Source organism: Falco biarmicus, chromosome 7 (assembly GCF_023638135.1).
Source record: "Falco biarmicus isolate bFalBia1 chromosome 7, bFalBia1.pri, whole genome shotgun sequence".
Taxonomy (NCBI): Eukaryota; Metazoa; Chordata; class Aves; order Falconiformes; family Falconidae; genus Falco; species Falco biarmicus.
In genome coordinates, this window is record NC_079294.1 from 71,805,701 (window position 1) to 71,949,879 (window position 144,179).

General features: G+C 41.8%; 2 protein-coding genes across 3 annotated transcripts; one reads left to right on the plus strand and one right to left on the minus strand.

The window, feature by feature from the left end:
* The first annotated feature begins 15,363 nt into the window (after window positions 1-15,363).
* On the plus strand, window positions 15,364-75,073 carry NPTN (neuroplastin). Of its 2 annotated transcripts, XM_056346369.1 has the most exons (9): window positions 15,364-15,619; window positions 41,237-41,584; window positions 47,095-47,263; window positions 51,849-51,943; window positions 60,920-61,053; window positions 62,593-62,866; window positions 72,935-72,956; window positions 73,491-73,564; window positions 74,004-75,073. In XM_056346369.1, exons 1-8 carry the CDS (start codon window positions 15,532-15,534, stop codon window positions 73,549-73,551), a joined length of 1,191 nt encoding a protein of 396 aa, XP_056202344.1. In that variant the 5' UTR covers window positions 15,364-15,531; the 3' UTR covers window positions 73,552-73,564; window positions 74,004-75,073. The 2 variants fall into 2 exon arrangements, with proteins under 2 accessions (XP_056202344.1, XP_056202345.1); XM_056346370.1 differs by lacking the exon at window positions 41,237-41,584.
* A 61-nt stretch (window positions 75,074-75,134) lies between these two features.
* REC114 (REC114 meiotic recombination protein) lies at window positions 75,135-96,793 on the minus strand. The gene is made up of 6 exons (XM_056346680.1): window positions 96,620-96,793; window positions 96,009-96,098; window positions 81,999-82,082; window positions 77,708-77,881; window positions 76,979-77,047; window positions 75,135-75,349 (listed from the first exon to the last, which is right to left on the minus strand). Exons 1-6 carry the CDS (start codon window positions 96,791-96,793, stop codon window positions 75,188-75,190), a joined length of 753 nt encoding a protein of 250 aa, XP_056202655.1. The 3' UTR covers window positions 75,135-75,187.
* Window positions 96,794-144,179: the final 47,386 nt, after the last annotated feature.

Here is a 144,179-nt window from a genome sequence, read left to right on the forward strand (position 1 = left end):
TTGCTCTGGAGCAAAGGAAGCTCCTCACCCTTTTGATTATAGAGGAAAGCTGGAACAACCAAACCTGGAAAGTTTAAAATGAAAAGGCAAATAAAAATAACCCAAAACATGCTATATTTAAAACCACTTCTTTTTTTTTCCCCCTTGCAGGCAAGGAAAGATTTTGCAGCGACAGAGCTGGTAATAAGGCTGCATACCTTGACCCAGGCACCATGGGTGACAGCAGCAAGAATGAGAAAGGATGAAGCCAATATACTTCAAAAGCCTGCGACTAAATTGGGAGCCCTGTGCTCGATTCACAGATGTGCCCTGCAAATCAAGAGAATTTCTCTTTCTGTGCCCAGCTTGGCGTGGGTAGTGCTGGATGTGCAGAACAGCTGCACGATCCCACCCTGTGATAGCTCCAGCTGAGGAACTCTCAGAGACCAGACACAAGCCATGTCAACCCTGTGCACTCATTGTCCCCATCCTTTTTCAGTGACTGATGGAGAAAATCCAGCCATCAGCCCCCAATGCTGCAGCAGGGAGACAGGAGTGGGTTGCAGGAACCTTCTGCATGAGATTATTCCCTCTCCCAGGAGCAACAAGTCCATGGGCATCTCTAGCGTCAAAGCTCAGCAACCCAAAAATACAGGTGGAACCCAAGGGTTTCATGAAGACTCACCCCCAAGAGCCACAAAATCCCAGCACTGCCCAGGGCAGGACTGCATACCATCACAGCTTCATCACTTTGTCCTTTCTCCCAACAGTTCACATGATAAAAGCAGCATCACAGCTTTGATATCTTAACCACAAGTGCAACTCCACACCTGTAAGTCTTTGAAGCTACAAAGCGAGCATCTGAGCACCAGGAGCTTTCTTAGTGTTAAATAGAAACACCAGGAAAAAAAAAAAAGTAAAAACTAAGAAGCTTGGAAACAAAGGCAGATTTTTCAACATCAAAACTAGCTAAAAATTAAAATCCATGCTGCTTGCAAGTCTGCTCATAATTAACAATGAAAGGGCTTCCAGGGAGGAATTTAAATAGTAGACATTCTCCGTACCAAATGATTATTTTTGGCTAATTTTCCTTCCTCAAACCCTGCAGTATCCAAGGTATGTACATAATAATGACAAAAAAATACAGAAAGGCAAAGAAAAGGGCTGCAATTTGCAAGTTTAATTTCATGCTCAGGCAGAATTTTATCGAGGGGAGAAGGAATAGCCAGAGAGGATGGATGCAGGTGCCAGAGAAAATCTGGAGCTTCCCAACAATGTGTCTACAGTGTGCAGGTCAGCTCTGCATATCCCAGCGAGACTTGCATGGCTGCTTCTCCTTCCCATCAAGACCACAGAAATACTGCACAGTACCAGCAGTTTCCAGCTGCTAACAATGTAGAAATCAAGTACGTGATGCCCAGGAGGATCCTGTATTTCCTTCCAGCACAGGGCATCTGTCACACATCTTCACATTTGATTCAGTACAAGGCAGAGAGGTGGAAGGTAAATCCCACCTTGGCTACACGCAGACTTCCATCCCCCAAAAGCTGCCAAGATCATCCATTTTGGAGCACTTTGGAACTGACCATCAGCTGAATCCATGTGGTGGTAGCTGCATTATCTCTATGGGTGGGTGCCTGCAGCTACTACATTGCAGGATCCTTGGACATATGGAAAACAGCTCTGGCTCCTCTCACTGCAGCCTCAAATGACTGCAAGGAACATCACGGTGGCAAAAAACAAAGAAACTGGAGGAGCAGGAAGGGTGTTTGGGGGCTGCTTTGAACCAAGAAGCAGAGCAGCAAGCCAGTCCCAAGAGAAAACAATCACTACAATGCTAACCTGGGGCTCCTGAGCCTTTTTTGATGAGTCTGCATCTGGATAACCTCAATCCTGCTCACTCAGGAGGAACAGAGCTAAAACACTTCGGATGTGGCCATCCTGAGACACAGGGTCAGGGCTGGGGATGGTGAGTCACTTGCCACCACCCAAGTGCAGATGTTTTAGGTCTGTGCATGTGGCAGGAGGCTGCTTTGGAGAGAGCTCAGCATTTTTGCAGCACACAAGGGTCATTCATAAGCAGAGAGCCCAGCAATGGACTCCAGATGCAGAACCACCCCAGTGGGAAGCTAGCAAAAATGGGATGAGTTTCCAGATGCAGGTGCATGCCTGGCCAAGCCCTGATCCTGCACTTGGGTGGCACCCAGGTACGTACCAGCCCTTCAACCTCTCCTTTCCAAACAGACCCAGCAAGTCCCCACCACCAGCAGATGCTCAAAATGGGAGCTTGAAGCCTTCATCTGTCCTTCAGTTCAAACCAGGTGCCACAAATGGTTCCCCTCTAAATTCAGAACTTCACCTGCTACATCTGCACTATCCTAAAATGTGGATAGGACTCAGGATGATAACAGCTGGAAGTGCTAGAGGTCTGGTTTGCCAGTGCTAATGCTCCCACAACCACAGATGAACCAATCTTGCTGATTTTTATTTAATAAGTTAATAATTTATTGGGATCAGCATGCCAAATTTGCCCCGGGGGGAGTCCCTGTGCAATGGGAGGGGTAGTAGCATACACAGTGGGGAAGGGGCCAGCTCTGCAACAGTCTTTCGTTTTGCCCACACCATTGCAAAATCGCCCTGAGGAGTCTGCAAGGGGTAATGAGGGAGGGTGAGCACAGGGTCACCCCATGATATGGGGATCTACACCCCATGGAAAACACTTACAAAAGCCCATGTCAGGAGAGCCCTCCCAACACACGTGCATATCAAGGGCAGGTATCTATCTGCTGTGCCCTGCAGGCAGCCAAGCCCACACAGCCTTCCTAGTCACAGACCCAATGGTATTTATTTTTTTAAATGGTGTTAAATTCGCAGCAGTGGTGGAAGCAATCCTTGCACTGGATCCCTTCACTAGACCTTGCCAGTGCTCTGCCTGGGCACAGCTCGGGTGAGATCATTGGTGGGACTGGCCATTCCCCAGAGCACAGCCAGAGCACGTTAAGTGTTTTTTGCCCAGATCTGGGCTCCAGGGATGTTTGTCTGCCATTGACACCCCAAAACCACATCATTCTCTGCTTCCTCACTTCACACAGGGCCTCTCAGGAGCAGGAAGATGAAGCTGCCCTGTTTGCAGAGGTTTTTCTGCAGCCTGCCTTGGAGCAGACGCAGGATGAAAAAGCTCCTCTTTGTCTCAGCTGCATTGCCTTTGAGGCCCAAGAGCAAGCTGTTAGGCTGAGCTGTGCACCAGGCCATTGGAGAGGACTTCCCCTCCCCCAGATGTGGAAAATGAGGCTTTTTTCCTCCCCCTTTGTTTCCACATCCTTCCCAGGCATCCCTCAGTCCTCCCACCCAGCCTTGCAGACATCGGCATCTACAGCATGAAGCACCTTTCCTGCAGCTACCACCTCTGCTCTCCAGCAGCCCCACTGGACTAAGGAAGGCTGGGGCTCGTCATCACCGAAAAACTAGCAAGGAAAGTACGAAGGAGGAAAAGAGGTTTTCCCTAAAGAAGTACTCCCTCCAAAGGCATTGTCCCTCTGCTCATCTGTCCCTGCAGCACGCTCTGCTGTCCCACAGCCACCCTCATAGCAGGACAGCCAGGGGCTCTCCTCCTTCATCCTCCTCCACCCAAGCTGTGGGTGCCAGCCTGGAAGGCAGCAGGCAGGAGCATTGCACCCGCAAAATCCGAGGTCACAGAAATGCCCCAAGTCCAGCACCAACAGCTTTTCAAAAGACATTTCCCCGGCCTGCAAGTGACTGGGACTACTGGGCACCCCCAGCTGTGGTCCTGCCATGTGTCCTTTTCAGCGTAGGCTGAGCCAGAGATGAGGGCAGGAATGTGAAGCTGTAGAGTCCACCCTAACAGGTGAAGTTCCCATAGCACTGGCAGCTCCCTCCCAAATTTCACATCACAGAGGCAGGAGGAATTTCCCAGCAGGGATGTCTCACAGATCACATCCATGCATTTCCCCCTCTTACCTGGTAGCGCGCCCCCCCCCCCCCCCCATTAACCCCCACAGCTTTTATTGCTTTCCAGTGACAACAACCAGATGCAGCTTTCCAAACACTGCCACATGGCCACCTCCTGCCTGCTTGCCATCATCCCTAGCAAGCACACTTACCCGGTGTCCCCATACCCATCATCACTGCGTCGTGGGCTCCATCTCCTGACCATGCCAGATGAATTGCCTGTTCACAGAAAAGCAGGCAGGAGCACAGGGTTTTCTCGTTCAGTTACAAAGCATGTACTGCATTTTGATCTCCCAGGAAATTAATTCAGTTCAGAGCAGGCTAGCTATCTGAAAATATTAGGAGGTATTTTCTTATCAGAGAAAAGTCACAAGGCTTTTATTTTCCCCAGTAACACCTCTGCAAGATTACTTTCACTATGGCTTTCATCAATTCATATTTTGAAAAAAAAAGTTTTATCTCTAAAGCCTTTCCTTAAGGCATTTTCTTCAATAAACTCAAAAACCCACATTGCAACAACAAGCAAACTCCATGTAGGCAGCACAGCAGCAACAGCACCGCCAACCTCAAGTACATACACAAGGGAAATCTAGTGGAATAAATAGCTGGGCAGTGCCAAAGCAGAGCCGCAGCACTGTGGGACGGGATCACCGCGTCTGGAGGTAAGCGGTGACATCACAGCCCAGCCGTGCAGAGCTTCAAAAGATCTTGCACAAACGATGCCTGGGCCATTAGGTACTCAGTCGGCTTACACGCAAGATAAGCTGCAAAGGATACGCACTGTTCCCAATTTGTCTGCACACAGACACTAGTTTGCCTAAAAGCTGCACAGACTCTTAATGCAAATCTAACAATTGACTCAACACCTCTATTTACAATTACAAGGTATGTGAAGTTGGTCAAGCCTTATAGCTTAGCAACTGAGCTAATGCAAAAGCTTTATGCTATTCCCCCCCAAAATATAACCTTAATCATCCATGGGGCTGACTTGATGTAAACAGCAGGGAATCCAAGGCTGCATTACATCCTAATACTCTTTGGACCCCAGCTCCTGCCTGGGAGATGCCCACCAGTGACCATGCAGGACCTGGCAGAGCCATGGGTGGCATGTCTCACTTGGCAGCCTCCCCCACCCCACCCCGGTCATTGCTCACCGTATGCTATGCGAGCTCTACGGCAGAGCCTGCTGTCAGCCCACAGATGGACACACAGCCCAGACCTCTCCTGCGCAGCATCCCCACCACTCCAGCAAACACCTCCACAGCACACCAGCATCCCTGAAGTAAAGCAAGCATGATGCCATCAGCGTCCCTGCTGTTAAACACACCAAATATCCCTTTCGAGCTCAGTTCTAGGGAAACTAAGTGCTGATCACATCGCTGGCTGTCCTCTTCTCCCCAGGCATGCACTAGCAAACTTTAACCTAAGTCTGAAACAAGGTCAAAGCCTAAGGGGTCGTTTGGTTCCTACCAGCTTGGGTAGAAAAGCAACAGCAACGCATACAGCCTGGGTTGGCAGCCAGCTGGCATTGCAGCACATGTCCTGGCTGCTCATCAGCTGCTCCATCCTAGCCATAACCTGTGCCATAGCTGTCCCCAGAGATGACAGGGGAGAAGGAGTTATTACAGCAGTGGGAAAGGCATGATCTGAAGGAAAATGAAGCCTTGAGAGGGAATAACCCCTATGCTGCTGCTTCTGGAGCAGCTGATTTCAGGAAGCTGAGTGCTAGTGCACCACATTTCCAGACTCACCCACACATTTTTGGAGCCCACCTTGTGAAGCACAGAACAGAGCTTTTTCCAAGAAAAGCCCTTCCCAAAGCAGCTCCTCCAGCTCAGCACCGTCATCCTCCTCATTCTCCTCTTCCTCCAAGGCAGCTGCCAGCAAAGAAGGGAATATGGCAACTGCAGAAGTCACTACGAAGCTTGTCGGTGGCTGATGCTTTAGGCTTATAAATTGCAGCTGTCCCGTGGCAACGTGTCAAATGTATCATGGACAAGATGCCACATTCACACCATTATCCCCATTGCAGTCCTCCCCACTGCCATCTGTTTGGAGCTGGGCCTCCTTGACAGGTGGCTGGTGGGATGGCAAGACGAACCGTCAGCTTTTTAGTGGATCTTGCAGCACAGGATACACTGACTTTCTCCCAAATATCCTGCTGCCTGCTTAGGAACAGTCCCACAAGGAGATTCCCACTCACAAAGCCAGGCAGAGACATTGTCACGACAAACTGAAAGCTGTTTTCCCACACACACACACTTTTACAGCAGCTTGGTGGGCCTCAGGGGAGGTTTGCAGCATGGACCCCCTTGACCTGCAGCAGGGCCCACCTGGAGATGCAGCCACATGTCCTACCTGCCCTTCCTGACCCGAGCAAACTGCCCCAGCGAAGCCCTATCAGGAACACAGGTAGCTTCAGGACAGTTATTTGAGCTAATGCAGACACACTCCTCTAGCAACACTGGGTTTTTTTTAACCTTTAGCCTCTGTTTTGTTTGCACTGTGCTCAAATCGAGCCTGAAGGGCAGATGTCAGCAAAAGCCTAAAATAACCACATACCTCTGCACCCTCCTCATGCTTTTTCTGGAGACTGCATGGCCTCTGGACCAAGGTTTATCTGAAGTTTGGAAACCATTCCCAAAGCCCACCAGCATCACAGGATACAACACTGTGTGCTGGAGCCTGGAGACCCTGGGGAGGGGATGGAGGGTGAAGAGATGCTCTGGGTCACACCTGCACAAGCACCCACCTCTGCTCCTAGCACCCCAGCCTTGCTGGAGCACAGCCATCCTCCACCACCCACCCAGCCACAGGCTTTGAAAGACAAATGAGCCAGGACTGCTGGCAACAACCTCAGGAGATGAGATTTCCAGCCTTCCTGCCACTCTTCAGTCTTTCCCAGACTTGCCTCTTGCTCCTGGCAAGCTCAGAGCCAGTTCACTTTCCATGCATACATCTCCAAAGCTCAGCTTCTCTATAAGGCCCCTTTTAACACATCCTTTGCTCTTCTTTAAGGGCCGCCTTGCCCAGTTTATCATCTTTTTTCCAAAACTACTTCTGCCTTCTAAAAGCACATGGGAAGGAGGTTTCAGACTTTCCACTGAAACTGGCTTTTTCCTCCACCCATGCTTCCCTAAAACTGTAATTCAAACAACTTTAGTTGTACATTATTTTCTCTCTGAATTGCCCCTATGGATAATTTATCTTCTTTTAGTGTAGCTGTAGGGAGTACAATCTTATCTTTCAGCTCCAGCAATGCTGACAATTTCCTATCTTCTGATGCCTTCTGCTCTTTACTATGTTGGGGCTTTGTTATATAGTTGATTAAAGCAAAATTGCTTTTTGCTGCAGTTTTACTGCAATCTAACCCAGAAATGCCCAAAGAATCATAGTCATTTTTCACAATGCTCATCTGTTCACTGCTATAAAAGTCCTCCCTGCTCAGTCTGGAGTGTCTCTAATTCTGTACCAGCCATAATGTTTGCCATCAATTAAACCTCCCCTATTGACACCCCTTCGAGCTTTTGCAGGTGAGATACTGAAGATATTGAGGTGAGCCCATGGTCACTCACTGCTATCCCCCATTGTTCATTTTTTCCTATTGCTAAAAAATTCTTCTGCTCAGTAATTGCTTTTCTTTTCACATTTGCATCCAGAAGCTCTTCCCAAGCCCTCTCCACCGCAGCTTCCTCAGTTGCTTTTGCTTCTCAAAGGTGCAAAAAAGTCTGACGCCCAAACGTTATCCCCAACTCACAGCCTAAAGCCTCCATGAGAAACTCCTGATTCTCCCAGTTTAGCTTATTTCCAGGATTTAGCAGGGCATGGCACTGACCAACAACACAGTCCCAGCCCTGAATGCAGGGGTTATGCTCCAGTTCTCAGGGGTTATAAAAATACTTTTTGGCTATTCTAGGTGACTCAAGGACTTTGGCTATCCCCAGCCACCTGGGAGAAGGTTCCTGCATAGTGCATTACATGCAAGTTTCTAGAAAGTTTTTAGCTGTCCCATGCTCCAGCCCTCCTCTTTCAGCTCCCAAGGAGGGGCGGCCAAACCCATCGTGTTTTCACTGCCCTGACAATGCCTGGGAGGCTCACTGGGGAAGCCCATGCTTGCTGTGACAGGGAGCCCAAGCTCCCACCTCCAGGCACAACGGGCCCCTTCCAGCTACATTGGGGGCACAGCTTGCAGACCAAGAGACAGACTTGGCACTGTCCCAGGGCAGGATACCTGTGAGACCCTACCTGCTAGGGGAGGACATGAAAACCCTCATTTCAGCCACCAGCACATTCCACCTTGGTGCTCAGGCAAAAAGTCAAGTTCAAGGAATAGCTCCTGTGTCAGGCAGGAGGGCTGAGGCTACTGACAGCCCCCCAACCCCCACACCAAGGGGTGCCCACACAGAAGAAATCTGGCCTTTGAATGACAACAGACCCACTGCCTTCCCCAACGGCCAGCGAGGAAAAGGAGTGGAACTGAACCAAGAGGCAAAGGTGACCACAGCACAGGCCTCACCAACGGGGAGCATCCTGCATGATGCAAGCAGCCCCTGGGAAGATACCTGTGTCAATGGTCTACCCAGGCAGCAAGACAGAAAATAGGGCTGCCTACAGGAGATATCTAGATCCCACCCCAGAAAGGCCAGTCCGGGAGCCTGAGCTGGAACAGACTCACCCACACTCCAGCTCAAACAAACCAAGAGTGATTATCCGTCTCTGAGCTTATATGGATCAATGGGCAGAGGGGGCGCAGGTGGGGGTCCCAGTTGAAGATGCTTGAGGCCGTTAAAGCTATATTAATACCCACATGGCTAGACACAACTCTTTATCATGACTGACATTTGTTTTAGGTGTCATACTCTCAAGGGACAAGGAAGCCTCAGGTTTCATCAAATCACTTTTATTAAACCATTGCATTATTGAATAAAATAAATATGCCCCAGGCCAGCACAGACAGCCCCATCTCAGAAAGCCTGACCAGAAAAAGCCAAGAGAGCCGTGAAGGCTAGAAAAACCCACATGTCTAATCTGACCTGCATCACACAGGATTAGGAAAATTGTATCATTTGCCGTACTGTAAAGGCCAGGTAATACCTTTAATTTTGATTTAGCTGGTAAAGGATGACCTGCAAGGGATGTTGAAAATAAGTATTACATACAATAGATATGATAACCAGTACACACGACCTGTACAGTCCTGTACTGCCCACCATCACAAGCAATCTGTGCTGCTGCAGGCTGTTTGTCAGCTCAGTAATGAACTCCTAGCTGGGTTGTTCCCTCTGTCATCCCTCCAGCGATCCAAGCCTGATCATCTTCATTTCATTTTAATCATCAGCGTTTAGTCAAACATATTGGCATTTCTGCCTGGTTGGCTGCATGCAGCTGGGAGCCAGGGGGAGGCAGCGAGAGGACCGCAGTCAATGCGAAGCCATGATAGCACAGTTGTCATCGACATTTGGGTCACTGGGCTGCCTCCAGCCCCCCCAAAACAGGCTTAAGCACCCCTGCAGTGACACCCATATGTGGGTGCTCTTTTAGGAAGAAATGCATGTTGTGGGGGAGCTGGGACCAGGAACCACAAGCCCAGGAGAGAAGAGCAGAAGCCAGGGTGGCATGGCTAAATACAGCTCTGATGAGATGAAGGACCACATAGCTCACTGAGGTGTCCCTTGATGTAAAAAGCAGTGCACAGCACTTTGGGGATGGCACAAGTTCTTCTACCTCTTGAGCAACCTAAGCCTGCAGGCAGGGTGACAAGTCCCAAGGGCACTAACGGCCCTGAGCAGCCCCACCTGGGACTCCCACTGACACCTGCCCATGGGGCTGGGAACCCATTTAAGCTCATCCCAGGGTCCTCAGTCCTTGTTTGTGCTGTGCCTCTGAGGTGCAGGTATATAGTTCAGCCCCTAGCTATACTTGTTCTTAACTATGGGTGCTGTTGACCTGAATCCTGATCCACTGATTTCTCAGCTTGAACTGAGGTGTGTTTTATATCACATGGGACCAGCCTGGAGATCACCTGGCTGTGTCTGACCCTGGTTGCCCTCACCAGGATTGATCCTAAGCTGTGGATTGATTTTTGCAGCTCGATCTCAAGCCTACCTTATTTCTGTGAACGTGCCTGGGGCTCTTGGCTGAGCCTGGCTGCCTCCTGCTCTCCTTTCTAGAGTACCTTGGGGCTGGGCCTTCCCTGCTAGCCATGGTGTCCCCCTTGCTCCCTCATTTCTTAGGGAGTGGTGCCGTTGCTGCTCCCTGGCACAATGCCCCTGCTTGCTCTGGGCACCCCTTGACCAAAGCCAAGCTTAGTCCCCAGGCTACCAAAGTGTGATGGGAATAGTCTGAGTGGCCTGTGGGGAATAGCCCCAGGACACAGAGATGTCCCTGCATGCAATCAAAAGAGCCCATTTCCCTGCTCTTCTACCTCTTCAAGGAGATGAAGCTAAACCATTGCTGCAGGCGTTGCCCAGTCTGGCTCACGCTCACCCTGAGCAAGCCCTGCACTAATCCATGGGTGCCACCTGCCGTCTACTTCTGATGGCATCACCCACAGCTTCACCTTTGCACCATGTAAATTGCTCCAGATGTTCAGGGTTTTTTGCCTGTGCCTTCTCGGAGACCTCTCGTTGGGATCCACAGCTTGAAAGAGCAAGGTGGGGTGCAGCACAGCTGTCCCCATCCATCCTGCCTGTGGCTGGATGGAGCTGCTCCCAGCAAGAGCGGGACGATAATGTTATCCCTTTCCTTGGGGTAATGAGGTCAGGGAATAGCTCTTATGTGTCTGTAACTGGAAACTAAGCTATTGGACCCAGTTCCTTAAAAAGTTGGGTGGAGAAAACCATTACTGCATGGCTGAGCTGGATGAAAAATGTGCAATTGAGAGAAATAACTTTGGAGTTGGGTCAGAGAGGGAGAAAAGCACTTTCTTTTTGTCCTCCTTGCTGCTTCTCTGCAGAAAATAAGGTTAGACAAACTTCAGATTTTTTTCACAACAGAGATGAAATCAAATATGCTGGTATTTCTCACCGGACTGTTTGTTTACATTACAAATCATTCTGACCAAAAATTACTCTTTCTGTCACAATGTTTGCTTTGCGTGAAAAGACGTTTCTTCTCAGGAAAAAAAAAAATTAAAATAATCAGTTAAAACATTTTGACCAGTTCTGACAGGAACATTTGAACATGTAGGAGGATGGGAGATTGCTCAAAATAACCAAACTGCCATTACCCAATGGGGTTGAGATATGTAAAGCCAGCTTTCTGCAAAGTAAGTAAGTACATCTATATTCTCTTCTTATTACTACCCTGGGATCTTTCCTCCTTTTCAGAAAGCCCACTTCCCTATGATTTTAGAGCTTTTCCTTTGACTCTCATTCCTCAGAGCACATTTCTTTATGATTTTACAAGCTTTTCCTTTGCTTCTCATTCCTCAGAGCACTACCTTTTCAGTTCAATCTTTCTCTGGCTATTTAGGATGATAGCTGGTAAGGAGTCCCCAGTGCAGTACACCCTTTGTCTGTAAAAGAGCTAGAGAGCTTTTCTGGTGACTCTCTGGGGGCTGTCACCTCTGGTGACTTCATTCTATTATCTGATTAAGTTAATGGTGTTCCTCACTTGCCATTGTGCCTTTGGGGAGATGAATATACATTAATCATATGTATAACCCAAAGGCCAGAGCTCCTTTTTGGGATGCTTTACCTCCAGCAGTACTGCTCACTGCAGAGCTGCATGCCTCTACCACGCTGCAAGGCAGGCGAGGACTGCCGAGGGCCGGCAGCTGGAGTTTGAGGCTGGCTGGCTTTATATAATGTATATATTTGCACACATGCATTGCACTGTTCGCTCATTCATCTCTTCCCCGCACGCACAAAACAAACACAGCACATTATCTTGATCATGCACGTAACAATGCAGTCTTACAGTGCCAGGGCATTCTGGTTTGCAAATATACTGCATGCCTGTGTCTGTCTACAAGGTGATGTGAGCCTGCTGGATATGGATCTGTGTTTTCCCTCGCGTGTCGCCCTCAAAGTATTAACTGACATTATTCAGCATTTCTCAGCCCTGAGAACAGCTGCAATAGCTGAGTTTCGCTGCTAGACGTCAGCGAGTGTATCATGCTCTACCCTACATTTTCAACTTGCCAATAATACACTCAAAAGAAGGTGACTGCAAGTGAGGCTTCTAGAGGCAAAGCTTTCTTCAAGTGCCAAAGCATATCAATAAATACATCAAAATAACGGGGATCTCTTAAACCCTTCTAGTTGCAAAAAGACAGTCTGAAAGATCATACAGAGAAAAGGATGCTGCCTCTTTGTTGTTCTGCAGTGTGATTTGCTGCTGACTATACATTTTTTTCCTTCCCCTTTGCTTCTTTTGAATCCCAGATTTTCTGTCCCACTTTTGCTGAAGTCCTAAGGAATAATCAAAGAATAATCAAAACTGTGACATCCCATGTGAAAAGAAGATGAGTCTTGACTGAAGGGAAAATGCAGGGATTTTGAGTTACTGTGTTTGGAAAGTTTGACGTGTCTGAGTTCCCTCTGCCACTCACGAGGTCAGCAATCACCACACTCTCACAAAAAAAATGCATGACCCATAAGCATGGAAAGCCTCAATCTGGTGCAATACCAGCCTTTGTAAGAAACCTCCTTCCTTACTACCAAGCCACTGTGTTGAATCCATTGCTGTCGAATCTTCTTTTTCTCCACAACCCTAAGTGCAACCTGTTGCAAGGGGATACCCTTGTGCATGGCAGAACAGGTTTTTACCCTATACTAGCAGGAACTGATCTCACTATATATTAGGGATCTGTAGGAACCCTGTTTATGTTCCCCAAAAGACTCTTGAAGGCCACAGCAATCTTCAGATCAGGCGTCTCAGCACAGTCCTCTTCTGGCCATGGTGATCTGCTTTGGTTTCTTGTGTCGTATGTTCACAGCACCTCTGTGTCAAGCACAAGCCCACAGGCTAGCACAATCTGTGCAGCATCTTCGTTAACTGCTGTGGGTTAACCATCTCCGATCAGAGCCTTCGAGGGAAACCCTGGAAGCTGTGGCTCTGTGCTTGGGCAGAGCAAAGCTCCCCATGAGCATGCGCACCAAGGTGAAACCAGCAGCAAGCAGAGCAGCGTGTCCCGCAGTTGTCCCCAGGACAGAGCCAGAGCAATGTGAACATGACAGGTGAGTTATGCAATTGTGAGGAGAAGATCTAGCAAAACAACAGTGTGCTGAACTGGTTACAGAGGTAAAAAAAAAAAAGCCTTCTGCTAACTTTGGCCCAGGCCTCTGGCAGCATGAGTCACTGTGAGCTGCCATGGTTACAAAACAAGTATTACTGTGCAGATACAAACCATGCTCAGAGGCAAGTACATTGCTAACTAGTTCCAAACTTGGGAAACTGTCGAGTGTAGGTAAGGCCTAATACCGAGTGGGTGTTTGCAAAAAGGAGAGTTATGGCAAAATCCTCTGGAGCTAATATTCAGCAGGCAAAACAGCATGCAAAGAGCAGAAAGAAGGACACCACTGTGTGAAACCATGATTTCTGGATCTTTTTGCCTATTCCTTATGGTTAGGGCAACTGTCAGAACCATTCCACAGAGATGGAAAAGGAGGATGTTTCTGCACCATGGCAAGAAAACAAATAGTAGTGTCACAGATGATTCAGCTGGCATGAACAGTGAGTCATGGAAATGCACCATGGAAATCCTCCAGCACAGGATGCACAGCACAGTGGAATATCTCTGATACACATCAAATCTAGCACCATGGCATCCTTGGAGAGTGAGGGGCAGCCAGGATTATGTATAGCACCAGCGTATGCCGAGATGTTTCTCACATGTGACCTCAGTCCTGTGAAACTGCAGTCATTAGGCCTAGGATCGTCTGATCAGAGTCTTGAAGTGCTCAAGCAGTGATTTCACTGGCTTCAAGTGAACAGTAGTTTTCACAAAAAAAGTGTCCGATCTTCCTCTCGTCTTTGAGTCACACCAACAACAAAAGGACTCAGAGTCTGTTTGCTAATGATCAGCTGACAGTAACCAGGCCAGGGTAAAGGATGAGGGATACAGTCAAGCAGCTGCTTCCAGGGATGGGGAGGAGTCAGGGCACGATGTGTGCAGCTGCTGCAGACTGTGCCCTGGTCAAACAAGCTCTTACTGCCGCGGTAGCACAGTGAGAGGAATTACAACTGCTTTGGGTGTTACCACCACAAGGCAAGCAGGCACTGCACCCGCTCCCCCTGTCCACCCCACTGTGGTACCATGGCCTGCAGAGATCTCCACATTGGGAACTGAGCACTCTGCAGAAAGCAGAAAAACTGGTTTTGAGGGATTTTTTGCTTTTTATTCCAGCACCTTTCTCTGCTGGTCTGTCCCACGGTGTCCTACAATTCTTGTATCTCCCTACTTCAGGTGTGTGTTACAATGATGGGCTTGTGTTCAGCAGCGGGCTGCAGCCGTTCGTGTCGTCCTATGCAGAGAGCAGTCAGAAATGTGGCTTAAGTAGCTACACTGGGCTTACTTTTGGCTGGGGTCACCAGTGCAGTACAAAGCAACCAGAGTGTACGAAGTAGATCAGACCTGGTATCTTGTTTTACAGGCATGAAAATATAGAGAAAACTTGTCCAAAGCTCATCAGCATCCATTTCTCAGGGCACTTGGCAGATCTGGTGAAGCAGGCATGAGCTTTAGCACTTTTTGCCCCCAATACCACCATGAACCTAGGGCAAACACCTTCGCTTCTTGCAGCCTTGGTTTCCTACTCATGCAAAAAGGACAGGGCTCTGGAAAAAACTTTTTTTTTTTTTTAATATTGGTGGTGATTGATAAAATAGTTTAAGATCATTTTGGTGTTTCACAGGTGTGTGGACCTAAAGTTGAAGACTTTGGGATGGATTTGGCATTCCTCTGACATACCCTGACCCCTGCAGAATGGCACATAAACTCCTAAATTACCCTTGCAACTATGACAGGAACCAAAGTACTGGCTCATGGCCTGCCTTCCCCTGTGCCTGCTGGTACGCTAAGCCTATGAAGAACAGAAATGTGGAGGTATGTGGTGCTGCTCAGACTGCAGCTTTCCGGGCAGCAGTTGGGACTCTACCATCCCACCCGCTGCACTCCTGAGGTGACTGCAGCCTCAGGCAGGGTCCCCATCCAGCCCACAGCACCCCTGAGCCCAGCCTCAGGCGGGGGTCGCAGCACCCCTGAGGAAGGGCCCGCAGCGCCGGTGCGATGCCCCGGCAAGCCGCCACTGGCGCAGCAGCTGGTCGCCTCAGGAGGAGAACGGCGGCAACATGGCGGCCGCGGGGGGCGGGCGGCCGTGACGCGTGACACCCCCTCCCGCCAACCCGCCGCCGCGCGCGCGTCGCCCCCCTCCCCGCGCGGTGCCTCCCCCCCTCCTTCGCTGCCCCTGTTCAAATCTCGCGAGAGCTGGCGGCGGCGTCGCGAGAGCGGGTGCTGCGCTGCGGTAGGAGGTCGGCGGAGAAGGACGGAGCCGGAGCCGCTTCGCTCCCGCCGCCGCCCGCCTCACCCCGTCGCCCCCTTCCTCCTCCCGCTTCCCCTCTCCGGCCGGGGACAGGAGGATGTCGCGCTCCGGGCCGCTCCCCGCCGCTCTCTCGCTGTTGCTGGCGACGGCCGCGCTCCTGCCGGGACCCGCCGCGGCGCAGAACGGTGAGGGCGGTGAGGCGAGGCGGGCCGGGGGGGCGCGTTGCTGTGGGGGGCGGCGGGTCGCGACGGGGGGCGAGGGTCAAGCCGGGGTCTGGGCCCTGGGCTCCGCGGCTGCCCTCTCAGCCCGGGGTTGGGGGGCGAGCCCCGGTTTGGGGGGATCCCCCCCCCGCCGTGTTTTCGGCTCCCTCAGGGGAAGGGGGGCTGGCAGGGCCGCGCCGCGGCGGTCGCTCCCCCCGCTTCTCCTCAGGCGTCTCGTGCTACCGGTAATATGGAACATCTCCTCCCGCCTACTGAACCTGCATCTGCTGGGCTGCCTTAAATCATTTATAATGCAATAAACCCGTAGTTCCTTAGCAACTAAAGAGGTCCTCTGATAGGAGAGTAAAAGGAGAGGAAAAAAAAAAAAAACAACACTCCACCCTTCTTTCTTCCTTGTAGGATAGCATGAGCTAAATCCAGCGCGGCATGCCTCCTCCCTGATGAGTTTGCAGCCAAGTGCATGACAATTAGTGGCAGAACAAAGTGAGGCCAAGAGGCTGGTCTAACCGAGGGCGAGCCTCCTGCTTGAAGGAAGGTCCTGCAGTGCTCATAAAAATACATGTCTTGCCGTGCCATCTGAAGGCATGAGGGAGCCGTAAAGGCGGGTTTCATCTGCTCTAGAAGTGCCTGAGCACAGTCTTTCTGGAGGAGCTTCTTATGCAGCATCATGATGAAACTAATGTCAGGGATGCTTTGGCCTGTAAGTGCTGTGAAGGACAGGGATCTTGGCTCCCAAGGGGCTCGGGTCTGTCTGCGTTGGGGAAAATTTACCTGGAAGGAAGGGATACCTTCCTAATATGCCAATCGCACACAAGTTTTCATTGTGTTGGCCTCCCTTCTCTTTCCTTACTTTCTGCTCTGTACACTTGGTCCTAGTGTTTTCATTCTATTGAGGTGAATTGTGCCTTGCAGCATGAGGTCAGCTTTGGTGGCTCTTTGCTCTAGCAGAAGCATTGAGGCTTTTGGCATATTTCACAGTGACGGGAGGGATGTAGATGGAAGAAATAATGTCCCAAAGATCCCAGATTAGAATTGTTGCCTTAGTACATGCAGATTTTCAGGCTCAAGTCTGTTTTCAGACTACATCTTGGTGTCTATTAACCAAACAGAAGCAACTTTGACATCCACACTGTACGAATGAAAACTGTAGGCTTTCTGCAGTATGAGGGACTTTTTTTGTGAGCTCCCAGGAGCATGCTAGTTGGCTGAGTTGCAGATAAAGCTGGTTTTCTGTTACAGTGATGCTGTCTGCTTCCAGTGATAGCTGTGCCTTATGAGCATCGTCATGGCAGGGTTAATCTGCCTATGCTGTGTTTCCCCTTGTATTTGGGCGGAGTGAGGTGAGCAGCCTTCTGACAAGCAAGTTAAATGGGTTGTGTGCCTGAAGCTGTTCCTATGCAGAGTTAGCAGGCAAGGTGTCAAATGCTGGCAGCTGGTATAACAATTCCAAATAGCTGGTAGGCAGTGCAAACATTTGGTGTTGGACAGTAGTTATATGTCTGGAGGTCAACAGTGAAATAAATTTTTGGGATAGGTGGAAGGCTTTAGCCTTTCAGTGTCTTAATCATGATTTCTATTCCTGACATGAAGCTAACCAAGCAGTAGCAGATCTTGGCATGAGGTAAGACTGCAGACCCCAGGTGTATCCTGAAAGCTCATTAATTTTTATTTGGTTAACTAGGGTCATCCAAGCAATTAAATGGTAGGGGAGTCAGAGTATCTGTACTGCTGTAAGAGTTTACACAGGTGAGTGAAAATATTCTTGGAAAGGAGTAAGCACTTTCAAGCCAAGTGAAAGGTGGAGGTCCTTCTGAATAAGGCTTACTGCTTCTGTTGAATTTTTACCCTAATTGGAATGCTGTTGTAATGGAGGGAAACAAATTTAAAGATGGTAGGCCCTGCCACAGAGGAACTGTTTTCTTTCAGCAAATAATGGCCAATGAGATGCTTCATGAAATGGAACAATTCCTCTTTTGCTTTGGCATGAAGAATAGGTACAGCCATTTTCTGAATTGTATATACTTCTTGTAAGTCATTAGAAAAATTATGTGGTTTGAACGGGCATGTGCATGTTAGGGACAACGTCTTTAAAGACAAAACACATCTAACACACATGCGTGCTCTTTGAAGGTATACAGAAGGATCCCACAGTGTGTATGCAAAAATTGTATTATCTATTATTGATATGGAGCAGTTGGTGTAGTGAAAGGTGATAGTCCAGGTGCTGTTGAACGTACAGTAACACCATGTGAGTTTAGGATGATAAAGGAATGGCAATGTACTTGAAACTGCAGGACAGGTCACCACTCACCTGGCACAGAAAATGCCCAGTGGAATCCTGAGTGTCTGTGGGGAGCAGCTTTTTTTTCTGCTTCTGACAAGAGATCACTGTTGAATAGGCAGTGATATTTCCAGAGTTAATGTAATTCAGAATATTTTGAACCAGACTCACTTATGGACTTAAGCTTACCAAAAGTGGAAGTGGGTTTTTGACACTTGCATGGATTGTTTTTAAAGCTCTTGCATAAACACCTGAAGATCACAGAAAAATTTAACTTTCCTGAATATTGTTCTGAGAAGATTGTCGGGTTCTTTGGGGCTGCATTTCTGATGCATGCTAGCTTGTCACTGGTATCCAGAGGATAGTTTAGATGAAGTGACAGAAAGGAGGGTTAGAAGAGACATGAGGAAGGATGAGGAGGAACTGCTGGAAAAAGCCAGTCTGTCAAGGTGATCTGTTAAACCGTAGTTTCCAACTGCTATTTGTTGGAAAATCAATTTAGCGCTTCAAAACGGCATCTTCCCTATGGAGTGGTGCTTGACTTGCTCTTTGGTGATGAATAACATGCCTCTTCCAGTTGATGTTTTTTAACCTTTGCAGTATCTTTGTTTCTCCAGCTGCTTGTTAAAAATAAAGACTTAAGTGTACTAATACTTTCACCTTAGAGTGTTTGGATCTAACGGAGCATGGCTGTATTTTTACTGTTTGAAATAGATCCTTAGACTGCCCCCTTGCAATCCACAGTGTGTTTCTTCAGCACGTTAACGTGAGTTGAATTGCTACCAGTTTTTCAGAGTCTTCCCTTTTCAAAGTTTTTGTCTGGCAAAGTGCGGTTAAAACCAGACTTCATATATTTTGTAGAGGAGGGAATTAAACATCATCGTCATTTTTTAAAACTGAAAGCTGACTTGATAAAATTGCTAGGGTTATTCAAAGCAAATAAAAACAAATTAAGGTAGATGGTACTTATTTAGCTGTGCTCTCTTCATCCTGTTTGTATGAATGTGAAGGAACTAACTAGCTGGCTGAAAAATAGAACGTGGCTTTTCTGTTGGCAGAAACCAGTATAGAAATGACTGTAAAATCAAGAAAGAGTAGCTTCTTAAAATTAGTTTCTTCTTAAAAGAGTGAAAAACCTTCCTTTTATCCTTGTAATGCTATTTCTGACTGCTGATTCTCATCCATTTTGCACTGATTGTATTCTGACATGATTTTGATGGTCCCCAGATAAAACTGAAACAGTTTCATGCAGCATTTATGGAGCGTGAGTGTGGGCTGAGCATCGAGGAAGATGTTCAAAGTTCTGTTCTCTTTCCCACCATTGCTATTCTCCTTCCTCCTACAACTCCCGCATAGGAAACTTAAATACAAGCAATACACTTGAAAATTGCACCGAATTCTGACAGATCTCAACTAACAGGTAAAGAGGTAGTAACTGCTAGTACTGACATTTCAAACAATAGTTTTAATTATGTTGAGAAACAGTTCAAAGTGAGGGACTACTTTTCAATAATGAAATACACTGAGAGTGTTAACTCTCCTTACCACATATTGCTGTATGAAGACTACTTCTTGTTAAATTCATGAATGAAGTGCATTCTCTCCTGCACAATGAGCTATTTCTTTTGCTGTAAGCACTACTTTAGAGGAGGCAATTGTAAAAAAGTTGCATTGTAAAGGACAATGCTAGCCTGTGATTCATCCTTGGGTTGTAAAGACAGAGTGTTCAAACTCTCCTTAGCTTCAAGTGCTGGAGGTGCTGCAGCTCCCACTGTTAAGATTGGAAATCTGGTAAACTGTTTCTGCTTATCAGCTGGAAATTTCTTCTGTAAATCTAACCTAAATCTGCTTTCCTGTTGTTTTAAGCTTTTTATTCTTTTTATCTGTGCAAATTGAGCGGGAAAGTGGGTGTTAACCTTCTTATCAGCAATTACCATCTGTACTTCTCTGGATTGTCATGGTCCTTCTTGGTAAGTTGTATTTTCCTGACTATTCCTGGTGCTTTTCTGTGGATTTTCTTCAGTCACGTTTTCTGGAGTGTGATGTGTAAAACTGGACACACGTCCAGTTGGGACCAGACCAAGATTCAGTGGAGTGGAAGGGATCACTCAATGTGTCTTGCATATGGCATTCCCGCTTATGGTTTCTTACAGTAAAACATTTTTGACTTGTGTCCCGTGGGATCCTTTATGGTGGTCAGATCTTAAATTGCAGGATTGCTACTTTGCATTCCTTTACTGCCTAAACCAAGTAGTTCTTAAATGTTCTTAAGTGGCATCTCATCTACTTCTGATGTCTTCCCTCACTTGTCAAAAGACCTATTTTATCTTCTTGAGCATGCACCCCTACTTCAGCTTGCTTTGGCTTTATCGGCTTAAGAGACCCTCTAGCCCATCATCGGCCTTATTTCATTCTGTTTTCTGTCTACTTGTTCGTGTACTGTATCTCAAAAAACATGCACATAGTACACCAAGCTACATTAATGAGATTTTATTTTTTATTCTGAGGCTCTTGTATAGGACAGTATTAAAAGCTTTACTAAAATTAGGAAAACTGCGTCTGTTCTTTCTCCTCTACAGTCACCTTTAGGTTTTAGTAACTTTATAGTATGAGGTCAGATTGTTGTGTCAAGCCGTATCAAACTACGGGTAGGCAGTGCAGCTCTGTTCTTCCTTCCCCTAAGCCATTCTGTATTTTTGAGCACTTCCAAGCAGCTTCTGTTTTTTCTGGACACTGAAATTGGACTGACTGGTCCCGCGACTCCACAATTGTTCCATTTAAGTGTTTTAAACATGGGCACTGTCTGCCCTTTTCTACTCACCTATCTTCCAAAAGTACTGCAGAAGGAGTTGAATTAAACCCCGCAGCTTGACACTCCCATACTTTCCAAAGCAACCTGTAATCTGGTTTTAGAGTTTTTCCCCAAGGCTGTTTATCACTATGGTCATACTTTGTTTGGAATGGCGTATGTGATAACAGGTTCTCTTTCCAGTCTTTTCCGTGCACCTGAGCTTTCTGCCTGTGCTGAAGTCCTGCTGAGGTTGTTCATAGAAACCCACCAGTGGTTAAGATGCTATTCCTGCTGCCAGAGCCAGGGGATGGATGTCCAGATACAGAATATGATCTTGCACAGAGTCAGTTAGATGCTTGAGAACAGCCTTTATGTGTCAGTCAGACTTCCTAAAACAAGCAGCTTATCAGTATTTTGTAATGATTATAGTGGCTTGTCGTTTTTTTCCCAGTTAATTCTAGAATAAGGGACATGACTTGTATAAAGTTGGAGGGAGAACGGCTGTTAAAACATAACTTGGGAGTTATCAGAGCTCCGTATCAAACATAATATTCAGTTGTTCAAATCAGGTTAATTATCTGTAACATTATTTCTGTGCTTTTAAAAATCTTACTCGATATGCTAGATTTATTTTCACTTTGTTACATGCTTTTGATGTCTTGTACTGTGTGGTCATCTCTTGGTGTTGGAGATTGAGTCTAAATAAAATTTCAACCTGGATTGAATATCTATCTGTGTCAAAACTTCGAAATATTTATCCCCTAGTAAGATAACTGCTGTAGACTTTTAAAAATTCATGCCCTTTTTTATAAGCTTGAAGCTTATTTAGATCACCTGTGTGGCTGAAGTCACCATGCACTAATGCAAACTCATTCAAGAAACAAGCCAGGAACTTTTGAAGTTGTGAAGGGTTCTTCATCATACGGTGTCAGAAGCGGTAGAACTCTGCTATAATTAAGAATGAGAAGTTTTTTGAGAGCGAGATGGGGATTTATTTCCACCATTTCTGTTTCGGATGCAGTAGAAAACAGCACCATCATGTCAGCATAGTATTTTGGCTACTGGAAGGTGTGTATGTGTGGGGGAAAGTGTGAACAGTGGGCTCTAATCCTGGGAAGAGGATGTTGAGTAAATATGACCCCACATGGCACGCTGTTGAAGAGTTGTAGGAGAGGAGTGCCTTCATCCTTTTCTTAATGGCTTTGATGTTGAAACAGGGTAGGGTAGTAGAAGATCTCTGCTTTGCAGCTGCTTTTGAAGGAGGGAGGAAGAGGCATCGTGTCTGTCTTCCGTTCTTTGGAGGTGTAGTTGGAACTTCAGTATGTAAGATGGAGCCTCAGGGACACAATGTTTGTATCTGTTGTGTTAGCTGTTGATACCAGGTTGCAAGCCTTTTGATATATCAAAGAAAAAGCAGGGGCAGGGATGTTATGAAAGAACAAATTTTCCAGATGATGATGAGGAGGAAAGTGCCCAAGACAGTAGGTGACTAGCTAAATGGACTTGCATTGTGAGGCCCGTTTGTAGGGGAAAAGTAGATCATAATGTCCTGTTCTGGTCTGAATAAAGTGTGTGGGGGGAAGTCTTGGATTGCTGTAATTCATATAGTCTTGTTTTACATTACATGTTTTAAAATGCCACATTAACAAATCTATTGAACTGAAGTGCTACTTAGTGTAGCTAAGCAGTGTAGCTACTTACTACCCACATTTTGTGAATCATCGCTAGCGTTGTAGGGGCCACAACGGCTTTCCCTATAGCTTGTGCATTTGTTTGGAAACCTAAACTAAATGCATTTTCTGAGGGGCATATTGAAGACCTGAGAAAATAAGAGGAAGGGGAATATAATGGACTAGAAAAGGAAAGGCCTGAAAAGACGCAATCAGTCCAAAACTGTGAGTGAGAAAAGGATTTAATTCTGGGAGGTTGGTAAAACTGATAAAGAGTGTATTTTACATTTAAAAAGAGAAAATTGAACTGAAATGCCTAGAAAAGAGCTTGACAAGGATTTTGACAATGCAGTAGGCTCCCAGCAGACATAATGGCAGACCAAAGGCAGACCGAAATAATTTCTTGAAGGTGTACAGCATGAGTTTGAAAAAACAGATGCTTGAGTGCATTTTTAAAGTCAGAGTAGATACCGTATTGACTGATCACTCTTGGATTTTTTAATTTTTTTTTTTTTTTTGCCTAGTTTGTTAGGAAAGCTTTGTGGTAGTTAACTAAGGTAATCTACCTTAGCAGGTTCAAGTTGTAAATGTGCAAGTATTTTAATTCCTGTCATATTAATTCAGAACTCCTAATAACAAATTAAATTACGCTAAATGATTTAAATGCAATTATAAATTGGAGTTCAGCTGCACAATTTCTGTTAGTCTTGTTAAATTCATGCAAGTGTTGTAATGTTAAGAAGCTCTTGTCTTTCTGTGTTGCTAAACACTATGTAATGACTGACGTAAGTGTTCAGAATGTTATGTGATACCTTCTTTCTTGAGGAAAATCTGAAATTAATATTACAGTCCAGAGCCTAAAAGAGCAATGCTCCAGAGATGGTTGTGTAAATTAGGGTTGCTTGGCTGGGCAAAGAAAGGAAGATGCCTTGACACAGGATCTGAGATCGTAAACACATCCAGAGAGTTGGCTATGGGTGCGTTTGGTTTCTGTTTAGGGGGTTTTTTGCAAGTTTAGTTGCTGGGTTTTGTTGTTTTGTTGTTGGTGGTGGTTGTTTGTTGGTTTTTTTTAATTCTCAGTACACTAAAGGATAATTAATAGAATGTAGTTGAAAAGGACAGAACGAATGCTAGGTGGGTATTATTTGATCTGTGATACACAGCTTTCCATGGCATTGTGAAAGCTAGTTTCTGTAAGTCTTGGGCACAAGACTGAGAAGATAAGCCAAGCTACTGTGTGTGCAAGGATTATCTTTTCCCGTGAATTATTGGTGGGTTGAGGGTGGCCTAGTGCTAAAAATTCATAGTGTTATAGAAGATGGGCTTGATTTTAATTCCCTGTTTGAGCAGGTTAGAATCATTGTTACCAAGAGGTGTAATGCAGGCTGACTGAGCAAAGAATTAGAAGATCTATAACATACAGTTTTGCAGTATGTGGTTGATATTGTTGTCTATGTACCTTCAAGCAAGGACAGCAAAAATCTGTTTGTCACACTGGTGGTTAATTTCTGCTTGAGGGAGTCTAACCTGTATATACTGACAGTTTACCTAAAGCATCCTTTTGCAGGGAACTTAATATTATTTTGTCCTCTCCTCTTTGCTTTAAGCATCCAAGGTTGCAAGCAGCTGAATCCCATTCTCACATATATTTTTTTTTAATGTATTGCATATCTATAATTTTTATAGAAGTATGATGACATATTAATTCATGTTTGGGGGGGGTCTAATTTGAAGTGGGAAAGACTCATATCACTGTGTGTAACTTGAAATGTTTTAGTTCTGCGCAGATTCTTACCCTGTGCAGTCCTGTGTAATCTTTATTTAGAAAGGAGAGGGTATAGCAGGAAAAGATTGAAAACTGTTCCAGTGAGGTTTGAGGAGAGTTAAGAGGCTAAGATCAAACAAAGCCAGAAATAAATGACATGGAGGACAGAAATTATATATTGTGGTGGTTTGACCCTGGCTGAATGCCAGGTGCCCACCAAAGCTGTGCTGTCACTCCCTTCCTCAACCAAGACAGGGGAGAGAAAATATAACAAAATGCTTGTGGGCCAGAGATAGGGACAGGGAGATCACTTGGCAATTACCGTCATGGGCAAAACAGATTCCACTTGGGCAAAATTAGTTTATTACCATTCAAATTGGAAAAACACCTTCCCCCCACCCCTCCCTTCTTCCTGGGCTTAACTTAATTCCACGTTTCTCTGCCCCCTCCCTCCGAGTGGTGCAGGGGGATGGGGGTTATGGTCAGTTCATCACACATTGCTTCTGCTGCTCCTTCCTCCTTGCACTCTTCCCATGCTCCAGTGTGGGGTCCCTCCCTCCCGTGGGAGACAGTTCTCCATAAACATTTCCAACGTGAGCCCTTCCCACGGGCTGCAGTTCTGCACACTGCTGCAGTGTGGGTCCCTCCCACGTGGTGCCGTCCTTCAGGAACAGAGTGCTCCAGCATGGGTCCCCCACGGGGTCACAAGTCCTGCCAGCAAACCTGCTTCAGCACGGGCTGCCCACAGGGTCAGCCTCCTTCAGGCATCCCCCTGCTCCAGCATGGGGCCCTCCACAGGCTGCAGGTGACTACCTGCTCCACCATGGACCCCCATGGGCTGTGGGGGGACAGCCTGCCTCACCATGTTCTTCGCCACAGGCTACTGGGAAATCTGCAGCACCTGGAGCACCTCCTGCCCTCCTTCTCCACTGACCCTCATGTCTGCAGAGTTGCTCTCACATAGTCTCACTTCTCTCTCTTGCTGGCACAAAAAAAAAAAAAAAAAATTTTCCTTCTTAATATGCTATCACAGAGGCGCTACCACTATTGCTGGTTAGCTCAGCCTTGGCCAGGTCTGTCTTGGAGCCAGCTGGCGTGGGCTCCATTGGACATGGGCGAAGCTTCTGGCATCTTCTCACAGAAGCCACCTCTGTAGCCCCCACGCTACCAAAACCTTGCTGTGCAAACCTACTGTGTATATATAAGGCAAGTTTGCTGGTCTTAGTATACTAAAAAATGCAGTAACAGGATGTACAAATTGTAGTTTTAAGCCAGGTAGTCACCAAATAAACTTCTACGCTGAGCATGAGGCATTATTCTGTTTCTCAAGTTTGTAGCTGAAGACTTGCAGTGTGGGTAGGCTCTGTCAGGCAGCTTAGTTTACACTTGTGATAGATTACCTTAAAGAGTCTAGGAAGTGAATAGGAAGCTCATTATGTGGGGATATCACTTTATTTGGTGTTTGCACATGGTAAGACAAGTTCTGCAGCTAACTTCTTCCTCTTGTTATGACTGCCAGGCTGCATAAACAGTGAATTTAGTTGTTTCTGTTGAGGCTTACCACTTCACTAGGAGAGAACTGCCTTGGGGAGGTGTTTTCAAAATGCCAAAGCAGCTCAACATCATGGGTTTGTGACTCGGTTTCGTGAGCCAGGCTGCACCTGGTCTTTGGAATTTGGAAGTCTCCTCTGAATGGGCTCTTCCCTGTTTATGTATGTTGGGAAGCTAGGGCTTGTCTGGCCTGCCTTTCCCCCCTCCCTCCCCTTGCGTTTTCATGCTGGGGAGAGCGTTAAAAAAGGTAGTGAACAGAGCTGTTACTAGCTGCTTATGATCTATCCCGTTAGACACAAGTGGTTTTTGTTTACCCTAATGGTAAAATCTGAGCATGTCTCAGGCATACTGAAGGACTTGGTGCAGATACTTCCAAACTGCAGGTGAAAAGATTATTTGGTAGTTATTTGAACAAATAGACATTTTGGTTATACTTGGAGAGCTTTTCTTTGGTACGATTGCTCTAAATCTGCACGAAGAGAAAAATACATCCGGGTTGCTGCTCCCTTTATGCTTCATTTTTCTTTAAAAAGTGGTACATTTGGTGCCTGTTTGGTGCCCAGAATCTAGAAACTGACACTGCCAGTTATTTCTGTTTATCTTTGTTTCATTTGGGGACTTGCCCTTTTGCTCTTACAAGCTTCACCCCTCTGCTCAGGCCTGGGGATGACCATCACTCTCTGGTCTGACACCAGTGCTTTCAGAACTGCCAAAAAGGTTACATTTCACAAAATTGTGTTCTACTGTATTTGGGTTTGTGTTTCTGTTGATGACTAGCATCCGTCATAGAACACTTTAGGTCATGTTCACCTTTGGATTTCCCCTTCCAGTGTAGGTGCTATCACCTCTGACCCTTGTATTTTTGGCAGTATTTGAGCTTTATCCTGTTAGTGCTGATTCTTTCTTTATACAGAATGATTAGGAATGGTTACCTGGCTGTAACCATTCAGCTCTGTGAGGGCTTTTCTGCTTGTTGTCAAACATGACTGTAGTATAAATGTTTTTATTTCTTTCTGTTGTGTTGTTTGTATTTAGATCAGTTATGGTGCAATTCTCCCCATTTTTTTTCCCCCCGCAACTTCAGCAGAGAGGACACTGTGTGGTAATGCAGTGTTCCTTTCCTGGCTGTTTGCTTGCAGAAACGAACTGCTTGTTGTGGACAGGACAGTTCACATCTATCCCCAGTTTTGAGGATACTGAACCTAATATAAAATTTAGATATACAGTACTGATGGTCTACTTTCAGACTTAATTTGTTAAGTTTTTAACGGACAGATTTTTTAACACTTTGCTGCAAGTTCTGTAGTGCTCAGTAGCAACTTAGGATCTCACTTAAGGGTGTAAGATAGTTTTAAAGCAAATCTGCATGTTTTGGGTCTCAAGATTCTCAAAGCTCCTATTTTTAGCAATAGCAGGACCAGTTTAGTGACCCCAATCTTGAGCCATATGGAGTAAGAAAAGAACAAAAGTTGGTTTTGGTTTCTAGGAAGTGAATTAGTTGGGAGAATGAACAAAAATGACAGGATGGAGAGAAATAGCTTTTAAGGAGCTATAAAATAATGCCCAAGGCAGTAACAGTAAAAGGGCATGGATGAATACAGTACTGGTTAGAGTCTTCTCCTTTCCCATACCTCCATCTTCATAGTCTCAAATCTTGCTTTAAATAGATACAATGAAGTGTGTGGCTCTTTAGTACACGGTAAGTGTTTGATAGTTATAGTTGCTTGTCAGTAGCCTCCATTTACATTTTTCAGCAAAGCATTATCACATTCTTTTTTGTTGTCCCTTTATTTATGCCTCTTCTAGGCAGCAAAGTAACTGCAGAGATGATTTATCCTTTTAACAGCACCTACCAGATGTTAATCTGGCATTGGCTGCCCAGTCAGTACCAGTATGAGGGTGCCTTGTCCTGCATTGCTGCTCTCCTCTTCTGGGACCTCAGTGTGACAAAATGAAGTGGATTTATAATTCCCAAAGGGTTTTCCAAATATTATACTTTTGTCCTCTTTTTGCAAACTGAAACAGAGCTCTTGCCTCAAACAGATGGAAAATTACTAAATAAAGCTTTTTGGTTTCTTTGTGGAAATGTAAACTTGCTCTAAGATGGCAATGAAAATGTCACCTTTAGTTTAGGAAAACCCTCAGCAGCAAACTCTTGAATGCTGACAGAAGATCACAACATGTTTGCCCTATTCTTACATCCTTGCTGCAACCACCACTGTTAAAGGCCTGCTACAGGATAAATTTTTTCAGTGCTTCTGTCTTGTCTGTAGTAAGGTATTTAAAAAATGTCTTCTAATGCTGTTGTAAAGTGACTGTACAATTGAAAGTGGTCTGTGGTTCAAGAGCGCGTGATGGACTTCATAGTGTTGTCATGTTAAGTATGACAGCTCTTTACCAGCGCTGTGATGTAAAATAGAAGTAATACCTTTTTTACTGGAGTTTGGGGAGATGATTCAAACTAGGTTTTAACCAAATTGTTTACCATTTATACCATTCTCAAACACCATAAATCTCTAAAACGTAGTCAAACGCACTCTTAAATATCTCTCAGCTGTAGGTCTGGATTCCCTGTTATCTTGAGGAGGCTGGACTTGAGTTCTCTTGATGGTTCAGGCATGCCAGATCCTGCCACAGACGTCTGTGTAGTACTTATTTTTGTTTTTCATATCTCCTCAGTTTTATAGTGAAGTCATCTCAATCCCTTGCCGTTCAAGCTTCTAGTTCTCACTCCTGTCAAGCTATCTGCGTAAATGCATTGTATCAGTCATGTGGTGGTACTGCTGCTGAGTTCAAAAAATAAGAATTGCCAAATTAATGTTTAAAGGCTGCTTAGCTAACTGTTAGGGGGCTTCACTTCTTTAATGCTTGCAGAACCCTTATAGTAGATACAGGTTTTGGGTTGTGTCATCCCGTCCCCTCATTAGTACTGGTGGCGTGGTGGTGGTGGTCTGTAAATTTCCTGAACAAAAGAACAGGTTTCTTTCAGTATTTTATGTCAGCTCCCTTTTATGTTGCGTATTTGAAGAGTCCAGATCTGCTTGGCCCTTAATTGGATTGCTGCTTTTGCTGTAAAAGAAATAGTAGGGGAACCAACTCAAGAGGGCTCTAGGCTGCGTTTAAAGCTGTAAGGCTGACTCTCTTAGCTAGAAAACCCAGAAGCTCAAAAATGGAACCCTTTAACCATGACTGGCGTTTTGGGGGATTTTGTGGCCCTTCAGCACATAATTTGTGTGAGGCGTGAGGACAAAGTCAGGAGATCCAAGTGGCTTGGTTCCCTGAGATGAGCAGGCTTTGGCTGCAGGAAGGCAATTTCTACATGTGGATTAGGATGCACAGTGTGTGTAATCACCAGTTAGGCTTGCGTTAATCTTGGCTGATACTGAACTTGAATTTCATCTCATAAATAGCAATACTTGATGGTGTAGAGGAGCTGCCCTCAGAAGTTTATTTTTGTCCTAATAATCTAAGTGGTGTCAGTAGGCCGTGTGAGATCAAACCCCCGGTCCAAGAAAGGATCTGATCTATGATGTAACTGATGCAGCTGTGGGTACTGGCACAAAGCAGTGGGAAGGGCAAGGCTATTTCTATTGGCATGTCCTATATACAAGTCTGTGTTGGTAGACAGCTTGATGTGGATGTCTGAGTTAGCAAAGCCTGAACTGCGATGCAGAAATGGCTTGGGGAGAAACATTATTTAAAAATGCAACTCGGAACAAAGGTGTCTCAATTTGCAAAGGAACAGAAATCTGGCGAACAAATTGCAGCATCTCTGCCACTTTCTAACACGTTGCCTTTTCCTCTGCCACAGCCTTCCCTGTAACTGGAATGCTATAATGGTGTTCTCCGGGAGATTACAGTCTTTGGGCTGTCTGCTGCCACTTGTATACACTGCATAGCTTGTCTGACCAGGGAGATCAAGACCTGACCTTGTAGAGGTGTGTTGCTCTGGAGTTAGTAGGCAGTAATTCTCTCCAACTATGGTGAACATAACCTTTTGAAGTAAATAAAGCATCCCTCCTCAAACCCCGTCTCCTGCAGCAGGGCCAGTATTCTTACATATTGTTATTAGGCAGATCTTGCTCTGTTAAAAGTTGAACTCTGATTTACATCTTAAAATGTATTGTACCTAAAATGTAGTACACCTTCTGCTAATAGTATTTCTTGTGCACATAAAGGAATATATTTTTTTCTGAATTAGTTGTTCTCAGCCCTGCCTGAGACTGTGTGACCTGTTACATAATCCAACAATTCTGCAGAGGGCATTTCTTTTAAAGGGTGGTGTATTGAAATGTCCTGCTTCTTCATCGTGGATGAGATGGAGCAGCTCATACATATGCAGAATGCGCAAAAGGGAAAAAAGAGGTTTGACGTTTAGTGTGTGCTTCCTTAATGCTAAAGAGAAATGTAATCAATCTCTTTCCAGACACACGTTTGTTGGATCAGGAAAGGTCAAAGCAAAAGTGAGGAGTACTGTAAACCTTTAGCCCTCTAATGGCATAGTCTGAGGATTTTAAATAATTAACCTGAACACAAGATACTTATTGTTATCCTCACCAACATTTTATAGCGTTTTCAGTATCTTTAAGTTGCAAATCTAATGATCTTAAAACTTTTATGGGATCTTTAGCATGCAGGCTTCGATTGCTGTTACATGTTAACACTAGACAAATTTAAATTGCTGTCTGCTGTAACTCTGCTTTTCAGTGTTGTGAAGCTGCATTCCTTCCTGCTTATTTCCAGGGAGTGGGTTCCTCGTTGTTTTGGGGTTTTTTTTTTGGCAATGTACAGAAGCCTTTCTGTCTGCTCCTGTGTCTTTCTGCAAACTAACAAATGCTGGCCTTTTTTTTTTTTTTTTTTTTTCTCCCTGCATGGATGATTATAAGTCTCTTTGTCCATGAGTTGTGCCAGGGAGAAGCATAAATAGAAAGAACAGGAGAATAATGCCTGTCTTTCCTGAGGATGATACAAGTTTAATCTTTGGAAAAACATTTGAGAAACTGGCCTACAGATCCTCCATGGAAGGAAATCTCTTGTAATATACACTCCTTGATGGGTTCAAACCAGCTTCCTGACAGCATGCGCTCTTCAGAACCACCAGGCATGCAAAAGCAGCATTTCCTCACAATTACATGGTTTTAAAAAGCCTTGGCATGGCATCCTGCACTATGCCAGCATCAGACAAGCAATAGTCCCAGCTCCTTCAGGTGATTAGGTTGGGTGCCTGATACCAAGTGTTTGTTCTGTAAGTGTCTGTAGATAAGGGGATTTTTCGCCTTCAGATTAGAATATTTTATAGCTCAAGGTTGTACAAGAGGGAGAGCATGGGTACTTAGTGAACCTGATTACCACTTGTATGTCTGCTTTGAATCCCTAATCAGTTGGCTAGAGAATGAAAACTGCCTTAAGTCACTTGACTCTTGCATCAGTCCTCCAACGCTGAGCCCCTTCAGTTTGTAGTCGGCCCAGGGGAAGGTTTTCTAGTCATGCATGTAGCATTCAGGAGCATGATGATGAGAAGCCTCTTTGGAATTTTAAGGTATTTTATTACTAAGACTGGCTTGTGTTTTGCTGGCATTGTCCTGAACAGAGATGTGTGCCCTCTGTGAGGAGCAACTTACCATTTTCCTGGAATCGCTGGAATGGCTTTGTCATCCACATTTAATTGGTATTATGTAAGTTGTTGGTCTACATGAAATGCTGAATAATGAAGTTACCCAGGCTTGCTTTCTTTAAAGCACATGATTGAAATGCCACATAGCTAAATATAATTCTGTTTAAGATGTTGTCTTCTGTGCTACTTGTGGTGTATGTGAGCTACTTCAAAGATGGATAGGAGTAGCTCTTGACTCATGTCCTTTTTATATTTTCTTTGAAATAAGAAGAAACATGCTTTTTATGGCACTGAATAAATGCATGCACTTGCTGTTGATCTGGATACCATTAACTGTTTCACAGGGAAATTAAAATGTGCTTCAGACTGATCAGAGTTGGTTTTGTAATGTCTCTGTCGATCTGTTGTTTACTTGGAGAGAGTTGGTTGGCGCATCATAAGTAAATGGGGGATTTTTCCATACCTCCTATAGAAGTGGCTTCTTTAATTACATGTCTGCAGTGATATTTAAAAATGTGTCTTGAACCAGTATGTCCAAAACAGAGAGAATTGCTTTAACAGACAAACTCACAGGGCAGAGACGCTTGGAGCTTTCTAGTTCACACTTCTTCAATGCGTATTAGCAGATAGGCTTGAGACAAAAAGCCAACTTTGATAAGGAGGAAGCTATAAACTGAAGATAGAGCTTGCACTCAGTAGAAAATGAGCTATGGTAGGGACTGCAGAATTCATTTTGGGGACAAGCTTGTGCAAAAATTACATCTTTTTGCCCCATGTCTGCTCCTTGTGTCATTTGAATAGTTAGTTTATACATGTAAACCACTGCTTTAGTTATCAGCGCTTTTAAGTCCTTTGCAGAAAATACAGGGATTGGCAAGTTAGAGATCCTTAACAAAGACCAATTAAACGTTGATATCAAGCTTTGCTTACTGTTTCAGAAGTGCAACATATTTCAGTTTTGGTCTATCATTTTCTCAGTAACTAATTGAAATACCATGTTTCCCAGTTGTTAGTAAGAGACCCACGTAAGTGTTCCACTTACTTCTTTGGACTATGCTCTTTTATAGTACTCGAGAAATAAGAACTTTATTCTTCCCACCTAAAGAACTGGGAAAAAAGATCTGCCAACTCCTACACTTCAAAATGTGACTATAGCCAGCAGGCTGACATCTACATGGAGCTAAAATGCGGGAGTAGATACCAATTCCTTATTCTGTTCTTCTTTAGCTGGATATGCCAGGCTTTAATCATGCCTTTTTCATGCCTTCTACCTTATAGTATCAAACATACTGGTACGGGGTTGTTGCAAAAGTGGAAGAATTGTAAATACTTCCACAACTCATGAAATTGTGTGTGAATATGAGAAAGATGTCTGAAGAAGGTTTCTGAACCCAAAGGATTTATATAATGAAAACTTATATGGGGTGAAAGTAACTTCCTGCAATTGGAAGTGCATAGCTGCAATTGCTGTGACACACCAGTGTCTTTTCTACCCAGTAGTGTTTCTATGCACTGTGCTTTGTGTTTTTTTTTAGTGAAATGTTGTTACTGAGATCCTTTTCTGCACAATAGAAGTAACCATAAAATAATACTTGCACTTGAAAATCATTGCAGTGTGAAGTTAAACATTGCTTTTTTTATTCTGAGGAAATTCTTGAACAAAAGCATGAATGTGAATGTATGTGGAATAAGGCCAATGGGCAGCTTGAGAGCCTCAACTTGATCTAAGGGTTTTGTGTTTGAGGGAGGCAGTTGGACTAGAGGACCTTCAGAAATCCTTTCCAGTCTGAATTCTCTGATTATAGCCCAGAAGCTGATCACTGTGTGTGTCCTTTTTCCATCCATCTGTGCAGAGAAGTGTCTCTTGGCTACATGGGGCATATTCCCAGGATGGCCTTATAACTGTGAAGACTCCAAAGCCATTTACTTAAGGTCTTTGAATTTTATTTCAGCAAACAAATGTATTAGCTTGTCCATAAATCTTTTTGCATGTCAGATCAAGCAAGTTTTCTAATGCACAGAGAAATGAGGAATGTTGGTTTGAATCCAGAAAATGTTAATCCTCATGTCTGTGGACCTGGAGAAAGTAATCCTCAGGCTTCCCTCGCTGTGAAATGAATCTAACGCTGTATCATGGGCTCATGAATTTTAGATGATGCTCTCTGGGTAGTGTTTTCCTCTAGCAGGTCGTAACCTACCTTCAGCTATATAAAGCTGCATGATGAGATGCAGGAATTAATTTCATGCATTGCTCCAGTTCTCAGTATACTTGTAGACAGCATAGGCTCATCTGGATATCTGATATGCATGTCACAGTGCTGCTTTTAAAGCTGTTTCTGCAGTTAGCTGAAGAATAGGGCAAAACAGACAAGAAAATGAATGCCAGGTTTTTTTAGTTGATGGGACTGGTTTGGCATTTTGGAGACTATAACCAAATGTTGCTGATGCAGCACACAGTGGTGCTACTGCAGCTGGTGAGGTCAGCAAAGAGGACAGGGAGTGCCCTGTAAAACTTAAACCCATCTCTTATCAGGGAAGTGATTAAGACCAAACCCATTTCTTATCAGTGGTATGATTAAAACTCATGCTCTTTAGTGATGAAAGAATAGGAAACCGTGAAACCTACTAGATGATAGGTGAAAACAGGCAGGATGCTTTAGTGCCTTCTGTGGAATTGAGGCCATCTTCATCCTTCTCTGCCTGGCATGCTGGCTTCGCTTTTTTGTAGATTTGACTAATTTCAGGTATTTTGGTTTAGTAGAGGTGAATATTGGAAAGAAACTAAACATTAAATAGGTTGCTTTTTTTCCATCCTAAATGAAGTAAAAATGCAATACTTTGACAAAGTGATAGCGGGGTTTTTTCCACCCTCAAAAAAATTATCGCTTAATTAACACCCTTCAGTGAAGAAGAAAAAAGGTGTTAATTAGAGTACCAGTCTATGTAGCAGACACTTGGTGCATGTTTTCAAAGTTTGGATGGGTGCAATAGGAAAATGAGGAGGGGAGAGGAGGAAGGCAGCTTCTTACTGTAGTTTTCTTTGATACTCTGATGCAAGTTAGAAGTGAGACTGTTGCCATGTAAATAAAGGTGAAAATAAGCTAAAGTGAGGGCAAAGCCAGTTGAGAAGTGCTTTGTGGACTGCCCAGGATCATCTGTTCTTTCCTATTTTAATGAAGTCTTTACAGCTAGCACTTGTTATCCTGTTCCCTGAAGCTGCAGTAAGTGTGGTTATTCCCTGGAGCTCCAGCCGTGCTTTGAACCCCTGAGTCCTGGTGTCCCGAGCAGACTTCCCTTGGGAGGAGGTGGTTGTCTCTGAAGTAGTACAAGTGCAGCGTTTCAGGAGCCTGTTCAGGTGTTTGCCTCTGTCATATTACATTCTTCCCTCTTGAATCCTCATAACTGCAGTGGGTTTTTAACTCCACTGCAGAAGATCAAGCGATTTATCTAGTCACTCTGAAGCATGTGCCAGTGATGGTAAAGCTTTGTTCTGTTTTACCTGTGCAGAGCCTTGGGTACTTGGAAAAGCTGGAAGAATTTTTTAAAAAAGAATTTTAAAAAAATCAGACTGTATAATTCAGAAATCCAATTAGGAAAAAGGTGTGAAAACGGTTTAACGAGGACATCACTGAAAGCTTCAATCCTAATGCCTATTTTTGGCGGCAGAACTTCAATACCAAGAGTGATGGCATTTGCCAGAGTAACATACTGATATTTCATCTGGAGCATTTTGGATAACACTGGTCTATAAAACAGAAAAATTAACTTTGGCAAAAATACTTTTTGCTATTCCATTTAAGAAAGACATTCCTGAAGGCATGTATTTACAAAAATGGATTACACTGTATTAATAAGGAGATTTTTTAATGGATTTTCAGAGACAAAAGGAAACAAAAAAAGGGCTAGCTTAGCTCTTACTTTATTCAATCATAGATAGGTGGAGTTGCAGGCAAATTTCTCAACCAGTGCACAGAAATAAAGTCTCCAGAACTGTGCTAAAGGCCTGAGAGCAGTGGAGAAGCAGTGAAATGCAGGCGTATGGCGGGCTAATAGGACCAGTAGGAAATACCAGCTGCTTGCTGGTTGTGATGGTTTTAATTGTAAATACAGAAAATGTAAAGCATTCCATCACTAACTAGTCTACATTTCATCAGTGTATTTTGGCTTTATACTGAAAATCAGGTTTATTCTTGCACTAGCTTTGCAGATTCTTTTTTGAGTTTTAAACTGTTTTTTCTGTCTTCGTGCAAGTAGAATTCACCACTGCTTTGAACCTCTGTAAACAGGCCCTTGTAGTCTTGGGCTTCATAGCTTGTTTCCTGATCTTTGCAGACTTTTCAAGATGGTCTCCTATTGCTGTTCGATGTGATGGTCTTGTGCTTGTCTTCAGCTTTAATATTCATGCTTGACATATGCAAACCTGAGAGAAATTAGTTTGTTCTGTATTGCTGGGGCTTTTTGCAATACCTGCATTTCAATTAAACCTGTTTGTTTCTGTCTTTGCTGGGACTGGTTTAAAGTTTTCTTTCCTCATCTAGCACTTATGTATGTTTTCTTAAGGCAAAACATAGTTTTATTTTTAAAATCCCTTTATTTAGACTACATTTTAACTTGAGGAGATCAGTATTCTCCCTGCTTTCCTTCTCCGCTGCCGTTGTCATTGATTCTTTTGCAGCCTAGTGCATCTTGTGTTAAGTTTCAGTACAAAAGGATACTTTAAATTAATAGTGCAATCATTTCTGCAACTCGGGGATGATTTTGTCAGGTACTGCTTTCTGTATGTTTTTAGACTGGTAGATCACTGCTAGCATATCTTATAATTGCTGATATCTCTATCAAGATCCAATGTTGAGTGTTCATTCTAGCAGGCAAGGAAGTTGGGAGGCTCTTCGGTCATTGCAGTTGTAGTATTAAGCTGTTCAGAGGGACTCCAGCCAGGGTAGAACAGAAGCTAGTCAGAAGTTGGTCAAAAATAAATATTTCAACACAGTTCTAATACAGCATTAAACTAGGCATTTATATGTATTTAATCCTGCAGCCCCATGATGATGTCAGCAAGAGAATAAACCTTGTTCCTTCTCCCACCCACACCTCTTCCAGAGGTACTTGGTTACAAACTCTTCTCTGGCGTCTGTCGGTGAGGGAAATAGCTGCAGTTGGAAGGGGTGCTGCAGCTGTATGAGGTTGAAAAGGGTATTGCTAGTATGTAAAGCTGTGAGTCATTTATATGCCAAAGTTGGAATGTAGCTTGGCTTTGCCTTGCTTGCTTTTGGCCAACAGATAGCTCATAAATATTGGCAGAAGAAAAATTAATCTGAAAAGGTGTCTTCCATTGATAAAGCCTCACTAATGCAAACAGGTTGCTCAGGAGTGGTAAAGCTAAGCTTTTATGCCCATTTAAACTCTCTATCTTTAGGCTTCTTGTCCACTGTCCTCTTCTGAACTGTGCATTTGTCTGATGTGGAGCTCTTCCAGCTTTCTGGCTCTGGGAGTCTGCTGTACATGTTTCTCTTACTGCATATGGAAATTTTTGGCTGTCCTTTTGAATAGCTCTTAGCTTCTCCCCCCACTCCCAGTTCAAGTGCACCTGTCTTTCAAAATGCTTTTTTTTTTTTCTTCTTAATTTGGATCTAGTGGTTCTTCACATTTCCAAACTCTTAAAATTTGTATTGCAGTGAAGAGCCCTGCTGCACGCTGGATTTCATTAGTCTTTTGCAGAATTATATGTGACTATCAATTGTATGAGACTAATTTGTTTCTCGAGTTCTCTAGAGCAATTCATCCATTGCTTTCCTTGCCTTTATCCTCAAAATTGGTGAATGAGATCAAATCTTCAATAAACATTTCCAAAGTGATCCATTATTACTGCCACTTGTTCTTCATTCTGTTCCTCAAGCATATAACAATCAATTAATGAGAATTAAAAAAATTGTTGGAAACATAATAGGGTACTTGAATAGCTACACCTTCTGGACCATCGTGTGTTATTTTTCTTGCATTCTGGTATATTATGAAGACTTCTTTGTGAGGGATATTTAACAATAGATTTTCCCTTGTTCTTTCATGCATGACAGTAATTAGCTTTAAAAATATCCAAAACCTGAACAACCCTCCCCTTCAAACACCTTTTTCTTTTAGTGAGGAAAACTCACTGTGCAATAGAATAACTTATTGATGACTATAATGAAATAAATACGACTGTCAATATCATGAAAATTTACAATATCAAAACTTCATAAGAATATTTTCTTGTAATCACTTGAAGGTGCTTACTCCTATTGTATTTGACAGTAAGGATTCACTTAGAAAGTAGCAGAATAGCCCAAGTTGTGAGCCTGTATGATCTCTAGATTATTGCTCCTTTCTTTCAACCTCCCAAGAGCCCTGACCTTTGAAAGCTCCTGAATGTTGGTGGCAGTTTGGCTGTGCTGTTCCATATGGGGCTGATGCTTGTAAGCTGAAAATGGTTCTTGCAACCAGTGCTTCCTACAGGTTACACTTCAGAAGTAAGACAGCTACAAATCACAATTAAGGGCAAGTGTACAGTTTTAAACATATAGAGTATAAATCACTTTAACAAAACCTTGACTTCTTGGCTTGATCTGTGTTTTAATATGCATTTGTTCTTTTGGTGCTCCTGTCCCTAGAATTCTGCAGAACTTAGTAATAACAAGGCAGTGAGTACTGTTCTTGGAGAAGACCAAGTAAGGGAACTGTTGGGCTCCAAAAGCCTCTTATGTAAGCAATGAAATCTGTATAGTGTCATTTTCTGTTTGGTTTTGCACAATTATGGAAATTACTCACTATTGCCAAAAAGCAGGAGTACTTAAATTTCCAGACTCCTGTTGTGTTACAGGGAGCGTTCTTTGTAATATTTAGCTTTCCCTGCCCCCCCCCCCCTTTTTTTTTTTTCCCCTCTTTTACAACATGGCTGCTTGGTACTGGCAGACTTCATCTCTTTGTGCAGCTTTTGGCTAGAAACCTTAATTGGAAATGGCCCTCTGGCAGATGTACAGTAGCTGGAAGCATTGCCTGAACTTACTGATGATGTTTGCTGTATTGCCTTTGCTGTTTCTGAATGACTGAAAATGCAAAACAATAACCTGAGACTCTTGTGTAGAGTTTTTAATAGCACTGCCAGTCCTTTATAATGCAAAGTTTTTTTATTAATTTCTATATGGAGTCTTTTCTACCACCTTCATTCTCATTTGTTCTTCCAGGATTTTATTCTAACCTGGAATACCTTTTCAAAGAGCATTTTTATCCCTTGGTGGGGTGGAGAGGGCCACCAAGTTCAGTTTGTGTTTCTCTTTGCCATCGTTATGGAGTTATCTGTGCTGATGACATGATTACTAGGATGAGGATAGAGTGCATTGAAATATATTGTAATCTGAGACATTGTTTTTCAAGAGGATTTGAAACTCATGGAAATGGAGGGTTTAAAACTTAAACCCAGAGAATATTTACTAAAGAGACCTTTTGATGCAATTGTCCAGTTTAATCTTTTTAAATTATTTTTAGGCTTTGTGCAAAAGTTGTAATACTTTCAACAGCTTAGTGGTTGCAGAATCAGATCCAAACCTGAAAGCTTTTGACAGCTTGTTTTATCCAAATTACTGATACTTCTTTTAATAAGAGGATTTACAGTACTTTTTCATACCACATATGTGTATTGTGTAGCCCCAGCAGCAGTGCAGCTCAGTTATTTTAAAATACACAATTACACCCCTTCATTCCTGCTACAAAGGCTAGGTTAGCCTTTCTTGCAGTAATGGTTGCTCAGTGGCTGGGGCAGCTGTAGAAGTAGGATTGAATTGCAGCTTTAGGGTTTTTGGTCACTTGGCCTTTGAATTCAGGGATGTGTTATACGACAGGGGAGTTCATCATCTTTGTCAGTGTGTAATGGAAACTGGGAACCTGAAGCGGAGGATCGCTTTCTGAGCAGTCTTCCCTGAGCAACTGTCATCTCTTCAGCTGTGACTGGCATTTCAGTATTATGGTGGAAGGCTACAGTATAGAAGAGAGAACCACTAAGCCTTGGAAATAAGCTAGCCTATGCCATATGCTAGTGCTTTAGCCTGTTGTGTTTAGTAAACCACGCTGAGATAGGTGCCAGTCTTGCTGTTTGATTTATGCCTCTACGAGAATACTAAGTCATCCTTCTTCAGCATCCCTTGAAATGGGGACAGTCCAGCAGAGCAAGATCATAACCCGGTCTCCTGTGTTACCTCAAGCAGCAGTGTTGAAAACAGCGTGATCCTTGTTAACCTCAAGGGACAACAATGGTGGTTGTAGTGCAGTTTGTAACCCCTGGTAATTAGGGCACTTCTAGTGCAGTAGCTTTTCCTCTCTCTTCCTGCAATGGATTACTTGCTGTAGTATTTCTGCTGAGCACAGAGCTCGCTTACTTTAGTGTAGGAGTAGAAGGCTGGCAAATCCTTGTCAAATGAGTTTGTAAGTGAAACAATTTCTGAGGTTAATATTTTTGAGTGTTTGTTCTTGTAGCTGTTACTTGTAGCTACAGCACAATTGCTCTTCAAATGCGACTGTGCCAGCAATGAACGGTTTCTCTGCATGCTCTGGAGACTCTTGGTCTTGTTTTCTTGCCCAAATGATTCTTCAGGGATGCATCTATAGTGCAAACTTCCCACGTAATTGTCAGTCAATGTACAACTGTTTGTTTCACTGATTCATGAGCGTGGTCAAATGATGTGTGTGGGGAAGTGCTATTTGATGGAAAAATTTCTGATGTACACCCAAAGCTTGAAGTCCACCTTTCAGTTTTCTAAAATCCGTTGAATTGTCTTTCAATCCTCTTCCTGGAAATAAGCTGTGAATTTGAGGAGAGGGATAAAACAATCTTGAGTTTTATCAGCTGTGTGGCACTCTTAACTCTGCTTGCTGATGAGAAGTCCTGCTGCCCATGGAACACAGCAGTATGATGGGTTTTGCTGCATAATCTGTCTGGCCAGCTGTATTCTAATCTTTTAGGGGGGGGCCTGGCGGGGGAAGAGACTAGCTTTAAGGCAACACTGTTTTCAATAGATAGCTTTGAAAATAGGATTGAAGGACAATTTAGTATGTCTGTGCTCTTAACACAGCTCTGAAGCTGGTAAGTATTGAAGGATTTCATGCCATAATAAGGGTATTTTGGCCTGACCACTGAATGTCAGTATGGCATCTCATTTCAGAAGGCAAAAATCGTGTGGTCTGTTCAAGTACCTTTACTGTCTGTTTCCTAATTAATGAAACTATCTTTTGGCCTGTCTGCGTATATACCCCTACAGTTCCCTTTTACCTTAGAAGGTAGTGAGGCTTCTGGAGCTGTGGCGATCTAGCTACTTCAGGAAAGTAGGTCACTTGCATCTTGGGGAGTTCCCTGCCTCAGAAGTCCAAAATAGATGGAAGGAAAGGTCAAAACAGAGTTCACAGTTGTGAGCTGTGTAGGGCCCAAGATTAGGGCTTTTCCCTTTTTTTCCTAGGTAGATAGGTCATATAAAACAAGAAAACTCTGATTCAGAGAAAAGACATCTGGCCACGAACACTGAACACTTGCCAATTACAAGGTCCATGCAACTGTAGAAGGCTTGAAAACCCATCAGTCTGCTCTACAGCTCTGAGCTGGCTGGTGTGTGTGGCAGCCGTGGCCTGGAGTGGCCAGGGCAGGCGCTTCATGCCGTGAGGCTGTGCCTCCTGTGAATACTCTGAGTGGGGGTGCACTGCTTTCAAACTGTTGTTGACCTCCATCTGCAAGTGGTCCATGTTGTACTTTTTCTATGAAAGTTGTGGTATCATAGATGCTAATGTCTTACTTAACTCTTTGTTTTCTGCACCTCATTGCTTTGTTCTTTATAAGATCTTTTGTTTTCTGCCGCTCTGTCACTGCGTTTCTGCTGCCCCTCCCTCTAGCTGGGTTTGTCAAGTCGCCCATGTCAGAAACTAAACTCACGGGGGACGCCTTTGAACTGTACTGTGATGTGGTTGGGAACCCCACTCCAGAGATCCAGTGGTGGTATGCTGAAGTCAACCGGGCTGAGTCTTTCAAACAGCTGTGGGATGGCGCTCGGAAGCGCCGTGTCACCATTAACACTGCCTACGGGGCGAATGGGGTGAGTGTGCTGAGAATAACCCGCCTTACCTTGGAAGACTCTGGGACTTACGAGTGCAGGGCCAGCAACGATCCCAGGAGGAATGACTTGAGGCAAAATCCCTCCATAACGTGGATTCGAGCCCAGGCTACTATAAGCGTCCTTCAGAGTGAGTCCGGCACCCTACAGTAGTGGCACTGTAGTATCTAGAGACAGTCTAGTGACCCTTACCCTCCCATTACCCTGATAAAACCCTCTGCTACCTTGTCCTGTTGTTTTGAACCCAAGACTGCTCCTCTACCTGTAGTGCTGATGTTGTCTGCCATCTGTGTCTCTTCTCCTTAGGATCAAAGGACTCGGGGAAAATCTATGGATCTGTTTTATAGCTTCCGTTTGAAAACAAGCCCTGTGTTGAATTTGTTTATCCCCTACTCCTTTTAAGTTTTGTAGTAGGTTTCCAGCCACCATAATGCTGGCTTCTCCACGAGTGCCTTTATATTTGTTTTTCTGTTCTTCCCAGGTCTAACTGTTTTATTTTTATTTCTTCTGTTTCCTTGGAATTTCTCTGAATGCCTTCTCACGTGGTTTTGGTTGCATATATGCTTCTGTTCAAATCCTTCCCTTTTAGTTATGTGTGATGTTTAATGTTTGGATTTTTCCATGAAGTTGTGGTGTTTCTTTTCCTTTCTGAGCAGCAGCATGTTTCTAATGAGTTCTCTGATGCAGCAGCACTGAACTGATGCAGCTATTCTTAATCCAGCCTATGAAAGGGGGGGGGGGGGGGAGAATATAATTTGTTGAACTAATAACTTTAATAACTTTAGCTAGATGACTTTCATCTGAGAATGTAACTTTTGGCAGCAGAAAAGCTTTCAAAAGCAGAGAATGTGGTTGACCCAGAATTGCTTTTTGTTCTTTATTTTGTTACAAGACTTTTCTGCATTCAGCTTGCTTTTAAAGTGGTCCCAGACCAATTTGGAAATCCGCATTGTCACAGAGTAGAGAAGAATCCTGTTTCGTTTTGTGTAAGATGCAAAACTTCTGCATTTGCTAACAAGGTGAAGCAAATGTCTAAGGAGTTATAGGTAGAGTCAATTAAATTTGCAACATGAGCCTGCTGCATGGAGGTACAGGAGATCTTGCTTTCTCAATGATTTTTTTCAATGTCCTAAGGTGGCAAAGAGTAGAGCATAGGTGTTGTTTTGCTACTGTACTCTGTGCATAAATAAACCCTTTATGTACCACTTAGAGCTTTGTCTGGGTACAAAAATGTCAAACTCTGTAATTACGTCTCAGTTATGTTTTTGGATACATTAAAACCAATCAGCCAAAAAAAAAACAACCCACAACCAAAAAACAAACAGAAAAAAACCACAAAAAAACCCCAAACCCAAACAAAACAAACCACCCCAAACTCCCTAAAGCTTGATGCTGCAGTTGTCACTGCTGGATCAGAGACCTTCCCCTGGAAAATGGAAACAACATTGATATGTGTGAAGAAACAGATAGTGAATCCAATGAGCAGACTGACTTGAAAACTTAAGTGCCATTGGGTGGTTCAGCTCAAACCTGCTCAGCTTTCAGTCCTAATGCTTGATTCTTCCTTTGTCCTTTGAGGTCCCAGAGAACTCAGATGCATAGATTGCTTGCATGACCTACAACAGCAAGAGCTGGGTAACTTCAGGAAATTACACTGCCTTCAGACAAAGCAAAAGAAAAAAAAAAAAGGTCTTCTAGGAAGTAATGTCTTCTGGAAATCCCCTCTACCCCTGTTAAGACATTTAGGCACCTTTCTTTGTGTCCAGTCAGTTTTAGTAACCTACTGAGGGAGAAAATCCTTTTCATATAAAAAGTCACCATTTGGGAATGAGTTACTGTGAAGATGTCTTCGTATGGAAAGTGGATTTTTCCCCTCTCAGGGCATTGATATTAACCTGCTCTGGGGTCTGAAGTTTAACCTTTTGTCTTCCTCCTCAGTTAACATTGTCTTGTTGCATCTCGTGCTACTAACTCTGAAGTGTGTATCGTGACTTCATTGCTAAGTGCCTTGTGCTTGGGATAATGCTTCTGCTTCAGTGTTTTACTTGTTGGGGGGGGAAATGTTGAACCAGATACTTTAATGCCTTCACTCTGTAATATTGTGTATGTTAAGAGATCTGACCAGCTACTGCTTGGGAGACAGACCACTTGGACATCAAACTCCTGCGTGACCGTGCTGGACGTGGAGATAAGGGGGGGACGCAGGTTTCCAAGCTGTCCCTGGAAGGTGGACACCATCTTATCTGAAGCTGCCCAAAATGCCTCAGCTGCTGTATTGTGTGTGTGAACACAATTTGTCTTTGGAATGGGGATTTTCTGACTAAACAGTGTTGGAGTTTCCAGCTAATGCTGGCCATTTTGCTGCTGGGTTTATTTGATCACTGAAAGGGAACATCAAACATACCAAAAAAGCACAACCTCTTTTCACTGCCCTTTAAATCACAGCTTGTCTTCAATACCAGAACTGAAGTGTAGAGAGGTCAAGTGCAACTTGACTTTTAAGTTAGTACCCAAGAACTAGCATCTGGCTTCTATCTCATTCCTAATTTGGAAAAAGAATTTCACTTATTGATGGTTGGGGATTTGATTGTTTTTTAACTCTAAAACCTTGATCTTGCATAAAATGGGCAATTTAAGTGATGTATAAAAAGAGACTGTTCAGCATCTTGCTCTTTTAAGTGGATATCCTTCTTTGGATGTCACTGTCCTGGTAGTATTCCATTTGCAGTGTGTCTTCTAGAATTAAATCAGGCTAGGACTGCCAAATCACTTTTTGAAAATATAAACAAATTAAAGAAACATAAGTGTAGTTAAAAGATGTAAATGAGACTGCAACTGCCTTTAATTTTCTTAACCTAAAACTCAAAAAGTTGCAAGTCAGACACAAAAGGCCCCAGCAAACTTTGCCCCAGGCGAAACGAGCTCGAGACAACTGTAAGTATTTTCTGGACATCACACCTTAGCAGAGGGGTAGTTAAGAAGAGGTGTCAGTTAGCAGGAATAGTCATTTGGAGCTTCAGGCAGTTTTTTTCTATATGTTTTGGTTCATCAGTGTTAGAAGCTGAAGAGTCCATTATCAAAAGAATCTGAAAGCCATAAGATTACCACTGTCAAAACCCTTCTGGATTAAGTCTTTGACTTTACAGTTTTTGTAGGGACTAGATTAAATTTTTTTGTGACTTTTTTCCTGTTGCTAGCATTTGTATAATGCTTTCTGATGGCCACACTTATGCTTTCCGTTTCTAGGACTGCTGCAGGCTGATCACCACTTTAGGTTGTGTCTCAGCACAGCACAGACAGCATTAGCATCTGTTAGAATGGCCCTTGCTAGATGTGTTGCAGTCTCTGTTAGAGTGGCCTGAAGCCTGTCTTGCCAACATCCTCCTCCTAAAAGGGAAACACTGCGTTTATTTTTCAGGCTGCAGACTTGAAGACACTGCTTTTATCATCAAAGAAAATTATTAAAACAAAAACCAGTATGATCAGTGAATTCTAGCAAAATTTTATTTCTCTAACATGCGGACACTGAATTATTATTTCAAACGTATTGTTAAAAATATTTCCAGAGCTCTGTTAGTATTTTTGTGAGAATGCACACAAGCTTTTTGTTGGGGATTGAAAAGCAGACAGAGCAGTCCAGGAATGGTATGGTTGTAATAAAACAAGTTTGTACCCTGTAGGACCCAGATAGATTCTTGCATGCATAAAATTCCCAGCATGGGAAAAATGAAGCAGAAACACAGTTGAAAATATGCGCTAATAGTGAAGTGTCTAAGAGAAGTGTCAAAAACCTTCTGTTACTACAGTACTTGCTAGTTTTTCTGCAGTCAAATGATACTCCTAGGTTTAAGTAGCTGAGAAAACAAACTGTAGACAGTCTACTGAGGAGAGGGGGAAAGGATATGCAAGACTGGAATGGCTCTGTTGAGTTATTATAGGTAGGTGTATTTTATCCCTGCCTTTCTGGGCAGTAAGTACCGTACTGTTGGATAGATGAATGTTTTATATGTTGAAAAATGCAGTGTTTCTGATGATATTGGTATTTTCCACTTCCCCTCGTTCTGTTTCATAATTTGTGTTCCAAGTGCTATGCAGATGAATATCCAAAAGACTGCATGACTGTGACTAAATTTATGTTCTAAATACTACAAGGCATAACAAAATTTACAGGGTTAAAAATTCTGTGCTGACTTGCAAAAACAATGAAGATGTCCGTTAGTGACTGACTTCCTCAGACTCCTGCCCTTTCCTGCTGACGAGAATGCAGAGGAGGCAGCCCTTGCATTCTGAGAGGTTGGTGCTGCAGGAGAGTGGCTGGTGAAATGAGCAGCTACTTCTTTGGAACTCATTTCACCCTTTAAAGTAAGGAGATACATCAAAGATAGAGGGCACACAGCAGCATTTACACAGTAAAGACTGCTCTAGTAGTGGTCTTTAGTTCACGCTGAAACTATAGCCAATGCTAAATCTAGATATTTTTGGAGGACAAACAGCAAGAATTCTTAAATTTCCTTTAAGCTCTGGCATCCTGTGTTTGGATGTTTTTGTTGGGTTGTTGGGTTTTTTTACAGAATACTTGAAGCCAGATGTGAGCCATGAGACCTTCAATAGAAAGGTCTTTTTACCAAGTTTGGGGAGAAACTTGTCTCTGAATATTCAAAGAATTTGTCAGCCTTATTTGACAGACAGTAATAGCTGTCTGCATGATCTTAAGAAACTGTGGTTATCAAATGTAAGGACAGTGCCCTCATACTAATCTTATCACTTCCGTAAGGCTTTTCCCTAAAAAATGTGAATTTAATGTTACCAGGTAAGATTATAATGTGAAATAGCCTGGGTTCAGTTCTAGTGCAAGCAGCAAAGCATGTAACTCTTGTGGTCGGTTTATGCAATGGGGCTCACATATTTATTTTTTTTCTTCATAAATGTTTATGTTTAAGGTTACTTCAGAAAACAAATAGTTTCTGACTCTTAACATGGTGTATATTCTCACTTTTTATTGCCAAGAGTTAAGGGCCACTTTCAGGTATTCTTAATCAGACTTGTGCCTTACTCACACTGGGTGTTTGCTTGAATTTCAGACACCAGGGAAGTTGTGCTATTTGAAATACCTTGTGTGCACAGAATATTTTCCTTACGTAGACATTAGTATTTTTGCAGGGGGAAGTCTGGAAATAATATTCAGAAGACTGTCTAACTTTTCTATACAGAAGATGAGTTTGTTTTAAACCTTGAAGTAGAGGAACAAAGTAATAGAACCAATAGAAAGAAGTCGCTTCTAAAGGACTAGCTGATCTCTTGTGTATAATAGTCACAGGATGTGTGTTTTCCCATGTTATGGCCAATAGTGTGTAAAAACTTATTAATAATCTTATGTAGAAATGTGTCGTGAGGTTAAATATTAAAATAAACAATCTAAAATATATAATTCTCTTTTTTCATATAGGAGTGCTGATCTGTAAGGTGTTGCCTTCACTAGTGGTCAGCTGTTTTATTGTGACTTTCTTGATGTCTCCCAAAGTAGTGCAGTGACATTCCTTGTGTAATCTTTTCCCTTCCTGATTCCCCTTTGAATTTTAAACTAGTGTGGCACAATTGGCAGTGAAGATTTGTTGCTATTTAATGTATCCTTTCTTTCAGAGCCCAGGATCAATGCCAGTGAGGATGTAGTGATTCATCTGTATGGTCCGGCTGTCACATTGCAGTGTAATCTCACCACAAGTCCCAGCCCCCTTTCTGCCAGTTACTGGGTGAAGAACGGAGAAGAGATCCCTGGCACTAGAAAATCTTCCAACACTACAGAATACAAGTAAGTCTCCTTGGGATAACCTTCATGTTACACTGGAGAATGGTAGACCTACAGCTTTGGAATAGGTGATGAGATGTCGGGACTCCAAGGTCCCTGGTCCAGCTTCACAGTGGTCACACAGATTGGGTTGGTCTTCATTAAAGGCTCCACAAAAGGTACATCTGTGAACAGCATTAGAAGAAAGAGTCTGGAAAGACCATTGTCTACAGCTGTCCCAACTGGCTCACGTAAACATAATGTCAATAAAAACATACTGTAAACATCTCCTCTCAATCTAAACTTGTTTAGCTCTTCTCTAGAGTATACATGTGTGGACATAGGCACAGACATGCAGCCTAGTTTTCTTTTCCTCTGTGTTGTGCAGTCTCTATCCTATTTATGTCTGCATAAAGATGGATCTGCAGCTGTGCATCTTTGTTGTGCAGGGAAATGAAGCACATAAATCACTGCTGAAATCGGCTGGTTTAGTAATTTTCTGGCCTTGGGAGATAAAAAAAGTGTCTTCTCTGAGTTGTTACTGATGAGTTGTCAGACCACTACTATGAAACGATGCCAAATCTTGATTAAACCAGTACAGCTGTATCACTTGTGCTTCTTATTTGTCAGTACATCCAAGTTTTTCAGCATTAATCTCGTCCATGTGTGGATTCTCTGGGTTTGTCTTTACTTTCCATCTAAGGGTGTGAAGGACAACAGAGCATGTACAGCCACCTGTTCTGGTGCACTGTAGCTTGCATCAAGCAGAAATCTTTTGAGGGTTTCTGTGTTCCTGAAGTGAGGCTTTCTTGCCACGGAGTTGGTGAGAGCATGTGAAGCTTGCGCAGTGATGCCAACAACAATCTGTTTTGTATGTGTGATTTTTGTGTTATTTTCTTCCATTTTCTTTAATTGATGCCAGTGTGGATAGCAAATACAACTTTCTGTTCAGTGCTGAGCTAAGATGAAAGAATGGTTTAACCACTGGTGGTAACTTACTCTTTGGAGACACTAGACCACTTCTGACTCTCCTGCTCGGCTGTTACACCAGAAAGAGGTGCCTATGTCTGATCAAGGCCCGCTACATTATAGCACATCTGGTTTACTGTTCCTTGCTTGTCCACTAAAGCAAGGAAACATGCCTACACACTCAACTGGCTTCTTTCTGTGTCTAGCACAGTACTGTGGGCTCTTTACCGCACTGATGTTGCATACTGGCACAGGATTAAGAAATATTAATGAATTATTAATTAATTAAGAAAGGTTTTTGTTGCCTTAGCAAAGCATCGTTTCATCCACAGTATTATGGAAGTTGTGTTTGATGCTGATGTTCAAATTTTTCCTTTTGTTCTCTGCTTTAGCTCACTTTGCATTATCTGTTCCATTTTGCAGTTAAAAAAATAGTCTCATTTAGTTCCCGAATTACATCTTGTTACTTTCTCAGTACAATGTTTAACACTGGGTCTGAGTTTTAAAGGCTCTACTTTCTTATCTAGCAATTAACTTGATGAGCAGTCTTGTCCAAAAGCACCAGCTTGAGTGGTAAAAAAGGCGCTTTGCATCAAGGTTACCGAAAATTGCACATTATTATTTAAGAAGCCAGGTTTTGAGGCTGACTTGTCTATAATCTCTTCCAAGCTGCGGTGGATTTTTCCTTCCAAATTCCTCTGTAAAGGAAGAATTAAACTTGGCTTCAGTTTTAACTTCCTGGAGAAGAAGGAAGTAAGGTGGGCAGACTGTAAGACAGGCTCTCTATTCCCAGAGAATGAAGGGGCTGCTAGAGCATGCCGCAGTCTCGGGGACAGCTTGAGAAATAGTAGATTTGCATTTGCAAAGTAGATCTTGAATTCCTGATCATTTTTAAGCTGCTTTGCTGCATGTTGTGGTTTCAGGCTTTCTGTGGCATTTTTTTGTTGCATATGATCACACTGCATTTGATCGGTTTGTTAACGTCTAGTTTGATTTGATCACTTGTGAACATGGAAATACCAGATTTTGTCAGTGAGGATCCATGCAAGTAGTGGCAACATAGTTGTGGTTAACAAGAGGATGTTTCACTCAAGCACTTTTTAAATACTTTGTTAATCTTTTGTGTTCTATTTATTTTCCTTAAAAAAGCTTTAGGTTCTTGGTTTTTCAGTTATTAACATGTGTTGGTCTGCTATAAAATAGTTAGAATGTGAAGTTCAGCATTGTTTGCTATCCAGAAAGCTTCAGAATTTATAGGTTAAACTACTCCTTAAAAATCCTGCTTTATACAACATTAGAAACTGAATACATCTTTCCTCATTCTTCATTCAAACTTGTTTTAGCTGCTCTTGCTGGAAGCCAGCTGAAATCAGAAAGCTCAGAGTTAAGTATAGCTTTTTAGTTCACCATTTTAATTAAAAATGGGCAAGAATTATTTGTAGTGTATTCTTTTACAGCAGAAAGTGCCGGGAAGTGGTTCTGGCCATCCTGTCCTGTCATTGTAGAGACCTGTCCCCTAGTCTACATTCATAGTTTGGAGGAAATAAGGAGTGACTTATTTGGCAATTCCTCATCAGTTAATTCAGAGTTGTGTAGAAGGTTGCTGAGCTAAACTGAAGAAAATAGTTGGTGGGTTTTTGTTTCTGTTTCTTTTTTTGTTTGGTTGGCTTTTTCTGCATCTGCTGAAAAGTCTACATGTACAAAAAGCTGGGCTTTTACTAAAGCCACAGGACTGGAGGAAGTTGTTGGCTGCACAAACTTGTTTCAGGTGCTTGTTTGTCTTTAAAACTTTGCAGCTGTATCAGTTTACACTTTTTTAATGATTTATGGTAATAATACTCTAGTACTGGCTGTTGTCAAGCAGTCTGTGTAGAACTGAAAGAATACAGTGTCTTACTTCCTCACCACCCTCCTGAAGCGTTGACTTAAGTGAATAAAAAAAGAAGTGGTCAAAGTATGATTCCTTCACTATTAAGGACCTAAATGCAATTACAGAAGGCCAGGTATTCTCTGCCTTCCCTCTCTATTGCAGAGTCGCAAGATAGCCTGGTGATGGGAGCAGTTGGCTGGGGTTGTCTCACTGCAGCTCTGTGGAGTGCACCTTTGCCAGCGGTGTCGGCAGGCATTAATGTTCAGCGTTGCTGCGCACTTCCTAAGGCTGCTTCGCCTGCCTACAGTTTAAATGGCAATTATGCCTTTGATGCTTGATGATTCTTAAGTAGTTGTTCTTTCTGTCATTATGATAATCTGTAATTCTAACTCCGTGAAAAGTGGGTACATTATTGCTTATCTGAAAGACTTATTAACTTTATAACTAACTTCAGACTTTCACTGGTCGACTCCGGAAAGAAGTGCTGTAAACACAGTGAAGACTTGGGTCAAAGTATTGTGTTAAACTGAGTGGCTTTTTCCATGTGTCTAAGCAGTTTCCATGCTTCATTCTTCTTCTTTTTTTTTTTTTTTTTTTTAAATTAATAATTATATTACTATATATATAATAATTAAATAAATAAATCATATAAATAAATAAAATATAAGTGAAATAAATCAATTTAATAATTAATTAAATTATTTTATTACAGTGCTCTTCTGCACAGTTTCTGTTCATCTGCAAGCTATTTACTTAATGTGTTTTTAAAAAATAGTAATAATGAAGAAAGCTAAGAAGCCTTTCAGTAAAGGGAGGGAGGGATGAGTAGTACTCTGCCTTATTCTGTGCTGTATGGAGATGTGAATTCTGCGTCACATCATTGTATGCTTCTCTAGTCTAAGATGTCTTTTGTAGGTAAATATTTGAAGAACATACGCACAGAGCTTTTTAAGTCATTTGTATCCAAAAGCTTTTTGAAGGACAGCAAAAGCTGGTGAACTTGAAGGTAGCACCATCTTGAGTGTAAAGTTATCTTGGGCAGTTTTTTCCTGGCTTTTTGTTTGGTTGTTGGGGGTGAGGTTTTTTAGTATTTCTTGTTTGTTTTTATTTTGCATTTGTTGCAGCTCTGATTTTCTTCTGGCTGGTTTGCACCTGTTTTCCCCTCTACTAGTTGTTATTGCGTTAGTCTTTCCTAATTTCAAGTGGCAGCAGATTCCTGTGTGGTGTCTTCATGAGTTGACCAGCTTTTGCAGTTTTTCCACTTGCAGCTTGAATCAAAGCCATTAATGGACCAGTCTCATATCTCGTAAGAGAAAAAGAAAACAGCTTATGAAATGACAGTGTAAGCCTTGATTGTGTCTGTTGCTTTCCAATTGGCCATGCTATGATTTTTTTAATGCAGATAGTACATACAAATCCAGTTTCTCCCTCAGTGGGAGGTGGTATCTGCCTAATAGCCTAGCAACTGGAGCGTGACTCACATCAAACTAACTGTAGTGCATAATTAACAGGTATTGGGCTCCTTCTTTGCTTTTAAACTAAATGCAGTGTCTCTAGCTAAATTGATACTGACTTTCCAGACTAGAGCTCACCCTTTTTCTAGGCGTACAACATCTCTTATTTCAAGTAGGTATGTCTGTATAACATACCTTCAATTAACAAATGACAGCTGTGAAGTATGGGGGGTAGGGAAATAAATTCCTAGCCTGCTCATTTTTGGTTGCTAACACAGTACTTAACACGGCTCATGTGTTCTCTCCCTGTCTGCAGGATTTTGAAGCCCAGAGCAGAAGAGTCAGGGGAATACTTGTGCGTGTTTGTGTTTTCAAACTCTCCTATAGCCAACGCCACTATAGAAGTGAGAGGTACTCTTTTTTTGTTGTTGTTTTATTTCCTCTTCCTGAAAGTGTATGCTTCCACTGCCTCTGCCATCGTGCTCGGTGTCTGTACGAGAGAGCCAGCTCAGGAGGCCTCTTCTCATGATATATAATATGTGTCCAATCCTTGGTTATAATTTCAAGGGAAAGTCTTGCACACAGTCGTAGGGGAAAGATCTCACAGATAAAAGATTATGACCATTGCATTTGTGGTCCACACAAGAGGTACTAAAACACCTTCTAGCACACTTCTGCACTCCTTTGGTAAATCTGGCTATCACAAGAGACCATACCTGTCCAGCAGGATAAAGATTGCTGTAGAATGTGTTTGTGCTTATGCAAAGACAGCTGCTGGTTCCTCCATCTTTCACCGTAAATGAAGCCATCTGAATGTATTCAATGTACTTTCTTGTGAATAGGAAAAGAGTAAGAACCAGCATCTCTCGCGTGGTAGCTTGGAACTGTCTTTTTGTCTGCAGAGACTATTTCAGTTGCTGGGAAAGCCTGGGTTCTGGTTGGGACAGATGTCCTGTACCAGATTGGGGTTTTCCACTTTTGCGCACCATTTTTTTCTGTCTTGTGTATGTTAGTAGTCTTCTGACCTCTTTAGGACCCTAAAATAGTGGATAGAAACTGCAAAATGTGAAAGGTTTGCACCAAGCTTTATGGTAGTTCTTGAACAAAAGAATAGTGTTTCTGTTGGATGTACAACATAGAGGTGATGGTGTTTTATACAGTATTAAACTACTGCCACAATACAGTTGTTCGTTTGTTGAATAACTGTGGAAATTACTGGCCCACTGCTCTGCAGTAGCTGTGGTTTGTCCCTTATATGCTGTAGTAAGATGGAATTGATGCAATATGGCAGCTTTGTTGGTCAAAGGCAGATGAGTTTATAGAAAAAATGTGTTAAAAAGTCTTGCAAACAGCCTATGTGCATCTGGGACTATACTGATGCTGGTTTTATGAAGGTGTACTGTAAACTTGTTTGAAATCTACGTTAGCATTACTTACCATCTTCCTTACACATTCAGCTTAAATATGGAGCTTCCTCTACTGCTGTTTGAAAATAGCAAATGGGAAGGAGGAAGCTTCACACTATCTCTTAGCACCCCTGTGCCAGTGATGCAGCCTGTCCTGATCTATATTGTGATCATTGCTGTTTAAATTGGGTATCACAGATCTGTAGCAAAAGCTGACAGCTGACCTCTTTCCTGGGAACTTCTGGTGCCCCACTGCATGGTCAGGTTCCTGAATCTGAAGTGAGGAAGTGGGGGTAATTCGGCAGTCTGTGTGAAATGACAAATGCAACAGTATTATTCTGAATGCCATCTTTCCTCTCTAGAGAACAGCGCTTTTTGAACCATACAGTTTCCTGGGGAAGAGAAATATTGCCATATACATAAGCATTCTGACAGATTGCTGTACCAAGAAAAGCTTGCTGATTTTCTGTATCGATTTTAAAAGGTTTTTTCCCATGATTTTGCATAAAACAACCTATCAAAATATACCTAGTGTTTAACCAGATCTGGCACAGAAGCTATCTGTGCAAGGGAAGAAGGAAATTAAAATATGTGCGCGTGCAAGTGCACCCCAATTTCCTGTTGGCCCAGCTAAGAGGTGTATGGCATGTGAACACGTGAGAAATGGACTTACTGATTAAAAATCTTGACTGAATCTCTAAAAGTAATTATTGCCTTGCTTATAGCAAGTTGAGTTCAAACTTACATTGTACTTCTGGTCACCATGTCTTCTGGGTGTTGAAGGTATATTGGTGTAGGGTCGGGGTTTTTTTCTTTTTGGGGGGGCTTTTTTTGCATTCTGCTCTTACACTGTAGCTACTAAATCTTCTAATATCTCAATTAACAACTTATAGTCCTTTCTGCCTTCTCTAGGTTGCTTTGGGTGACAAACCACTTTTAGAGACAGGAAGTTTAACTTTGGTAATAGATGAAGACCTTTTAAAGCTTTGTATACATCTCTGCTGTCTGCTGCCAGACAGGGACACTGAGAGAACTTGGCAGAGAGGTTTCCAGGGGCATAGGATTTAACGCTGTAGAAAGAAAGAATCATATCTGAAGTATTGGCACAAAAGGTAGAGGGAAAATAATAACTAACAACTTTTCACAGGTAATTTATACATAAATACAAATGAATAGTCATCAGTTAGAAGCTAATGACTCCAGCACCACTCCTGGGAGGTATTACACCTGCAGCTTGCTCTGCAGTCGCAATCTGGGACTCAGTAACTATTCACCTGCTCCTCCATAAAGCATTGCAAGAGTGGCTGATGTGCCTCAAATTCCTCCTTGGCAGAAAGAAGTACCAGGGCTTGTCTGGGGTGGGAAGTACTTTGTCAAGTCATCTGCAAAGCAAATTGGAATGCATGTGTACTTTTAAACTGAAAAGATGCTTTCCTATTGAACTCCTGATATTTGGAAACTTTAGTAGTAATAAATTTGGGCTGCATTTAAAAGCACAAGTTGGAGAACTTTGCAGTCTTTTTGCAGTCCTAGTATTGTACATGAATTCATTCCGATCAGAGAGTACTCATTTAGTCACTGCTCCTGGAAGAGCCATACAGCTGAACTTGTATCGCACATGCTTTCTTGGATGTAAATGTCTCTGAATAATATCCATGCTAGTGGCAAAGAATATACGGGCTTTTTTTTTTTTTTTTTTTTTTTACTTTGCTAGGGAAGGCATTCTCTGAGACTCCTGCAGTTTGGTGTAAATATTCTACATATTCTGCCAAAGAATTCTTGAAGCAAACAGATTTTTGATACTGCTTCACGTGTGGAGATGTTTCCTAGTTGTTAATCAAGGCATATGTGATGGCATTGATGCATGAATCTTGTTTGACCTTGCAGCTGCCATAATTTAATGCTTACCTGCTTGTGAGGCCTGTCGCAGTATTTGTGGTTAAGCAATTGTACATAGATTTAATGGCTTAATTGTGAATTTAATTATACTGCAGTTTTTAACTGCTGATGCACATAGAAATGATGGTTTTGAATATGAAAGTGCTTGTAGACCAAAATAGTGACTTTCTGACAACTTGTGAACAGCTTTAACAAATGCCTCGCAGCAGATGTAATCCAGGATATACCAGTGCCATTTGCCTTTTATGTAATGTTGCCTGTTTTCTTCCTGAATCTCTACATGTGCTGCGTAAGAAGCTTAAAAATTCAGAAACATGAGCTTCGCGTTAGAATTGCTAGGTGTGCTTGCATATTGAAAGCAGATTTTCTTGGTAAAAAAAAAATGACTAGGGCAGTGGTAGTATGAAAATACTGGGGTTTAGTGTCGTTCTCTTGGAGTTCCCAGGAATGGCTTAAGTCTGCTTCCCTCAGACAGTCCGGCTGTCGGATAAAGTGTCTGGTGGAGACTGAGTATTCTTGCTCAAGTTCTGAGAGCTGTTAGGGCATTGTGTGAGTGCAGATCTAAGCCTGAAATAACAGGCTGGGTAAATACAAGTATTAGGAGGATTCTGCCTTGAGGGAGGGATCTTTTTCCCACCCTTTGTTTTTGCAGTGAAGTCGGCTGGCTGAGAGCGTTGCAGGTGACCAGGACATGATGTATGACGTGGCTATTTTCAGCAGGAACAGTGGTGATGATCCTGCCAGGCACTAGCCAGGATGCAGCGTGTGCTATCTACCAAAAAAGTATGCTTTTTTTAATTGTTTTGTTGCCACATGGTGGAAATACCTGCAGTGCTTTTGCAGTGTTGTGATGCGAGAGCTCTGAAAACTTGAAGATTAAAAGAAAGCAGAAAAAGCCCAAAATACAACTGTGAAGACTTCTGCCTCTGCAATCTTTTTGCTCTTATCAGGATCTTGGGAGAAGGAGGATGAAACAAGTTTGTCTTTCTATCTTCTGATACTCCAAACCATTGTCCAGTGCAGAGCAGCTGCAGTGAAAACCAGATGGCGAGGAACATGCTTCCAGTTCCCTCTGCTGCCCAGATACCAATGCATGTAGCATGGCTGATGGGGGAGTGCATCTGTTCTCTTTCCTTTCAAGGCTCCCTTCTTTCTGTGCACCTGTACAGGTAGTTTTTTTTTAATGCCTCTTCCTATAAGGCCTTTCTGCCATTATCTCATCGAGGGGATTCTTCTGAATTCCTTCCTCATCCCTCACTCATTTTGCACTTTTCTCTTCTTATCCTCCCCAGTTGCTATAGATTTCCCAATAGCAAGTGCTCAGACCAGTTCTGTTGGCTGCTTCCGAGAGACATAGAACTTACCACTTTTGAAAAATCCTTTTGTTATACCCCCTAATTTGAGCTGAGCTAGGGACTTTTTGTTTCGCATGCCATACCTGCACTCAGAATGTTATTCTTCCACTTTTACTCTGGCTCCAGGCCAAGCAGCATGCTGGAAAAGGAGTGGTTATTTCAGCAGCCTTGGAAGATCTTGGTTTCTTGACTCCTGGCTGTCTTAAACCTCTACTACGGTTTCACAGTGCTGTACCAGAAATTAATTAGGAAGTTGGGCATTCTCTTAGCACAACTGTATTTTGGAATGATCCTAAGCATTACACCGAAAATGCATGTCACGTTCTCCCTTCTCACAGTACCCAAATGGTGTCTTAACTCTCTGCTCAGGCTATAGAGGTAGACATGGATTAGAATTATAATGCAGAAAAATAAATCTCGCAGAGCCATTTTACTAGGTCACCCATAAGACATAATAGTTTTTACATGCAAGAATATTTTTAGGTGCTTTTGCCCTTGCTTTAATTTTGTCTGTTAATGGGAAAACTTGAAGGGGTTTTGTTAACTGGGACATGGTTTGGAAGTATTATGCATTATTAGTTTTCCTCTCCTCTTTAGCAATGCTAGTAAAATACCTTGAAAATACCTGGAGGAAGGGCTGAATATCTCCTTTTTATCAAGAAATGACATTGTGTGCCCTGTAACATGAAAAAAACCCCACCCTCTTTTCAGAGCTGTATTAAAAGCATACCATTCAGAAAGCTGCTACACAGTATATTTTGTGCTTATTGGGCGCTTGAAGTGTGGAGGTCCAGTGTTTACTCTGGCACAAACCCTCTTTCTGATGTGATTTAGTGTAAAACTATCAAAACAACGTTGCTTTTCAGAAGCCATTCAAAAATGGCCTAATTCTGTATTTATTCTGATATTTTTTTAGCAATTAATGTAAACCAGCCCTACCTCTTTTTGTTCTTCCATGTGCTGTTTCAAACCAACCTTCAGTGTTTAGTTTTCCTGTTTCACAATGTAAGAATAAAAAAAATTTTGCTTTCTTTTATCAGGGGCAATATCTTGGTTTCGTTGATGTAGGAGTTGACGTAGCATGTTGTATCCACGTCTCCACAGCCAACTGTATCTGAATGGAGATGTGGATTCTGCTGCTTAAAAGGTGAAATCCTAAATCTTTTCTGAACAAAACCTATTTCGATTTGGTGCTTTATCTGTTACTGGCACTAGAGCAGAACGGTGTAAGAAAAATCTCGACTTGAAATGCTTCACAGGAAAACGTATCTCTTGGCTACATCTGTGACTGGGGTCAGTTGCAGCGGTATTTTATATTTTGTGTAGCAGAATACAATTTGCCAAACAGTTTGGTTGAATAAGTGTACTGGATTAATGTCTCAGCTGTATCTTGAAAAAGACTAGCATCATGCCTTGAAATATTAATATTCCATGTAGCGCTCCCCTCAGACTGCATACAAAAATAGCCCCTGCCCTAGCAGAGCTGGAAATGGCTGCTGCAGAGCCGTGCCCAGCAAGGGAAGAGAAGAATGTATTCTTGGCACTTATGCTCTCATTGGGATAACCTGGCAAAATGTCCTCCTCTTAAAGAAATATAATTATCACTTGGCTGTAGGAGAACACTAGGTCACCCTGCGGTAGAAGGTAAGGTGTCCTAGAAAGCTTTCCTTCTTTCTTTCTTAGCAACCTTACAGGAAAAAGTGGGGCAGCTGCAGTGCTGACTTTTACTGTACCCTTTTCCCTGCAAGGCTCTGCTTTGCCTCACTGTCTGCTGGTAGATGGCAGTGAAAAACGGAGTGCTGACAGATGGAGACTGTGTGGGGCTTCAACTTTAAGCTGTTGGATCCTATTTCTTCTTTTCCTAATGGGGGTAGTTTGTAATCGCTTTTGACAGCCCCTCGGTGCCAGTTTGGAACTGTCGCCTTGCCACCTTAAATCTTTCTCTTGTGCTTTGCTTCTGCTGGCCTTTCGTTTTCATTACGTTGGATGAGATCTCTGCATATCATCCTCAACTAAGCAAAAACCGCAGGGAAGTCGCTGCGCTTACGTAGTTCCTGCGTAAGAGAACTTTCCAAGCCTAGCAAGGAAGAGATGATGCCTTTCAGTCGATCACAAGATGAAATTCACTTCTTGTTGGAACACCATCTTTAGGAATAAATGTTTTTATTCCTCTTTGAAGCTGCAGACGATGGTTTGAAAGGACGATGCAGGTGCACATTGGTGCTTAGTATCCTGAAGATGTAACGCAGCATGCTCAACTGTAAAGCTGATATATTTTCTGCTTGGAGACCTTCAGCTTGAAAACTTAATTTCCTCCAAGTATTATTGCCCCCTGTAGAAATAGGTAATGTGATCACTTAGCAAATATGGATTGTTCTTGCTTCAGTTTATATATAAACAGTTCATATATTGTTTCCAGCTTGCTTCAGTTTCTATAGCTGGCAGCTTCTTTTTGCACAAGACCAGAGAATTGTTAGGATTTGGTGTCTTCGTTCAGTTCATGTCTTGTGTTTCTCAAAGTGTTTTCGTGTTTGATGTGTGAAGATACATTTGAAGTGTCAGTTTTCTTAAAGATAAATAAAATGCCTAGCGCCTTGTTCTTACATATCATGGTTATGGTTAGCATCATCTTGCAATTAGTTGGCATTAGTCTAGCTTCATCTGTCGGTCCTGCTGTATGATCATGTATATTCAGTGTCATTAGCAAAGCCGTTATTTGCCTGTGTGGATACTTACAGACTCTGTTCATGTACTTCCTTCACCACCTTCCTTACAGGATGATACAACCATAGTATTTTTCTTAAGTAACAAGCTCTTTTTCAGCTCCCTACTGAAAAGATGTTTACTTAAATATCGCTGGGGGGTGGGGAAGAGAACTTTTAACATTAAAATTATTATAAAATGACATAACTTCCTTAAGGGTTCTACCAGAAGTCCTGGATTTAGTTTTAATTTCTGGTGGGCAGTTATCTCTGCTAAGAAGCTGGCCTCTGTGTCCTCTGCAGCAGCATCCACTGTGGAGGATCTGTTCAGCCTGTCAATGCATGCTGACAGCTCTGGCTGCTCCTGAATAGGAGCAAATCAGGTGTTTAAAAATGCAGCTGAGTGTAATAATTCTGTAAGTGGTAAGTGCGTGTTTCTTTACATGTCAAATGATCAGAACTTCTGCAGAACTCACACGTGTTGGAAATCCTGTTTGAATGTACACAGGCATTTTGAGAAAAGCCTAGGTTGGTCAGCATCTCCTGATGGTGGTTTTTTGGGTGAATATGCACATACTAAGGAACGCTGTAGCTTAGGTATTCTTACAGCCATGATTTTTCTGTTGTTCAGAAGCTTATTTTAATTCTGCCTCTAACAACATTGTCAATCGGCTGCATTACTGTCCAAAAAGAATCTTGCAGGAATAAAGCATGGGGTGCCTTCTGCATCTGAAAAGCCCTTGCCTTTGAAATGTGATAATTCCTTTAGCTTTTAAACTTGCTGAACATTTTCCCAGAGTTGTGATGTAATTTTTGGGAAGAGCAGTTTCAGCTGATGCTGTCTGGGTGCACAAGATGTTTTGCTTGGTCTTAGCTGCAGCTGATCAGAACTGTGAAATCTGCTTAACTCCTTTAGCTTGCAGCTGCAAGATGAGCTGCCAAAACCCCCTACCTGCTTGTAGGGGTTGCGAGTGGTAAAGGGAACTCTCCTTGAATAGGCCCTTGTAATAAATTCCAGTGTCTGGGGAGCCTTTTCCTGGAGCGCTCTGGCTGGACTTTGGCTGGATTAACAGGTCAGTATCCTGCGATCACACAGCAGGCCACGTGTGGCATAATTAGCAAGCTAGAAAGCGAATGGGCTTTAAAGGTGGTCACTACAGCACCAAAGCCATCTGCTTAAGCGAAGGTTCAGCTCAGGCAGTCCATTGATCCATCGTAATCTCTCGTGAGGTATTAGGCTGCAAGGGGCTGCTGTGACAAACAGCAGTGACGTTATTTATAGATGAATCAATTACAGAAGACCCTCTGCTGGTATTCAGGGCTGTGTTTTCCTTGCAGTTGCCCAGCTTCACCTGTAACCCTCCTTAAAATATATATATTTGTATATAGGCTAAACAAAATGATTCTGTGTTGGAGGGATTTTGCCTTCTGATTGCAGATACCCAGGAGTGGTGTCACTGAGGCGTAACAATCGGAGAGCGTTCACAAGTCACAGCATGTCTGTGGACCGAATCTAAAATCTTGCTGCAGGGAAGGATACCTTGATTCATCTTTCAGAAATTCATGTTAAGGCAATATCAGTTTGGCATCCTGATGCGATGGGCAGGCTGTAACCAGAATCTCTGACAGCTCTGTTTCAAAGCTGAAAAGGTACTGCAGAGCTGCAGGGACCTCCTGAGCAGTGGGGACGGGGACGTCAATGTTTCTCGGCTTCCTGCACTAGGGAACAGCTGGGCCATCAAAATTTTGTAGGGTTTTGGTACATAAATCAAGTTCGATGTTGAGATTCCTCCCTCGTCCGTCAATTTGTCTGGCAAATCAAGTCTGAATGACATTCTTGCGGTTGAGATGCTGTTTGGAGAGACATGGGAATCACAATTTTTCTTCTGTAAGATCGACTCAGTGTGGGAAAGGAACAGCTTCCAGGGAACTTGTGGCTTATTTTCTATTCACATTCTCAGCGCTTGAAATACCTCTCTTTAAAGAGCAGCTTGTGAACACAGGTTTTTTTCTTTTGTTTTGTAGCTACTCCTGACATCACTGGCCACAAGCGAAGTGAAAATAAAAATGAGGGGCAGGAGGCCCTTATGTACTGCAAGTCCGTGGGCTTCCCGCATCCCGAGTGGGTGTGGCGCAAGAAGGTCAACGGAGTATTTGAGGTAAGAAACCTGGGGAGTCAGGTATGTATTAACCTGCCAAACCCACAGGAAGGAAGGAAACGAGCACCTTGGGTTTAGGGATATATTCTTTAGGGTGCCTTGTAACTTCTGGAAATGGAGTTCCTCAAAAGTCTGATACCTTAGTGAGTGAAGCGAAGGTTTTTCAGCAGCAGCAAGTACCAAGTGGCTATTTCTATTGCTGTTGTGTGAACAGAGTTGCCGACTGCATTGCTGCTGGGCAAAGTTAGGAACTGTGCAGAGAGGTGTGGTGTTCAGGGTATCTGCTACAAATTGCAAGATGTGAGTTATGAAATGTGATTTAAAAATGCATTTGGTTATTAATTTCTCAAACTGCTTTCCAGTTTTACTGGCTGAGCTCACAAGACTTAATATGAGGAAGTTGCAGTGATACCTGTTAGTGTTTAAGTGAGGATATTTTTTCCATGTAGCAACTGATCTAGTGAGCAAAGAGAATTTGACTAGTAATTGGAATAGCAGAAGAGAAGCTGGAAGTTGCTAAACCCTTCAGCCCACCTGTTTTGTATGTTGCTGCATGATCTGCCAGAGGTAGAAATTTGATTGACAGATGAAGAAAAAAATGTTAATCAAAAAACAGTTTGGTTTGGTTGTTCACTGTTAAGTGTGAGCTTAAATTTTTATAAGACAGTGCTATACAAGTGATTTAACAAGTGCTGTGAGTCATCAGTCCACTGTGGTGGTGTGCAGGTTTCCCTTCACGCCATCTTTCTGGTGAGGTTATTCGATAAGTTCATCCAAGATTAATTTTCAGGAAGATCAGACATCCATACTTCGTAAAAGTTTGCTCCTTTTTAATTCTCTAAGCATAAGCAACTCTGGAAGTCTCTTTTTCAAATGTAGGACAAATATGGCACCTTGAATTCCAGCTTCTCTAAATATTTTTGAAGTTGGTGGCCTAGGCTGCCCTGACCACAAATCTGTGAGCAGTGCCTCTTTCTTTTAAAAGCACAGCAAGGGGAAAATTTTATTAGGGCCGCTGTACCTTAAATAGTTAGAAAATACTATCTAAGGCAGTGTAATCTAAACTGGTACTGCTTTTCTTTTTCCTCTCTACATTGAAATTGTTTTGTCCTCTGCTAGGGAATGTATCCTCTCTCCTGTTACTTCTCTCATCTGTTTAGGTCGACCTGTTTCATCTTATTGCTGTTAACTGGTGAATGGAGTGTAACGGCTTCTCGTGAAGCAAAAGGCTGAGAACACAACATGGTAGCTTAAGTGATCACAACTGCTGGCTTTTTATGGCTGATACTGTTTAAGTAGGATGAAAATACAGGTTGTCAGTTAAGCTGGCATTTTTTGTTGTTGCTTTGAAGCACAGTTCACTTTAGCAAGAGATACAGAATAAACGCTAGTAGTGAGCTTTTCTGGTGTGTTAGGGAACCAGCCTCTATGCAAGAATCCCTCAAATCTTTTCTAGTTTCCGTGACATACAAATGAAGGGGCACCAGAACTTAATAAAGTTCTTGCTCTTTTCCTCTTTCACATTTCTCCTTTTATCAGGACATCAACAACTCCTCTGGCAGATTCTTTATTTTAAATAAAGACAACTACACTGAGCTCAGCATCACAAACCTACAGATAAATGAGGATCCTGGCGAGTATCAGTGCAATGCAACCAACCAGGTCGGCTCTGTCTCAGTCACAACCATCCTCCGTGTCCGCAGCCACTTGGCTCCCCTCTGGCCCTTTTTGGGGATCTTGGCAGAAATCGTTATCCTCGTTGTCATCATAGTTATTTATGAGAAAAGGAAGCGGCCGGATGAAGTCCCAGACGGTAAGTGTGCTCAAAGCCGCTTGTAAGGAGGAAAAACCCCAACCCAAACCAAAATACATAGTGAACTTGTGGAAGCAGGACGGAGTGGGGCTTTGGCAGGAAGGACCGGCAGCCCAGTTTGTTCAGCTCAGAGATCTTTGCTTTCTCATCTGTTCCCTCTCCAAACATTAAGCCCAGGAGGTGCAGAGGGTCCCAGTACTGCGTGGATTTCCCAGAGATCTCAGACTGTGTGGGGGGAGGGCAGTTGTTTCACTGTCTTTAAAGCTTTTGTTGCACAAGGGGTCTAGTGCTCCTGTCTCTTTCCTGCTGTATTAGCCCTGAGAAATCCTGCCCATCAGCCCAGTACGGGGGGCGGGGAGAGAACCAGAAACACTCTAATCCAGGATGGCACTCACTCCGTATGGCATTGGGATTGGACACTGGGCAGGTTTTGTGATGGAACATTATGCTTAAAGGGATTGGGACTGCAGAGATGCTTCAAAAATAAAACATGTTTTCAATGTTAAAAGAGTAGGGGTAGGGCTCTTACTTTGGTGTGTAACTGAACTTGTATTTAAGGAATGCTCTGGAAACCATCCAGTTGTAATACCCACTGAGTTATAATTTCTAAAGATTAGGTTTTTATTGCCAGGTTTGATGGTAACACTAATTAGTTAAACTGTGTTTGGCACACAAAAAACCAGTAACTGTTTCTTTCATCTTTGAGCTGCTTCTGCATACCTTCCTCTTTAAAGGATAGGGGAGGGGTCAGTTTGAGGCTAAAAATAAGGATTTGAAAGAACCAGATTCAGAAACAGGTTTTAACATGACACCCAGCTGCTTACTACAGTGTTTATCAAGAAAACCTGTCCAAGGAATCCATGTGCGAAGTGGCTGGTGTGCCATCGTGCTGGAGGAGCATGATGCATCCAGCTAATGGAGCAGGTGCTTTAAAGTACATGGAGGGCAACGTGCTGAGTCAGTGTGGGAAGCGCTGAATCACTGGTGTCTTCCAGGGTTGAATGAGCCCTCTAGCGTGGCAGGTACCACACGGCTGCCTTCGGAAGTTAGCTTGTGCAGCAGTGACTAGTCAAGCTGTGCAAGGGATTGGTAACAGTGCAGCATGACGTTTGCCTTTTGAGATGAAAATACAGGTGCTGCAACAGTGACCTGCTTGTGAAGTCTGGGCAAAACCAACTGCGTGGTTCCTGAGCTGTGTTCCAGAGAATGAAAAAAAATAAATCTTGCATAACAGATAATAAGTGCTTATATTTTGAGAATGGCTGAGGCTTGGATCACTTCTGTAGCAGATCAAAGCAGTCTTAAGTAGTGCATACCTAGAGGAAACTAGCTTTTGATCTTAACCACTTGAGTAGCATTTACTAACTGCTTATAGAGCATGCATTGAGACTGGTCTAGGTGTGTATCCAACAAAATTTAAACTGTGTAGTGCATGTTCCTCTGCATAACTAACAGCTTCACAGTGGCTAAGGGGTTTATACCGCCAGCAGTTGTCCTCGAAGTGGCTCTCAACCAGCCCAGAAAACTTGAAAAAGATAATTTATGGGAGAAAGGCAAGAGAACACTTATTGCTAGGCTGCACTGGCCTAGCTTAGCTCTCAGGGTGGCTGGGGAGAATCACACCTCTGTGGTGGTGGCTGGTCATAGTTCCCTGCATTTCAGAATCTCATTTGATAAAGTTTCACGAGGACTGAAACAAGATACCAGATTGTAATTTGATGTGTAAATATTTACTGCAAACAGCCTCAAACAGACTTAATGCAATAGAAATTGGCTTTGACTTGACCAGACGGCAGCACAGCCACCACGGCAATGTGGGTAAGCACACGTTGCTGTGAGGAGTTCACTACCCGTTTGCTTGAAAGGCTGAAGGTTTCCTGGTTGGTCTGGCCACTCCTGAGGGAGCCAGGCTCATCATCTCTGACGGAAGTGTCCTAGATGATGGGCCAGGTAGCTGAGGTTACTAAATCTGCTTGCTCGGTCTGCTGTTATTGTGAAGGCGGCTAAGCTTGAGTCCTGGAGAGCGATGCACCTCTGTGGTGGACAAATAGTTTTCCCTGTCCACTTGGAGGACAAAATCTAATACTGCATATCACAGCCAGTATCTGTGCATTAGGTTTGCCTGGATGAAGAGACACAGTCGGTATAACATGTTCTCAGCTGAAGGCCGACTTGAGTCCCTTGGGTACTCTTGCATTTTCTGTAATGGCATTTGGAGCTTTCTGTGATACCGTGGTGGGAAACACTCTCTTAATAAGCAGGAGCACTTTACAAATGCATATGTGAGAAATCGTTGATAGTTTTGCTGATTTTCACACTTGGATGTTTTACTTAAATTATTCTTATTTCAAATACATTGTAACGAAATGCCAAAGTTATTGTTTTAATGCAATGGCATTGAAACTCTCTGCTTGCAAAATCATACATCTGCCTCCGCATGCTGTGGTGATCTGTAGTGGGTAACATCAATGAGTCTATAGGTGAGCGAGCAACTCATGCAGATAGTATTCTAAGCACTGTATTACTTAATAGCAATCTTATTTGGCAAGAGCAGTGATCTCTCAGCTATCAGATGGTTTTCTGATTTTTTTTTTTTTTTTTTTTTCCAGAAAAATATTGGTTTTGATGGGTTGAGCTTTTAGGACAAGGGTTGTGCTTGTGCCAGATCTTCATATGAAGCTGCTGCAGCAATAATGGTTGAGATTTTGGGTCCTCCTTGCTAACAGGGTAAAAAGCCTGGTAGCCCCATCAGCAGAGTAACATCACTGAATGGCTCTTCTTCCTGGGATGTGAATTTTGTCCTTGGACCACTCCAGATTTTTCCTTAGATTCCTTCATATTCCCCACCATCACCCCACTCCCTGTGGCAGAATAACTCTGGAGCTTCCTTACTCACTAGACTTCTCTGTTCTTCCTCTGCTCTGGAGTAGCAGGTAGAAGCAGCCAAAAAATCCCAGCCATGTCTGAGGATGGATGGCCATTTTGCATCTTTCCTTGGACCACTGCCTAGTGGATCGTTACCACTGCGCTTGGTACATCCTCCTGCTGCAGGCTGTCTGTTGCTGCAGATACGGTGTCTGCTACCAGTAAACAGCCTAAATGTTGGGGTGCAAGCTTTTTACCTGTAGTCTCGCCCCTCTGCAGTGCTTCAGAGTGGCCCATGGGGTGCCCCCAGATCCTGCCTTACGGAGACGGGGTCTCCCTTCAGTCAGGTTTGCTTTCCCCTTGAGAGTCCGCTGACGTGCTGGCTAATGTCTGTCCTGTTGGGAGGATCTCTGGAGTGAGGATTTCTGCATAGACCTAGTGCAAAGGTGACTTAATTCAGGACACTTTTAAGGATTTCTTTAGAAGTTTTGGAGAAGAACAGTGATGCTAAATATGGTAACGTCCACTGTATAGATACAGAAAAACCAAAGCCTCTCTGGAGCTGAAGAAACTGTTAAATTGACACCTGGAAGTGCACCCGCAGCCCGTGCGGAGCCTGGCTGATAACACTGTAGGATGGAATGCAGCTGAACTGTCTTGGGTCTTGCTGGGAGATGCTGGTGCCCACACTGGGCTCTTCCTCGTGCAGTACCCGGTGACATAGTTTCTAGGGCTGGATTCATTAAGCCTCTGCAAGTTACAGGCAACCCTTCGGGGTGTGCTGTGTTCATTCCCTTGGATGAAACCAGCCCAGGCAGAAAGCTGGAGTGGGATTGCTCCAGGCCTCACTAACAGGCATGCTTAATTGGAGTCCTCTTACTTTTCTCAGCCCTACTAGTCTGTCTTCGCTGGAGTGCTGCTTTCCAGCCCATCTTGCTGCTCTTTCTTGAGAAGCGTATTCAACTATTTAGCATTTCTGCATCTCCAAAGAATCCTCCAGTTCAATGTAGCATAAGGCAGTGAGACAGGAAATCCTGCGGGTCCCTCCCACTCTACCCTGATGGAAGAACTGTTTGTAGAGAAGTATGACATTCTCAGACAAACCTCAGAAGTATTGATTAAAAAAAAAAAAAAAAACCTCAACAAACCAGAGAAGTAATTTCAGTGTTTGTATTTGCAGTGTACTTGTATACGCACAAGAGTGTATTTGTAAGAACTTCAGAGAAAATAGAGTGGTCTTACAGCTACATCAGGGGAAAAAAAAAAAAGGCAAGGCCTGAGGGCTGTACCTTTTTGGTGAGTCTGAACATAAGTGCCAAAAAGGACTTTTGATAACTGATGCTGAACAGGAGCACCCAGTTACTGGTGGGAGATGTGACTTCAGAGAGAAACATTATCTGTGTCCTGGAAGGTGTCTGGGATGCTTTCCAGAGTGCTTGGGAACTCTACCTGGCCAGCCAAAATAAAGACAATTGAATTCCCTTTCCCTCTCTCTCGTCTCCATGTTACACAAGCTAAAAATTACCTGCCTCAGCGTGCCAACTACCTCATCTCTTGGCAGATGGGTAGAGTGACAGATAACCTGGTTAAATTTGGAGCAGTTCTCAATTTACTGCTCAGCTGCAGGGTGAGGCTGCTTAGGTTTCAGAGCTCGGGGGGACAAAGGGCTGTGTGTTACAAGACACGATATATTCGCTGGCTGTACAAAAGGTGTTACCTCCATCTAGAAGTGCTGCCATGCTGGAAGAGCAAGAGTGCTACTTTAACTTTGGCATTTCCTCACTGCAGTTTGTTGTCATTTGTTGTTGGGGTTTTTTTGTTGGTTTTGTGTTTTGTTTGTTGGGGTTTTTTTGCATGGACCTTGCTTTTTGCGTTTAGTTGAACTGCTTTTTATGCCATGGAACAGGGCTGCTCAGTAGCTCTTTTGCTAATGTTTCCTCCTTCACATAATTCAGATTTGTCGGCTTACTCTTTTTTTTTTTTTGATTGTTTTTTCTTCCTGCTGCTGTATAGCAGAAGAAGGAAATTTGCACCCGTGAAATCTGTATTTCCACCAGAAATGGTGTGAAGATGGCATTGGTGGGTGCCCAGTGCAGGTTCTTGCCGTTGTGCCTGTGGATTAGGGGCATTCTCATCCTCCTGGGAGGGGAGGTGACTGCAGGGAGTACGTCCAGTAACCTGCCCGCAGGTGTGAGCCCCCCTGCATCCAAATTATGTACTGAAAGGAGGAAGGGAGGGCAGATGGCCCTTGAATTCCTGCGCTCTTTCAAAATGAGAGTGTTGACTTGCTTTACAATGGTGAAGCAATATATGGATCATATACCTTCTCCAGAGAGCAGCTAGGTTTTGTAGAATGAAGAGTGGGTGAATAACGTGCAGCTTCCAGTGGCTTTTGGTGATGAAAGCTGCATGACCATGGCATGTTGAGGCCAGAGACGCTGGCGCATCACTGCATGTATGATGGGAAACGGTCTCAGCAGGGACTGCTGATGCATTTTGCTCAGAATGCAAGTTGCTTGGGCTTCCCTTGACAAGAAAAGGAAGCAAATAGCTTTTTATTCCTCTGTCGTATAGCTTAAGCTGCTTATTTTTGATAGACAGCCATGAGCCATTGTGACCTGAATGTAGTATTTCAAAGATCCCTAAAGAAAGTAGGTTTTGTTGTTGTTGGATCGAATAGCCTGCAGTTAGCAGAGGCACTGTTTTAAAGGGTGTGTTCTGGGGTAAGTAGAAAGTAAAAACTTCTTGGCTACATTCCCCTGTAGGAATGTTGACAGTTTTTACTTTAAATTCCGTGTTCTACGTGATCTTCAGTTCAAAGCCGCGAGGTGACTGTGTTTATAACATTTTTCATTCTTCCCTTTCTCATTTCTCAGCTTAGTACAAAGACTTTCCATAAATGTTTTTCTGCTCCGGCTCTGCAGAAGCTCCATCCATATCCCCACATTCTTTCTAATACTCATTCTTTTTTTCTTGACTTTCCCTGTTCCTGCTATTACTGTAAGTAATTTAAAGAACAAAATGTTTTCACTGAAATGGTTTACCTTATAGTGAGTTAATTTTGGGGTTTTCCCCCCTGCCCCCATTGCCTGCATCTTTCTCTCCCATCCTTAAAATTCATAAAGGGGAGAAAACTGTCAGAGGCACATGGCGAGGCTGTGCAGCTCCCGGCCATACCTGATGGCAAGCATCGCTATGTCACAGCGGTAACTGAACAGCCTGGCTCCCCTGGGCCATTGTGTGCTGCTTTGTTAGATGCTGTTATGGATCCAAATTCCTCCAGTCTGATGTAAGTAGCCTTGGCCAGGGAGCCTCTGCTGCCGCTCGCCCGTGCCCTCGCTCCGCTTCAGAGCAGCGGCTCGTTCTTACTGGTTTGCGTTGTGGAGCAAGGCGAGTGTCTCTGCTCACATCTTCTTCCCCCTCCCTCCAAAGCATTCCGGTTAGGGAAGGCCAAGGTAAGAGCACTGCTCCAAACCCAGCGTTCGTCCTGGTGGTAACTGCCACCTTTGAGTGTGCAGCCGCAGCCCTAAGTGGTTACTGCAGGTTGTAACGTGTGTGTCCCCGCAAACAGCTGCCTCCTGCGAAGGCGTCATGGTCCTGCGTGGCTGTGGACCGCTTCGACTGCTCCATGTGGAGCCTTTTCAATGCTTTACAAATTAAGAACTGAAAAAAATATTTTAAAAATTGATTTTTTCCAACTTGGGCAAACACATCTAAATTTTTATAAACGTTCTCAAAAGTTTTCAAGCCACTGTCAAATTTTCTCTTCCCAGAAAGCAAGATCTTAAGCAAGCTTTTAAATATAAAAACTCCCCAGTAGGCTCTGTGATGGCTCAGGAAAATTACTCTCTGGAGGCTGTAAAGTTGTAACACAGGACCCCAGAGATACCACAGATGCTGGCTTTTCCTTTCGAGTATTTGAACAGAATTTGAACTTTTATACCATGGGCGACTTCCATTGATACTGCCCCGCTCGCTGCCGAGGGTGAGGGCAGGCCTGGGGGCTGCCCTGTGGCCAGGGCTCCTGGTCCGGCTCCTCTGGGCAGGTTTTGAAGCACGAGCAGAAGCAGAGTCCCTTTGGCTGCAAAAATTTGAATGTTAGTGCTGGAAGGACCCGTTAGCTTTTCATTTTTAACTTCTACCCATCATAAGAGGCTACACAAGATTAATTTGATAGTAAAGGTAAGGCCCGTAGCCTTCCAAAGGAGGTGAAAGCAACTGTGTCACATCTAAAATGCCTTATAAATTAAGGCTGAAGTTGGGAGGGGCCACAAAACACAGCCCCCTTCTCAGACTGCCAAAGCGTGACTTACGTTCCCAGACAGTTAATACAAGCGGAGGAACTAAGCAAATCTGTTTGTCATCATCCTGCAGTTCTAATGTCCAGATATTTTTGCCTGGAAGGCTTGATTCTGTGTGTGACACGATGTGTTAAAGACAGTAGCAGTTCTAACCTTTCGGGTCAGAAATGCACAGGCCGGGGCAACGCTGAGCAAGTCATCGCTGTACTTGCGAGAAAGTCTTGGCTGGTTGGGTTTTGGTGGTTTGGTTTTGGGTGTGGTGTGGTTTTTGTTTGGGGTTTGGTTTTGTTTTAATCTTGTATAATACAAGTAATGGGGGTGTTGGAGCCTGCAGATCCCCTCCAAATTCAAAAGCAAATGCCTGCAAAGGGGGGGTTCAGCGTGATCCATTACGAACTTTGCAGCTGACCCGCAAGTGGTGCGGGACGGAGTGAAGCAGCACGCTGTGGGGAGGGTGTTCCTTCTCTGCGGCCGTAGGCTTCACGTACTGTTAGAGACTATCGGTTGCTAGTGCAGGTCTTCTGGCATAAAGGTTTTGAGTTACATTGATATTTGTCGGTTACTATGACTTCTTTTTTTTTTTTTTTTCCCCCCCTTCAATTGCATCATACCCTTAAAAAAATGGTGGTAAGTGTGAGATCTGCATGCTTTGGAGTTTGTTTAATCTCCGCTTCAGTCTATACAACGCACAAGTCATAATGTTAACACTTTTTCTTAAAACTTCTTCATTCACGTTCACAACTAATTTGGATTTCAGTTTGCTGTTTTTAATCTTTATTTAGTCTTAGTTTTCTTATTTTTCTGTTGTTCTGTTGCCCCCTGGTTTTGCTAAGGTTTCGGTCTCTGTCTGTACTGTTCTGGGGGTGCTTTGCCAGCAGGTGAATGGCTGACCAGGATAGTAATGCACAGAGAAATTCTCCCTCCTCGGGCTTATTTTATCTGTTTAGGTGATAGATGGGAAGGGACGAGTGGTGGTGATCCACCGTATAATCTTAAGTATTTCAATAGACATTTTTGTTGGATCTTTGTTAGGAAAAACACCCCATGGCAGCCTTTATATATATGAATCTTTTTTTTTTTTTAAACACACAAAACTACTTACCTGAACTAGGCGTTGAAATATTTCAACAGAGAAGGAAAAATGGTTATTTTCTAGCAAGAGAGAGCTTGTATCTTAATGGTGCAGTCTGGTATTTCTGAAGTCCACCCAAACAAACTCTCAAAGATGTCGATGATGCTTGTTAGAAAGCTGAGGCAGCAGAGTCTTAAAGCAGAACGGCATCGGTAGCAGTACTGACCTGGGGGACAAAGGGCTCTTCCCACCCCACGTGCGGAGGGCAAGCACAGCCTGCTTTAAGATCTTTTGTGAATCAAAAGATACTTGTGGAAGGAAGTTCTAGATTTACTCTACCGTGCTCTGTGTTTCAGTACCTGATGTGTGTCTGTATATCTCCACTGTATATACAACAGCACATTGATGTCTGGTTGTCCTTACTAGTCCTAGTTCTCTCTGTATCTTGTCTGATAGTGTACTGTTGCTGGTAATGGACTTCTGTGGACACTGGTGTGTCGCTAGTGTGTTATTTTGGCTGTAAAGCTCTTGATTTGTGGTTAGTTCTTTTATTTTTTTGAAATATTTTTTTGTTCCGGTCACTGTCTGTGCTAGCGGTGGCTTTGCCTATCCGTTGCCTTGAAGGTACAGGTGGAGTAATGTCCCCTCTGACCGACATTACTCCTAGCGTGTGCTCATGCGGATGCCTACACTGTTAAGACTGTAGTTTCCATAACTGCTTCATGTGCACTAAGCACCCTTGTGGAATCCTGCTGAGAGTTTCTTAAAGACTTCAGTGAAAAACTCCCTCTAGCACAAGGAGGGACGGCAACTGTTGAATGTCAAAAATGGCAGGTCCTGAGTTGGTCTCCCCAAAATACAGGAGTGTTAACTTTCTGGATCGATTTTTGTACTGCTGTTCAAACGCACTTCTGTCTTCTGTACTGCAGCTTGAGAGCAAAATAAGGTAATAAGGTGTGTTAGCCTTAAAAAAAAAAAAAAAAAAAAAAAAGTTCAATTGGTCATGAAAGAGCTAATGTGAAACCATACTCATTGGCAGATATTTTTTTTTTTCAATTCTTAAGCGAGAACGGTTTTGCCAAGAGCCACAGACAGAACAATGCTGTCAGTCTCCTGTAGCTGAAGTCTGGTGTCTGGAGGTATTGCAACAGCCCCGACTTTTCCTGGTGCTTTGAGCCCTGTGCTCTGTCGGACACACGAGCAGTGCCTGCTGCTGCCCAAGGACTGCCTCTGGATACTTGAATCAAGTATTGCACCTCCGGCCTCTGCCTAACCTGGTCCCTTCTAATTAGACACTGAGAAAAATGGAGTATGTAGAGGTTAAATCATCCATGGAGGAAGATAAGCATATGGTGTATATACCCTGTGGTGTATATACCAGTAGTGACCCATCAGCAGTTGAAGAATGGCTTTAAAAAAATATAAGATACATTTAACAAAAAAAAAAAAATGAATGCAAGAAAACAAACAGCAGGATTTTACAACTGAAACGTTGGTTTGTCTTCTCATCTATTTTTTATGAGATTGAACCACTGGAACTTGGGGACAAGATGAGTCTGACCATATTGCAACAATCTGTCCGCTACAGTTGCAGTTCTTCATGACAAGCATTCAAAGTGTTAACTAAAACCATTGAAGCAACATACCTGCCATTAAAACTTGAATCCAGAAAAATAACTTCATGAATCTTTGCACTACCAAGTGGAATGGCCTTTAACGCTGTAGATAGATCAGTTTGCTGTTTGCAGTTCAGCTGGCGTACGGTGCAAAGACTGACTCTCTTTTTCTTTCCTTGTCTTTTCCTGGATTGCATCGGAATTCTTTCTGCAGATGATGAACCAGCTGGGCCAATGTAAGTGCATTTTAAGAAAAAAATATTGCTTGGCTTAATCTGAGGGTTTATGGGAGTTCACGGTACGTAGGATTGACATTTTGGGTGACACCGCTGATGGTAGCGGACCCTTTGGTTTGTGGGTTGTTACGCTGGAGTAAAGAGAAGTGCTCTCTGCAAGGGCCTTGCTTGGAAAACATCCGGAAGGAGTAAGAGAGAAGTATTTGTGCTGAAGTGACATGTGCTTTCCCCGGCTGCCTGCTGTAGCCGGTTTGATACTTACTTATAAAATCATAAGCAAAAAAAAAAAAAACCCCAAACCCAAACAATCTTCTTCAGTTGTAAAAAGGCTGCGGTGAGCCTAGGGAGCAAAGTGATGGGCGTGGGGGTGCATTGCTCTGGGCAAGGAGGGGGCAAGACATGCGGTCCAGAGGCTGCATTGCCTTCAGCCACTGAAGAGGTGGAAGGATGAAATGGTTTCACGCGTGTGCAAAGCTGTTGTTCCCTACACTTGTGACTGATTTTGGTGCATTCTTTTATTATTTCTTTCTCTAGGAAAACCAATTCTACAAACAATCATAAAGATAAAAACTTACGCCAGAGAAACACAAATTAAAAATGCTTATCATGTAAGTATGGCTCGCACGCATCTCCGAACCGGGCAGGCTAAGCTCCTCCTTTTTCTGTAGTGGTTGGGGTGCGTAACAGTCACTCGTTCTGTGTATTCCCAAGCTACCAGGCGCTCAGGGGGCAGCACTCCCCTTCCTGCCAGGCTTCACCACGCACTGGGGGGTTATCAAAAGGTTGTTTTCATAAAATATGCAGGTAGCTTAATGATCCAATAGCTGTCGAACTGTACATAGTCACTGCTACTGCTAATAAAAACCCAACCCCCAAACCCTTCCTCATTCAACCTTAAAACCTGGAAGCCAGCCTTGGTTGGGAAGCCTCTCTCTGCATTTAAGACCGAAATGGATGTTAAGCGCTTTGATTGCACGTTCTTAATGGCACGGGATGTTGAAAATGCTGCCAGGCATTGACTAGCACCTTTTCTCATTTCTTTTTTAGAGCTTTAAGTTTCTGAGAGACTGATGGCAATATGACCTGCTAAATTTAAGGGTTGGAACTCTTGGTTCTAGAACTCCAGTTCTGTCTTTTTTTTTTTTTTTTTTTTTTTTTTTTCCTTTTAAAGTGAGCAACAATATGACTGTCTAAAGCATGCCTTATTTAGCCTCTCCTGTAAGGATGACCTAGCCAGATCAATTTTAAATAATGCTTCAGTGTAGAAGGTGTAAACTATTTTGGGCTTGATGTGCTGTGAATGTTGCTTTTTTTTCCCCTTTTCATCTATTTAAACAGTAGTAGTAGTAGTAAGTCAGTTCAGCATGCGCCATTTTTTACTTCCTGTAGCTGTTAAATTTGGCAAAGCTCTAAAACGCACCGCTGCCATCTAGTGATACTTTTTGTAAAGTACAGCAAAACTTAAAAATATATACAGTATATATTTATATTTTGGGGGAGGGGGAGAACCAAACTACAGTAATTGTGTTTCATTTTTAAGCTGCTGATATTCATTCCTTACTGTATGTCTGAAAGATGAGAGAATTATACTGTTCTGGTACTTAAAGAAGTAATATAAATTGAAATTATCTTAAGGGCTTAACCTATATAGAGAGACTTGGGTGTCCTATAATCAGACTTTAAAAGCTGGAATGGTTCAACGTGGTGGAATGCAGTTAAAAACAAAAACAAACCTTCAGTTTATAAATATATATATATATGATTGCTTTTTAAGTGATTTTTTTTTTGTTAACTCATGTAAATTCTCAAATCCTTTTGCACTGATGTGTTCAACATATTCTTGTACATTCAATTCAGGCAAACTTTTATAATTTTTTTTTTGTTTAAATGATGAAATGTTACAGCATGGTGATATTCTATGCAACTAGTTATACTCTTTTAGTTTGACACTGTAATTTCTCATGATTTAAAGATTGTAGAAATAGACCTAACAGGGTTCTCATGATGTGCGTAACTGTAGATGCATGAACTTGTGTTCTGTGTATTTGTTGAAGTGCAATGATGTATAAAAAGTGGATTCACCTGTTTTTAAAAATAAAACACTAACAAAAAAACCATATGAGACTCTTTCAACTATTTAATGACACACAGTCTGTGTGTGTGATCACAGAGGTATCCTTAGTGCTTGGCATCCCGGAGTGTCTGTTCCTGGGGCAATAAGCTGGTGTTTCTCAGCCTTCTGTGAGTTTTTTCAATTCCTTCTCCACGTCTTCCACGAAAGCTGGGAAATTCTGATCCAAAAGACATAAGCGAATGAAGGGCCCCAGCTCTTGCGCACGCCACGCGGAATGCCAATGGGCAGCGGGGAGCTCCGGCTGCTGTTCCAGCACAGACTGTGGAAGCAAAAAACCAGGCGTTGCACTCACCTTGGATGTGAGAGGTAACGCACGCGGTGTGTGTAGCGGTGCGGCCCATGGGAGGCTGAGCCGAGTCCCGCCAGCGCCAGTGGGGAGAGGCCAAGTGCTGTTGGCTCCAGGCCTGACTTCTGCTGCTGGAGCCTGGGACAGGGCAGGGCAGCTGGACCAGCACGCTGGAACCTGTAGCTGTGTTTGGCTTGTGAGGAGGGGAAAAAATAAACAACAAATTTTATTGTTGGTTCCTCTTGCACTATTGCTGTCTTCCTGGTGGAGAAAAAAAAAATAACCTTTAAACATTGTTGAGTATATTTTTTAAAAAATCTGCAAGAGAATGCTTAAAACCAATGCTTCTGCTAGCTTCCTGGGGTGGTGGAAACGGAGAAATCTAGCTCCAGTGTTCCAGGGCACCAGCTGAAAGGGCATTTCCAAAGTTAAGTGGGGAGAAGCAGCTCAGCCCTGAGCAAACTGCAGCGAGCCTGTGGGCCTGGGCACAGGAGACCCCAGCCCAGAGTGCAGCGGTGTTAAGCTGATGCAGAAGTAGAGGAGGATGTAGGAAACTACTGATGTCAAGGAGTCTTTGTGCTGGGGAATTTGTTGGTGATTAAGCGAGGAGGAGTGTGTACAGCAAATAAAGACCAGGCCTTGCTGGTAGAAAGCTTGGTTGAGAGCAGGTATCGTGCTCCCATCTTGTACAGGGACTACAGAAGAGCAGGGGTTAGAAGGGGTTTACAGCGGTGTTAATTTATGTTTCCTAATATTGCCCCTTAAAACAGTAACTGGTCACGAAAAATAGCAGTTGCTAAAGGTAAACTGCCTTGTCCGATCACTCCTGCTTGTTGGAGCAGGCTCACTGCGTTGTACAAGGACAGTAACAACAGAACTGTTGGGAGTCACACAGCATAACGTGTGCTACGACTCTCGGCACTGGCTGGCGAGTACAGGGAGCTCTTCCTGAGAACAGGGGTGTTGAGCAGCTGTCCTTGAGTTTAGAGGATAGCAGATTCCTAGTAGGGAGCGTAGGAATTGTCTCTGATACCACTGGTGGGACATACCCTGTGGATATGGGAAAAGGGTGAGACAGACCCATAGATGCAACTGCAGAAGAGCAGAGGTTGGAACGAGCGGCATTTTCTCCTCAGTCATCTGTTTCTGCTGTCCCAAATTCACAGTAAACGACTTATTTTTAAATACGGCTTTACGCTGGGCTTCCCAGTGAAGCCACCAGCTGAATCGGGGATCTTGTGCTGTGGGGCAGGGAAGATCGGTGGTTTCAGACTTCAGCTCTGGCTGCAGAAATCAGTTCTGCAGAGTCAAGAATGACAACGCCGTTTATTTGGATGTGGCCTCTGGGTATTTGTGTGCTCTCTGTGTGGTTTGTTCTTATGCAAACGGAGTAACTACACCACCAAATACCTGGTTTTGCAGCTTATTTCCTAGCTGTAGATTGTTACACAAGATCCTGTGGTTTTGCTGGTATAGATGATGGCATCCTGATGTTCAGTGAAGACATTTACCAGATGTTTACAGAATATGAGACAGCTTGCCCTCTGTGCCCCAAAGATTCAGTTACAGGGCCTAAATAGTAATTAGTATTTTTTCTTTTACCTGCGCTAGCTGTGTTACAGGTCTTCTTTTTCCGAGGCTTGTACAGGAATCTGGTAGAGGCTCATCTGGCTAGAAAATATCAAATGCAAATAAGGGCTGGTTACCAGGCAGAGTGTGGGTATGTGCAAGAAGGGAAGTAGTTCCATTTTTAGAGATACTGGGAAGAGAATGTGCTCAGCTACCTTATGCAGTGAAAAGGCATCTTTTTATGGAACCTGAACGCACATCTGCTCAAATCTTTAAAAATGAAAGACATTAAATAATTAGCCTGTAGTTAAAACTGTCATGTCTAAACTAAGATAACTATTAAACTACTGACTGGAAGTAACTTCAAAAAATACCATGTCTGAACGCTCGCCAGGAACATGCTTTTTTCCTTCCCATGGGCCACATCACTGAAAAGACTGTCTAAGCTGTCAATTCTGTTTCCTGAGTGAAGTTTTCAGCCCAACTTGTAGAGCAACAACATTATTGGTACCAACAGTACGACTGTTGCTGTTCAATAGCATTCTGCCATGGCAAACTCACCTTTCATTCTTGGCTTTAGCTTCTCAAGAAGTGAGCAAAGCCCAAAGTATAAGTAATCTGCTTAAAGAACAAACAATAAATCTTGACTATTAGCTGTGAAGGTCTGATGCTAATAGCTGGTTATTTTTCTATTTTTCTGTCTATATGTTCAAGCTTACTTACTATGTAGAGTACTGATGCTTTTTGTTCCGTGTCCTTCACTTGACTTTCACCATTAGCCTGCTGACTGAGACTGTGGTAGAGCTTCTGGCTTTGTTCATCAGTTACTTCAACAGGTACGTACTCTGTGAGTTTCTGAACGCAATTGCAGCAGTGTTCCAGCATCTGTTCTTTTGAATCTCCACCAAACTGAACACGTAACATGCGGCATTCATTCTGCTCAAAACCCAAAAAGACATGAAAAACTGTGAATCCCCTCAAGCTGTTTTGATTTATTAAATTCCTATTCGTTACAGTTAGGAAGAAGGTGATACGTTTTTGCGTCACTGCACCCATTTAAAAACAAAGAAACAAGTTTTCCCTGCTGTATCTTTATTTTTCCCAGCAGCGGGTAATCCAGAAGACTATGATTACAGTTCAAAAATCAGTTAAAAAAAAAACAAACAAAAAAAAAAACACCACCAAAAGAAAATGGTAAGTATGCAGGGCCACTTGTCAGCTAATTCAAGGTCTAGCCAAGTGAACAAACCTCACCCTGACAACAGAGTTTTTACACTCATAGCAGGGAAATCAAGTTCTTGTTGCTGCAAGTAGCACCCTATAAGCATATGTCAACTCTGAACAGTTGTGTGTGACAAAAAATTAAATTACACTAAAGCAGGCAGAAGTTAACTTTGGAATCTAAACGAAAAGTTCTGGGAATGGGATGTTCCATGTAGGATTTATGTTACTGCGTGCATCAAACCCAGCCTTACCTGCCTACCTGGTCTGCTGTGCAGAGCTGAATATAAATTCACTTGGCATTCCAAATGAATGCTGCTGTTCCTCAAACTAGCTTACACAGTTGATTAGGAGCGTCAGAAACTCAAATGCATTACTTACTATAGTGAAATAATACTAAAAATACCCCGGATAGTTTGGACCCCTCGGTGTAGATTGTGGGGCTGGTACTGTATTTTATGTCTCCTGAGTACATGAGGTTCAGCAAACTGCACTGAAGATGTGACTGAAGAGCCTGCTGTGCCTGGTAAGCTCATCCTAAGCACATCGAGCCAATGTAAGGCAGGTGTATGCTGAATCCTCTTGTTTAGGAAGTGAATTAATGGGACTTTCAGTTTGATCTTGAAATTCCAAACTTAAAACAGTTGAAGTACTAGAAAAGAAGCAAGTTTTCCTTGGACTGACCTAGCTTATTTAGGTCTTCATCTTTCTGAGATTTCAATGTCAAAACCATTTTTTTAAATGACTAGACATACTGCAAGGCTGCTGATTACATGGGTACAAGGACATATTTCACTTTAAAGATTTTGCTCTCTAAGATGAGTCAGCTCTTTGTGATAGCCTATATGTTTACATGCATGTTATTTTAAGATGCTTGTGTTGCATAAATTGATTTTTAGGGCGTTGTAAGGATAAAAAAGCTTGTCAGTGCCTTTTAAAGGGAAATATGTCAAAGCAATCCAGACTGTAGCACTTATTTTACCAGTGGCCAGTTTTTAATTAACCAAGATGTCAACTTAACTGGGTCAGCATCATGTAACCGAGAACTGATCTGGATACGCCAGACAGGCGAGTTCTCATTATGACAGAAAGGTAACTTCCATCTTAATTTGAATTCCTTTGGAGACTTGCAGGGACCACTTGGTTTAGTTACCCCCTAAAATGCCCAAATCACTTTTCAGTCTGAGCAATTTGTATTGCCCTCTGCTTTTTCACAAGGACCATGAAATACTTAAGGTTGCTGTTTATAAACAATAGACTTTGTAAATTAAACATTTTTTTCCTTTATGGGAAGAGCACGCTCAAATTCAGCTAAGATGATCTCAAGTTTTAGCATAGACTGACTATTGGGCAGTAACACCTGCACCATATAAGAGTTGAAGTATTAAAGAACCTTGAGGTCACTCAGATGGTCAGATCTGCACCTCCTCCCACACTGGGGCAGGGGACAAGTTCAATGAAAACAGCGTGGGAAATGATGTACTAGCAGAATTTTAAGAACATTTGTCTTGCTACTACAGATTGTTTCATGTAGAAAGGTTTTTATACATAGAGGCACATCAAAGACTAATGTGAGATAAGTGATTACTAGAGATGGAGCTGCATAAAGGGCAGTCACAGCCACGCAGCTGTTGCTTTCAGCTGAGCATAAGACACAAGCGTGTATCTGAGCGGTACGGCTTCAGAATTAGACGCTTGTGCTTTGCTGAATAAAATTTCCACTAGTACAGCTGAGTTTCAGTAGTGATCTGCAACAGGTGTCTTCTCTATATGTCTTGTTCCTTCAAGTATATTAATGCTAAGTTTCTCCAAATACAGTTTAGAGATTCATTCTGCTAGCTAAGAGTCCACAGTGGCCTATTAAAATCATGTTTCTTAAGTAATGATTAGTTTCACTATAAATGTAATATTCATGACTTAAAAAAAACAGGAGTACAAGATAAATGATGGTGTAATATTTTGTTGCCCATGCTCCTTGGTTGCCACATGTGTTCAGATACAGGAACTGTTTTTTGAAGGCCTTGCTTGTTTTCCTCTGCTTAAATGGCTTCTGCTTGCCTTTTTCCTTACTTAGGTCTAGCAGGGTTGAGGTGTAACCCCTTACACAGTGTGGCTGGCTTCCTGAATTTTTAAAAATATTTTTGAAGGTTAGCAAGAAAGCTATATACACTGACAGTATTTAAGGAATCACTTCAGCTACAATTTAGGATTTAAAGTAGAGAAACCATAGGATATGACCACTGCAATGCCACTAGATCCAGTTTAAGTCATGAGAATTTATTGTAAGTAAACATTTAGATGCACTGAATTAATGTAAGACTATGTTAATATTCCTCCTTTTCTGAACTGTCCCTCAGAGCTTTGTTCAAGCCTCAAAGTGATTGTGATGTTGATTTTGTTTCTTGTGAGATGCCGCAGAATCCCTTAACACGGTGCTGGGGAACTGGTTCTATTAACTGTAAAGGAAACTGATGATCTCCTAATTCATCAGAACTAATTACTCCAACAACTTGATAGTCTTCAGTGATACTCCACATTTTATACGAATCTGACAAAAATCAGACAGCAAAGGCATTTTGGTTTCAGGCAAGCATAACCCATGAATTTAAAACAGTTTAAGATAATTATGCAGTTCCTAGTGCCACCATTAGACTAGGCTTATTCTGAAACAAGATGAGTCCTTATATTTAAACAATGTTTATTATGCCTCACATCTGCTTTTATCTTGCAATTAGCGAGACATTCTCCCCTCTACAAACTATATTGTTTGGTTTGTAGCATCCTATAAAGAATATTTATGCATCTTCCATAAAAGAAATCAGATAAAGGATCAAAGTATAACTAAACAGGAATTTTTACAGTTTTCAGCTATTCTGGATATTGCTATTATCTGCAATTACTATAACTCGGTCTGTGACACAGTTCCTGTCAGGGGAGAATACCAGAACATCTCAGAATACTTGAGGTGTTTGTATGCCTTAATAGTTCTGTGAATGGGGCAAACAGTTAAAACTGGCCTCTAGCAGTTACTGAACAAGGGGCTCATCATCTTTCTCTAGAATTCCTGTTTCTGACTTAAATGAATTCTCTTGTTAAGTAGAGAGAGTTAAACTAGAGGCAGGTGTTTCTGCTGAAACAACAAAGCCCAGAAACTATCCAGGGAAAAGGGAGAGTTCCTCTGCTTTTGAAACAGGCTTTGTTTCTGGAAATCCCGGTGAGTGCTCACTGCAGAGAAGTAAGAAGCTTCTCTGAGTTCATCTAAGAACGAAGAAAACCGAGATTTGTAGGTAAGCTGGTAACAAGCAAGTGCCATTTCATTATTTAAAGGCTAACCAACCACTTTTCATGAGATCTGAGGGGAAGAGCAGAAGCCTAGGCCTCTTTCCTTGCCTGGAATACTAAATGCCTGAATCACCAGCCTGCGCTACTCTGCCACGTGTTAGGGGCCACAAAATAGCTAAATAATTGTTTTAGATACTCTGTTTGCCAAAGTGAAGTATGACTTACGGAGGTAGCATGCTTCTGTACATGTAAGAGAATTGCTTATCTTTTTAATTGTTAGCCACAGCAGATAGACTCTAAAATAGCTACTGGTCTAGCTGTTTTAGTAGCTGATTCTCAGAAAGCCATCTAAAAGACCTGAATATTAGCAGTTATAAGAGACATTAGGATGATTCAATTCATTCTTGTTTAATATTTAGAGAAAAAAATCTTTTCATTTATATTGGCAGTTTACAGGATCTCAGAACTTCTGGTTAAATCTATTCAATGTTAAGAAATCTTACACAGAACTGTGTTAGCTATTAGAAATATCAAAAGCAACTCAGGTTACCTTTGACCGTGCACAAAGCAGCAGGCAGTCTGCTCTTCTTACTATCTTTAGCCACTTGCAGGAATCAATTAATGAAAAGCCTTCCTGAAATAAAGCAGAACTCAAACTACTTACACAGCAAACATGCAACATTCAGAGGTACACAGAAGTTACGTGATGTAATTTAATCTCTAATGAAGGTTAGTCATCTGCATACATCAACCTTTGCATCTGTCAAACGATTGCCAGCGTGTAATTTTTACACCACTAGGGGATTATATCTGAATCTGTAGTTCCAGTAACACCACTATGTCAAGGTACATTCTAACTTCTCCATTTGTTTTACATTTATATTTGTGCATGTTATTAAAGTCTCCATGAAATGCTTAATAAAACTGCTGCAACAGAGAGCTTTAAATTCTTCCGCATCCCGTGAAGTTGCCCGAGAGGGCAGCAGAGGGCAGGCAAACCTGAAGAATGGAAGAAACCTGAAGAAAGCAGTTGGTTTATCTAAGGTCCAGAGAGGCATTTCCTCCAGATGCAGCTTAGGTAAACAAGCAGCAGCTTTGATAACTTTATAAAGATGTTCTTACACTCCAGCTGCATTAACTGTCAGTCTCTTCAAAAAAGAGGGACTGCTTGGCATTCTCTAAAAATACACTGAAAGCTGAAAAAGTCATATAAAAATTTCAAGGCAATGGACTGTGTCTCCCAAGGTACTTTCCACAGACTGCCACACAGTCATGAGTTAGCAAAGTCTAGGGGGAAAAACAACCCAAACAGATTGAAGGGCAGGGCGCAAATCACCTACCTGTTTTTATCTGAACTCCTAATGCTTTCAATGACCGTGGCTTTTCACACAGGCTGCTTTTCATAGGTGTGCAAAGGGTCAAGAGCCATAAGCTATGTCCATCTCGGACTGCCAGCAGTTTTTGCCAGAGCTACTACCCATCTTGGGCCGGTCCAGGCTGGGGAACCATCTGCCGTTCTATTTTGGTACAAGAAATCACCTCAGTAAGATGCTGCTACTCTGACATGCTGGCACTGGCTTTGTAGTCCCGTGTGACAGTTGCATGTAGATTTTAAACTGAACTTTTACAAGAGGAATGTCTGGAACTGATTGAAGAATTGAATCAAAGGCAAACTGGATCACAGACACGTAGCTGATTAGACACGTCCTGTGGGAGACTCCAGCACAGTAAGGCCGCACGCAAGTATCATTCCCAAAAGACTTGAGGTCAAGAGGAGAAACTAATTTCCCTCTGCGCTGTAAAAACAGGTGCTGGCAGCAGGTAAGACATGCTGCAAGTGACTGGCCTGTCTGTAGGCACTGAACACACTCAAAATGCCTCAAGGTAGGACTTGCTAAGACCTCACTTTATGACTGATGGGAAGTACCAAGCTGTCCTCTACTTTTACAGGAATTTGGATCTTAAGAGGGACAAATGGCAAATGATAGACCTTACAACAGCAAAGAGCGCCTTATCTGGTAAGTCGGTGTTCTCCAGCCATAGTACGTGATGCGGCTGGACTGCTGAAGCAGTGGAGCAGGAGGCTGTGTCCAGCATGCTGAGGGCACCCACCCGCCACATAACAAAATCTTTCTGATGCCAGATAGCAGGAAGTCTCTGAAGAAGGTCAGTTTGTTATATAGTCAGAATTTATGCCTGACGTAGTGAAGGAAATGTGAAATAGCCTTACTGTTCTGTACATCTGGCATTTTAGCACCCCTGCCTTCAGGGTGTGCTGCGCTAGCCTCTTTCAATGGACCTGCCCAATGTGAGCTTGGTATATGGACATTAAAGTTGCGGGGAGATACTGAGCAGAATGCCTGAGGAATGAGATGAGATTAGTAGGCTAAGAAAAAAGTGCAGCACTGGTAGAACACTTCTAGAATAATCAGTAGCACTTCACATATAATTTTCAATTGCACTGTAGAAAATATTACTTTGAAATTTGGCTGAGGACATTCATGGCCGTGCAGAGTTCAAAATATTGTTTAATGCTGAAAATCGAAAAGCATCAGCAAGTTAAGCTCGCAGTTGTGCAGAGCAGAAAGTTACATCAAAAGTCAAGAACTTCCGTGATGCCAAAAGCATGGGAATAGCAGCATCTGCAACAGCAAAAAATCAGCATCAATTGTGCATGTGGATTGCAAAGAGGTCTTATTACATGGCTGTACAAAGTACAAAATGCCGATTTGTTTGTGTACAAGAAATACTTTAGCGGAGGCGTGGAGTGACATCCATCTACGATGCTTATCAGCTTGTGCTGTGCTCCTGCTGCCGTAGTTGCTAGAAGGGATCTACTAAGGAAGCAAGCAAGGAAAACAGACTTGAAGTGAGAGTAGTGAGGTACAGCCAGCAGCGTGTTCAAGAAGGGAAACAACTGGTTGCACAATGAGTCTGAACGGGACAGGGGATAGGCTCTCAAGTCAGAACAGAGAGAAAGATGGGGTATGTAGAACTGTAATATATAAAGCAGAAAAAAAATTTGAAGTGTCCCTTGCAGAAAGGTTATATTCTTGATGTTCATACAAATATTCTGAAAGTAAGTGTTCTTAACTGTTTGGAATGCAATAGACCAAGTGCATTATATTTATTTTTTGTGAAATAAATTCAAGCTAACTTCAGGTGAGTTTCATCTCAGCACAAGGACTTATTTCTGTCATGTAAAGCTGTAAATGTTGAACATCTTTTAACTTACTTATATTGGGGGGAATATCCATACTTTCTCAAAATGTATGGGCCAGTTCAGAACTGCTCACTCTAGATAAGCAACCAGGCAGAATCCTGGACAACCAGCCAGCCTAGGAAATTATTTTCATGTTTGAATACCACAGCTGCTTGTGCTTACATGCTTACTGCTTCCTGTCATAGGGAGTTTCTCCACTGACACTTGGTCATCCTCTGATTCCTCTGCCAAGCCCCAAAACACTGTTAGTGGAGCAATTCTAATACCCCATTCTTTTTTCACTAGGCCATTTTTATCTTGTAGCTACTTCTGCTTACTCTGTTCATTTAAAATAGTTCTTCTTTTTGATACACACCAACTGTGTTTGTTTAAAAAGAGCTGTCCCCATATTGTCTATTTTTATAGTGGTTTTCCTTTCACTGTAAGAGGTAGGTTGAACAAATGTTGTCTCCTTAAAATAATAACTGTTTTCAAAGAAATCATAACAGGCAGCCAATGTTTAACTTTCCTACCAACTATTTTCTTGATGTTTCCCAGGCTGTCGTCCTTCTACATGTCCTGTTTCTGCAATAAAACAAGCTGGGGAAAAAAGAGTATTTGAAATTTTTATTTATGTACTCCTAATTACTCTGCTCCAACCCCAAAATTTGATTAACTGAAATGTAATTTACTTCAAGTTTAATTAACTGAAGAACAAAGCAGAAAGTATTTCCTTTCCTCTTGTACCTTTGGCTGACTGTATACTACCCAAGCAGAAACAACTAACTAAGAATAGCTAAACGAAATAGAAGAACTCTGTGCAGTACTTGAGCAATACAACAGACTTGGTTTGGCACAAGGAAGCTACCTGAAAAAGGAGAGGGAAAACTCTGCAGACAAACTCAGGTCTGCAGAAACACTCAAACTGAACTCTATGGTTACATTGTTTACATCAGTAATTGTCAGTACACTCCGGAACCACTAGATTTTCCACAATTCTACGCAGCAAGTAAGACTGATTTTGCACCATATTAAGGTCTGCTCTGTTCCTTATGGCTTTTCCATGTTACCTCAGTCAGCACAGACTTGTATTTGAGGCTGCCTGAATTAAGACAAAATAAGATGACAGTTCTCTCTTTTTGTCAACAGTGAAATAATTATAAACTTGCATATTAAGTCAGGTAAGTGAATTCCAAGTAACAAAAAGGAAGACTGCCATCAATATGCCCCTTGTTCGATTGCTTGAAGTCGAGAGGATCTCTGCCAGCACCCAGGAGGCACAGGGAAGATACTGGAAACTGCATGGCAATATATTGAAACTGTAGTCTATTATTTGTGCCTTTCTAGAGATAATGAATTAACTTTAAATCTGTCCTGGACATACGTGCTGCCAGAGAAAAAAAAGCAGTAGTCCCTCTAGACTGCTGCTGCCACCATGCTGACAGCAATACAGAGCACAAAGCAGCTGTGGTCACTGTTCCCCTTCAGCAGGCAGCATCCTTAGCTGCTTTATATTCAGTGGGCAGTGCTGAGCAGTACTGAGCATGAGCAAAGCCAGATGGCAGTATAAGATTAATCAGGAATATAGACAAAAAGGCAACCTAGAACTGGGTGGGAACTCAAGACCTCCAACGTTTACAATTTGAAAAGATAAATGGCAGTGCTTTTCGAAGTTACACCATTAACATTCAATCATGCATATACTCCCTATGTCATTCTCCAGAATCATACTTATAACAACACTGTATTAAAGGAAAACAGTTTCATACATCTCTGGCAAAAATCTAAGTCTCTCAGATTAAGAACCCTGAGAGGAATTAAGCTGAAGCAGAAAACAAAGCGACATATTTCCCAAGTATTTTAGAAGCAGGCAAGATGTGACCTCACCTCAAATGAGGCAGAGAAGCCAACAATGCTGGCCTAGCCTTACAGCCATCTAGTGCATCATTAATTGGGAAATACTTTTGTACTGATTTTATATTTCAGCATTCACAAAGCTGCTGGATGATGAGGCCTGTGAACTATGTTGGAAGGTATTGCATGTTATTTATGAATATTTTTATTATTGTATCATCTAGAAACCCTGTGGTGCTAAGCAACATAGGAACACAGGAACAGACTACCCATTTTACACGAGATTGCAAGGCTTTTAGGCAACCGTATCATAACTAAAAATTAATATGTATTTAAGAAATGTCATCTGTGTAAAAGTTCAGCTCTGCTGGCTTGCATCAATTAGTTTGGATTCACTCATTCATGAGACAGATGGTTTTCAAATTAAACTGAACTATGCATAAACAATAGGAAGAAAACCAGAAAAACTTTTCTTTTTGCCACAAACATTATATACTTTGCCCTTAAATTACAACCCATATTTTAAAAAGACAAACAGAGACCCAGAATGCCACACACAAAGACACATTCTCCAGTTTTGGCTGCCACTTATAATAGGGTCAAAAAATGCAAGTAAAACAGTTTATTCTCAGAGTTCACAGTTCCAAATGAATGTACGCATTGTATAATGGAATGGATTAAGGAGTCAGCTGGGTATCCCACAGACTGGGAATGTGCACTTGCAAGAAATGATGAGTTCAGCATGAGATCAAAGGAATTTTATTGTATTTATTAATATCCCAGTGCATAGCTGCCAGAGTGGTTCTGTGTGAAACCTGAAGCAAGATGGCAGAAGAGAAAAGCTAAAGGCCTCAGACATCATCCCACTTGCACCATTCTGATTCAGGCTGGGCAGCATCGTGGTACAATTCCCCAGAAAACAGAGCAATCTTTAATTCCAAAGACCATGCTCTGTTTCCAGGGAGGCACCTGTGTTGGTTCCTTAATCCTTTCATTTCCCATGGTAAGCTACCAAGACATAACTGGGGAGCAAAACTAGCTCAGTACCCCTCACGGGGCTTTTGCAGGATGAAGTAACAGATTTGGGGAAAGCACTTTTCTGGTGAAGGATAAAATGCTCTGCTGCTCCGAGCGCTCCACCTGCAAGCTCGTCCAAGACTGCACAAAACCAGTGGGGATGGCTTAAATAACCCGCCGTTTTCCTCAGCCAGAGAGAGGCGCTGCCCAGATACTGTGTCATCCCATCTCAAACTCCACACCACGGGTCTACTCACCACACTAGGATGTAAGGTACAGTGAGAAATCTTTTCAGAAAAAAACCCACGCTTCAAACCTAGATAGTGAATATTGTTACAAATACTAATGCTTTTGACCTTTTTATTATAGGTACTACTATTATTCAACATATATACTGAAAAACACCTTACTTTTTCTTAGAAGTGACTAATTTGGCAACAAAGGAATGGTAATATTATTTCCAGGTATCTCCACAATGTGGTTAATATATCAGATAAAAGTCTGCAACAGAAATACTGTAGTTCAGAAACTGCTATTAACTATTATCTCAAGAGACAGTAAAAGTAAGAATGTGAGAGCAGGTAAGTCTGAAAAAGCTCGTAAATTATGTTCCAAGTATTATACAGAACACTAAAGGACAGGCAAAACAGGCACTTTCAGAAAACTTAAGCAAAACTGGAAAACATTTTTACAAGTAAGTGTTTTGATAGTGACCTCTTTGATAGGGATTTATTAATTAAGTTATTAATAGGTTATTACAACAAGAGAAACTGCGCATGCTTGAAACTTCACATATAGATTATAAATCAAATGCATATAACTGAAAAAATACCAATTTTTAAATCATTGCCTTCCCAAAAGAGAATGCGAGTTGCCGTTTTACACTTTTTTATTTAGAAAGCTGCTTATTCTATACAAAACCTGGAAGTTCTTTTCATTAATGACTATAAAATAAAAATGTAATTCTTGAAGTTAGAAGCTGTGAAAATTGAACTTTGAAGACAATTCCAATCAGATCTTCATTATTATTTTTTTAAACACACCTAGAAGTAGAAATCTGCCTTACTGGTATCTTTTTCTGAGATCTAAATAAGGCCAAATACAATAGTGTTTATTCCTGCAGTATGAGCCGTCTTGAAAACTGAAGTGAGAAGAGTATCAACATGACCAAAAAAATAATCCCCAAACATGACAACTTGTAGAGTGGGGGAAGCAGAAAGTTGTCCCTGCAAAAATTTCCAAGCTACATGTCAGTATCCGAATGGGTCACATACAACATTGTTGGGATGACACCACAGCAGAAATCATGGGCTTTCCAGGCTATATGTACCTTAGCTCTTAGTGTAAGCATTAGCCATCTCAAATAGATCCGCAGAATATAGAATAGGAAGTGGCAAGAGGTGAAAGGCAAAAAAAAAACCCCAACCAAAATGAACCAAGGGAGACAGACAGCAAGCTAACTGTAATAAGGAATAAAAGGATGTTAAGCTTTGCATTATCTTTCTACATGCAATTTTTTTTTTTGCCCCCAATCTCTTAGAAGCCGGATCTTAAATCTTGCTATTAAGCTTGTTTGATTGTGGAAAAGAACACATCAGGATTGAACTTGTTAAACAGAGTGCTCTGTCTCTACAGAAGCAGGAAAGCTAAATGACATAGCAAATACAGGACACACGCAACACACGCAACACACGCAACACACGCAACACACGCAACACACGCAACACACGCAACACACGCAACACACGCAACACACGCAACACACGCAACACACGCAACACACGCAACACACGCAACACACGCAACACACGCAACACACGCAACACACACCCCCCCCCCCGAGACAGCCTGCCCAGGGGAGTCAGCAACCAGTGAATGTCTTTTTCCAAAGTGCAAAGTGTAGGGTGCAAGAGTACATGCTGCCAGATGTCAGTTTTCTAGAAAGACTCCGTCCAGATAGGTAAAAACTACAGCCCCTTGAAGGAGTGAATAGGGAAGATAAGCCCCTAACTCAGGGCAAACCTTGGTATTTCATTATGAGAACCTGAATATTTTTTTTTGCTAATCTAATCTTTAGAACAGTATACTTGATCAGGGACTTAGAGAGGTGAGCTGGGTGCTCATGGATTTAGTTGGCTAAAGCTCTTCAGGGCATCCCATCAGTAAGTCAAGAAATTTCTTTTCCAATTCCCAATACAAAATATATACTTCCCTAGACCAATACCTTAAACTCTAGGGTAAATACATTTCATTAATACACATCGCTACTCTTTAAAAGCTGTTCTAATAGTTAGGTTTAGAAGAATTGGGGCAAGAGGAAAGTAAAGGTCAGAACCCCTTAAAACTCTGCTGCTGCCAATCGGCAATATGTAATCATTATACAACAGGAATGTATCATTATATCAAAGAAACAGGCTAGCTAATGCAGAAAGATATTCAGCTTATCCAAAACAATCATGTCAACAGCACATGTTAAAATAAACTAAAACTGAAATTTTTGAACTATGGTTGTGGTACTGAATAAGTCAGTAAAACTAAGATTCCTTCTGCTCTTTCAAATAGCAGTCATAGGACCTTTAATAAAAAGAACCACCTTCCTCTGGCTTTGCAACTACCACTAAGCAGCATTAGCAACCTGCTCACTTCCCGAGGTTTCCATCAAATGTTCTTATTTATTGCCCAGGGACCTTCATCTTCCCAAGGCACTGTTGTGAATATCATCTCAAAAATCTGGTGCATAAGTTTTAGCACTGCAAAGAGAGCATCAGGAACATCAGAATGTCTGCTGAATGCTTGCCTAATTAATGAGTTAGAATCTACTGTATCCTAAGCACTGTTAGCTTATGAGAAGTCATGACGGGACCAGGAAGGCACTAAGGACATTGAGTCTACACTTTAAAAGATCAGGTCACAAATCAATTACTCTAGATAAATTTTATCCTATTAAATAAGTACTCTTCACAATTTCAATTTGTTTAATTTATAGTATATTAAGAATTCTAGCACCAGAATTAATTGTATCAAACCACTAAAATAGAGTTTTCATGATGTGTTGATTTGAAGGAGGGATAGGAAATAAGAGTTGTGTTAAACAGAACATGGTGTATCTTGAAAGTATGGCCAGAAATTTACAGAGATGCTGTTGAGATATTCCTGTAAAATTCCATTATCTACAGTATGAGGTTTTTCTACCATAAAATATGCAGTCTGTTAGGCAACACTGCAGCAAGAACGGGTCCTAAAAATATGTTATGTAATTTAATTCCAACTGAAGAACGTTGTTTAAAGAAAACCAAATCAAAACACCCTTTGATTTGCATTACACATCGGGAATTTTTATGTTCCATTTTCTGAAGTTCCATTTACTCTCCTCTTCATTCCATTTGGCTGATCGTGAGAAGTAGATTGTATTTTTAAAGGAAAGCAGTCATTTCCTTGTTAAGATAGCTTCAAGTATGTCCCTGGCAGCGTCATTAAAGAATGTTTAAAGTGATCTTGAATGCATACCCCCAAAATTTAGCCATTAAAATAAATACTTTGGTGTCCTTGAGCAACTGATGGAAACACTGAACATGTCCACAATTATTTGTTACAGTAGCAGGGAAGTACTTTAATAAGCAGTTCTGGAGCATTCTCAGATACCATAATCAATTGTTTCAAACCTATGGCAGCTCACCAGAGGTGTGTACACAGAGCAGTGCACACAGCACAAGGTATTTTAATAATGTGCCTGGTTTAAAGTGTAGCATTCTTTTTGGCAAGAAAGTAGTATTTCAACTTCCATTAGTAAAAAGACTTCTAGAAGGGACTTCATTATGTTTTCTCCTATTTTATTGCTCATTAAAATAACTCTGTAGTCTTCTGCATGTCTAAGGAAAAAAAATCAGTTGTTGGAATGTGTGACTATTTTATTGCTATTTTATAAAAGTCGTTCTTAGAAATGGATCATAGAAGAGTCAATAGTCTCACTTGGCTCTAAACAGCTACCATTCTTTAAGGAAAAGGTTTCTTAAGACTCTTGCTTTAAGAAAATTAAAAGGACTAAGAGAATACATAAATATATCCATTACAGAGAAAATATTTTGATACCAAGTCAGGAACACTTGAATGTTCTTCCTAGAATGGATCATGTTAATCCAACCACCAATGAAATAAAGAATTCCATTTCTATACAAGTCTTTTACCTCAGTTTTGTGCAAATGGTGTAGTGAACATTGTACATAGCTTTTGACTGAGTTTTTACTTAGTGAATCCTCTTCTTTGGTGTCTACATTTCATCTACCTCCTTTTGTTTTCACACTGACAGGAGAGTGCCTTACAGAAAATACATTTATTTTGGCATTTCATAAATCTTCACTTGACATGAATAAGTTTGATGCAAGAACCACTAGGCAATGCAACAAAATATGCCTTCATCCAAAAAAAGGTATTTGTTGGACCCATGCTTGCTAAGAGAGCAAACATTGGGAGCTATCATTAGCATATTGGCCAACTGATACTACTTTAGTGGAAAACCAACTATGAAGCCGATCAGCACTGAGTTCAGGCAAGCATTAGTTCAGTTAACATCACTACTCACTGCAGAATGAACAAAGAAAAGTTCTATGTGAAATACAGAACAGCTGAAGTCTGGAAGTTCACGCTTTTCAGTATGCAACACTGATTTTTTTTTTGCTGGACTTTTTAAAATGCATTCACCCACAGTATTATCAGCATAACGCAGAGCTTGCTGGCAGCTAAAATGGTTCATTTTGGCTTTTGTAAAATGTACACACCACTGAAGAACAGATGCACTCTGACTTTATCTTCCTAAAGAAAACAAAGTACAAACCAAGATAGTTCATCTATTAATGCACTGATTTTACTACACTGCTTGCCAATTTTAAACCAGAAGAGATAAGAATACATTATTATACTACAGTTTTAATCATTTTAAAAGCATCCAATTAATAAGTTTTCTTCGTTACAGATGTTGGATGACAATTTTCTTTTTTAAAACTCTTACTTAGAATGTTCATCTTAAAATTCTTGGGGTGGGGGTTCCTGCTCTACCATTACTGCTGCAGTAAAAAAAAAAAAAAAAAAAAAAAAATGATTAGAGTTAGGAACATTTACCACTGAATGAATTCTTGAATTTGGTTAGCAGTTCAATTCATTCTTGGATTACTGTTAGAGGGGAAAAAAATCCCTTAATTAATCCATGGAAATTTTACAGCAATACAATATAGCTATTCGAATTGAGAAGGAAACGGTGTCCCTGTGACACAGATCTTGTAGCTCACTGTGTTCCTATGCAGAGGTACAAGGTACAAAGCTATGATAATTATTATCCAGTTCCCTCAAAACCAGGAGTCTGTAGTACATCAAAAGGACTGAAAAGTAGGGATTAGAAGATGGATCTTCTAAAAGACTAGACATCAACAACTTAAAGGATGCAGTTAACTACATAGCAAGAAACAGTAAGTACATCAGAGGGAACTTCAATGACAGTAAGTAAGGCAGCATTTATGTGCTGGAGAACACCTTGGCAATAAAAAGAAAATATTCAGTAGCCTAGGCCAGCAAGTACAAGTAAGCGTACACAGTAAAACCACAAACTGAATCATTCCAACAATTGTGGCATTCTATCAAACTTGATACATTCCTTCTGGAACAGAAACTTGAACATTATCCTCTGTGACAAAATGTCCATTATAACGGACCCCCAGTGAGAGGATTTGGTCTGTGACAGATTCAAAAGAGCTATATGTACTTAGTCGTGCAAAGCCTGTTTCAATATTGTGACAGGTTTCTGACAACTCCTGAGAGCTGGAGGCTAGAGGGAGATAGAACAAGTGAGATTAACCATTTCTACAGTCTGATTATTTCTACAGCAATAACACAGACTGCACAGTACCACAACTTTTTGTTATGTGGCATCTCAGGAAGGAGTTTGCAAAATGTTACCAGTGGCCTGTGCAGTTTTGGCTAGTTTTGAGTCTACTGCATTGTAAGCTGTTACTGGCTACTGACCAACAGCATCACTGCCTGTGCTGTCTTTTTCAGCACAATTCCTGTGTGTTACCTTTCTGCTGATGATACTGGCTGCTTTACTAAAGAGATTCCACAGACTGTTCTTCAAAGACTGAAAAGATACCTGGAGACTGGGATTGTCCCAGGAAGAATTTGATCGCTACATATCAGTCTTGGATAGTGTTGGGAAAAGGGATGCATTTCTGGGAGGGCATGTGCCTAAGGAACAAACCTAAGCAGTAAAACTAAGCCAGATGTGCTGGACCAAATCCCTTGTAAATAGAAAACCTAATACAGTTCTGAAGATGCTGCCCAGGTTCAGAAACAGCAGACTGAGTATTTGCTAGATTTTTCAGCTAGTCAGGTATGTTTAACAGGAATGGTTGGGAGGACTGCAACTGCTCCAATCTCTGAGAAATGTAAGAAGGCATACACACTAGTTTAATTCTGTATTTACAGAACACACCTGCAGCATGATTCCAATTGCACGCACTCAAAGAACGGCACCCAAAGGATTTAACAGTCAGGTTTTAAAATGCGTATGACACCTGTTTTGTATAACTTTTCTCTAACACTTAATAAAACAGTGTTTGTTTTGGCCTTAAGGTTGGCATAGAAGCATTGCCAAAATAAATACATGGGTTGGGGGGGGGGGGGGTGTTGTTTGTTTAAAAAAAAAAAAACAAAACACAACAACAACAACCACCACCACCTCTTTCCTTTTAAACCTTCAGTGTTCTATTTTGGTCACATTTACCAAGCATGTCTGTTCCACCTCTATTCTGCACTGTTTTTAGGCTGTGATCTTACTGCAGTATCTTAGTGTCTCTTAGACCTGACAGATCTCAGCAGTTCCTCATCTGGCATTTCAAGCAAGGCAGCTGCCTGAAAGCTTCACTAGCCACTAAATCTAAGAGTTGCAAGAAAGTGTTCTTCTCAGCTAAGTCTTCATAAAGCTTTTCTTATACTTCCTGCACTCATCCCTTACAACAGCACACTTTTATCTGCCCATTGTTACTTGCCAGATGCAGTCTTTGCCAGATGCAGTCTTTGAAGGGCTACAGCTTTTGTCTGCGCCTTTTTGCTCATTAATTAGTTGTTAAAACTTTCAGTTAGCCTTTAGATGGTTATTTCAAGGACATTCTACACAGTAACATAAGTCTATTAGTTACTAAATAGTTACAGCCATCTGATCAGGATACTGAAAACAGGACCAATGCCAGGAGAGGTGCATTCTGCACCAATTCAATCCAAACAGAATTCGGTAAGAGATGGCAGCAAGTCTCATTTCAGCTGTGTTTCTTTTAACTATTTGGATTTTGGATACTCCATACCTTTTTCTTACACAACACAACTGCTAAAATACTTTCTACTTTCCATTTATACCTTGACCAAGAATACTCAACCTGTCCTCACTAAATATGTGAGTCACATACCACATCTTGTATGAGGGGTATTCAGACTGACAGCTGACAGCTCTCTGTTAGCTCATTCATTATCTATTCAACATTCTTAACACACAGACAAAAAAAATTCAAGGGTATCCTTGGTTGTCCCCCTATAGTTACAATATATTTATGTAAGTTTAAGACCTTTTAAGAGGTACAGTAAAAACTAATTTATAAGTTTATACATATTTAAAGCGACAACATACTCTCTTATACATTCTGTATTAAAAAAAAAAAAAGTCTTTGTTATCTTAATACTGCAGCATCTTTCAGTGCTTTGTAATAGTTTTTTTAATATATTTATCAGCCAATTCCTATTTATCACCACCGGGTATTGGCTATATGCTTGGAACACACTTGATTCCACTTTCCAGCACAGGCCTTCTCTGTCATGAGTATCAAACCAGCTCCAAGAGAGAGTGCTTCTTTTAACCTCTTTGGTCTCCTTGCGAAATCCTTATGGTTTAGTAGCTGGTCATACTTAGGTTAAGTACAGGCTAGAGAAAAACCAGTTGACACAACTTTGAGGCTGTTATTTTGTCTCCATGAATATAAGTTGTATGTTAGATCATATTACTCAACATAAAAAAACCCCATACCCTTTCCTAAACCAGATTACCAAAACCAAAATACTAACAGTTCATTGACAAGAAACTAGCTGGATCATATACTAAATCTGATAAGAAATTATATTTTTATCTGTTTCTTAATGGTGTGTTTTCCCTGTTTTCTTAGGCAGAAGAATCACAAAAAAACCCTGTGTCTCTTTCAACATCAGCAGCGCTTAGCATTACATCTTAATCTAGATTTTGAAAACTACAGAAGAAACACTTCCTCAGTATGAAATAATGCATTTAGTAGTATTCTGCTAAACATACAGAGAAAGCAGCACATGAGAATTACCATGAGCAAAACAAAATTGGCAGTTTCCTTTCAGTGGGAGAAAACATGAAGCTCAGAAGGGAAACAAAGTTAATACTGATGCCAACATGAAAGGAGAGATGTGCTTTGTACATAAGAAACTTACCAGTACTGTTCGCCCTTGGGAAATAAAGAAATGGCCAGATACAACAATGGTGAGGATAAGAGAGCCTGATTCTTCATTTGATTCAAAAACCTTTAAAAAGGTAGACAAAACAAAAATCTAGCCTTGGAAGCACAGGATCTACATTTCCCATTTCTAGCGCAAAATAAAAGATTTCAAAGGTCGGTGTTAGAATTCAGGTGTATAATTTACCTCTTGTTAATGCAACTTGCCCTCCTCTCCCACAGACAGGCAGCACACTTAATTTTTTTTAATAACTATAACCCCATATACAGATTTTAGTACTTTAAATGACCATCTGGACTCTTCCAACTTGATCTATAGTTTTTAATACCACAGATCACTGCTGAGGGAAGGAACAAAAAAAAAAAGTGGGCCACTATCATATCATTGATGTGTTTACATTAATAGTTCATGAAGTAAAATCTCTCCCGATTCCTGCATTAGCTCTGGACTTGCAAAGCGATACCTGCAAAGGCCTCCCTTATTACTGCTTGCCACACAGCGGCCTCCGAGACCCCCCCTAGAACCAGACACAGCAAAACCAAGCAGTACACACACACACCCCCCACCCATCCCCCGTCGCCCGTCACCTTCCAAGAGGAGGTGTTTTGCCCTTCATAGTCGCAGTCTGTCGGGGGTAGGAAGCGGCCGTAGCGCTTCAAGAGCCACGTTGTGGCGCTGCTGAGGAGGGAGGTGTCGCCACCACCGCCCGGCGCTGAGGCCTGCCCCGGCTGGCAGCTGCCGCCACCGCCCTTCTCCGCCATGGCGGCTCTGAGCGGACTGAGCAGCGCCTCAGGGGGAGGCATCGCGCCGGCGGCTCGCGAGCAGCTGAGCGGGAAACAGGAGCCAATAGGAGGGGAGAGAGAGCGCCTGCGGGGAATTTTCACCAATCAGCGGGCGGCAGGGAAACGAGAGCCAATGAGGCAGCGCGCTGGTTTGCACTGGTTTCAGTGCTGCTGCGTGCCTCGTCCATTTTGAGGTCTGCTGCATCCCTGAGGGAGTGTGGATACTGCCTTGCTGAGGGGAGTGTGACTGTTGCCTCCCTCGCTTCTCTGAGGGGAGCGTGACTGCTGCCTCTCTGAGAGGAGTGTGACTGTCGTCGCCCTCGTCTCCCAACAGCCTTTGGGTGTAGCTGTGTGGTGGGACAGCCCGGTGGTGCCAAGGGAGTGAGGACCGTGGGCCCTGGGGCACGCATGACCGCCATTTTGTGGAGGTGAGGGAGCGCCATCAGGGCAGTGCAGCGAGGTGGAGATATAGCTGCTTGCAGCCTGTTGCTGAGATCAGTGAAAAGCCTGCGGAAGCTGGTCATGATGTCAACGTGCATCTTTCCTCTGATTAAATATGTCTTGAGTCCCTATAGAAAAGCGGTCCTAAACTCTTTAATTTGCTTTTTCGTTTCTGGGTCCAAGGTGATGTGCTTACTTAACAGAACTTTAATAGGACTTTTGTGGTACCTGAAGTGGGATTTATATTAAACATCAAAAAGCAGGTGTTTTGGTTTTTTGTTTTTTTTTTTATTCCCCCACCCCCAGTGTGTGTTGCATGTTAGCAAGTCCAGGTTTGTACAGCTGGATTAATAACTTGAAATTGTGATCCCCATTTTGCTTCCTCTCTACTATTTGGTTGCTTCTAGAATTATGTAATGCTACACTTTCTCTAGAAAAAGAGTGGTGATGAAATGACTCATAAGACAGCAATGTTCTATTTTTAGTACATATCTTGGCCCATTAGCAATAAAAATGTGCATTAGCCAGTCAGGGTCATTGAGCGGACATGGGAGAGCCAGTTACCGCTTGGGAAGATGTGCATCGAGTCTCCTGACCTGAATGGCTTTAGGGATGCCAGTGACCACTAGCTGCTGTTAAGTCATCTGCATGCTTGAGGGTACTATACCAGTAGCTTTAATCCCAGTTCTGAGCTTTGTCTACTGCCCGCAACTCGTACTTGACCAAGATGAGGTTTGACTGAATCGTCACACTTAAATTAAGCAGAACAAAGAAGTTTATACCAGTTCTTTTGCCTTATGTTACCTTTGTGGTTTGCACTTGTGGTGCTGGCTTGGCTGGCTGATATGAGTAAGGTTAAAATGGAATGTGTAACTACTGTCTCATCTGAAATAAAACCTTCAGGTACAAGGTTAGCCTATTGCTTAAACTGCGATAGTTTAATCTGTTGGAGAATATTGGATTGACATTTGTATCCTTTGGCTGTTGTGTTTTTTCATCTGATGATACAGCCCAAGAACCAGATTAACATCTGAGGAGCTATTCCCATAATAAACAATTTTACAGTGTTTTCAAAATGAAGGTGTTTATCTGAACAGATAGGGAAACACAGGCAGAAAGGCATTAAATGACTTGACAAGGTCATCCTGAAAAATCAGTAATGAAAGAGGGAATACAGCGTGGGCCTCCTAGCTGCTGGTTGCCTTCTCTAATCACTGCTTCCCCAGGAGGATTTCTCAAATTGTGCTTGTCAAACATTCAGAATTGGTCTGTAGACTTGGGACTTTCTTGGAAGCTACAGAAGAAGCAAAATATTATTGTCAGAGAAAGATAGTATGAATACATAAATTGAATCTGTTTTCCCCTAAATCTGCTGAAATTCTGTGGAAAACGGTTTGCAGCATTTTCTAGTGTCCAGTTTCCAAGAGTGAGTTCTGGCAGATGAGCCAAAGGCTTCTGCAGGAGGAAAACAAAAGTTAAGTCTTTTACCAAAACAAAAATTAAAAAATGTGCTTTCAAATGAGGCAGGAATAAACCAAAAGCATCAGATACTTCCCTAAAATCCTTTAATAATAATGTATTATTGAAATGGCACATGAAAAGGAGGAGTTATGAGGGGGACATAAATCCAGTTGCAGTGTGTAAAAGGCTATACAAATTCTTTGCTTCGCAGCTTTGTTAGGACACCTCAGTAGTGTATATAGTATCTGCAGTTTTGTTTAGACCTGAAGCCAGTGCAACTCAGCCGTGACTGGGCAGTATATCATGCTGCTTTCATCTAGACATGCCAATCACAACCATGTTTACTTTGGATGTTGAACTGAAGCATGATTCTAGCACCCTTTATTTTTCTGATTGAAGGTTTTTGTTTGACTAGAATCTACTAGTTTGCTTTTAGTTTTTGGACATGAATGTGTTATGCGTTACGCTTTTACATGTGTATAAAGTAAGGTTTAAACTAGGAGAAATGGACATTGCATTAAGACTGATACACAAGCTCTTGGTGATTCTGATGTCTGTACTTGGGGAGTAGACATGTAGGAAGATGTTGAAATGTGGTGTGTGTTTTGGTTTGTTTTTTTTTTGTAAAAGGCTACAGACGTTGCCAATTTTTTAAAATTACAAACTGGAATGTAGAAGGAGACTGGTAGGTGAGCCTGACAGATTAAAATGTGTTTCGTCAGAGATGAGAGCAAATCCCATGTATGTGCTGAGGGTTTATCATTGTGGTCTACTTCAGATTTGCTTGAGACTTCACAGACTGCAGTGGTAAAAGTTAATTCTCTCACTGCAAAAGTACATAGACCTGTTAATAAGTTTGAAAAACTCTGCCAGAAGCAGAGAGATTTGTGCAGGAAAAGACATCTGTTCTGTGCCATTTTGCTGAGCCTTCTACATTAATGATTTTTAATAATAATGGTGGTGATAACAGCAACATTAAAATCTTATTACCATAACTTTATTGTCAAGTGTGAGTGTAGATTTGCCACAAGTGCAAAGGATGGACTGGAGTAATTTGGACAAATTCAAAAAATAATGTATTAACAAAATAGAGGCTACCAGATGTGTGAAATGGATAAAATAAGTAACAAAAGGTACATTGTAGAAATTCTGGAGGTTTCCCTGTGGTACTGACAACTTACCATCTGCTTCTACCCAGCTGTGTTCAGGAGATAAATAGGATTACTTACAGTGGTATAAATAATAGGCTAGTGAAAATGTTCTTTTCCAAATACTTGATTTATTGCTTTGATTTTTATAATAAATAGTATTACCTTCTGCTTTAGTTGTTTTGTTAGTAATTGTGAAACTTCCTTGGTAGATGACAGGTTCATTCTATTAATCAACATTTCAGATAATTACTTGTACATACTTTCATCTGAATGTGATCTGACAGTCAGCAGCCTCACTGCCCAAGATCTCTCAGAGCTAATGAAATTACAGCATCATGGTATTTCATTATTGTACGGCAGTTTGGTACCCATCACAAAAATACCTTCATCCAGTTCTGTCAACATAGGACGGCATTGAGGGAGATGAACTTAGTTTTCTTACACAGCAATTTGAAGCCAAGGGCTGTGTGGTGTTCTGGGCTCTGCTGTCCTGAGTGTCAGACATTCACACACCTATTAGAGGAGCTCGTTCCCCAGCTGCTGTGAACTGCAGTCACTGAATTTTACTCATTGGTTTTATCCTGTTTTGCTTTTTTCCTTGCCAAAATCTACCCCTTGCAATAAGCTTTATGTTTTTAACTGAAAACCAGAAACCAAATCAGTGCATTTCTGACAGAATGTACTTCCAGTATTGCTGTAAAGTAAGAATGAAGTCTGATGACTTGTGTTAGGCATCATGCTCAAATTGTAATTTGCAGTTATACTTCATAATCTCTTTTTTCAGTGGTCATATCAAGATTAGGATTGGATTGAGAATCCACCCTTTAAGAACCACAAGAATGAAAGGGTCCTTCCAGCTCAGTTCAGTGTCTTCCAGAATTTTAAGCAGCTGATCCTTCTCATTTTTCAAAGTGAAAACATTTTCTCCAATGAAGTCTTCAATTATCCCTTTTCAGAAGTTTTTACTCTGTTTTAGTGTTGTCTTCAGCAGTCGATTCCATAAGTTTGTATATTGTTTTTATCTAATGGTGACATTCCAAACTTGTCGAGTGTTGTATACCTAAATGACACCTTCATCTTACTCCTGAAATTACATTATTTGTGAGGGTGCTTGAGATTTACAGGGAAGCAGTGGAAGCTCATGCAGCAGTGTATGTCGATGTGCACACTTAGTTCTGTGACGAAAAAAAGTAGCTATGTAGTTCTGTGGTTTGTGTATCTTAGTTGTCACTGCAATGGGATTTGCTGGAGTGTTTGAAAATTGAGTCAGAAGCTTTAAATAGGTAGGTGAATATAGATGTCAAAAAAGTCTGTCTACATGAGGTCTATGTGGCTGGCGTGCAACACTGGGAAGAGCCCTGTGCCAGTTCTTTTGAGAACAGCTAATGTCGACAGAAAGCAGAGATTGTCCACAGGCAGCAGGGACAAACAAAAAAATAGTGTGAGGGAATTTGCATGAAGACCCCTCCCAGACGTAGTGATGTCTTTGTGTATTTTGAGACTCTGTTCCATAAAGCCTTAGAGTTTTTCTAGGGAAGGTCACATTTATTCAAAGCATAATTTATTTGCATTCTCTTTATTTCCTTTTAAGTTTTCTAACTTTAGTACTCATGGCACAGATGAAGGAGCTCTTCTGCCTCACAGCTTTTCCATTTACATAAAAAACACCACTCACAAACACCCTTCCCTGTCAGTGCATCCATTTTGCTGAGTGTTTTTCATTTTCCATGACTTTGAAAACATAAGGGCATTTATTAATTAATTCAAATTTACACATGGGTGGAGGGGAGAATCGCAGATTGGAGATAAGTGATTTGTTGTATGCCCCTTATTTGATGAGTATTGGAGAAGGAGAAATAGTCCTCACCATTGCCAAGATCTCCCATCTCAATCAACCATGTTTTTCATTTAACCACTGGTTAGATAGTGACCCTAGCAGGAAGAAAAGACTCTGGACTTGCTTAGAGTAATTATTGTAAAGTGAATTTTTGACAGTCTTGGATATGGACATAAGCTGTAATTATCTCTGCTTTTTTAACTCTTGCACTGATTAACTTTGAACATTTCCTAATGTAAGCCTGTATATGCTGCTATAAACACAGCGGTAATGGAAGGGACTTCCGACTTGTACACAACCGTCAAATTTTGTTTCTGCCCAAACATATACCAGACCATTAAGAGAAAAGAAAAAAATAGACCATTTGTAAAGAAAAAAATAGATTTTTTTTTTCCCCTCAGTCTGCATTTAACTGGGGGGAAGATACTTCTTTGATTCTCTCTTAAAGTCTCAGCCCCAAAGCTGATGTTTGCAAGAGTTACGTGGGCATAGAGAAGGAGGAAAATGTGTTGAACTTTTGTGCATTCTGAAAGAAGGATATTCTTTCCCCACCACCTTAATTCTGAATTCTCTTTCTAGTCTACTGGATTATCGTGTGTTCAATTTAGGAGTTAGTGGAGCAGGTGAATAGAGGACTCTAAATACGTCTAGGTAGTGTAATATATCTGTTCCTCTTTCTCCATGCCTGAATAGGATAGAATTCTATTCAGTTGGAACAACCCCCATTAGAATCTTTTTGAGTTTAATGATGAATGAGCCCAAGACTCAAAGCATCCTGTTCCAAATATACAGCCATTTAAAGTAGAGAAAAATCTTTTCTAGCTGTTAATGCCATGAGATTTTGATGTGCAACTGAACAGTTGCTATGCCTTCCAATAAAAAGTATACTGTGTGGTACACTTAAACACACCTTGCCATGTTCAGCTGTTCCTCTCACACAGAACCTAGAATATGTGCCATGCGAGAAGAAGCCTCTAGTCCCCTGAATTGCACACTGTTCAGGAAGCAAGCAGCAGAATGCTAATAAATTTTATTTACTTGCTTAATCTCCCCTGCATTTTGTATTAATATGAATAGCATTATAGGAGCTGGGAAGTGCTGACATAACAAAATGTTCTCCTTCAGCATAAGGTTAATGTAGTTACTCATATTTACCAGATGTGAAATGGAGGTCTTAATCTCCTGCAGCAGGATGCAAGTAACTTCCATGACAGTTAGTTCTATGCCAGGCGTCTGAGCCAGGGAATGGGTTAACAAGTATTTTGGTTTCCCCAAATCATGTGTTATTAGATACCAGAGACATTCCCATCTTACCAAAGATGACAGAATCAGTATGTGTAGAAGGAGAATATTGATCAGAAGCATGTAGTGTTACACAAGAAATCTTGCTTTGCTCAAGTAGCCTAAAACAAAAATTAAAGCCCTCAAATACTTCTGCTTTGATATTGGATTGCATGTGGTACAGTGTGGAAATTATGCCATACTGTAGTGTACACTATTGTTTTCTTGTTAATTAAAATATGTGAGATTCATTGTTTTTGCCTGTCAGCGCTTTGGGTCAGGTTCTCTTTAGCCTACACTGTTGAAATCTCACTGGTAACAGTAGAGTGAAACAGTGTTACAGCCTCGCAGTGTTTGACTGACTCAAAGACATTCAACATAAGGGAATATGCTATGCCATTATCTGTATTGAATTGGTATCAGGCATATGATACTTTCCTGTTCTTGAGTGCTGTCTTTCTGTTTATCATACAAAATTAATCTGTTAAGTTGTGATAAGTGCAAATATCAGTCTGTCATGCTTCTATATGACACAGGTGACCAAATGTGTAACTCTCCCACATTGTCCCTGATTTCACTGGGGACATTTGCTAAACAGGCAAGCATGATTAAGATTTGGACATTTCTTCAAGATATAGTTTTGTAATAACCCATTTTCATATCTGAGTCTGCTTTAATACCTCTTGAGCAAGAACTGGTTTTGTTTTCCCATGTTTTTACAGAGTCGAGCATAATATCACCATTTCATAAATATGAATGTCTTCTCTGTTAAGTTATATTTTTGTTAATTTTAATACATTAGACACCTTAGTTCAGTCTAATTCAGTTGCTATGTGAAAACTGAGATAGCTATTGTCATTCTTTGCAGAACCTGTGTATGATTCTGATCATCCAGCAAATTCACAGCAGAACAGTTTTACCAGCTTCAGCTGATTACTTCATGATATTGTTTGACAGAAGGTAAGAATGAGAGCCTCTCTGTCTTATTTCTTGTTTACACAAGACCTGAATAGACAGGGATGCAAATAAACACAATCTTATTTGTTATTCTCAGCAAAAAAAAAAATCAAGTGTGATAGATGGAATGCCATTTGTGATAGAAGAGATTTTGTTTTCCTGTCTTAGCATTCCAGAGGTTAGGGTATTTGCTAACATTCAACAATGGCCTGATGTCAGTGGAGAACTCAGATGTCATTTGACATAAGCTCTCACATTAATCAAGAAAAATGTAATTTTTAAGAGACATTTCTGCTACCTGAAACAGAACTGAGGCTTAAGGTCACAGTGGAAGGTTGGAGATCATTCTCAAACTGCTTTTTCTCCTCACACACTGCAAAGCAATGTTTTTTAAGAACAGTCCCTTTCCAAAAAAAAAAAAAAAACCCAAAACCATTTTCATGGCTCTGCTACAATCATTATAAAGGTAGATGTAAAAATATCTTAATTGCAACAGTGCTAATGTAAAATCATTGGTTTGTGTCTCTGCTTTAAGAGGCTGACAGAGAATGTTTTAACTTAAAAAGTAAAGGACTGGAAGGGCATGGTTTTGTATTGTGCTAACATTTCCAGTGCTTTAGAGTCTATTTCATATTCTGTGTAGTATAACTTTGATTGACAACCACTGCTGTAGAGAATCTAAAAATCACCTACACTTTCCACCACTCCAGCATTTCTTTCCCCCAAAAGATGATCTTGGTGTGATTTCCACATACCCTTCACTGTGAATTTTTCAGGTAAACCTTTAGAAGTAAAGTATCATAAAGGCTGCATTAAATTACCTTCAAAATGGATTGCAGCTTGCTGGCATGCTGGTGAGCTTTGCCTGTATGTCTTGGTAGTAACAGCCTGAAAGCTGTTTTTAGGATTTGTGCTTCTGGCCATAAGGGTCCGGTCTAGCTGTCTGTATTAAGAATAGTTTAATGCCATGCAGAAGGTGCTGGTCAAGATGACCCTGCTTTTATCATCACAATTGCTGTCCTTTCCACTTGTAGGTATCTCACTAGTGGAGTAAAAGCCATTATAACAGAGGCTCAGTACTTAAAATGGTAAGATAGAAGCAGTTTGAGACTATTTGGCAATTTTAAAGGTATTATTGGACAGTACACAGCAGAGAATACTTAACTTTGCTTTTCAGTGTAAGTGCAGACTCATGCTTGCAAGTAAAGCTAAGCACTCTCCATATTGAGAAGAAATGATCCTTTAAACCTGTCTGGGCTTTTCATTTCCATTCAAAGCAGCATAGTAAGGTGATGCAGTCTGTAGCTTTTCTTCTGCAGCAGGTGTAAGTTTTGTAAGATTGTTGTTTCTTAAAGTTTTGAAAAGCAAAGAGTAGGCTGCTTTAATCTGAGTTTCTTGGAAAACAAATACAATTGTGATTTCATCTGTTGAAAGGTTTTATCCTTTTTAAAGAAAAATATCCAAAAATACAGAACACATACCTGATTGTACAGCAACATACAATTCATCTGTGGTCCTCTTTGCCATAAGGTGTTGTCGATGCCAAAAGTTTATGTGGGTCTGAAAAGTACTTAGGCAAATGTAAGAGAAGACAAATTGTGATGGACTGTTGAACATAGAGATAGCCCTTATGACCAGAAAGTCCTTCAGCCATAGCTTGTCACTTAAAAAGGGGGATTTCCTTGAACCCTTTGTATTTGATCAGCCTGTCAGTTTCCCAAGACAGACAAGACCCTTGTGCCTGACCAGTCTGTTCACTACCTGCATTTTCACAGCCCACCATATCGGAAGGTGATTAGACTAACCTAATTCGGGGACCTCCACTGTTAGCATCACTGAGTCAAATCACTTGTATCAACTACTCAAATCTCCAGAGACTTATAAAAAATGAACTTCAGCTGAAGATTTATTTTATATAAAATGTGATTTTTGTGACAGGTAAGGTTCGGACATGGCCAGTGATAAGCTTGTTTTGCAGTCAGTGTATTAAAACAATACACCTAAAAATGAGCCAGTCATAGAATAAAGTTCTTAACTGCTAGGCGTCCCTATGCAGGAGAAGACAGGTTCAGCCCATTGACTGATCCAAGAAGTTATGATGGAGTCTTCCCTAACTTCTCCCCTCCTTCGTCGCCTTTTTATACTTCATAGTACATTGCATATTTGTTATCATATACAGGATTGGTTACAAGTTTCTCGCTTCTGATGCAGATTAGTACGCATTCTCAGATATCACTGCTGAAGCTGTTTACTAACTACACATGCTCCCCAAGCAGGGTTTTGCCTTCTTTCAGGGGAGCTATTTGAATTGGAGGTTGCAATCTCCCACTACCACAATTAACCTTTGTCCTATTTTCAACTAATTTTCTGTTGATGTCTGTGGATTGCAACACCTTATCAGCTTGTCTCCTCTTGTGGCCAGTGCTTTCCTCACCTGAAGGCTTCTTTCTGCAACAACTTAGATCTTTTCATCATCTGGTGTTTGTTTCCTGTCCTTCCCAAGACTGACACACTTGATTAGAAGTAACAACTTTAGAGTCCCCCTCTTGGACTTAATTCAGTCCAGGACCAGTTTGGTTTTTTACATTTAGGTGGAGCTTGAGTGACTCTAGTCATATATATTCTTGTTACTGATCCGTACTGCATGCCCAGTGAGGTGTGGTAGTATCTTGGAGGCAGGTAACTTTGGGATGGAGATGTGTGAGATTATTTTGCTCCCTCAAGGTATCCAGCAGGGTGGTGGATTCTGAGAGAGGTCTCACGGTCACTACCTGGTGTTATGGAGGGCAAGCTTGGCTAAGGTCAAGAGGCTGAGAAGGAAGTCTTGCAACTCCATGGAACTTTGCATGGGGTGAATATAAATTAAAATGTGAGGGTAAAACTAGAGCTGAAACAATGCAGCTTGGCACACTGAATATACTCTCAGAGGAAACGTGAGTCAGGAGACCCTGTGAAGTGCATCATGAATACAAGTACTGGCTGCTGTTGGAGACTGGACTTTAGCTGAAGAAATCTTTAGTCTGTACCTCTGTTTTTCTACCATATGATCTTTTCCTTTGTTCAAAATCACACTTCTCTAGTTGCTTCTGTGAACAATAGAAACTATATGGAATTACATGCTGTATTAGCCATGCATAATATGCAGGAAATCATTTCAGGCACAAAATCCAGGCACCAATCTATATCAATATTACAGTTTTGAAAAAATCCTGCTTTATTAAAAGGGATGAATAAAATATCTTTTATTTAATATTCTTTTAAAATATCCAGATAATCCAAATGAAAATAAAACCTTAGCATATCATATACAGCAGCTGGGGAACTAGAATTTTGTGGATTTTGCACACATGCACACCTATTATTCATTCCACCTGTCTGTATACATTCAGCCTTTGGCTCTTACCTGCTTTAATAATAAGCCTTCAAAAAGCAAGAACACATATCCTGAAACAACTTCTGTTCGTTACTTAATTGGTAAGTGAGCTTTTCTAGATTTGCCAAGTCACTTAAGCCCAGGCAGCACTCATCAGCATTTAATATATACCATGAAGTGCCACTCATGGCACGAGTTTTCAAATACATAACCCTGAACTTAGCTCATTGCACACAGCTTTTTCACAGAGTTGTTATTTTTGCTGAGAGGGATTTCCAAATTATTCCCTGTTGTCAGAATGCAAACAGACAAAATTGGGTAAATCCTCAGCTATGTGAATATGCCAGGAGACAACCACTAGAATCACATTGTCACATGCTTCAAACTCAGATTTTTGTCTTGCCTTAAAATGGTTTTAAATTTGTGAGAATAACCTTCAGAATCAGAGGGCCAACTAGTGGTGCCAGGCATAGGTAGACATTGCTTGCAGTTTTCAGCAGGGACAGTAGGATGGGGAAAAACTATACAACCAATGCCAGTTTTCTATAGATCAGAAGAGGTCTCTTTTGCAGTTCTAACTAGTTTTTACTGTGTATTACACCATAGGCACTAGCTAATCTGATATTTGCACATCATGCTCCAGCAGTTTCTTAGGTAACCATCCTCCCTAGCCTGTACCTGTAGGCTGAAGAAGACTTTGGGTAAGAAGTGCATACTTTGACCTGATTCAGAATACATGGTGTCTTCGCATGTAATATGAAATACAAATGTAACTCCATTTGCTATAATAGGAAATACTAGAATAATAGCCATTTACATTCCTAATGGTAACTGATCAGCCTCATATGCAAGCTCATGGACTTAAACTGTCAGGAATTTTCTCCCATTAAAGTACATATAAACCAGTCTTTCCATGACACAATATCTTCGATCAGTTTTTAGAAGTTCTATCATCTGCTCATACATATGTAAAGGATTAATGTTTTCTCCCTAACATTCTGAATCTCTGAAATCTCTGAAAAAATAATAATCTAGAATTAATAGGTGAGAGTTAAGGGTTCATCCTATTGTGATGAACTATGCATTTGTAATGCCTGAGCAGAATAATGTGTTTGCTTATTCTGTAAGCACTAATTATGAAGTAACAATGAGATGAAAAGACTCAGCCTTGGCCCAAGTTCATATGGAATTAGCACCAGCAAGCAGCTAACCTCTTACTCCATTAAGGCCATCTTGCTTGCATTTTAATAGCCACTGATGGACAATTTTTAGCATCAGCATTAGTTCATGAGCAAGTTCATCGCGTCTTAGGTTGTCATCATAGGATGACGGTAGGCTTAGACACTCGTAGTGTGTCCATAATATTTTCCAGGCTTTAGTTTGCAAGTGTAAGGGCTAGAAATACAACTCATTTTTACAAGAAAAGTGGGAATATCTGTTAATGATGTGACACTAAGAACTAAGGACCACAGCATATGTTGAGGCTTCAAAAACTTGATCTGGGTCATGCACCGGAGGGGTCATGATACTTCTTCTTGAAGTGTATGGATATTTTATTGCAAGGGTATAGAAGAACATTTAAGAAAGAAATGTCCCAAAAGGAGTTAGTCAAATAGATGGAAGGCAAAATACTTTTTTATCTAGGCGCTTCAAAATGTTCTCTGAAACAGTGTGAAGATCCAGAAGACACTGGCAAATCATTGCTCATTGAAGACAAGTCACGGAATTCAGGTTCCAGCTGATGACTTTTCCTATACGACAGAATTTACAAATTCCATTACACTCATGTTAACTTCAGAGTTGTTCTTGCTAACTTTCTCCATTGAAGTGCATTGCTTGAAACTTGATAAAATAGAAGAAGTAATTATAAATTTGGCTCAGAGGCAGACAGGAGCTATGTCTGGTTGGATCTGTGGCTGTTCAATATTTATTTTTCTTCTTCCTTTTGCACAGTGAAAGGACCCAATTTATTTTTACAATTGTATTGAGATATTTTGTGGATGCTATCAGACGAGCAATTTAGTTTCTCACTATGCTAATAAGCTGTTCTTGGTTAGTCCTTTTACTCATACACCACAGAATTCAGACCTCAAGGAAAAAGGAGAGAAAAGAACAAACTTCATGTAGTCATGTTGCTTAGCGTACAGCTGGATGACAGTCAGATATAGTGAGGAAAGCAATATAGGAATCTATATAACACACCTGTGTACTGCACTAAGGGATGCTCCAGTCTGGGTCAGGATACAGCTATCTTGAGAATCAGAGACTCTGTTGGAAACATGTAGCCTGACTTGTATACCATAAGCTGTAGAATTTAATGCAGTGCTTTTTACTGCAGCTTGTAGACAAACTGGAACATTTCTTTCAGAAGCAGTGATTTGATGTTGGTTTAAACCCACTGAATGATGCTGTACTGTTTCAATTTAATCAACTCTATTAGGAAGAAAAATCTTTTTTTAAAAAATCACCTTGTAAAAACAGTAGTACCTCTTCCTTTCAACACTCTGAGGAGTAGGCCCGGCATAAGCTAGTGATCATAACACTTTGTATACAAACTCGAAGCAGTCAGCAGGAAGAGGGTGGTCCTGAGCAGGCCTGTTACTATCTCTTCACCTTCTGTCAAGTTGTGCCTTTCCTGCTGTTGCTGTCAGTCAGTACTGGTCAGTGCCCTCAGTAGGTAGTATTTCCACTGTGGCTGCTTTTCCAGACAAAAGTTTAAAAGTATCTCATTACTCGGGCAAAGGCATGTATTTCCTTGGATATTGCACCCCATATTTCCTTCCTTGGACTTAATATTCTCAGACTTATCCCAGCAGTTAAGAGTTGTTTCATTCCTTATCAGAGGTTGAACATGGAAGAGTTTGAAGATGACTTAATAAAGTCAAGTCACTTCCTGTGAGTCTAGGGAAGCCCTGGTTTATGGCATACACAGTAGGGTAGATGGAGCAGTTTCCTTGTCTGTCATTACTGTGATCAGTGAAAACGATTCCTGCTGGGTTTCATGCAAGTCGCAGGTGTTAGGGTTAATAAAGGGAGACAGGAGTCTTTAACAGGAAATTCAAGGAAGAAACTGCAGTGTCTCAAAGTCCCTTTGAATTAGGTTTGGGTAGGAATGATTCTTCCTGCTGGGTGATGCAGAAAGGTGGTGGAATCTTTCTCCATGTTGCAAAGGGTGTCTAGGTGTATGTATACAGTATCAGCTATTGCTATTGCCAGTGCCGTGTCCTGACTGATCTGAAGTTGTGACCAGGAGATGAGGGATGTCTTAAAGAGCTGCCAGCTGCACTCCTCTGGATTTCTGCATTTTGACTAGTAACCTGTTTGCTTTTCTGTCTATTACCTGTCTTCAGCTGTGGGCATATAACACTGGAGCTTCAGTGTTTGCTTGCAGCCAGTCCCTTAAGATGCAGTTAGGTACTTGCTTAGTCCACCTCTGATCTAAGACCAGTGCTGACTCCTGCCATAATTTAATGGGATATTTTTTTACTCTAAAAGCATAGTCTGAAAAGGCTAACTTGTACTACCATGTACGGCAAATGGATCTGTCTGCGGAGCCACCTGGAAGGTCTCTATTTTTAGGCTCTTTCCTTGGAGCAGTTGTAATTTAAATTGACATACTGTTAGCTAAATGAATAGCACACTGGGCAGTAATACCTCTGGAGCCATGCAAGTCGTTGATTGTTAGCAGCACTAGAAACAAAGGCCCCGATGAGAGCCAGTTTGCTTTTTCCAAGCAGGAAAACAAGCACAGAAGCGCAGCTAGTATAGGACTTGTTACAACTGCTCAGCTCTGGCTGTTGAAAACGGGTCAGTTATTCAAAGAGAGCGAAAGGATGCAGGACACATTTTAACTGTCTGGGAAGAGTTCAGACTGTCAGTTACCAGCTGATGAGGTAGACAGAAGTGACTGTAGCCTGAAGTACACTGTGTATGTTTCATACCTAAAGCCTAATCTGTACGCAGCACATAGGCAGTTTCGGCTAATGTTGTTTTACATGAACTTAATTGGAAATTAATATATCTTAAACTGTACAACATTTTGTACATGTGTCTGATGCCTGCTCATACTTGACTGATCAGGACATATAGATGACTTCTTGCTTTGGCAGTTGCTATTTTAAACATGGCGATAGACTTCTGTCTGTATGTAGGTGTGTTCTGAAAAGTGGGTGTTGGCCTATAACATGTCTTCCATAAAAATAATATGCATTCTGCAACAACAAAGGGAAAAGCAGAGGGAACATTTCATCCTTCTGTTACAGCTTCTCACTCTTCAGTGAGTATCTGTCCAAGGTAAACCTTCCAGGAGAGCATCCAGTCCTGATACAAAGTTATGAAATGACTGAAAAAGGACCATCTCCTTTGGTAGTTTGTTCTGATAGCTTGCTTTTAAAATGTACTCCCTATTTATCTCCGACTTACTTTGAGACTTCATGTGTTTCTGTGCTGGCTTACAAAGTTCTTTAGTTGTTAGTGTAATGCCTTTTTATAAATAAGCATATCGCCTCTTGATCCCCTTTTATGATAGATTAAACATATTGGACTCTTCTTTTGCTTTAAAGGCGGGGGTTTTTTTTCCCAGATCTTCACACTTCTTCTTCACTACCCAGCTGCTTATAGTCCATGCTCACAAAAGCTCTGGGAGCTCATGTAGGCAGGCTTTTTCAGGGACACTGCTTTGTCAGGGTACAATTCCCTAATCTGTAGGTATTTCCGTATTTTGTTTCCATGTGTAAGGCCCTGCATATTGCTGTATTAAATCACACTTTGTTAAATGATCTCAGTTTATCACAGTGCTCTCTGTATTGTGCTGACAGGTAAACTGTGGGGTTTTTTTTCACTTTGCCAATATTTGTTTCATGTACAAAAGGAATCAGCAAAGACTTTGCATGTATGAGGATCCTCAGGAAGTTAGTTTTGAATGTATTTCTGTGTGTATTTGTGTGTGTGTGCAGATGTAGATTTCTGTTTGCTTTTTAATTACAGTTAAATGTTGGATCCAGAGCTATGATTTCTAGTCCCTTTTTCCTTGATCAACTTTGACAACAACTCTACCAAGACAGATTTGCTTGGAAAACTTGACTCCCTGTTAGTTCTTGCTGTGTTTTAAGAATAGGGACGTCTAACTTCTGCCCCACATTCTAGCTCTGCAAGAAGCCACATTCTGAAGCTTTGTCAAATGGAAAACCTGTGCATTCTTGGGAAAGCAGAAACACCTCCACTTGTTGGGTTTGTGCATCACTTGTACAAATGGATGCAGTCAGTTTAGGTGCTAGTTTTTGTTAAATTGTGAACGAGAACGACTTTGATTCTACTTGGTCAATTTGCAGCAGTTTAGCTTTGCTCTGAAATACTGTCAAAATCTCAGTAATCCATATCTTGTCTCTAAAAACACGCATTCATTGGGTTTAAAATTATTTCCACTTAGTGTTCAGAAGGCTGGCAGATCAATGTATTATCCAGCACTTTGAACTGACTGTAGGAGTTTTCTTCTGTAAGCAGTACCAAGGTGAGTAAGTCAATAGAATACCGCTCTGTTTAGTCTCAGACTTTTTGTTGAACTAATGCATATGCCCCAGATGTGCAGTCATATCTAGAAAACAGGTAGCGTGAGGCACTTCATTTCTGTTAAAGTACAGAACTGTTCTTAGGATGTGGAGGGAAATTGCAGGGTAGTAATTTCTCTGGCATTATTGATGCGAGGACAGGAGAGAAGATGTTGAAATGGTTGTGAAGAGAGAGAAATAATGCTAAAATGAATTCATAGTTGTGATGCATTCCTACTGCAAGGGCATGGAGGCCAGTGTGACTTGATGGATGAGAGTTGCTTCCTAAGTAAGGCTAAATTATTTTATTAGAACCCTATTAATTACAAAGGGGTCCAGCTCCAGTTGCTTGTTGTGATCATAGGAAAAGTCAAAAATTTCTACTAACTATATACTGTTTTATTTCAAGTAGAATGTCTGTTTCCAGATAATACAGCAAATAGTAACATCTGACTGACTGGAACCATACCTCAACTCACCAAACACTAGCTGCTCAGAAATCCAGGGTAATTGTGGTTCACACTTTGACCCTACTTGTCAAAACAATCAGTAACTCAGGGGAAGAGTGTCTCCCAAGTCTGCAGCATATTCCTGTGGGATATGGAAACTTCTCCCCTGTGTAACAGGGGACGTGATTAATTCTGACTGTGTTGACACAAGAAGGTTATTGAATAGGATTTCCTTGTGAATGGGCAAATCCGTTCCCAGCAGAAAACTATTACAGATATGTCAGACTCCTATTGTGTTCTGAAAACCCACACCAAGCTTGTATGAAAACAGCTCAGGGTGTGCACAATTAGAAGTTACAGAGAAGCATCTACAAACTTGTGCATTTTGTATTATTATGTAGTTACAAAACAATATGGAGAAGACTCATTTTACTGAAGAAAAATGTTAGCTCTGCAGCCTCCCTGCGTCTCCTTAGTCTCTGTCTCTGTTTTCAATAGCAACCATCCATTAGTCTCTAAAACTCTTGGATTTTAGATCATGCTGCTATGTGTTCAAAGACTCTGGTTCCCACTCAAGGCAGTATATAATCACATTTCATATTTTAAGTGGCTTACAGGTCACTGGCTCGGTTCATCCTTCTCCATACACGACTTAAGTACCATGTGGAATGAGGTTAGCCCATAAGGGAAGCATAGGTGGAAACAGTTAAAGCTGAATGAGGCAGCCATCGTGGTAGATGATCAGGCAGAGAGACTTCTTCCTCAGTGCTTGTAGCCTCTGCTGTTCGAAGACACATACCTACAGTTGACAACTTCAGCTGGTGAATCAGGAGACTGGAGGAACCTTTCCTGGCAGCAAGGGTAGGATTTATTTCCCTTAGTGTAAAATTTTGCATGTCAGATGTTCACATTAGGGCTGGTCACAATGTAGCTTACTTTATAGTCACTGGAGAGAAGACACCATAGTGTCCAGCCCATTATAGATACAGATACACACATTTTTATCACTCTAGAGGAATTGTGCCTCCATTGATTATGAAGTGAGTAGATGGCTTAGATCTACACTGCAGACATCTATGTTTGGTCAAACAAATCATACATCTGAGTGATGCATTCATCATTATATCTTCTAAAAAGAAACTAAGGACCTTGACAAATATGATAGTTTTTTGCTTGAAATGCAAGGTGTGCATCATCTTGACATTTGACAACAAATCTGTGCACGTGTAGGTGGGTAACAATTGACCTGCATATACTTTTCTCCGTACTAAAAGGGTGTAAGAACAAGTAAGTGACAGATACTACTCATTGTGCTCAAAGCAATGTTGAAAGATATTTTGGTGCAAGGTAATGGATGTAGTATGGATGTATAGAATTCCCATTGAATTCGCTAAGATTTAAGCATGCGTTGAAACAGCTTGAGTGCTGCACTGATTAAGCTCACTAAAGTCAGTAGAAAGACTTACAGCTAGTAAAAGTCACAGAGAGGTAACTGTTACCCCGCTAAGCAATTATAAAATCCTCCTTTAGCAACTGTTGAAAAGCTCTGCCCATGACTCATAAAGGCTTCTCTTTTTTTATGACTGTTTCTGGTAGGTACATTTTGGTGGATGGAGCAGCATGTCCTTCTGGAAGGTATAGATAGCTATGTATGCTATTTTATATTTTTCTGGTGCCACAAGAGGACTAGATACATCAGCACAAAGTATTATAGCAGTTAACAGGCTTGGTGTGATTGCAGGGGCCCTCTTTACTGTCTGGTTATGTAGATTCCTTTAGAGTTTACTGCTTATCGTGGTCATAATACAGAAGAGTGCTTGCCAGAGCACAGAGTCTCAAAACAAAAAAAATTATTTGGCCATCTGATTTATATGTTGGACACCTTCTAACTAGAATATAAGAAGAGGCCTCCTTGAACAATCAAGATATTTGTATGTTTTCTTTCCATAAGATGTTAGGCATGGGGTGGGTTTTGCACTTTAACTCTCCTGCCACAGCTTTCTAGGAGCATCAAACCCCTTAGGAGATTATCCGTTAAGATACCATATGCTATTAGGAGTCTCATGATTAGTGGAAAAATGGAATTAGTGGAAAAAATATTGGGAATCTCACTGTTAATACAAATTCAAAAACTCAGTGCATAGAGCCATAGGAAAGGAACTAGTTCAGAATGTTTTGCGTCCTCCAGAAGTCAAGAATTAGGCTATGGGGATTTTGAACTTGGTGACTAATATTTCATCTATGTAAGTGCTAGATATAACCTACGTGTCACAAATTCTTCAGTAGCAGCTACTGTATTATGCCCTAATCAACTAAATGATGTTGTTCATGTTGTTGTTAATGTGAAATCTGAGGATCATCCTTTTACTTGGACAAATCTTACTATCAAGTAAATTTTCTTCCAAGTAAATGTCAGTCTTTGTCAAAGAATAAATAAATAAGCAAACATTACGTATTGGTCACACAACACCGTGTAGTTGTAAGGCACAGCAGAAACAAAAACCAGTATAATCGGAGCTGTAAGCAGACCTTTAAAAGCAGTGGGTTTATTCCTTAAGTATTTAAAAAGTTAATAAAATTAAACATTATTTTCAGCATTTCATTTATTTTAGAATTCTGTGGGATTCCAGGCAGTTGCCTGATCTCTTTATTTCTGCCTTTGTATAGTAATTGGTTCTATCATTCTTTCTGCTCCTGAGATCTGGAACTGGAAACTTTACAGCTTGATTAATCAGTGCTTTTGCTATTTTTATTGACATTGTAGGATTCAGAATTGGTTAGGATTCTTGCTCTTAGGAATGTCTGGACCTGTTTGTGTTTTGTCCTGTGTGTGTGTAAGAAAATGCCCCAGGCCTAAAACCCCTGTGCATTCTCAGGAGCATAATGACTGATTAGATGATTGTGAAATGTATAGCTTTTAAGCATTGGCTTCAATGATACTTAAGCACATTTGTAATGCCAAGCATAAATGCTACTCTGATATGTTTTCATCAACTTTGATATCAAAATAAGCAATTCTTGTTGGCACAACTTCTTTGAAATACAAGAATACAACCCTCAAATATTTGCTTCTTGTTGTCTGCAATTAAGCAGTTAACCTGCCTTCAAGAGAAAGGTGTTGGTGTCTGAATGGCTGATTATTTGCAGTAAATCTTTTCCAAAGCATGGTCAGCTTTTGGTCTGCTGTCAGTGTCACCAAGTAGACAACAATCCATCCCAATGTCATCAGTAGAGTTACTCCAGAGTTTCTTACATTAAATAAGATTTTTAAAAATTCATTGTTCCACCTTCTGTGGTGGCATAAGGAATTCAAATTGCCTTTGCCATCTGGAGAGAACAGTTGGATCATTTTTCTGATCTATGTGAACAGCCCACTGGTATGCATCAGATATATTTTAAATTTGCCTCTGACTGAGCTTGTCAGCTGTGGCAGTTTAAATACAGTTTCTTCAACAGTATAGTTAGATCTGAATTTTTTTATCTTTTGATTCTCAAAATTTCTTGAATACAGCAGCTTCCAAATTAACAGTATAAGGCAAACATCATAGATTCATGTTGTTACTTATTTTGGGGGATGGTGGTGGAAGATAACATTTGTAGATATAAAAAAAAAACATCAAGTGAGTTGTTAGGCAGTCGTTATTTTAAAATAGATCTCTTGGTTTTGAAGGCCTCCTTTAAAACACTTGAAGTGGTAATGCTAAAGTAGGAATTCTTTCTGAAAAGATACTGAAGCTGTCCATCTGAACCTGAGCAAGGCTGTGAAGGCATCCTTATACACATGTAGTAGGTAGTAGAGCAGCATGATGGAAAGAAGAAAGAATAAGATGATCAGATGAAAGGAAGGATATTTCTTAATAGTATTAACTTGCTTTCTTTTGGAACAATGAGATAGGACAGTTAAAGATTTTAAGATGCCATTGACAGTCAAGGAACAAACTTCATTTTGTGCTGACTCCCAGCATATTTCTAGCCTATGTTACTCAGCATCACTTGTCCTATGCCACAAGTTATATCTACGTGTGCTGGGGGAAGAGGCAGGTAGATTTCTGCTGTGTTGTGAAATTCCTGGTTTCACTTGAGAAGGTTTCTTTCTGTAGCTGCAAGGAGTACTTTTTTATGATAGCTGTAGAGTCTGGAGAAAGATTGTCACAGATACCAAAAATAAGCAAATTCCTGGTACTCTGGATCTAAGGAGTTGGTACATGGAGGTTGTATGCAGCTTTGTTGCATGAATGTGTCTGTCTGAATAGCAGTGGGTGTAAGGTATGAATCTCTTAAGTGAAGAGTTGTTTTTTTTAACGTGCACTATTTAGATTGGGCATGTATTGGATAAGAAACCCTACCACTGATGTGTATTTCTTTGTTCATTGCCTATATACATATATATACATTTATATAAGTGTATGTAGTTAACATGCATATCTATACAGACTCTGGAAAGAAAACCTCAGTTTTGAGCTTGTGTCCTGGTTACCAGTCTGCCTATGTGATGAGAAGACAGTATGGCTGAGACCTCAGATTACTGCCAGAGAGGGATCATTCTGTTTTCCAAATGCTGCAATTTGTGTCATTCAGTATTGCTTCTCAAGTTATGTCTGACTCGGGGTCTAAGAGCACAGCCAGGGTGAGATGATTTGTTCAGCTGCTTGAGATTGCTTATTGTTAGCACCAATTAGGTAACTTGCATTACCTGTATCCCAAGTCAGTAGGTGCCTAGATTGCTTCATGTCATTCATATGTTCTTTATTTAATGAACATCACACTCTGGACTCCTTTGAGAATGCTGCTTCTATAGCTCTGTCTTGGTTTTGACTTGAGGTAAAACACTGTACCACCATTCTTAAGTTCAGCTTGAACTGAAAGACGAAGTTAGAGAAATAAACACTTGCTAGTAAAGGAGCATAAAAGGAAATGTGTATCATACTTGGACCAGTGGGGTGTACAAAATACTGTCAAAGCTGGACAGCATTATTGCACGTACTTCAAGTGTATTATAGACCTCAGACAAGCTCAAAAGAACCCCAAAATCTCAAATTGATTGGGTAGAAAAAAATGAAAATATATGTTGTAAAAAAATGGCTTTTTATCCCAGTCTGATTATCAACAAGGTGCCTCTTTGTGCAAGACATCATCATCAATTATACCTTCTCCCCCCAAAGCTGTTTACTGTAAAAATCTATTTTCAGAGCTATATGTAGTAGCAACAACAACAAGAAGAAAGGCAACCCCCCCCCCCCCCCCGACATTTTACCCTTCAGGTACAGAGAAAAGGATCTATTAGTGGTAGGGGATGCTATTTTAGAAGCGTTACCACTGTCCCACTTATTCACTGGTCTGATCCATCCATCTACCTTCAAAAACCTGTAACAATGGCAGGAAAAAAAGCCTTTAGAAATACATGCATGTCTTGCTTCTATTTAATTGGTGTGTTGGGTGACTGAGCTCAAAAGACTTTATCCGTGTCAGTCTCTGTCCCAGTTCCGCACTGCTGTGAGAGGCTGTCCTCACTATGTTCCTGCTGGGTGTAACACAATGCTGAAGCACAGCTGCAGAAGACTTTGGGTCCCTCTGCTGTATATTGCTGTCACTGACAGCAGGAAGGGAGATGAACTCAGCTGAAAAGCATAGATGCGCATAGTGCCTTTTTTAGTTGCAGGAAAAAGTGGCAGCTATTTCTAAGTGCAGCGAAGTATTTAAGTACTGTGAGGGCCAAAATCCCCAATCTGTGTAAGCCCTGCTCTGCACAAACCTGCTGAAGCTTTTGACTTATTTTAAGACTTCATGTTTTAGGGGCAAGGTGTGAGGGACTTTGAACAGCACGAAGTTCGATCTAATTTACATTGTCTATCGAATAGTTCTAAAAGCTGGAAGTCACTGGAGTTCAGTGCACAAATCCTGGCCTCTGTTTTATTTAATTAAACTTAAGAGCAAGGAAAGCAAATGGCCTATGAGTGTGTGACAAATAATCTTTATGGAGTTAGATCTACTCTGGCTTTAAGGCAGTTTGGTTTCTGAAGATCCTCCCCAATGTGACAGTTACACTTGAAATGTATTTTGCTTAGTAACTGTCTAGTATTTAGACTGGAAACGAAGACAGTGTAACCTTGGGGAGGTCATGGAATTGCGTATGGCCCTATTTGCAAGTTGGGATATTAAAGAAGGGTAAGAAAGTATATTAAGCTTCCTAGGAGGAAGACTGCTGGGAAAGTGAGCATCATTGCAATTCACATGCTTGAGTGAGACATGGGTACAATATGCTGTGAGCTCTGCAGCATTAGCAATATTTTCTTCATTCAGTTGTACTGAGATTTTATAATTTCATTACTTTAAAGTCAATATAACATGAAGGCAAATCAACCTATGGAATAGAAGCATAGTTCAGTGCCTACACTCATCCTTTAATACCTTAGGCAGGGGTACATCCCATTGTAAGCAGTTCATATCTATGTTGTGAAAAGCTTAATATAAGAAATTGAGGCATACACATCCTTCAGATTGGTCATCTGCCCAAAAACTTGGTCCTTTTTTCAAATTAAAACACTTCAATTGAGTATGTATGATTTTTGTAATGATAAATACCAAAGAGCCCTGAAGAACTCCAGATTTTTACACATCTATGAAATGATTCAAGCAGAAAAACTTGTCCTATCCTTGCGTGTGCCTCTATAAAGGGAGGTTTGCTTTCCACGGCTCATCCAGTTCTTAGTAGGCAAGCCAGTTTGTGTCTGGGAGCAGAACTGAAATCATTTAACGCTCTTTATCCAGTAACCAAAAGAAGACATTGGTTCTGGCTCTCTACTGATGTAAGCAATGTAAACTAGATTTATTCCCACGGCTCTGATTACTGATTACCAGTGCCATTCTGTAGTTGCTCTGTCTTGTTTCTAACACTATCCCACATTTGTAAGACACTCTTTATCACATCTCCCATCCTAGTTAGTTCTGAGACTATAATTTTGTAACTGACAGTTAATTATGTGAGGAATGTATGCAAAAGGAGAGAGCTATGAATGAGAAAGTAATCACAGAAGAGTTGCTTCTTTAATTCCACCCAAAAGCATCCCTATCCTTCTCATCCACACACACCTTGCCCTCACAAGGAGGTTGTAGGTGAAATTACAAACTTTCAGGGAGCGGCAAGAGCAGGGCTGTACCACAAGGATGGGCAAGCTGGCACCTGAGAGACCACAGCACAGGCAGGGGCAGCATCCTCACCAACGGGGGCACAGTCCCACAGTACCTCAGCTGAGCAAGCAGGGCAGGGCTGGTGATGGTAACAGATTCCATTAACAGTCCAGCCATCCTCAGGGTCAGTCCAGGAAAGCCAAATAACAACTTGGGAACAAGCATGGAAACAGGTACACCTACAACATAGCTCAAGCCAGATGTGCATGCCCGAGCTTGAATAGTCTTCTGCAGTAAAGAGCAGAAGTTGCTTGGGTAGGGCTGGTGGGGCAATTAAGGCCTGTTGGTGCTCTGAGGACCCTGACACTACAACCTGAGTAGTGATCTGTCTTTAATAGGTGAGTGCTCACTTTCACGTCTCCTCACACAGTGCTGGCTGGCATTGTGAATGCGGGCTTGCTGTTCCCTTTATTCAAATGAAATGAATCTACTAAAGCCAGTTGCAGCATGACCATTGCAAGCATGTTATGGTAAAGCAATTCTGTTGTTTTCCAGAGTGTTGTCACAAGCAATTTGAAATCCAGGTTTATCTTCCCATTTCTTTAACTGCTGTTACCTGTAAATTCACAGGAAAGAGTAAATGAATAGCACATAGTAATAAATCACTCTTGTTGAGGCTGCATGGTATCCAAAACACTGCAGACAGAAAGAGGCATCACATCATTGTTAAGGTGACAGTGGAGTCAATGAAGGATGATCCTTCCCCTACTCTGAGCTCCAGTCATGAAAATTCAGCTATCATCTCTTTAGTCCATAATGCATACCAGCTGCCACTCATTAAGCAGCAGTAGAGAATTTGCATCCATCCCACCACATATGTTTTACTAACCAATGAATGGGAACCTTTCCTAAAGGAAACAACTTGTTTCTACCCTCCTTCATACGCGCAGCAGCTTGAGGCGGGGCTATCTTTTCTTCCTTAATTCCTAACTATTTATTTTTGAGGCAACCAAATAGCTGACTTAATTCCTAACCATTCTAGTGTCTTCGTATCTTACAGGCTCTTCCAGAGACTGCTCCTGAGCTGTCCTTGTAGACATTGAATCTTGGCTTCTGCTCCACAGGATGCTTTGCTTCAAGTCAAGACTAAACTATTGGGCTATTCCCCAAAAGAGAAAGTCTGTATTTCAGTCAGATGCTACAGCTGAGTGACAAGTCCTTTCAGTCCCATACAGGAGAATCACTACAGAAGTTGTTTATTAAGGGAGAAGCTATGTTTTCCCATTTGGTAGTGTTGTTGTGAAGTACCGTTTAGTCATGGTTCCTGTGCCTTGGGTCTGTCTGAGGCACTGTATCTACGAAAGCTGTTTTAAAATGTACTTTGCATCAGATTCCTGAGAGTTAAAAACTATCTGACAATATTTGGTGCCATAACTGGTCTCCTTTGTGTTCTCTATTTCAGCACATTCTTAGTAAGAGAGCTTTGTGATAATCTCTCCCTAATCCTGCAGAAACCTGGTTTTTACTAGGTTGCCAAGGGCTGTGATCTGTAGAGTTTGGATTTTGGGTATAGGTGCACTCAGGAGCATGGTCTTTTACACCTGACAGGGTCTTCCCAGGAATGATCACTCTGATTCTCAGCTGCTTCTTTTTGTCTCTTTCTTTTGGCTACTCTTAGTCCTTGAAAGCAAGGGCTTCTTCCACAGATAAGCCACGATCAGTTTACAAGGCTGTTAGTCTTCCTTTTCCGTTTTGCTGAGAAATAAGTCCCACTACCTTCAGCTTACTGATCAAAGAGAAGGCAGCTGCCTGAGTTACAGCTCACATCCTCCAAAATAAATCAAACATTCCTGTGTAGGTGAACTCACTGAGTCTTGTACCAGTTTGAACTGGACTACAACTGATGGCCCAAGAGCAGAGAGGTGCTGTATGTTTTTGTTCTGCCAAGACATCTAATTGTGTAGAAGAAGATATAAATATTAACAAGTCATTGGTGTTCGGCTTAATAAAGGAATCAGTTTGTCATTGTCCCAGGAGCAGGCATTGATTTCCATAGAAATTCAGCAATCTCTGATCCAGAGAACAGATCTGTTCACTACTTATGGCCTACGCTGAAAGATTTACTAAAAAACTAGAGAGTCAGGGATTTGATCTTGAATGATTCATGAAAATCAGAAAATAGTTGATCCCCATGAAGGTCCGATAAGTATTTAATAATTGCAGCAGCATCCTGGCAGACTTAATTCCTGTTGTTCAGTTAACATCTTTGAACTCCTTATTAGTCTCTGACTTCTTTCTGTCTTGCCCATAACTGTCCTGCCTGAATCCATGCAGGGGCAATTCTGTCACTGTCTCTATTAAGCCCACAGCATTCGTTTCTGAGTTACCACAACAACAAGGATTATGTGACAAGCAAACGAAGAACCAGTCAGATAATGGAGTTTTTAAAATGGGGATTACTGGTGCTGAAGATGTAATGGCCTCTTTGATGCTGTTACTATCTATAGCATAAATCCTTCTTAGTGTTTGGACTATTGACCTGACAAGCTGAAAAGGCTCCTTTGCAGCCCCTATTGTCCAAAGAAAGGGAAAAGCTTTGAGCACAGACATCTTCAAGGCACAGGAAAAACACAAGGCCAAGAGATAAGCTTGGTAATTTGAAGGCATTTTATTTCTTTCAAGCAGGATCCCAACATTTTAGCTGAAACAGATATCCTGATTTTATCTGTGTTGCTTTTCTCCAAGGTGTGCACTCAATACTTTGTAATTTCTAAAGATATCCTGGCTGATCTCCTCCAGGGCCAGAACAGCAGCCTTGCAAATCAGCATCTGCTGAAAAGGACTGTCTAGTGAGGTTTTGGAAAAAACGGTTGTCCCTGACACTTCAGCTGTTGTACCTCTTGGAGTGTCTACAGGCCTCTTGTACAGTATGACTGGCTATATACCTTTACTACCTAAGAATAAACAAATAGTTGGATATTGGAATAACTAGGTTGATTGTTCTTGGTTTGGAGATACCAGTTAATGGCAGTGGAATAATTTGTAGGAAAGACAGTTTTAAGTTTTTGTCCATAGCACAATGTTAACTCTCTGCAGAGTTTTTAATGTAAAGAGAACCTTCGCTGCATTCTGCAAACATGAACCCTTTGTGCTTTCATCCAGAGATCTCTGAGTTTTTTTTAACAAATAGTTTATCATGTTCATAATATTGTGAGGAAGCAGGGGAATGTAATTCTCCCTGTTTTATAGATGTAAGGTGAAAATCATTCCTGGATTAGAGCAACATTATGCTTTATAGCAGAGTTATGACTATTACGTGCAGGAACTTAACAGATGTAGTAGCTATGCTTCACATGTGTACACACACACACACGCTCCCTTGCTAGGTTCTGTGATTAGTCTCTGTTTTTGTGAGAGCTCTCTGGGAGATCTAGCAATTAGCAAGTGTTGGACCATTTTCAATTTGCTCTGAAATTGAAAATATGTGGGTAAAAGAAAACTGATGGGCGAGGTTGAAGGCTATACTTGTACAACAACTTGTACAACAAGTTGCCTCCCTTGATTTTGACTCTGCTCCTCAGCTGCATTCAAGGACAGGCACATGGAAACTAAGAATAGGGGGACTCATTCAAGTGCTTTTTCGTACAGACACTTTATCATTGCTGTTGACGTGCGGAATTAGACTCTATAACTCGAAAGTTATAAAGTAGGTATGTTTATTGTGCGCAGATGCACGGGGGATCGCTCCTCCACAAGCGTGCATGCCCAAAGTGACGAACCATCTCACATTTATACAATAAAACAAATGAATATTCAATTAACGCCTTTTGTTACCTAAACCCCGCTTCGTATGTTAATTAGCTTATCAGTCCCTTTCCTGGAATGTGGTGGTCTTGCAGGTTTGTAGGTGATTCATGTTCTTGTGACCATCCGATCTTCTTCAGCAAGGAAAGGTGATTCATGTCCTTGTGACCATCCAATCTTCTCCAGCAAGGAGACTTAGCACTCCCTCCCTCTAGATAGCATTGGAATGTCTCTCATCTTTTTCTCATTCTCTTTTAAATAACCCCTTTGTTAGAGGAAGAGGGGCAGGCGTCTCCTCAAAACTGTAGTTGTCTCCTCAGAGCTGTGTGCCTATGTGACCAGACACGGCACCCATGACTAGTCACCATACCCACATTCCTTGAGCAGACACAATCACAATCGATGTCCATTATCCCCATTTCACACTATTTCTCCATATCACTGTCACCATGAGTCTCTGTTACATAACAGATGCTGTCAGTCACTGCGTGAACAAGCCTCCTGCTGATACTAACACATTTGTTATGTTACACTGCCCAAGTTCACAGAGGCCTGTGCTTCCTTTTTCTTGTTGCCTGTTTGCAAAGTTCTGTGTATCAGAGCTGTTCAGGCATTTGTGCTCAAGACCTTCATTTCCACAGGTTTTGAACATGTCTCTCTTAGTTGCACAGTTCATGTAGCAGCAATAGCTCACTGTTAGGGAGCTCTCTTGGGCTTTTTAGCCTATGGTGCTTTAACTCCATTCCCTTTCCCTTCCTTCTTATTACAGCACTTTGTAACAAACTGCATTTCCCTCCCTTCTTGTATTCAAACCCTTCGCTATTGGTAGGTGGCTGTCGTGGGCCCACAGTTATTGCTGAGCCAAGCTAAACATATTTAATTTTGTTAATTTAACTTTTCTTCACAAGTCAATTCCTTCAGCTCCCTAATCACTTGTGTTGCTTTTTTCTGAACTACCTAAAAAAATCTGTCAATGTCTCCATGATAATAAGGAGCTCCTCACAGAAAACCACGTTATAGGTGCAATTTCACCACAGCGGGAAGGAAGACATTTTACTGTTTCCTTGCTTCATAATACAATGCTGCTGCAGATTCTCCCTCAAAATTGCTTTGTTTTCTTTTACTTTTTGCTGATTAATTTTAGTGAAAACTTACCTCCAATTTTCTGTTTATCCTAAGGCCTCAGATCTTGCACATGGTCACACATGTGCTTGGGGAAGCTATTGGCCGTAAGTTATTTGTAAAAGCAATCCAACTTCTTTTGATTGTTTTTTGTGTGTGGGGAGGATGGTCTACTTACCAGGGTGGGAAGAGTTAGTGGGAGGAGTCCCTCAAGACATACCAGTTTAAAGAGAACTAGGTTCAGGTAATGAGTCATGGCCAGAGCTGAGAACAGAAGAGAGGAACTCCAGTTACTGATTTTCTTCATCAACTTTTGACCTCACACTTCAGATACACAAGCACCTTCCCAGCAGAGTGGCCAATATCTGAAACTGGTGCTGTTAACTGCCCACGATAAGCTAAACAGAATCAGTTAGAAATTCATGTTTAACTACTGTACAGGCACTCCAGAGCTGGTTGTATGCAAAGCCCCTGGAGGGAAAGCAAAGTTTTTCACAAAAGCAGCTATACACATTCTAGACTGCACTGTGTGAACTGATCTGTTTCAAATGGAGCTGCTTTAGGTGTTATCTATTACATAGATAGTGACAAGGTGAAACTGCAAATGGAAAATTAATTGACATATCAAAATGTTGTAACAGAGAAACAGCACTGGTGTATTGAACTGGGTTGGTACTCAGGACACCTTGGCCCTACACCTGCCTTCACCACTGAATGACTATGTGGGGATGATTAAATCATCTACCCACTCTCATCCTCTCTTCACTCTCTGACCCTTTGTCTAGAACATGAGCCCTCTGAAACAACAGCTGCCTGTCCAGGTATGTTTTATGCAGTGCCTAACACAGCAGGACCAGGTTTTAGCTGGGATTCTCCTATAGACCACCATAATGTAGCCCATCACAGTAGAAGAAACTACAGAAATGGAGCAGAGTGATAACCCGTTCGCTAAATTATCTGAACTACAGTGGGGCTAAATCCCACAGAATCTGCTGAGGACAAGACTGGCAGCAAAGGGAATTTAAGTAACGTAAAACATGTATGAGCTAAGATATACTGGCCATAAGCTGGCCACAATTAAAATTTAGGCTGAAAAGTAGGAAAAGAGCTTTCTAAGCATCAAGCCAGGGATGTTCTGAAAGAGTTTCCCACTAAGGAAATTGGAAGTAAAAGACCTAACTTCTTGTACTAACTATAAATACCCTCTTTAAAGTTCATTAATAACAGGATATAGGTCTTGCTTAATTCTTTATTAAAACATGGTCAAGTCATGAAATTTAGGGACAGATTCCTACTTCGCATCTTCCTTTCTCAGAGATAACATCAGATCTTCATTCCTTCTCTGTTCTTTTCTAGCTTTAATCTCTACGATGAATTTCATTCAGTTTAACTTGAACAAGAATTGAGAACAAATTTGTGAAATAAACTAAGCTCAAATCAGAGAGTTTGACCTGTCCATCCTAGACCTGAGAAACTGTGGCTTCACAGTCAGGACTTCTAGCAGATCTTTTGTTTCGAGCATGTTGCCATAATGGAGATAGTTTGTCCCTTGATTGCACCAGCCCGCTTAAGGAAGTTTACAACTGAAGTGTACAAGCAAATGTAAATTCTTCACTATCTGGAGGAATCAAGCCTCTGCTCCCCTGCCTGCAGCATTTGATTTATGCAGCATGCTGCCTAGGACTTGACTGTTTCTTAAATAGGTCAGTCAATATGTAAAGTGGAACCTTAGCTAGTTATCACAGTTGAGAAAATCGCTGTCTTGGGTTTCAGCACAGTCTGCTGATATGACCTGGTGGGAAAATGACTTCAGTGTAAAAAGCTACTTTTGTGAAGGAACAAAGCAGAGAGGAATTTGAATCTACTTTAGAGTAGCTGAGACACTCTGCTTGGTATCTGCCTGCCTTTGTCCAACCTAACAATGCATTTGCTCTAAAGTGTATAGCAGATGAAAAAGCCCAATACTTCTTGAACTGTAAAATTGCAGGAATTCTACCTAAGCAGATCAGTGCCGCTCTTGGGCCAGTAGCATGTCTCTGACAGGAGTGCTGGATGCAAAGTCAGCCAGAGCTAATCATAACCTCAAGACCTAGGCAACACTTTTCTGTAAGAGCTGGGTTTACAGCATCCTTTTCCATAAGGTTTTGTGGGGTAATGCTGACTGGCAGGCAGGACAATCTTACATAGACCCTGCACATGAAGACTTAACACGTTCCGTGGAGTAGGAAATACATTCTGGATCAGTTGTTTCTGTTTGAGGTCTTTCTTCAGTCTGTGATTCACTGCTTTGTCCTTTCTCACATGATGGCTCATCCTGGAAGGCGAATCACAGTTGCTCTGTCCTTTTTGCAGGGAGTTATGTATGCTGCTGAAATAAAGAGTCCTGAGACTCCTATAAAGGTGCTATCTGATACTGCCCAGTCAGAGCTCAGTACAGAATGTTCTTCAGGACTTCCAGCACTCCTCTCTGAAAACATCTCAGCAGCTTTCCTGGCAAGGAATCCCTTCTGCCTTATCTTTCTATTTTGTGTGTCTCAGTGAACCTGATCAAAAGGTTACTGCTACTGAAAGAAGGAAGCTTTATTTCCCCAGCTACCTCCGACACTGCTGCTTTTGCTGCCTCTGGCTCTTATCAGGTGTTTTAATAAACTGATGCAGTCTACTAATCTGTCAGACGACTAAAGAAGCAAAACAACCCCCACACATGCTTTTTCTGGATTAGAAAAGTATTTGTTTGTGAAGGTCCCACGAGTGCAAGGAAAGAGAAAGGGGGAACAGAACGTGAGGGTGAAGAAGACCTCTTTCAGCACCTTCCAGCTGGTAGATCAGTGTGTGAAACCACAGCTGTAGTTTCGTCCTATCCATTTCTTAGACACAGGAAAACCTAGAACCAAATGTCATGGTTCAGGGAGATCTCTCTCCTAATTATGCAAAAATATTGACAGAGTAATTTATCACAGACCACAAAGCACACAAATGTAGTTTCCCTTGTAATTCTAGTTCTAGGTATGTTTTGGCAGAGTTTAACCCTTAATAGTGAATATTCATCTCTATCAGGTGGAATCTAGGCTAGGCTCATATGTTAAAAGAAAAAAAAGAACTAGCTTGTCTCAGTAAAACACAGGGTGGCGATTGTATGCCTGTACTGCTGTTAGAACTTCAACACATTATTCTGGATGCAGACTGTTCTCTTCTGCTTCATATTTAGCCTGGTTTCATCTGTCTGGAAATGGCAACTGCTAGGATTTGATAAGTGGATTGAAAGCTTGTCCAGCTTCGCTGTGAGTGTCAGCCTCAGAAACTATGTAAGTTATATAAGGAGTTCCTCGATGATTTACAGCAGCTATCCCTGCCAGAGCTGCGGGAGTCGGCTGGGAGAACCATTCTCCTGCTCTCTAGTGGTAGAAGGACAAAAAAGCCAAAAATTTCTGTTTCTTCAGAACAAACTCATACGTGTGTGCTGCACGGACCTGAAAATGGCTGCCAAATTCCAAGTTGGTAACTTGGAAAACGGAAGTATCTAAACCACCCCCAAAAGAACAAGAAATAGTTTAATTCGGTATATATGTGTGTTCATAGTGCTACTTGAGAGTGTCAGAGCAATCATTATGCTGAATTCTGGAAGCTTTTAAAATGAGACCTTTCTGCTTTTCTAGGAGCCCTTGCAGGAATGATTTTGAAGAATGAAAATTTATCACTGCTATTAGCAGTAGATGGCCCAGGACACACAGTTGCTCAGTCTGGTTTCAGCCAGTAGATAGCGCAGAGCAGCACTTGGTGACCAACAGTCTGTTCCATGCCACAGTTGCACAGCCCTGTGACATGGGTTATTAGGGAATAAAAGTGGCATGTGAGGCTGTCCTGCATGCTGAAAGAAAGTGGTAGCCTGCTGCAGAAGATGGATATCAGCATTGGAGAAAGCTCCAGGGAGACCTTGTAGCAGTTTTCTAATAACTACAGGGAGCCTGCAAGAAAGCTGGAGAGGGACTTTTTACAAGGGCGTGTAGTGATAGGACAAGGGGTAATAATTTTAAGCTGAAAGAGGGTAGATTTACATTAGATATTAGGAAGAAATTTTTTACTTTGAGGGTGGTGAGACACTGACACAGGTTGCCCAGAGAAGCTGTAGATGCCCCATCCCTGGCAGTGTTCAAGACCAGGTTGGATGGGGCTTGAAGCAACCTGGTCTGGTGGAAGGTGTCCCTGCCCCTGGCAGGGGGTTGGACCTAGGTGACCTTCATGGTCCCTTCCAACCCAAACCATTCTGTGATTCTGTCATTCTATGACTGTGTGCCAGGGGCATCTCAAAGACCACTCCTGGCAGTTCATGGGAAGTCAGGGAGATGCAGCTTCCTCCTTGGGAGAGGAGGAGTCCTGTATCTAGTCATAGCTAACTGATTTCTTGTAAGCGTCTCTAGGTGTGTACTGTCTTTTCAGAGACTGGAAAACTGAGACATCAGCCAGTAAAACCAGAGGCAAAACTAGAAATAAAGTCCTTATCCACCTCCCTGCCTCTTATCTCAGGGGTGGCAAGCTCATTGTTTAATTGTGCCTCACAAGTGCATGCTGAGGACATCAACAGTATTAACGTGCTCTATGATCCCTTATGCTGGCATAGCCACTGTGATCTGTGTAACTACCACTCCATCTGAGACTAGGGTCGTGTAGTAAAAGTAGTAATAGCAGGGATGCTACAGGCACACTGGCTGCCTCTCAGCTAAGGACACAATCCTTAAAACACATACCTGCAAACCTATACCTAATAAATATAGTTCAGTCCATACCAAATTAAAGGTGATTCTGGATTTTAAACATGCAGACATTTCAGGACAGTGACGTGTACTGGAGCCTCTCTACAGTCCTGTATAATAAAATAAACAAAAAAGTTCCCTTTAAAGGTTGCTTTAACATGGGCAACTCAACATATGAGTCAGTGCTGCAAAATTGCAGATTATTCCTTTCTCCTTCCCTATCCCGTAGAAAATAAGGAATATAAGCTTTTTCCTACAGTCACCTGCTGACATTTGAGTAGTACATGGTTTGATACCTGCCATAGGCAGTTCTCAGCTTAACTAGTTCAGTCGCTAAAGCATCTATTTTAATCAGTGTTGCATAGCACCCTCTTCTGCTGAGGTGATAGGAAGTGGAAATCCCTGGTCTGTCTTTTCCTGTCTCTCATAGGCATTTATATACTGAAGAACAAAGTAAGTATAAAAACTCAATTAAAGCCAATAGGGGAGAATCAATAAAGGAACGAGAAGCTGGCAGCTACACAGGCTGGGGTTTATCTCCACAGCAGAATCCTGACACATGACATTACAAGTACATAGAGTGCTCAGATGAGTTATGAAGATTGATATTTATGATGATGACTTGCAATTGTGCTATTTAAAAAACCCACCTATTTGGTAATGGAAACCTGCTGGCAAGATTTGATCAAAGAGGTGAAATTGCAGGAAGAGTAAAATAAGATCAGTAAATCAAATGCTCTAAATCATCAGAGAGGCACACTACAATTAGGGTTGAATTCAAGAAGGCAGAATTATTGGAATTGCAAGGTATAAATCCATGTCATACATGTGCTGCCACTTCTTCTGGGAAACACGCTCACCTCTAGCATTTCCAGACTGACCTCTGTCAAGGGCAGAAAGACAACAGCTGTCTCCTACCATGATTCTCATTGACTGCGGCATGTTTCAGTTGAACAGAGGCTACACAGGCTTCGAGGATGCCCGTTTTATTACCTAAGGAAGGCTCTCATATTTTGTTCCTTTACATCAGTTTTCACATCAGCTTACAGAGAATGTAGTCTGTGATGTCCATGTGCAGAAGTGGCCCATGGTGCGTACAGCTCTACAGGAGCAGAGACCAGGTGGCTGTTGATGGAGGCTCTTGAGACCTTAGCTGATTTTGCCTGAGAGATTGTTCATTGTTATTGATCTGAAATGCAAAACAACCTTAAAACAATAGCGTCTTCTACCTTTTCTGACTACAAGCCTTTCTTTTTCTTTTTCTTTTTTTTTTTTTTTTTTTAAATTCCACTTGCTGTACTTGTCTTACAAAAATTTTCAGTTGGTAATCATACACTTGCCAGTGTACAGTATCTGCAGCATAGGAATTGAAGGTGAATAAGGCCCTCTGAATAATGCAGTGTACAATCTTTTATATACTGCTTTAGTGTCTCTTTTCTTATACATTGACAGAAAAAAGCGTGAGGCTATCTAGCCATAAAGTTCCAGCCTGGGATTTCTTTTTTGGTCAGAGATGTCTACTTAGAATGTTCATATCAGATGGAGGTTGAAGTGGGTGGTTCCAGTTTCAATGGTCATGGCAGCTGGTATATCAGGTTTAGTGAAAACAAACATGTTTTGGAATGCATTTAGGGAAATGCTTAACAAAAGCTGCTTTGAGCTCAGTGACAACAGCTGGATTCTGGTTTTAAGAGGCAGTGTTGAACACACACAAGTGGAGAGAAATTGCTTGTTCCAATGGCCTGATTATGAGATGAGATGAGGAGTTGGGAAAATCCTGTATTTTAGTTCATGGCTTGCCACTGCTTTGCTGAGAGACCTTGGTGAAATCTTTTAGATCCTCTGTAGTACCTTTCTCATAATCTCGTGTAGTGCTAAAACTTGCTTCAGTGAACAGTCACAAGGGCTAGCAGCTTGATTTGGTACAAGTGTGCCTCACTTCAGAAATTAAGCAATGCAGATGGTTTCCCTCTTTGAATTTTTAGTAGAGAGGAAAATACTGGCAATTGGCATTGTCCCAGCAGCGCACATGGTGGTGTCCCATAAGCGGGTTCATTCCCTGCTGCACAGCGCCAATTCACACACTGAGTCGAGGTATTCTGTAGTTCTTTATTCTAGTTTGTGCAAAGTAGGGAGCTAGGTGGTAACCCACAAATGCCTAGCTCCCTGATTGTCAAAACTTCACACTGTTTATACAGTTTAGCATACAAAGACATCAGCCTTCATTGGTTACAAATTACCCAGCTCCTTCATTACTTAGTACTCCGTTTCCCATTTGTCAAATAATTCTCTTGCTTCTCAAGTTAATTAGTTCTCAAGCTCAGTCTCAACTTCTTTTGGGTCAGGGGGATTTCTTGAGTCGGTGGGCAACAGGTCAGTGGTCGCGATCTCCCCCTGCTGGAATTATCTTTCCCCTAGTTTTGCTGAGCTCATTGCTTGTGATGAGGTTCCTATCAGTTCATCTATGATGTGGAGGTGCTTCCTTTGTGAAGTCCCATTTCGAAACAAAAAGATTTGCTGTTGCTAAAGGAAGCCCTTAGCAGGGCATACAAAGTGCTTGTAACCTGAATTAACCCTTAACAGCTCATTTGCTCCAGCTGTCTCAAAGTCTAACCACCATTAGCACATTCAGTTCCAGTCACCACCTGATACCAATGGGAGTGATATTATGTGTGAATTTCCTGTTCTCACTGGGGGTAAAACACAGATCTAAGAGCACTTCTGTCTAGTTTTCCCCTGTTTCAGGAAATCCTCTCTCTTTGGTCTCTTTATACAGAGGAACTAGAATGAAAGAATAGATTCATAAGGGAAGAACCCCTCAAACTAATTTGGATTTTGGGGGATCTTCAGCTTTTTACCTTTCAACTTTCTCCCTTTGTAAAATGCTACAGAACAGTGGCAAACTACTAGGAAATGACAGCGAGACTGTTGGAGGTTTTTATTTCTGGGTCCAGCCTTGACTTGGTTGTGGTAATCTGGGCAAGATGACCTTTTTTCCTCCTCTTCTGTACATAGAAACTAGACAGAAGGTGCTGAACCTACTGTAAGCATCTTTGGTGCAAAATAGAGTGAACTTACTGACGTGCGGAATTAGACTCTATAACTCGAAAGTTATAAAGTAGGTATGTTTATTGTGCGCAGATGCACGGGGGATCGCTCCTCCACAAGCGTGCATGCCCAAAGTGACGAACCATCTCACATTTATACAATAAAACAAATGAATATTCAATTAACGCCTTTTGTTACCTAAACCCCGCTTCGTATGTTAATTAGCTTATCAGTCCCTTTCCTGGAATGTGGTGGTCTTGCAGGTTTGTAGGTGATTCATGTTCTTGTGACCATCCAATCTTCTCCAGCAAGGAGACTTAGCACTCCCTCCCTCTAGATAGCATTGGAATGTCTCTCATCTTTTTCTCATTCTCTTTTAAATAACCCCTTTGTTAGAGGAAGAAGGGCAGGCGTCTCCCCATCTCCCCTTTGTTAGAGGAAGAGGATTGTCTCCTCAGAGCTGTGTGCCTATGTGACCAGACACGGCACCCATGACTAGTCACCATACCCACATTCCTGAGTAGACATATACAATCACAGTCGGTGTCCATTGTCCCCATTTCACACTATTTCTCCATAGCATTACTTCAGCAGCTCCATAATTTTCATTCTGTGTATACTGAAAAACTACTAAAGGGAACTTAATAGATGAATGCTTAGTTATTATTCAGTCTTCAGAATGGCTCTATCCAGTTCTTTAAAGTGCCAGTTTATTAGTCATTTTACTTGGCTACAAGGCATTAGTAAAACATGAAAGGCTAAAACTGACTTCATTGCACTTGGAAATCCATGCAGTATAGTTACACAGACTGGGAAATACTATTTTGCATTAATTTTCTACAGGAAAATTAATGTTATACACCAGCAAAGTTTACCATTTGTAGGGTTGAATTTGGATTCACCATTAGGCCACACTTCCACGCTCTCAGCGAGAAGCAAACAGACAACCTCTGAGAATTCATCATGAGTCTTTCTTTGAAGCAGGTCCATATTGAAACTGGAATTGTGATGGTCCAGCCTGGTAGAAGCTCTCAATACTCAGCCCATTAAAAAAAAATCTGTATGTACTCCCATTTCACATGGGCACAAGCATCTGACAAGTGTGTGTGAACCCTCAGTGCATAATGACCCAAAGGGCATATGACATTGTAATTTTCCATGTAGGCATGCATATTAGGAGTTCCATCAAGAGCATGACAGAAGCCAAGGAATAGGAAGGGAAGGTACTATCTCAGCTTCAGGGGTATGTAACTAACAATTCCTCTGCAGGCTGATTTTAATCAAAATGCCAGAACTGGCACTGAAAAGTATCAGAAATGTAAGCAAAATGCAGAGCTCAATAAGGAAAATAGTATGATTTCAACAAGAAGAGTGTGGAAAGATCTTGGCTGACTTGCAAAGCTACGTAGTGGGATAAGCAAGCATTCTATTGTATGCTGGATTGAACAAACAGTAAACAGTTCAGTATGCTCAAACTTTGAGTAATTGACCATGACCACATGATATATACCTTCTACATAAGCTAGGATTTAGACACTTGAATGTTCACACCCCTGTTCTTCCTTCCGTTCTGCTCTGGAGAGATATTTTCCACTTCAAGTAATGGAGCAGTATGTGTATATGAGGGCTCGTTGATGTTTACCAATGTTGGCAGGGACAGAAAGGGAATGTTGTGAGTCAGGTGCATTGTCAGGTGGATGTTGTGGCAGTAGTATTTGCAGCTCTTAGGAAGAAAGATCAATCCATTTCTGTTTTGTAATACTGGTTTCATAAAGGACACATGCAGCATTTGGCTGCAATTCTATTAAAAGTGCAGCACAACAAAATCCTGTGCTTGGCTAGCTATTTTTCCCAGCTTAGAAGGAAATCTTTAATAGTCAAAGAGATCACTATAACCAAAACCAGAATCTTGAACTTCTGAGGACCGGAAACCTCCTATGGACATGCAACTGGAGAAATATGATCTAATTCAGTTTACTTGGGAAGTGTCAAAGTGGCTTCTGTAAAGGGGAGTCCTAATAGTTTACAAACCTCTTGGGCATCTTTGAAGAGTCATCAGTAAATGGGGTAAAAGGGCGATCTGATTTATACCGTTCATTTGAATTTTCAAGAGGCTTTGGCAAATCCAGTTTTTGAGGGTACTAAGAAGCCACAGAGAATAAGGGAAGGTCCTGGCATGGGTAAGTAGTTGGGTAAACAAAAGAAGCAGATCATAAAAGTAAAAGATCAAGCTTCACAATAGTGCCAAACAGAGTTCTTTAGGAATTTGTTCTGGGATGTAGGCAGTTCAGTGTATTCATAAATGACCCAGAAAAGGGTGTGAGCATTCTAGTCACCATTACTGGTCATTTGCTTTTCTAGTTTTCCAGATCTTAATGTAGAAGAGAACTTTATTAACATGTCATACCGGAGGCTACAGTAAATGATCTAGGACTAAGCCAAATTAATTGCAGATTCTAGTCTGGTATGTGGTACTGCACTAAAGCAGATCTTTTATATATTAAAAAAATTGAATCTTGTTTTTATAATTTCCTATGACAGAGAATCTACAAAAAACTTCATCATGTTAATCTAGAGGTTGGTTGCCCTCAACATTAAAAATCATTAACTTAATTCTGGCCTAAAGATGTATAGCTTCCAGGCAGCACCTCTTTGCAACTATTGTCTGCTGGTGTGAGGATTCCTCTGTGTTCAAGTCTCCACCTCTCCATGTAGGTACTTAGAGATTATTATCAAATAATTACTTCCTTTTGCTTAACCAAAAAAGATTAGGCTCCCAAGATCTTTTCTATTAAAGTATGTCTTCCAGTTCTTTTCCACTGAGCTGGATTGTCAGCTTGGGTTTGGTGCCAACATCTTCTCCCACAAGCAGCAAAGGCAGTCCTGGCCTGGGTACAGTTTATCCACAGTTTGAGTCTTCTGCACTGGGGAGGCCTCCCCAGAAAAACAGAAGGGCAGAATCACCAAAGCAGCTGTGATACCACCCTCCTGTAGAGCTGGGAGTAAGTGCATGATTGAGGGCTACATGTTCTAGCCCGGGGTCCTCCTACAGCCAGCAGGACCTCCAGGGTCCTCAATGCGGCCCCCGGTATTTACAGAAGCCCCCTGCCCCGCCCCTCCCCCCCCCCCCCCCCCCCCCCCAGGCAGGGGTTGGGGGGGAAACCAAGCAGCCGCAGATGACTGCCTGCCACTTCATCCTGCCACTTCATCCACGTGCCGGCCCCCTGGTTAAAAAGTTTGAGGACCCCTGCTCTAGCCAGTTTAATAGATCTACCTCTTGTGAAAAGCCAAAGTAAGTTAGTGAAGTCTTCAGATTACTTGAAGTCATAGGAAGATGTTTTAACAAATTCTGTGTCGGCCCTAGGATTGATGGGAAGATAAGTAATTTTCAATCTCACATTCTTTAGGTCTCACAGCAAGACTCAGTCTTCTCAATCTATTCCACTTCAGTCCTCTCCCTGCTAGAAAAAGTTAAGCATTCTTGAGTACTGGAAAGTGTGGGTGGCAAACACCTGATCTGAACTTTTTCCCCTGCTGAGAAGTTTTAATTTAAGAAAGCAACAACATTGTGAGCTTCCCCCCCCCCATTACTAAATGAACTGGATATTTTCATCATCACACATTTCTAAATAAATCCTGTCACCTAATTCTGTTAAGTGAAACCTGCAAATCCAAGCAACTAAAAGTCCGTTGCTCCACTGAAACAGGGATTTGTGAAGGGTTTTGCAGAATGGTGAAAAACAAAGAATTAAAAAGCACAGAAGTAGCTAATAATGTATACAATTTTTCTTTGCACAGACTTTGAACAGCAGCCTGTCAAGCACCCACTATGACACGAAGTTGCTCAGAAGGGGGGAAAGTGGTATTTGTTGTTGTTTAACCTTAAGTGCTTCCTCTGGGGTAGAGTGTGCACTGAGATGTCACCAACTTCAGAGTGCTGTATAGTCAGACATCCCTCTATGAGAGTAGGAGAAGAAAATGATTGCAGTCTCCAGGTCTGCTTTACTAAGCTACTTTATATATATATCTGTATGTATAGAGGGGTTTTTACACCAGTAAGAACAGAAGCAGCAAGCAGAAACAAATGTTTTTTGCTATAACTTTCTGCTAGACACCATAGGAACATGTATTACCTGGGAAGCTAAATGCACAGATGTTCTGTGTCACCTCAGGAAAGTTTTTTATCCCAGACCCAGCAAAGGAGACAGGTGCTCAAAGGTGGTGTGTATTGCAGTGTGTAACTCCTGGAGCCCAACCAAGCCCGGAGGGGAACACTGAACCTTTCCAACTTGTGCCCTGGTAGCTCTCCAGGGACTACAGGCCAGCCTCTGTGCTGAGCAGGAAGTAACACAGCCATGAGGGAAATGCTGACAAAATCAAGCAGCCACAAATTGCTTCTCCCCATCATCTCACCACAGTCCAGCCATGTGTGGGGTACAGCTTCACATCATCTAGAACCCTGTCATAGAGATTTAAGCTCTTTAAGAACAAAACAAAACAAAAACCACAGAACAGTTCTCACTGCTCCTAAATTGTAGCTGATGAAGCAGATGCCCCTTTCTTGTTCCCTCGTGTCCCACAGGATGCATCTTTGTGAAGTTGCTCCACTGAACAGTAGATCTAAGATACCATCAGTCAGTAGGACAGCACAGGAGGGAATATGATTCTGTCAGCTAATGGTTTAGGGGAAAATGAGGAAAGGCAGATCGTCTTCGGGTCCTGCTCGCAGGAATGTTCCTACAAATCACATAGGAAATGGTATTGTCTAAAAAGAAGACAGTCCAGGAAGCAGCATCTAGAGCTCCTGTGTGTTGTCCTGCCCTTGTATTAAACAGCACAGAGCAGTAACATTAGATGCAGTGTGCAGTTTTTGTTTTCACCAAAAAAAGCTTCAGTATTCACAGAAGAGCCAGGTGAGCAGGATCCCTCCCCCTTGCAGAAGCACACACAAACACAAGACTGCCATCCACTGAGACATTTATACAATGATGAACTGATACTATCAAGGCACTGGCCTCAAGAGTCTGTAGAGTTTTAGTTAAACTCTTACACAAAGGTCAGTGGAGTGTGGAAAACAAATGAAAGCACAGGTTGTGAAAATTAATCAATGGGGAGTCCCTGGGTGGACTTGTAGAACTGCTGCAGCCTGAAGCAGGGCTGGTCACTCTTGCCTGTGCAGAGCCGCACACAGCCTTGCAGCTCAGTTCCAGGAGCATCTGAACATTTGACATTGTTTAATCAGGGCCAGATTGTATGGCTCTGTGGAAGATAAAATCTTAGTCCTTAAGACTGTTTGCATGAGAACTGGGGACATGCCTCCATGATAGGTATTAATTAGCACACCGGCATCCAGTCTGAATAGATGTGGCTGGCAAGGAGCACACAGGGAAGGAGATGCACAGATAAGAAAGCCTGAATGAACCTTCAGCCTCCACCCTTCTGAGTTTACTGAGTATTTAATCTTTGTCAAGTGCACAGCACTTGCACTTCCCTTTTATTAGGAAGTCCAAACCTCATGTTATTATTAACCACTCGGGTAATAAATTGGTTCCTAAAATACCATTTAAAAAAGAAGAAGCGCATTTTCTCTTTTTCTCTTCTACTCATACAACCTTGTTGTTTCCAAAACCAGCGGTTTTGCTTTAACTTTCAAAATAAGAAAATTCACTTTTTAGTAAAGATGAGGTTTTCCAAATGTCAGCTTAGTTACTTGAGAACAAGAATGACCATAAAGAAGCTTATAATGGAAGTTCATATCCTTCTTAATGGTAGCATTGCGGCACAACTTTCATCATACAGAAAGGTGAATGCAGTACAATTATCTCCCTGTCTTCTTTCCATGTTCTTACTTTCCTCTCTTCTGCTTTGGATCCACCCTTCTCTGTCTTTTTTCCCCTGCTCTAGCTCCTCTCAACTAAGCCTTTTCTAAAACTAAACAAGCAGAAAGGAAACACCACTGAACTAGCATTTGAAGACCATGAAGTTGTTTACTCTGCTGCTGTATACTGTTCTCAGGCTTGAATTGGACCTCAGCTGCTTTTTTGATCCAGAATTGAAGTAAAAGCTTGATCAGCAAAAACACAATTATGCATGTGTAGACAAAGGCAGGTGCAAACTCAAGGAAATAATCTCCAGATTTAGGATAACCACAAGATCTTTCTGGTGTTGAGTAGGTTGTATGCAGTGCTACTGAAGGGCTGGTTTCCAAAAGCAAAGCCCAGACAGAGGAGGCCTTTATTTTAATCTTTATTTATTTGCAGCCTTATCAGCTGAAGCCTATTCCCTCTTCTCTACTTATCTACTTGCTCACTGAGGCACTCAGCATTGCTGACAGTTGCAGACGCTGCTGCTGAGCAACAGACATGGCAGTGGCACAAATCACTCTTTTCTCTTACAAAGTAATGGGAATGTCTTGGACTGGCGCAGCCTGGTTGCTTATTTGTAGAGGATGTGCTTATGCCAGAAAGGAATGAAATGCAGGCAGAAAAACTGTATCTCCCTTGCCTTTGGCCTTGTTTTTATTGGCAGTGAAATTCTGTTCCATTAAGTTACTGAGTAGGAAAGAATAACTAACTGAAAAATCAGTCTGTGAGGGGAGCAGCACAACCAGGGGTATCTGCAAGGGGTAATGATAACTAGGACCTTCTGCTTCAAGCTCTTCTACTACTATATTGTTTAGACATGCTGGCTAAGCTCTTTTTGCAATTTTGCAATCTTCAGGAGTTCAGAAATGATGAATAAGCATGGAAATGTCTGAGTTTGTTCTCCAAAATCATTAAATGGCTTCTAGCTGCTTACCTGAGGAAATGAAACTTACACAGTCATGCTTTCTATCCCTCAGTCTGTCAGTTCCCTGCTACTAATATTTCAACCCGTTTGATGGTTAAAACCAAATTTGACATGTATTTTGTCTCCAAGATAGTATCTTCCTACATATTTGTGAAAGTAGAAAGTAGGCAGCTGGAGTAAAGAGAGAATTCTTCTTGAGTCATAGAGTCATAAAATTAAAGGATAATTTAGCTCGGAATGGATCTCTGAGGGTCTTCTGCTCAAAGCCATTGCAGCCTACAGCACCAGCATCAATAAATTACTAGGCATTAGAGAATCCATGACAGTACAATTATGAATTATGGAGAAAAAGTTTGTGTTGAATACTGCACATTAGACATGTGACACTCCAGTAACAAGGCATAAATCTGTGGGACATTTCTTCCGTAGCCATTTTGCTCACAGAGCATCTTGTTTCTATTCGGCCTCTTATTTCAAATTTTTAAATCTTCTGCCTGTCTTCAGCAGTTTGTGGCAGAGAGGCATTGTTAAAATACATCTATTAGGATTATGAATTCTTAAATCAGAGCTGTATAAATGTCTGACAGGTGGTACGGCTGCAAAATTTTGGTTTGCAGCTGCATCACCACATGATGCTGAGTTCGTTTGATTCGCTTACTGAGGAATAACAAGGGTTAAAGTCAGCCAAGACTGAATTCAGCTCAGTAAGAGGGACTTCCCAAAGTTGGGGGCTGCCTTTACTGTTGTTAGGGACAATAGCATATTTCCCATCAAGTCCAGCACTGCATGGTAATCAAAAATAGTACAATTCATGTAGACAAGATACATCTCAGGGACAGACTCGTTGAAGAGGGGTCCATTATTCTTTGTGAAGCTACAGCTCATTAAATGCTAGTGAAAGGCACTATTTTGAGAAAGAGTCATTTGATAGTCACTGAACTGATCCAGTTTGAGCAAACCTCCCTATGCTATCTCAATCCTCTCCTGAATAATTCCAGATGAGGGTAGAAAAATAAGCTAGTGCTTGGTTTTTAAATAGAAGTTTGATGGAATGTACATTTGGAAGGCAAATTTTATTGAATTCCAAGGTACAAGCTTTTAATATGAGCATTCCAATATGAATATTGGAAAATTCATTGATAGATTTTATACTATAATGTAGAAATACAGGTACTTTGTAAACTAAAAAGTAATTGTGACTAAATCATATAGTTGCTTTGATCTCTGCAGCTTCTTAGAGTCCATGTAATTTTGCTTCTTCATAGCTTCATACCTGGTTACCTGTCTCTATTTTTCTATTTCTATTAAGTTTTCTATTCTCCAAGGGGAATGATAAAGGTCAAGGGGCAAGATGCTTGTGCTAATCAATCTGTTTCTAGCTATGATTTTTAGCTACTTGCTCCACTGAGGATTACCAGTTTTTCAAAACATCTGAACATCCTGAAAATCTCAGAGGTTTATTTCTTGCATAGTCTGACTTCCTTCCATAGATACCAACATGGCTGATTCTTTGAATAACATTTCCTTTTTTGCAGTCCAGTGATAAAGCTGTTTGTTAGTTATAAGCACATTCTCAGCAACCCCCCTATATTCTAGACAAGTGCTCATATTTTGATCTTGGTTATAAGGGTGGAGAGAGTGGCATTGCTCCAGACTTTTTTACCACTGGAAGCTGGAATGAATATAGCTTTCCAAGTACTTTCTGATACAAGCTTTTCTGTCTTGTTGTGTATCTCATCTCCTGCTGCTGCCTCTCTTGCCAGGCTGCACAGTCCATTGTTGTTAGAGATCTGTTTAATATCTCTCTGCTCCCACAAATCGATTTTGAACCACTCTTTCTCCCAAAACAATTCTTGCACAGCAAAAGTGAACTTCTTCCTTCCATCCTGATGTCTAGTTCTGTGGGACTCTTCTCTCTCCCCCCTGCCCTCTGGGCTGACTCCCAAGAGTTCCAGCACCCTGGCACCGATCTCACTTCCCATTGCTCAGCTCTGCCCTTTATCCTGGCCAGGTGCTCAGGTACCCTCTTTTTGTGCCTTAAATAGGTTTCAATTTATGTTCCAGCAGTTCAGTCCCCCACTTTACAAGCTCTGTAAGGAATGTGATAGAGCAGTAAGAAAGCACTGGCTGAATTTCAATGAGTACAAGTGTGACAGCACACTTGGGTAGTTAATAGGGGCAAGGGGGAGATTAGGATTTGTGTATTTATGGTGATTATTTCTTTATTATCTTCTGCATATGAGGCAGAGTGAGCAGTCTTTAACAAGGGCAGTGAGTGCAGACTTTAACGCTAAAACTTGGAGGTAGAATTTCCCTGTTCTGTAGTGTTGAATATTTCATGAATTTTAAATGCCAATTATGAGTTACTTGCTGCCTGCTAGGAACAATAGGCAGCTTTGAAAGGACTTGCTCCCATTCTTCAAATCTATACCACATGTTTGTTGACTCTTTTTTTTTTTTTTTATCTGAGAATCCAAGGGCTCAAGGATGATGGCTGAAACTTTCACCCAAGTGAAGGTGGTCCTAACGGGCCAGTGTGCAGAGAGCTTGCACCACTGCTTTCTGTACCCTGAGCTACAGGATATCAGGTTTTATGGTTCTCAGTTGATTCTCTAGTCCTCAGCTCATTTAGAATGTGATTTTTCACATTTGCATTTCCGCACTGGGGTTTTATTAAAATAGCACCACATATATATGTGTGTACACACACACACACACACACACATATGTATGTGTATATGTGAGCTGGCAAAATCCCTTAGGAAACAAATGAATCTTGGGTTGCTTCACCAGCATTCTCTCTACTAAATCCACTCCCTTTGTATCTATGCCAAGCTTTGGAACAGTGTCTGACCAATATTGTTAAAAACAAGATAATTTCCCTCAAAAACAGTTCTCCCTTTTCCTGGGAGGTGCGTTCTCTATACCCTTTTTGAATGTACTGTGTACCAATGAAAGGCAAGTCTTAGTCCTACAACAGTCCTAGCTTTTCTGAAATGTTATAAAAATGTGCCTATAAAAGTCCTTTTGCTGACATAGAAAGCACTGCCATAATGCTGACAATAAATAATGTCCATGATAGTAGTTTCATACCATTAGACAAGGATAATTCCCAGCCTCCTGCAGTTAGTTCTTGGAAGGCTCTCAAATAAAATGTCATTACTTTGGAGTTCTCTGGACACAAAATTGTCATTACACTTTAAGGACTTTAAAACTTTCTCTGAGTTTGGTACCTGTAACTCCTGGAGCCAAGTTTTTAGAAGTGTTTAGGAACCCACGCTTGGAGACGGAGCTACACAAGTATGCACCTTCTGGTTTGTAGCACTTTAGGCTATCTTCTGGGCAAGGCCTAGATTTGATACAGCCCTTAGGTTCTTATTTCAGGTTAAACTTCCCCCACCCTCCACCCCCCCCAAAATGGGACTATAGTATTTGCTAAAACAATGTGCTCAAAAAATTGCTTCCAAGCAGGTGTGATACTGTCACCGAAATCCGGGAATAAAACTCCTTAACACCAATGTAGTAATAAGAAGCAGTCATTATTTATTGTGGTGCCAGATGCACAGGGGATCGTTCCACCTAAGGTGCATGCTGAACTGTTTTGTGGGTCCCATTTTATGTTACATAGCTATACATATTCATTACATTTCTCAGAAATATTTGCATATGTATGAGCCTTCCCTCGATCTTCCTTAAATGTCCTTTTATGCCTGGGCAGTTATCTCTGCTCCTCTTCATCCCGTTGTTTGCCCCATTATTCCACCTGAGTTCTGGCACATAACCCTTACTTAGCACTCCAAACTCCAATCACAAACTCCAGAACCAGCTCGGCCTGCTTTTTCTACTGTAGACCCTCTCTGTTTCCAGAGATTGACTCCCTTGTTTAGAAGTCCTTTCAGTCATCAGTTTTGACGACTTGAGATGGTGGTGAGTACTTGAGTATTAACGACTTGAGAGGGTGGGTCAGCCTGACCTAAACTTTGTGCACATTCTTGCTTAACTAAGTAGAATTTGGTAACTGGGGAGTTTAGGCAACTATACTGAAGTGAAGCTTAATGCTTTGTGGATAGATCAGCAAACATGGTCTGTATCAGAGGAATCATATGCGTCATATATAGATTGAACTCTGGTAGGTGGGAAGTGCTAGCTGGAATTCTGGGCATGGGGATATCTACATGCTTCTGTAATTGTGCAGTAGTGTGCCAGTCAGCCTGACTCAGTCTTTAC

Coding starts and splice junctions, on each gene's coding strand:
- NPTN (XM_056346369.1), top strand. CDS start 15,532: ATGTCGCGCTCCGGGCCGCTCCCCGCCGCTCTCTCGCTGTTGCTGGCG. Junction 41,585..47,094: donor TACTATAAGCGTCCTTCAGA/GTGAGTCCGGCA, acceptor CCTTTCTTTCAG/AGCCCAGGATCAATGCCAGT. Junction 62,867..72,934: donor GCCGGATGAAGTCCCAGACG/GTAAGTGTGCTC, acceptor TTCTTTCTGCAG/ATGATGAACCAGCTGGGCCA.
- REC114 (XM_056346680.1), bottom strand. CDS start 96,793: ATGGCGGAGAAGGGCGGTGGCGGCAGCTGCCAGCCGGGGCAGGCCTCA. Junction 77,048..77,707: donor AGGCTAATGGTGAAAGTCAA/GTGAAGGACACG, acceptor GATATTTTCTAG/CCAGATGAGCCTCTACCAGA. Junction 75,350..76,978: donor CTGTAACACAGCTAGCGCAG/GTAAAAGAAAAA, acceptor TTGCTTCCACAG/TCTGTGCTGGAACAGCAGCC.